Raw genomic sequence first — 144,179 nt, forward strand, 5'->3', positions numbered from 1 at the left:
TCGTAGGTGCAGTTCTCACTGTGGTCTTCTCCTTCATCTTTGATGTTCCTGGTAGAGGAGCAGGAAGACAAAGGCTGGGAGAATCTGGAGTTCGGGTTCCATGGCGTTCTAGTTCCTCGTGGGGTGTGTAGAGGTGAGCGTTCTCCCTTCCAAGTCCTGTTTCCGCCTTAATTTTGTTTGCGGTGAATCCGCCCCGGAAAAGGTGGCGGATTGGACTGTTGCAATAATGTGGGAAGTACATTGTGTTCCGCCTGTCTGTTGGCGGTTACCGCCCCGGTGTTTGTTTGTACCGCCGAGGCGGTCGGAGTGTTAAAGTGGCTGTCTTTGCTGGCGGTTTCCGCTGCGGTCGTGTTTCCATTTTGTTTACTGCCGGCCTGTTGGCGGTTTTACCGCCGCTTTAACAATGACCGCCAGGGTTGTAATGAGGGCCATAATATTTTGGTAAACAGTATTTTTGTCCCAGTATTTGAGTCAAAGATATTGCTTACTTCGATATTGTGTCAGAGATCCCTCCTGGACCTACGCCTAAGTTTGTTTTAACTGTTTTTTGGGGGAGGATGACAGATTCTTCTGGGGGAAGTATGGGTTAGCAGGATGTTGAGAGGACACAAGAGTTTCCAAGGGTAGTCGGTTTTGCATTTCCTGAGTTAATGTACTTGATGTTTTTTTGTTTTGTTCAACACAAAACACTACATTAGCCACCATACATATGGAGCTTGCACTCTACTTCTATGGCACCTAACCTCATTCTTAGCCAGCCCTGCACATAAGCTAGTTGACTACCAACACCCGTGCCTATTTTCCAGTGATGGGTCCTTTCACCCTGATGACATCGAATGCCAACTGACTTAACAACCGTCCTCTTTGGTAAATGACATGGTCTCGTGGTCCTCCTTTTACAGGAAACCCACTTGTTGGGTACCAGATGCTCCTTCCTGGCCCATCATTGGTATGACAGAATTTCATGCAGGATGCACACAGGGATCCAGAAGAACAGCAGTATTCCTTGACAAAACCTCCCACTTGGTTATAACATATGTGCACTTAGACTTATAACTCAGGTTATAGTTTAAGGCACCCTTGAAGGCTGCATACACCATTGTATTAGTATATATGTCCTGCCCACCATGATATGCCACATCATGGAAGGCTTTGGGGCAGAGGAGGGTTGCAGAGCTGGAGTGAAGCCTTAGGCCTTTGTGATGCTTGAAGAGCATGGAACTTCAGGACTCAGGGAAATACCAACAACTCAGTAGCACATAAATCCCTGTCCAGAATCAACTTAATACTACTTTCAGCCTCTGACCTCCCATATACTACAGGCTCGTAAATACTACCCTGAGGCTTTTCTGATTCAGGTCTAGTGACCCTTACCTTTGACTGGCAACAAACAGGCCTGTGCCTGATGTGGCAGCTCAATACTTGGCACCTACAGCAAGAAACGTTCTGTGAATTCCTTGCTCAGGCAATAGGAGACTACTATGATCTAAATAAAGGAACTGGGAGCTTCATCTGCACACTATGGATGGCTAGTAAAGCCATTCATCGAGGACTGGCACAGTCCCATCTGAAAGGGAAAGATCGAGCCAAATGTCAACAAATCACCAAATTGGAATCAACTATCCTTTCCCTAGAGCTCACCATATGTGCAAACATGACCAACTCTGAATGCCACCGACTGGCACTAGAGAGAACGTGCCTTCGACAATTAGCCCCTGATGAAGTCCACCAATGCTGCCTAGCATCAACGAGAACTGTCTATGAGTGGGGCAACAAATCAGGCAAGCTTCTTTCCTGGCTGATAACAAGAGTGGTAGCCTCAAAGATCGTTCACTCAATTAAAACGGAATGGTGGTAGAGAAGGCCACCGCCATTGCTGCCGTGTTTGCTGAATACTATTGTGAGCTATATTCCCACTGAGAATATCCCCCGAGGGTGATATTCTCCCTGCTGGTGACTGTCATTCCCCTGCAGAAACTTAAAAGGAACAATAGAGTTGATCTGTACCATCCATTCACATCATAAGAAATCACCCTGTCACGCTTGAACTGACCCCAGGCCCGGGTGGCTTTCCCATGGAATACTATTGACACTTCCAGACCTAACTGACTCCCCACCTCCTAAATGTATACCTGGAGTCAATCAACAAGGCACAGTTCCATCCTGAACTTGTCCTGGAAACCATACAAAAGCCAGATTGAACAACAGATCTTTGTGCATCTTATCACCCTATATCTTTTATTAATCACGAAATGAAAATCCTTGCCACAATATTACCTAGTTGCTTACTTACAGGCATCCCTCACCTGATTCGCCCAGATCAATGTGGATTCATGCCAAACCAAAGCACTAGACACTGCCTCTGTAGAGTACACTCAGCCTTGACCCAACTCTCACTGCTAGAAGATCAGACCGCTCTTCTCCTTCTAGATTTTGAGAAAACATTTGACTCCATTAACTTGGCTTTTCTCGAAGAAGTTATGGTAAACATGGACCTAGACCCTAAAGTTCGTCATTCATATGACTGCTTCATTCCAACCCCTGGGGTCCAAGTTCATGTTACACTCTCTCAGTCCTCTTTGCAATAGGACATGGTTCCCTTTAAGGATGCTCCCTATCATCGCTTCTCGTTGGCCTAGCTATAGAACCCTAGCAGCATGGATTCATTATGATGTGCAAATATGGAGAGTCAACTAGGGTGTAGCAATAAAAGATTGTATCGCCTTGTACGTGGGCAACGTCTTTCTTTACATCTCTTGACCATCCCTCACAATTCTGCGTTTGCTACAGATACTTCTATACACCAACACATCAGGACTGAAAATTAACTGGTCCAAGGCTGTCCTGGTCCTGCTGAGAGGAGATGATAACTTGTCAGGAAGGCAATCACAACACACAGTCCGTAGACTCAGTTTCTGCTGTCTGTGGATACATATAACACTTGAACCTCGGTTAACCTGGAAACTGAAAATAAAGCCTTTATTATACCAAATCACAAAAGATCTTAGCAGCTCAGTGAATCTGCCTCTTTATATCCTGGGCCAGATATATCTGTTTAAAATTATTGCACTGCCCCATCTGCTATACACACTACAAATGTATACCCTGTTCATTCCACATTCCTGGATTTGCATCCTCCTGCCTAAAATATACTCACTCCTATGTCTTACCCAACCTTGCGATATTGCCTTTGGCAAATGCACCCAATCAACCTGGGAGGGTGGGTTGTGCATGGCGAATGTCAGCCTATACTGGGTGGCCCACTTACTCTGGTGGTTTGGGTGGAGGTAGCCATCGTGGGTCTAACTTAGATTAGAGGTATGCTATGTGGGAATCCCATCTGCTCCCACCTCCCCACCCACTCAGGTGGTCCTCTTAACATGCTGCTCTGCGCTGAGACGGACAGATTGGGTCAGGAGGATCACTCTCAATACCCCGTTGTGGACGAGAAGATGGCTAAGACTCATATCCTTCCTGTCTGAATTTGGTATGTGGAATAAGCTAGGAATCGCCACAGCGGGAGATAGTTGACAGGGATCTCACATCAAAGCATTCCAAACCTCGCATGAAGAATGTGACATGCAGAGCTCAAAATGCTTTAGATATCTAGAACTACACCACAGCCTTGTACAACACAATGAATCCCTTGAGGTTGTCCAATAACACAGGCCCCTTGAATACCAAATCATAATTCACCCTATTGAAGGGAATAGCATCTCTGTGATCTACAAATCCCTTATACTTAATTACCCGGACCTGTTCATGCCATTAAGATCACAGTGGGAGGAATGTTCAGGCCCCCTAAATAACTCAGACAGAAGGGATGGCTGCACATCACCCAGCGTGTTAGCCATATCATTGAGGCTTAGACTTATTCAACTCAGTTTCCTACACACAACTTATCCAATACCACTGAGGCTATGGCATGCTGGCACACTTGCGACACCAACATGCTGGTGCTGTTTAGAACCAGAAGCTCATTTTCACCACCTAGTATGAGAGTGCCCCCAGATAGCCCGATACTGGAAGACAATCTTTACCAAATTATCAAGAGTGATTGGGAGGCTGATAGAACTTTCCCCCATGGTAGCACTCTTAGGAGTCACGGATAGAATCAGTGGCACAACTGGAGACAAAACAATGGTGGAGATTGGCACAGCGTGTGTCAAGTGAGACATTGCTAAATTCTGAAAGGCGGCATCTCCCACACTGTTGGTTACCTGGAAGCGAGTGATGGACTGGTGCACCAAACAGGAAGAGACTCTTTCCACCTCACTGGGTTGCTCCAGGAAACATGAAAAGATATAGGGGAAATGGATGTCATGCGGTGGGATGCTCTAAATTGTAATCATCCTGCACTAAACCATATTATGTCTCTTTATGATCCTTTGTCATTTTGTGTGGCGATGTAACATTGTGGCTTTTGACTCAAAATAAATAAAAAAAAATAGCTAACAATAAAGAACCCTAAATTACAAATAGAAAATGCCGATAAGAAAGAAAAACAGATTGTCCTAATCAGAGAAATTACCCCGAGCAATATCCCAGACTGTAAACATGCTCATGTGTTTTTGATAGACGGGCCATAAAAACTTTCTGGGCCCTCGGAACTGGCTACAGAACATATTGAACACTGAAGGCAAGCAAGCAATAACATCCTCTCCTGAGAGAATAGGTACAATATCTGGTGCTCAGTTCCCCAGTTCACCAGTTCAAAGGCAGGGACACTGTTCACTGGATTTGTACTAACTATGAAGCTAGTATTTTGGGGTTATTGGATAATTAAGGTGCAGGTACCTCTTAAACTCAGATGATACCAGCGCTTCATTTATAAAAAAATAAGTACCAGTACCCAAGATATTTCCACCACCCACTGTCCTCACCGGCGCAGCCATATTCTAGTACCAATGCCACCTGCTATCCTTCACACTCCTAAAAATATGACAATTTGTACTACTTCAGATTAACAAGACTGGAAAAACAGATTAAGAGTGCTAATATTATTTTATTAATGTCTACTGAGCTGCTAAAAATGTTGTTGATGTGCTGTGTTTAAAAACAACCTGCAGTACTGGCTGCAGTCAGACGGACAGTGCCACCATGTTGTGGAATGTAAAGATGTGCCGGTGTCTGAAATAAGGGTCTAATTTACAAGAAATTGGTGCATCGCTCAAGATGCGCCAGTTTGCTTGTGCCGCCCTGCGCCCCCCCTAATGACACCATGGTAGTGTTGTATTTACAATATAGCGCACCATGGCACTTGTTAGCATGGCTGCGTCAGAATTTCTGACACAGCTGTGGTGCTTTGCTTGACTAGCGTCAAACGTTTTTACACTAGTCCAGCAAAGCGTGGGAGACCCATAGAACAAAGCACAACGTTACTTTAATGCTTGCCCTGAACAGGCGTTAAAAAATGACACTAGAATGACGCAGTGAAATCTTGTAGATTTCATTGTAACATTCCTAAGGGCTTCTTTTCAGGGGAACACCTGCCTTGCATGCATTATACCTGGCGCATAACAATGTGGCGCAAGGGTTTACAAACTGGCTCAATGGTCCCATTGCGCCAGTTTGTTAATACGGCTAGGGGTGTGGTGCTGTTCTGTGCCTCCGTACCATTAAAAAAAGGACTCTAGGGCAGCACAAGGGACTTGTAAATGAGCCCTGAGAGCCCCATTTACAGAGAAGTGGTGCAGCGTTGCTGCAAATTTTGCAGCACTCCACTGCGTCATTTCTGTAATGCAGGGTGTAATGATGTAACATGGCTCCATGCCAGAACACTGGGCATGGAACCAGCTTGTTCTGAGGTTCTGTGATGCAGGGTTCTCTGCATGACAGTTGATATGCTGGCTGTTGGTTGAGGCTGTAATAAATACCTCCTACCACATATCTTCATCTGGTGTGGATTCACATTATTACACTGGCGACGAGGATGGGATAAAAAGGAACCCAGAGGAAGGGACAGCCTCAACAACAACAAAGAAGGAAGAGCTTGGATTATTTAAGAGAAAAACGGAGATAACTTACAGAGACGTGCTGGGAGAGGATCAAGCGTCTTGCCGCATGTTCTAGCGGAGAAAAGTGTGAAATTGCGGTTGTAGGGGCTTTGTGGAAAGCTGTTTGAGCATTTACTAAGGATCAAAGTGGTCTCTGGATGCTTCACGACGTCAGAAGGTCAGTGAGCAATTGAAAAAGGACTGTAAGCTGTGGGAATTGTTGGCAGCCATCTTGAGTGTGGTGAAAGGAGAAAAACAAGCCAGATTGACTGAAGAAAATAGACTGGATGTTTGGTTGCGGCCATTTTGAGTGAGGAAAACGATCCAAGATTGCTCAAAGAGAAAGCAAGCCCAACTGCCTGAAGAAAACGGACTAAATGTTCCGTGGCGGCCATCTTAGATGAGGAAGAAGGAATTATTTTATTTTTTTTCAAAAAATTTTTTTTTTTACAGCGCAATTGTTGGAGGACATCGAAGAAGAACATCGACGGTCTATTGGAAGTTGAAACTTAGACGGAGACTGGATAAGGATCACTATATTGGTTTGTGGTCACGGGAATATACATTTCTTTGGAAACTTTATTGCACTTGTGGAATACAAGTATTGGGCGTTGTAAAATGAAGAAAACTGAAAAGGTCGTCTCTGCGGTGACAAACACACCTGAAGACCCGTGTTTGATATAGCGGCATCGTGCTGGGACATACGGTGACTGGGAAACCTTTTGGACTTTAAGTACTTTTAGCAACTAGTAGGGTTTGGAATATATTGTGGGGAAGAAGTGTTTTACACCTCTTGTGAGTATGCAGAATGTTACGGTGCCGCCGTGTAAGGAAATGCCTCCTTGGCATGGTTGCCCCCTGACTTTTTGCCTTTGCTGATGCTATGTTTACAATTGAAAGTGTGCTGAGGCCTGCTAACCAGGCCCCAGCACCAGTGTTCTTTCCCTAAACCTGTACTTTTGTATCCACAATTGGCAGACCCTGGCATCCAGATAAGTCCCTTGTAACTGGTACTTCTAGTACCAAGGGCCCTGATGCCAAGGAAGGTCTCTAAGGGCTGCAGCATGTCTTATGCCACCCTGGAGACCTCTCACTCAGCACAGACACCCTGCTTGCCAGCTTGTGTGTGCTAGTGAGGACAAAACGAGTAAGTCGACATGGCACTCCCCTCAGGGTGCCATGCCAGCCTCTCACTGCCTATACAGTATAGGTAAGACACCCCTCTAGCAGGCCTTACAGCCCTAAGGCAGGGTGCACTATACCATAGGTGAGGGTACCAGTGCATGAGCATGGTACCCCTACAGTGTCTAAACAAAACCTTAGACATTGTAAGTGCAGGGTAGCCATAAGAGTATATGGTCTGGGAGTTTGTCAAACACGAACTCCACAGCACCATAATGGCTACACTGAAAACTGGGAAGTTTGGTATCAAACTTCTCAGCACAATAAATGCACACTGATGCCAGTGTACATTTTATTGTAAAATACACCCCAGAGGGCACCTTAGAGGTGCCCCCTGAAACTTAACCGACTATCTGTGTAGGCTGACTAGTTTTAGCAGCCTGCCACAAACCGAGACATGTTGCTGGCCCCATGGGGAGAGTGCCTTTGTCACTCTGAGGCCAGTAACAAAGCCTGCACTGGGTGGAGATGCTAACACCTCCCCCAGGCAGGAATTGTCACACCTGGCGGTGAGCCTCAAAGGCTCACCTCCTTTGTGCCAACCCAGCAGGACACTCCAGCTAGTGGAGTTGCCCGCCCCCTCCGGCCAGGCCCCACTTTTGGCGGCAAGGCCGGAGAAAATAATGAGAAAAACAAGGAGGAGTCACTGGCCAGTCAGGACAGCCCCTAAGGTGTCCTGAGCTGAGGTGACTCTGACTTTTAGAAATCCTCCATCTTGCAGATGGAGGATTCCCCCAATAGGGTTAGGATTGTGACCCCCTCCCCTTGGGAGGAGGCACAAAGAGGGTGTACCTACCCTCAGGGCTAGTAGCCATTGGCTACTAACCCCCCAGACCTAAACACGCCCTTAAATTTAGTATTTAAGGGCTACCCTGAACCCTTGAAAATTAGATTCCTGCAACTACAAGAAGAAGGACTGCCTAGCTGAAACCCCCTGCAGAGGAAGACCAGAAGACGACAACTGCCTTGGCTCCAGAAACTCACCGGCCTGTCTCCTGCCTTCCAAAGATCCTGCTCCAGCGACGCCTTCCAAAGGGACCAGCGACCTCGACATCCTCTGAGGACTGCCCCTGCTTCGAAAAGACAAGAAACTCCCGAGGACAGCGGACCTGCTCCAAGAAAAACTGCAACTTTGTTTCCAGCAGCTTTAAAGAACCCTGCAAGCTCCCCGCAAGAAGCGTGAGACTTGCAACACTGCACCCGGCGACCCCGACTCGGCTGGTGGCGATCCAACACCTCAGGAGGGACCCCAGGACTACTCTAAGACTGTGAGTACAAAAACCTGTCCCCCCTGAGCCCCCACAGCGCCGCCTGCAGAGGGAATCCCGAGGCTTCCCCTGACCGCGACTCTTTGAATCCTAAGTCCCGACACCTGGGAGAGACCCTGCACCCGCAGCCCCCAGGACCTGAAGGACCGGACTTTCACTGGAGGAGTGACCCCCAGGAGTCCCTCTCCCTTGATCAAGTGGAGGTTTCCCCGAGGAACCCCCCCCTTGCCTGCCTGCAGCGCTGAAGAGATCCCTAGATCTCCCATTGACTTCCATTACGAACCCGACGCTTGTTTCTACACTGCACCCGGCCGCCCCCGCGCTGCTGAGGGTGAAATTTCTGTGTGGGCTTGTGTCCCCCCCGGTGCCCTACAAAACCCCCCTGGTCTGCCCTCCGAAGACGCGGGTACTTACCTGCAAGCAGACCGGAATCGGGGCACCCCCTTCTCTCCATTGTAGCCTATGTGTTTTGGGCACCACTTTGAACTCTGCACCTGACCGGCCCTGAGCTGCTGGTGTGGTGACTTTGGGGTTGCTCTAAACCCCCAACGGTGGGCTACCTTGGACCAAGAACTGAACCCTGTAAGTGTCTTACTTACCTGGTAAAACTAACAAAAACTTACCTCCCCCAGGAACTGTGAAAATTGCACTGTGTCCACTTTTAAAACAGCTATTTGTCAATAACTTGTAAAGTATACATGCAATTTTTATGATTTGAAGTTCCTAAAGTACTTACCTGCAATACCTTTCGAATGAGATATTACATGTAGAATTTGAACCTGTGGTTCTTAAAATAAACTAAGAAAATATATTTTTCTATATAAAAACCTATTGGCTGGATTTGTCTCTGAGTGTGTGTATCTCATTTATTGTCTATGTGTATGTACAACAAATGCTTAACACTACTCCTTGGATAAGCCTACTGCTCGACCACACTACCACAAAATAGAGCATTAGTATTATCTATTTTTACCACTATTTTACCTCTAAGGGGAACCCTTGGACTCTGTGCATGCTATTCCTTACTTTGAAATAGCACATACAGAGCCAACTTCCTACATTGGTGGATCAGCGGTGGGGTACAAGACTTTGCATTTGCTGGACTACTCAGCCAATACCTGATCACACGACAAATTCCAAAATTGTCATTAGAAATTCATTTTTGCAATTTGAAATTTTTCCAAATTCTTAAAAGTCCTGCTAGGGCCTTGTGTGTTAAGTCCCTGTTTAGCATTGTCTTTTAGAGTTTAAAAGTTTGTTAAAAGTTTGAAATTAGATTCTAGAAACAGTTTTAGATTCTTTAAAAAGTCTTCCAACTCTTAGCAAAATAATGTCTGATACAGAGATGAATGTGGTGGAACTCGACACCACACCTTACCTCCATCTTAAGATGAGGGAGCTAAGGTCTCTCTGTAATATAAAGAAAATAACCATTGGCTCCAGACCTACCACAATTCAGCTCCAGGAGCTGTTGGCAGAGTTTGAAAAAGCCAACCCCTCTGATGATGACCTCACAGAGGAAGAAATTAGTGACTTGGAGGCCAATGTCCCTCCTCCAGTCCTAAATAGGGAGAACAGGACCCCTCAAGTCCTGTCTCCAACTGTGTTAGTCAGAAATAGTGAGTCCCTCACAGGAGGGTCCCACATTTCTGAAATCACTGAGGATGCTCTCAGTGAAGATGACCTCCTGTTAGCCAGGATGGCCAAAAGATTGGCTTTAGAGAGACAGCTCCTAGCCATAGAAAGGGAAAGACAAGAGATGGGCCTAGGACCCATCAATGGTGGCAGCAATATAAATAGGGTCAGAGATTCTCCTGACATGTTAAAAATCCCCAAAGGGATTGTGACAAAATTTGAAGATGGTGATGACATCACCAAGTGGTTCACAGCTTTTGAGAGGGCTTGTGTAACCAGAAAAGTGAACAGATCTCACTGGGGTGCTCTCCTTTGGGAAATGTTCACTGGAAAGTGTAGGGATAGACTCCTCACACTCTCTGGAAAAGATGCAGCATCTTATGACCTCATGAAGGGTACCCTGATTGAGGGCTTTGGATTCTCCACTGAGGAGTACAGGATTAGGTTCAGGGGGGCTCAAAAATCCTCGAGCCAGACCTGGGTTGACTTTGTTGACTACTCAGTGAAAACACTAGATGGTTGGATTCAAGGCAGTGGTGTAAGTAATTATGATGGGCTGTACAATTTATTTGTGAAAGAACACCTGTTAAGTAATTGTTTCAATGATAAACTGCATCAGCATCTGGTAGACCTAGGACCAATTTCTCCCCAAGAATTGGGAAAGAAGGCGGACCATTGGGTCAAGACAAGGGTGTCCAAGACTTCAACAGGGGGTGACCAAAAGAAAGGGGTCACAAAGACTCCCCAGGGGAAGGGTGATGAGACAACCAAAACTAAAAATAGTAAAGAGTCTTCTACAGGCCCCCAAAAACCTGCACAGGAGGGTGGGCCCAGAGCCTCTTCACAAAACAATGGGTACAAGGGTAAAAACTTTGATCCCAAAAAGGCCTGGTGTCATAGCTGTAAACAGCATGGACACCAAACTGGAGACAAGGCCTGTCCCAAGAAAGGTTCCACTCCAAACTCCCATCCAGGTAACACTGGTATGGCTAGTCTCCAAGTGGGATCAACAGTGTGCCCAGAGCAAATCAGGGTCCACACTGAAGCTACTCTAGTTTCTGAGGGTGGGGTGGATTTAGCCACACTAGCTGTCTGGCCGCCTAACATGCAAAAATACAGACAGCAACTCTTAATTAATGGGACTAGAATAGAGGGCCTGAGGGATACAGGTGCCAGTGTCACCATGGTGACAGAGAAACTGGTTTCCCCTGGCCAATACCTGACTGGAAAAACTTACACAGTCACCAACGCTGACAATCAGAGAAAAGTACATCCCATGGCAATGGTTACTTTAGAATGGGGAGGGGTCAATGGCCTGAAACAGGTGGTGGTCTCCTCAAATATCCCAGTGGACTGTCTGCTTGGAAATGACCTGGAGTCCTCAGCATGGGCTGAGGTAGAACTAAAAACCCATGCAGCAATGCTGGGTATCCCTGAACTGGTGTGTGTGAAAACAAGAGCACAATGCAAGGCACAGGGTGAAAAAGTAGAGCTGGAGTCTGGAAAAATGGCCCAGCCTACCAAGAGAACAGGAAAGTCAGTTGGGAAACCAACTGCAACACAGCAAAAGAAAGGGAACCTCTCTCCTCAGGAAGAAGTTCTGCCCTCTGAGGGAACTGAGCCTTTGGAGCTTGAACCTTATCAGGTTGAGCTCTTGGGCCCAGGGGGACCCTCAAGGGAGGAGCTGTGTAAGGGACAAGAAACCTGTCCCTCTCTTGAAGGCCTTAGGCAGCAAGCTGCTGAAGAGTCCAAAGGCAAGAAAAATGGAACCCATAGGGTCTATTGGGAAGATGGACTCCTGTACACTGAGGCCAGAGACCCCAAACCTGGTGCCACTAGGAGAGTGGTAGTGCCTCAGCTGTTCAGAGAGTTCATCCTAACATTGGCCCATGACATTCCCCTTGCTGGACATTTGGGACAAACCAAGACGTGGGAGAGGTTAGTCAACCACTTCTACTGGCCCAATATGTCCAACATGGTTAAGGAGTTTTGCCTCTCCTGCCCCACCTGTCAAGCCAGTGGTAAGACAGGTGGGCATCCAAAGGCCCCCCTCATTCCACTTCCAGTGGTGGGGGTTCCCTTTGAAAGAGTGGGTGTGGACATAGTTGGTCCACTAGAACCTCCCACAGCCTCAGGAAATATGTATATCCTGGTAGTAGTGGATCATGCTACCAGGTATCCTGAAGCTATTCCCCTTAGGTCGACTACTGCCCCTGCAGTAGCCAAGGCCCTCATTGGTATCTTTACCAGAGTGGGTTTCCCTAAGGAGGTGGTGTCTGACAGAGGTACCAACTTCATGTCAGCATACCTAAAGCACATGTGGAATGAGTGTGGAGTGACTTATAAATTCACTACACCATACCATCCACAAACTAATGGCTTGGTTGAGAGATTCAACAAGACCTTAAAAGGCATGATCATGGGGCTCCCAGAAAAACTCAAAAGGAGATGGGATGTCCTCTTGCCATGTCTGCTTTTCGCTTACAGAGAGGTGCCACAGAAGGGAGTAGGATTCTCACCCTTTGAACTTCTGTTTGGTCATCCTGTAAAGGGACCACTTGCCCTTGTTAAAGAAGGCTGGGAGAGACCTCTCCATGAGCCTAAACAGGACATAGTGGACTATGTACTTGGCCTTCGCTCTAGAATGGCAGAGTACATGGAAAAGGCAACCAAAAACCTTGAGGCCAGCCAACAGCTCCAGAAGTTTTGGTATGACCAAAAGGCTGCACTGGTTGAGTTCCAACCAGGGCAGAAAGTCTGGGTTCTGGAGCCTGTGGCTCCCAGGGCACTCCAGGACAAATGGAGTGGCCCTTACCCAGTACTAGAAAGGAAGAGTCAGGTCACCTACCTGGTGGACCTGGGCACAAGCAGGAGCCCCAAGAGGGTGATCCATGTGAACCGCCTTAAGCTCTTCCATGACAGGGCTGATGTGAATCTGTTGATGGTAACAGATGAGGATCAGGAGGCAGAGAGTGAACCTCTCCCTGATCTTCTGTCATCAGACCCAAAAGATGGCACAGTAGATGGAGTGATCTACTCAGACACCCTCTCTGGCCAACAGCAAGCTGATTGTAGGAGAGTCCTACAACAGTTTCCTGAACTCTTCTCCTTAACCCCTGGTCAGACACACCTGTGTACCCATGATGTGGACACAGGAGACAGCATGCCTGTCAAGAACAAAATCTTTAGACAATCTGACCATGTTAAAGAAAGCATCAAGGTGGAAGTCCACAAGATGCTGGAATTGGGAGTAATTGAGCGCTCTGACAGCCCCTGGGCTAGCCCAGTGGTCTTAGTCCCCAAACCTCACACCAAAGATGGAAAGAGAGAGATGAGGTTTTGTGTGGACTACAGAGGGCTCAATTCTGTCACCAAGACAGATGCCCATCCAATTCCAAGAGCTGATGAGCTCATTGATAAATTAGGTGCTGCCAAATTTCTAAGTACCTTTGACTTGACAGCAGGGTACTGGCAAATAAAAATGGCACCTGGAGCAAAAGAAAAGACAGCATTCTCCACACCTGATGGGCATTATCAGTTTACTGTTATGCCCTTTGGTTTAAAGAATGCCCCTGCCACCTTCCAAAGGTTGGTGAATCAAGTCCTTGCTGGCTTGGAGTCCTTTAGCACAGCTTATCTTGATGATATTGCTGTCTTTAGCTCCACCTGGCAGGATCACCTGGTCCACCTGAAGAAGGTTTTGAAGGCTCTGCAATCTGCAGGCCTCTCTATCAAGGCATCCAAATGCCAGATAGGGCAGGGAACTGTGGTTTACTTGGGCCACCTTGTAGGTGGAGGCCAAGTTCAGCCACTCCAACCCAAGATCCAGACTATTCTGGACTGGGTAGCTCCAAAAACCCAGACTCAAGTCAGGGCATTCCTTGGCTTGACTGGGTATTGCAGGAGGTTTGTGAAGGGATATGGATCCATTGTGACAGCCCTCACTGAACTCACCTCCAAGAAAATGCCCAAGAAAGTGAACTGGACTGTGGAATGCCAACAGGCCTTTGACACCCTGAAACAAGCAATGTGCTCAGCACCAGTTCTCAAAGCTCCAGATTATTCTAAGCAGTTCATTGTGCAGACTGATGCCTCTGAACATGGGATAGGGGCAGTTTTGTCCCAAACAAATGATGATGGCCTTGACCAGCCTGTTGCTTTCATTAGCAGGAGGTTACTCCCCAGGGAGCAGCGTTGGAGTGCCATTGAGAGGGAGGCCTTTGCTGTGGTTTGGTCCCTGAAGAAGCTGAGACCATACCTCTTTGGGACTCACTTCCTAGTTCAAACTGACCACAGACCTCTCAAATGGCTGATGCAAATGAAAGGTGAAAATCCTAAACTGTTGAGGTGGTCCATCTCCCTACAGGGAATGGACTTTATAGTGGAACACAGACCTGGGACTGCCCATGCCAATGCAGATGGCCTTTCCAGGTTCTTCCACTTAGAAAATGAAGACTCTCTTGGGAAAGGTTAGTCTCATCCTCTTTCGTTTGGGGGGGGGTTGTGTAAGGAAATGCCTCCTTGGCATGGTTGCCCCCTGACTTTTTGCCTTTGCTGATGCTATGTTTACAATTGAAAGTGTGCTGAGGCCTGCTAACCAGGCCCCAGCACCAGTGTTCTTTCCCTAAACCTGTACTTTTGTATCCACAATTGGCAGACCCTGGCATCCAGATAAGTCCCTTGTAACTGGTACTTCTAGTACCAAGGGCCCTGATGCCAAGGAAGGTCTCTAAGGGCTGCAGCATGTCTTATGCCACCCTGGAGACCTCTCACTCAGCACAGACACCCTGCTTGCCAGCTTGTGTGTGCTAGTGAGGACAAAACGAGTAAGTCGACATGGCACTCCCCTCAGGGTGCCATGCCAGCCTCTCACTGCCTATGCAGTATAGGTAAGACACCCCTCTAGCAGGCCTTACAGCCCTAAGGCAGGGTGCACTATACCATAGGTGAGGGTACCAGTGCATGAGCATGGTACCCCTACAGTGTCTAAACAAAACCTTAGACATTGTAAGTGCAGGGTAGCCATAAGAGTATATGGTCTGGGAGTTTGTCAAACACGAACTCCACAGCACCATAATGGCTACACTGAAAACTGGGAAGTTTGGTATCAAACTTCTCAGCACAATAAATGCACACTGATGCCAGTGTACATTTTATTGTAAAATACACCCCAGAGGGCACCTTAGAGGTGCCCCCTGAAACTTAACCGACTATCTGTGTAGGCTGACTAGTTTTAGCAGCCTGCCACAAACCGAGACATGTTGCTGGCCCCATGGGGAGAGTGCCTTTGTCACTCTGAGGCCAGTAACAAAGCCTGCACTGGGTGGAGATGCTAACACCTCCCCCAGGCAGGAATTGTCACACCTGGCGGTGAGCCTCAAAGGCTCACCTCCTTTGTGCCAACCCAGCAGGACACTCCAGCTAGTGGAGTTGCCCGCCCCCTCCGGCCAGGCCCCACTTTTGGCGGCAAGGCCGGAGAAAATAATGAGAAAAACAAGGAGGAGTCACTGGCCAGTCAGGACAGCCCCTAAGGTGTCCTGAGCTGAGGTGACTCTGACTTTTAGAAATCCTCCATCTTGCAGATGGAGGATTCCCCCAATAGGGTTAGGATTGTGACCCCCTCCCCTTGGGAGGAGGCACAAAGAGGGTGTACCCACCCTCAGGGCTAGTAGCCATTGGCTACTAACCCCCCAGACCTAAACACGCCCTTAAATTTAGTATTTAAGGGCTACCCTGAACCCTAGAAAATTAGATTCCTGCAACTACAAGAAGAAGGACTGCCTAGCTGAAAACCCCTGCAGAGGAAGACCAGAAGACGACAACTGCCGTGGCTCCAGAAACTCACCGGCCTGTCTCCTGCCTTCCAAAGATCCTGCTCCAGCGACGCCTTCCAAAGGGACCAGCGACCTCGACATCCTCTGAGGACTGCCCCTGCTTCGAAAAGACAAGAAACTCCCGAGGACAGCGGACCTGCTCCAAGAAAAGCTGCAACTTTGTTTCCAGCAGCTTTAAAGAACCCTGCAAGCTCCCCGCAAGAAGCGTGAGACTTGCAACACTGCACCCGGCGACCCCGACTCGGCTGGTGGCGATCCAACACCTCAGGAGGGACCCCAGGACTACTCTAAGACTGTGAGTACAAAAACCTGTCCCCCCTGAGCCCCCACAGCGCCGCCTGCAGAGGGAATCCCGAGGCTTCCCCTGACCGCGACTCTTTGAATCCTAAGTCCCGACACCTGGGAGAGACCCTGCACCCGCAGCCCCCAGGACCTGAAGGACCGGACTTTCACTGGAGGAGTGACCCCCAGGAGTCCCTCTCCCTTGATCAAGTGGAGGTTTCCCCGAGGAACCCCCCCCTTGCCTGCCTGCAGCGCTGAAGAGATCCCTAGATCTCCCATTGACTTCCATTACGAACCCGACGCTTGTTTCTACACTGCACCCGGCCGCCCCCGCGCTGCTGAGGGTGAAATTTCTGTGTGGGCTTGTGTCCCCCCCGGTGCCCTACAAAACCCCCCTGGTCTGCCCTCCGAAGACGCGGGTACTTACCTGCAAGCAGACCGGAATCGGGGCACCCCCTTCTCTCCATTCTAGCCTATGTGTTTTGGGCACCACTTTGAACTCTGCACCTGACCGGCCCTGAGCTGCTGGTGTTGTGACTTTGGGGTTGCTCTAAACCCCCAACGGTGGGCTACCTTGGACCAAGAACTGAACCCTGTAAGTGTCTTACTTACCTGGTAAAACTAACAAAAACTTACCTCCCCCAGGAACTGTGAAAATTGCACTGTGTCCACTTTTAAAACAGCTATTTGTCAATAACTTGTAAAGTATACATGCTATTTTTATGATTTGAAGTTCCTAAAGTACTTACCTGCAATACCTTTCGAATGAGATATTACATGTAGAATTTGAACCTGTGGTTCTTAAAATAAACTAAGAAAAGATATTTTTCTATATAAAAACCTATTGGCTGGATTTGTCTCTGAGTGTGTGTATCTCATTTATTGTCTATGTGTATGTACAACAAATGCTTAACACTACTCCTTGGATAAGCCTACTGCTCGACCACACTACCACAAAATAGAGCATTAGTATTATCTATTTTTACCACTATTTTACCTCTAAGGGGAACCCTTGGACTCTGTGCATGCTATTCCTTACTTTGAAATAGCACATACAGAGCCAACTTCCTACACGCCGTTTTTCTTGTCAGATCCAGGAGAATCGGTTATTAAGTGGAAGAAATGGAAAAAGATTTTTGAGAATTATGCCAGGGTGTGTGGTACGAATTTGAGTGGTGAAAGGAAGCAGGCACTTTTGTTACATTGTTTAGGGGGTGAAGGACAGGCGGTGTTGGAAAATCTACCTCCATTGTCGCAAGCTGATCAGAGGGGGTTGAATGAATATGAAATATGTGCAAGACAACTAGATTTACATTACTTGCCAAAGATTAGTACTATTATGGAAAGGTACCATTTTGGTTTGCGGGAGCAAGGGAAAGAGGAGAGTGTTGAAGAATATATTACGGCGTTACGGAAGTTGGCTTCAAGTTCTAAATTTGGGGCGTTGGTAGAAGAAAGGATTAGAGATCAGTTTGTGCTGAGGTGTTGCAGTGATAAAGTGAGGGAAGAACTCTGGCTAAAGGATGAGCCACCGTTGGATGAGGTTGTTAGTATTGCAAAAAGGGTAGAGCATATGTTAAAGTGTGTTGGAGAACTAAGTAAAGCACATAAAGAAGACAAGGTCAGTGTAAAAGCACAAGAAGTGGAGTGTCAAGTCATACAAAAAGATGAGAAGAAAAAAAAGTATGAGGGTGTCCGTGAGAAAGGTGTTGTAATTGAAAATAGCGCAGAAAAGACACAGGGGAATAGGAGGTTTGCAACACCTTTTCAAGGAAATTGCTACAGATGAGGAAGATTTGGACACATGGCTAATGCAAGTGAGTGTCCTGCTAATAGGATTACTTGTAATGTTTGCGGAAAAAGAGGACATTTTGGGAACAATTGTAGGATGAGGAATAGGAGAGATTCTAGATCAGAAATAAAGGAAGTCAGTTTTCAAGTTAGTGAGAGTGAGGTGGAACACCCCTCTGAATGGGTTTTGGTGGGGGATGTTAGAGTCAAAATGAAATTTGATTCGTGCTCTCACATCACGTTTCTCTCAAAGGATCTTTTTATGAAGAATTTTCAAGGAAGGAAGAAACTGTTCAAACCTAATATTAAACCTACGGGTTATGGTGGGTTGCCAATTAAGTTATTAGGTTATTTTGATGACTGCATTGAGTACAATGGTAGGTTCACTGATGCTAGGATTTATGTTGCTGAGAGGGGTGATAATTTGTTGAGCTGGAGTCATCAAGCACGTTTGGGTGTCATTCTCAATCCTAATGCACATCCATCTGTTGAGGTACAATCTATTGAGGGTGACGAAAACAAGTTTGTGAGAACTTTTGGTGAATTGTTCAGTGACACCTTGGGGTGTTTAAAGGGGTACAATCACCATATTAAGTTGAAACAGGGCGCAGTACCAGTTGTGGCAAAAGTTAGATGCATTCCCATTTGTGTCCAAGACGCTGTACAAAAAGAGATAGATACATTGTTGTCCACTGGTGTTATACAGCCTGTAGAGGCAACGGAGTGGTTAGCTCCCATTGTTGTGGCACGTAAACCAAATAATGAAATCCGTCTATGTGTGGATCTTCGTGCCTTAAATAAAGAAGTGGTGGTTGACAACTTCCCAATATTGAGGAATTAGTATCATCGTTGGATGGTGCTTGTTATTTTACCACTCTGGATATGGCATCAGCATACCATCAGGTTCCGTTGAGTAAAGACTGTCAAGAATTAACGGCTTTTATTACGCCAATGGGGGCCTTCAAGTTTTTGCGTATGCCGTTTGGACTGGTTTCTGCGGCCTCAGTATTCCAGAGGATTATGGAAGATCTTTTTAAAGGCATTTCAGGCGTAAAGTGCTACCAGGACGATGTATTAATATGTGGGAGAGACGTGAGAGAACATGATGAGAGGGTGCATGCTGTGCTTAAAAGGATGCTTGATGCTGGGTTATCTCTTAGGCGAAGCAAATGTAAATTTGGAGTCACTGAACTGGACTATTTGGGTCATCATATTTCACGGCAGGGGGTAAGTCCTAAAAAGGATTTGGTGGACACTATCGAAATGTTAAAAGAACCGTGTACAAAAGATGAGGTTTCTTCATTCTTAGGTATGGCAGAATTTTATAACAAATTTATACGAAATTTTGCAGATAAGACAGTAAATCTAAGGAAGTTGATGTGTAAGAATGCAGAGTTTGTTTGGACGGAAGAGTGTGGTACAGAATTTAAACAAGTAAAAAATGATCTCAGGAATGCACCAAACTTACAAGCTTTTGTACCTGGGAATCCCACTTTCATTGTTACTGATGCGAGTATAAAGGGGCTGGGTGCTCTTCTTTTTCAGATCAGGAAGGGCCAAGAGGTGCTAATAGCTTGTGCTTCAAGATGCTTGAAAGGGGCAGAGATAGGGTATTCTGTTATAGAGAAGGAAGCGTTGGCAATTTTCTGGGCCATAAACAAGTTCAGAAAATTTGTGTGGGGATCTTCTTTCGTAGTCAGGTCTGATCATAAACCCCTGAAAGAAATTTTTGAGAAGAAGGGTTTGGACTCAATTTCCTCGAGGATCAGAAGATGTGTCATTTCCTTACAGGAGTATAACTTCATGTTTGAATACATTCCGGGAAAGACAAATGTAACGGCAGACTGTCTGTCGAGATTGGTGGAGGTGGTAGGGAATGATAAATCTCAGGATGAAAATGATCAATGTGATGCTGAGTGTGGCATAAGAGTTTGTGATGTTAAGCTGGGGGCTGTAAAGGAAGATGAATGGAGGGATGAGTTGCAAAAGGATAGTGAATTGTGTTCTGTGATGTCTCTTTTGGAACAGCATAAGTCTTGAAGTCTGGTTAAACCTTGGTCGTTAGTTGCGAATGAGTTAGTCGTTGTTGATGGTATTCTAATGAGGGGCACAAGAATGATTCCCCCATTGAGTTTGAGAGAAGTCATCGTGAACATGGCTCATGAAGGGCATATGGGCATTTCTAAAACCAAAGAGCGCATCCGTCAGGATTTCTGGTGGCCTGGATTAGATTTGATGGTGGAACGTACTGTTAGGGAGTGTACACCTTGTCAAGCTAGTGATAAGGTGCTCAAACCAAGATGTTCACCTATGGTTTGTAGAAGTTTACCAAAAAGTCCATGGGATGAAATAGCTATCGATATTGTGGGGCCATTGCATGGAGAACATCAGACTCCTTACCTGTTGGTGTTGCTGGATTTGTATTCACGATGGGTGGAGGTGAGTTTGGTGAGAGAGATCACTTCTCAATCTGTGATCAGTTTTTTAGAATCTGTGTTCAAACGCAAGAGTTTTCCTAACTCTATTCTTTCTGACAATGGTCCGCAGTTCTGTTCTGCTCAGATGGAGGAGTATTTTGTCAAATGTGGAATTGTACATAAAAAAATTGCGTTATATCATCCAGAGGCGAATGGTGCTTTGGAGAGATTTAACAGGACTTTAAAAGAGAGTATACAATTAGCAAAGGTAAACTGTTTAGATTGGAGAAAAGAACTGCAGGGTCGTATAACAGCTTACAGGTACACTCCTCATGCATCAACGGGGAAGACTCCTTTTGAACTGCTCAGGGGAAGGTCTCCAAATACTTGTTTGTGTCCTGGCTAGATGGTTGCTGGGAAGGGTTTGAAAAACAATGGTATTGGGGAATGGAGAGACAAAGAAGTGTCTCTGCAAAGCAAAAGGAAGATTTATGTTGATAAAAGGAATAATGCGAAAGTTACAAATTTTGAGGTTGGAGATAAAGTAAAGGTCAAAGCTCCTGTTGGGTGTCAAAATTGGTCAAAATATACCTCTCCAAAAACTATCATTAAGCTGTTTAAAAATGCTGTCAAGACGGATGATGGTCGCATCTGGAATCATAGTCGTGTAGCACATTTTGGGGGGTGTGGTGTGGCCGACAGGAGAGATGATACTTCTTATCGTTTTCCCTCTGACATTGATTTAAGGTCTGATCATACTCGTAGGAGTGTCAGAACACGCAGGTTTCCTTTACATTTGCGTGATTTTGTGTAGTTCTTTCTACCCTCTTTTTCTTTCTGTTCAAATGTGTTTTTGTTCTCATGTTACTTCTGTTCTAATGTAAAGAGGAAGAAGTGTAATGATGTAACATGGCTCCATGCCAGAACACTGGGCATGGAACCAGCTTGTTCTGAGGTTCTGTGATGCAGGGTTCTCTGCATGACAGTTGATATGCTGGCTGTTGGTTGAGGCTGTAATAAATACCTCCTACCACATATCTTCATCTGGTGTGAATTCACATTATTACACAGGGTTACTACAATACAGTGCACCCATATTTTCTCTAGCACTGGCGATACAATTTGCTGTCTACTGCCAATGCAGACACCCTTGCATCATAGTGCAATGGTGCCTGCATTGCAAGGAATCAGGGCTGATTGTTTATATGCTGGAAGGGACACCTTCCTGCACATAAACAATCATTAATGGCATTTTGCTTCTTCTATGTGTGCTGCAGAATGCAGAAAAGCAAAAACCTAGAGAAATAAAAGTATTTCTCCTCGCTGTGTGACTCTAATGCCACACTTGAGGTGGCTTTAGTTTTGTGCACTGCCCCAGGTTTACGATTTCTCGTAAATCTGGGGAAGCGTCAAAATGGAATGGGTGTTGCAGTTAAACATCCACAGCAACACACACTGCATGCCACTTTCATGCAAAGTGATGCATGCAAAGGGGCCGTATTTACAAGGCGGCACTGAGCACGTTGCTTTGTAAATAAGGAGCAGGGCATTGCATCACTGCAACATCAGAAAAAAGTGGATGTTCCGTTGGCTCAATGCCCTTGTAAATGAGGCCCCAAGTGTAAGCGCAAATTAAGCACTGAATGATGCAAATGTGTAGGAAAGGACCGCGGGCCTCATTAACGAGGCCCATGGTGCAGGGCGGCGCAGCAAGTGCCTTTCTGCACCACCCTGAGCTACCAGGAAAGGGCAGAAATGTGCTGTATCTACAAAATACAGCACATGTCCATCCTTTCCGCTTGGCCTGGTGCACAAATTCCTGCCTAGAGCCAACTCAAGCATCCTTGCACCATGGTGCAATGATGCTTGCGTTGATGGGATGATTGTTTTGGTGCAGGAAGAGAAACCTTCCTGCACAAAAAAAATCACAGGCGGTGTTTTCCTCTTTCTATGTGTGCTGCAGAATGCAGACCGGTATTTCCCCCTGTTGCTTCACTCTTACGCCAACTTTGAGGTGACGTAGGAATCTGACACTTTCCCAAATTTGTAAATCTGGGAATGCATCAGATTCCTCCCAGTTCCATTGGTGTTGCATGGGAACACCCCAAGCAACACCCCTGGAATGCCCCTTTATGCAGTGTTATTCATTCAGAAAGGGGTCTATATTTGCCAGGCAATGAAAAGCCACTCAAGGTTGCTTTGCATGGCCTTATAAATATGAGCTTGCACACTGCACCACTGTAGCATCAAAAAAACTGACGCTCAGTTGGCACAGTGTGTCACTAGGGCCCACAAGTCACGCTAAAGGATCCTTGTGGCTGGACACCTGGGATGGTGCATCCTTCAATGAACACGGGGCTCGCACCAAAAGAGCTGTAGAGAACTTAGACTGTTTTATAAGAATCAAGAGGTTTACATGACAATTAACCCAGAACTTCTTGATCTAGAACCAAAACATGATCAGTATTGGATCAGCCCGAGCTCCATTAGCTATTGCTTAGAATTCTCAGGTCAGCATCTGAAGATGAAGTAACCCACTATAATCTTGGACAGGGGAAATAGCTCAGCTATGCTCCCCACAATATGTGTTTGGGGATAGAGATAGGGATGAACTAGGCTCCCCTTCACGAGAGCAACAGACAGCAACTCTTTCCTTTGACTCTAGTTGATGTTTTTTATGACTGTCTCAAAAAGATCATCTAAGTCAACTGGACTTATTGCTACATTAGCAGTTGGTCACTTCTCTGGAAAGATGCAGTCCTGCTAATTTCCACAGGCAGGCTGATATTTCTCTTCACAGAGGTTCATAACAACAGTGATTCTCAAGCTTCCCACTGACTTAAAGTCTAGAGGGGAAAAACCTGTCAGCAATGTTCTATCTCTACATCATATCTTTTTCTCTGGTGTGTACCTCCTCTTTGGATCTTGAGAAAAATATGGAGCCATATATTTGTCAAAGGACAGAGCACACATGGGCAGAGTTGCCACTCAGATTAACTGTGCAGTTTTAATTTTAGAAACTGGGGGCCATATTTATACTTTTTGACGCAAAACTGTGCCAACGCAGTTTTGCGCCCAAAAAATTAGCGCCGGCTAACGCCATTCTGAAGCACCATGCGGGCGCCGTATTTATTGAATGACGTTAGCCGGCGTTAGCCGGCGGCGCTGTCTGGTGTGCGTTAAAAAAAACTACGTACACCAGGCAGCGCCGGCGTAGGGGGAAAATGGAGTATGGGCGTCCACAAATGGTGCAAGTCAGGCTGAGGCAAAAAAATTGCCTCAACCCAATTTGCGCCATTTTTTTACGACTCCCAACCCCCATTGAAATGACTCCTGTCTTAGCAAAGACAGGAGTCATGCCCCCTTGCCCAATGGCCATGCCCAGGGGACTTCTGTCCCCTGGGCATGGTCATTGGGCATGGTGGCATGTAGGGGGGCACAAATCAGGCCCCCCTATGCCACAATTTTTTTTTACAAAAAATACTTACCTGAACTTACCTTAATGTCCCTGGGGTGGGTCCCTCCATCCTTGGGTGTCCTCCTGGGGTGGCAAGGGTGGCAGGGGGTGTCCCTGGGGGCAGGGGAGGGCACCTCTGGGCTCATTCTGAGCCCACAGGTCCCTTAACGCCTGCCCTGACCCAGGCGCTAAAATCCGGCGCTAATGCGGGTTTTTTAGACCCGCCCACTCCCGGGCGTCATTTTTGCCCGGGAGTATAAATACGACGCATATGCATCGGAGTCATTTTTTAAGACAGGAACGCCTACCTTGCATATCATTAACGCAAGGAAGGTGTTCACGCAAAAAAATGACGCTAACTCCATGAACTTTGGCGCTAGACCCGTCTAACGCCAAAGTATAAATATGGAGTTAGTTTTGCGTCGAATTTGCGTCGAAAAAAACGACGCAAATTCGCCGCAAATGGAGTATAAATATGCCCCTGAATTTTTAAGTCGGTTAAAAATGCCGCCTTCGGCTCGGGCCTTTAATGCTGAAGCAGGCTTTTAATGGCCGGTAGAGCCCGCTACTGTTGGTTCTAATGCCATAATAGGAATGTATGTAAATCAATAAGGCTGCAAATGTTGACTTTTTAAGGCTGCAAATGTATTTTATAATATTTTCCACATTGGTATGGTTTTAAGTAACTAACCAATAAACGTTTTACTTACTTACTGCATCAAAGTGGGTTGGCTTCTACATCTCCCTCCAAAATGAATACTCTAATCAGAATTGGAAGAAAATGGAAAAAATTGAATTAAAAATGTGTACACTCCTGGGCCTATTATGAACCCAGGAAGAAATTGTGGAAAGCTAGCCACCATCTTGTCAGTATTCATACATGGAGTGCTGCTGACGCTCCCATTAATAATTCATAGCGTATTCACAGCCTCACCCTGTCACGCTCTCCACATACTGATGCAAGCACTCTCCCTAAAAGTTACAGGCATGATGGGCTAAAAGACCCATTGATGAGAGTGTTTATACCAGTGGTACCAAACCTGTGGTCCGGGGCCCCCGAGGGGTCCGCAGAGCCTCCTCAGGGGGGGCCGTAACTGCTTAGAATACTGAATAATATTAACAGATTAATAAAGTGTAGATAAAAAAGTGGCTAAATGTACAACTTCAACAATTAAATCATACTGTAAATGTCAAGTAATTTGAAATTGTTGGCTAAATTAGTATCTTCAGATTGATTAGTGGGAGCAGTGCAGGTGTATTAAACCGAATATATTATGGACGGTCTGTGGCTTTAATTGAATTTAGAAAAGCTCCAACCTTTCTATTAAAATTGAATGTTTTTTAAATTTATATTTGTTTCCAAATTAAATGAAACGTTTTATAATTTATGAATGTGTTTGATGATGTTTGTTTCTTTGCGTATTGTTTTACGTTTAAAATCATTGATAGTGTTTAGGCTTCCAGTAATGACTTAGGTGGGGGGTCCCCGGATTACAATAATGATTCAGTGGGGGTCCCTGAGTTCCACAAATGATAAAGTAGGGGTCCACAGAAGTCAAAAGCTTGGGAACCTCGGATTTATACCTATACAACAGGAAGCAGGTAGCCAGTTCTTCAATAGATGCACAGGTAAAAAGGGCTGTTTCTTTAGTGTAGTTATGCCGCCATCATCACCACCACTATCATTGTCTCCTAGCTCTGATAAAGAGGGAAGTAGCCACTTTCTGGAACGAGGGAACACTTTGGGTATTTCCATCAACTTCAAAGCTCAGCTCTGGGGTCTAAGAACCTCAGTGGGCTTGCATGAAATTTGAGATCTCTGATGGAAAAAGAACATGGTTACTCATGAAACAAAGTCTCGGGGCGGGGGACGATAGCTCCTCTGAGCCATGCAGAGGGCCTTTGTTGCAATGGTGGCATTTATTTCTGGGATGCAGAGATCTTTTTGGGTGTCCTGTCAGTGTCAATTTAAAGAATGCTGCAATCTCAGTTTTAGGAACTCACTGCAGAAGGCTAGGCTTTGAAGCGTCTCAGACATGTTTGCTATGACTTCTAGAGCAAAACGTTTGAATGGGAGTGGTAGTTATTAAAGCTCTGTTTATAACAAGCCAACATCTACAATGCACAGTAGACTTTAAAGTAAAGGGCCACTCTCATTTTCAAAGTTCTGATTATTTGGACTGTGGACCACTTGGTAGGCAAGCAAGTGGCCTCTAGTGACCAACTAGCATCGCAGTACAATTTTAAGTCAAACTCAATACATCTATAGTTTAATTTTATTGTAACTCCAAAGTATTAATGGTGCATTGCAGTATGTTCATAGTGAAGCTTTTGTCCAACTTCAGAGCACACAAGTATTGTAGTATTTCTCTACATTGTAATTTGTCTGTAATTGATCGTACTTCAACATTCCATAATATAGCTACAGTGTAATTACAGTTTAACTCCAGTGAGGTTCACAATTCCATGGTGCATCTGCAAAGAGTGAATCTAAGGCAAGTTGCTTCATTAAAAAGAAAACTGAGGGCGCCATTTACAAAGCCAGAGGCACCTTCCTCCACAAAAACAATTACAAGAGGAACGGGGAGAGATAAATATAGTTCTCCCCGTTGCATCACTCTTACGCCACCCCTGAGGTGGCATAGGAATCTGATGCATTCCCAGACACTTACATCTGAGAATGCATCAGATTCCTTCGAGTTCCATTGGTCATGCGTTGGAACAACCCAATCAACACCCACGGAATGCCCCTTTCATGCAGTGTTATGTGTGAAAGGAGTCCATATTTACAAGGCCATGAAAAGCCACGTAAGGTGGCTTTGCGTGACCTTGTAAATATGGGCTGCTACACTGTGCCACTGGGGCGTTAAAAAAAAAGATGCTTTGGTGACACAATGTGCTGCTAGGTCCTCGTAAATGAGGCCCTGAGTGTCCAACAGCTGACCGCCAACCCTTTGCTGATCTAACTTTGCTGATCGAACTTTAGTACGGTAGCCCTGGCTTCACCACCAACAGGCAGAGCCCTTCTCCACCTAAATATGGAAATCAATCAGCTAGTATAAGAAAGATATATTGATTCTGCAGTATTATGACAAACTCTACTCATATAATACAGTACAGGCGGCTTCTGGCCTGGCCATGTTAGCCTTTAGAAGCAGAGGCCATTTGAGTTTCCCCAAAATCCCAATGCCATTTTCAAACATTGCCCAACTAGAAAAAAGGATTAAAAAAATGAAATAGGTCTGTCTTTAGTATAGTTTTGCCCTTTAGGGCTCTGTGCATGTATGTGCCACGCGACAATCTGGAAGCCTCTCTCTGAGTAAATTTTGAAGCACATGTATTATTTAGAGCTGTAACTCAGGTGATGTAATAGAGCTGTAGCTGTGGTCACAAAATTTATTTTTTTGTGTTTTGTATTGGAGGTGTAGTGCAGCAGTTTTAGTGGCATATTTACAAGCCCCTTGCACCACCCTAGTGTCTCTTTTTTGTATGCTAAGGAGGCTTTAAGGAGGCCACTACCCTGTGTAATGTTTACAAATTGCAAAACATTACACCTGGGCCAGGTATAATGTATGTAAGGGGGGCGTTCCCACACAGGGAAGCCCCCAAAAAATGGTGCAATGAAATTTACAAGATTTCACTGTGCCAGTTTTTTCTGTCGCTTTTAATGCCTTCTCAGGACAAGTGTTAAAGTAATGCTCCCATAGTAACCTACGAGCCTCCCTGTGCTTTGCTGGACGTACGCCATAATTTATGGCGCTAATCGAGCAAAGCTCCACCATAGCGTCATAAATCAGGATGCTATTGTGCTAATGTGCGCCATGGTGCGCTGTATAGTAAATACAGCACTTCCATGTTGATGTTAAGGGGGGCACAGGGCGACAAAGAAAAGTGGTGCATCAGAGCTGATGCGCCACTTTCTTGTAAATATGGCCCATAGTGTAGGTGTTGTGTATTTCTAATGTAGTAGTGTGTAGCTTTGTTGATGCTGTAGGTAGAGTGTTTAGTTGTCGTGTTGTAATTGTGCTGTGGTTATTGCATTGTGTTTGTACCATTATAAGGTTGTAGTTGTAGTGTTCTAGTGTTGTTTAAGTAGCATTACAGTTTATGGGCTCTTGTTGCATTGCTATAATGAAGGCATTATAGTGCTGCAGTGGTACTGTGTCTTAGTTGTACTTTTTAGTGCTCTGGTGGTAGTGTTGTCGTGGAAGTTCAATAATGCTAATGTTGTATTGATATAATGCTGTTTTTTGTAGTGTTCTAGTATTGTTGATTTGTTGTTCTGATATTGCAGTGTAGGCATTACAGTTTTGCTGTTGCTGTGCCGTAGATGTAGAGTTCTACTGTTGTAGTGTCAGTCTTTCTTGCGGCACTTATACTTGTCTAGTTGTTGTGTTGCAGTCTTTAATAATAAACTTTTTTGAAGTGCTGTGGGTGTTCTATGGCAGTGTTAGTCTGCAGTAGTCCTAGTAGAAGTGCTGAACTGTATTCTGGAATTATAACAGTGATTGCTGTTGACAGCCTTAAGTGCAGGGCAGCAGGGCCTGGAGTGAGACAGCTGTCTCCAGCAGATCACTACTCAGCAACCGAGTCCCATGGCAACAGGTTGGAAAAAGATAATGGCTTATGCGAGCCGAACACAACAATAGCTTTTGTCCGAATAAGTGATATTAAGGTCAAACCACAACATTTACATTCAAATCCCGAAACTTCTTGCCCTAGACCAGCATCATCTGTCTTTCTCACTAAAAGCCCTTCAAGGCCATACATTGCAATCCAACCTCAAATGCCAGCTGCACCGGAACCAGTCTGAAAAGGTACCCGCTGCAGCTCACGGTGAAAAACAGAGAAGGACAATTATTATAGTCTGCTCTGGCATAAACATAGTAGAAGTTGCAACCCCTTCACATTGGCTTTATTAGTCCTTGTGAATAAACAAAATCCATAGTGAAAAAAGGCGGGTCGGTTTGAGAAATGCAAAACCCTCGGACCATTGCATCACTTATTGGGCGGACAGATTTGTTGTAGTCGAAGATTATTATCCACTCCGTGAGTAGTTATTAATGTGTGTATTTATTTTTTTAGGAATTTAGGGCCATATTTATACTTTTTGACGCAAAACTGCGCCAAAAAAATTAGCGCCGGCTAACGCCATTCTGAAGCGCCATGCGGGTGCCGTATTTATTGAATGACGTTAGCCGGCGTTAGCCGCCGGCGCTGTCTGGTGTGTGTTAAAAAAAACGACGTACACCAGGCAGCGCCGGCGTAGGGGGAAAATGGCGTATGGGTGTCCACAAATGGTGCAAGTCAGGCTGAGGCAAAAAAATCGCCTCAACCCGATTTGCGCCATTTTTTTACGACGCCCAACCCCCATTGAAATGACTCCTGTCTTAGCAAAGACAGGAGTCATGCCCCCTTGCCCAATGGCCATGCCCAGGGGACTTCTGTCCCCTGGGCATGGTCATTGGGCATAGTGGCATGTAGGGGGGCACAAATCAGGCCCCCCTATGCCACAAAAAAAGAAAAAAAAAAATACTTACCTGAACTTACCTTAATGTCCCTGGGGTGGGTCCCTCCATCCTTGGGTGTCCTCCTGGGGTGGGCAAGGGTGGCAGGGGGTGGCCCTGGGGGCAGGGGAGGGCACCTCTGGGCTCATTCTGAGCCCACAGGTCCCTTAACGCCTGCCCTGACCCAGGCGCTAAAATCCGGCGCTAATGCGGGTTTTTAGACCCGCCCACTCCCGGGCGTCATTTTTGCCCGGGAGTATAAATACGACGCATATGCATCGGAGTCATTTTTTAAGACGGGAACGCCTACCTTGCATATCATTAACGCAGGGAAGGTGTTCACGCAAAAAAATGACGCTAACTCCATGAACTTTGGCGCTAGACGCGTCTAACGCCAAAGTATAAATATGGAGTTAGTTTTGCGTCGAATTTGCGTCGAAAAAAACAACGCAAATTCGGCGCAAACGGAGTATAAATATGCCCCTTAATGAGCGCTGTTGTTGTGCGTGAAATTCTGAAGGAAACCATCAAGGATGAAAATGTTGTACCTGAAATTTGTTTGTGGACCAAGAAGAAGATTTACACACATTTTGCGCCGGGTTGGACTAACGCTAACCAGCACAATTTGTTTCTCCTTAATTTACATTGCAAAACTTGAGGCCTCATTTGCAAGATCTGTGGCGCAGGACCGGGCAGCAAGTGACTTGGGCCCATATTTATACTTTTTGACGCAAAACTGCGCTAACTTTGCGTTAGCCGCCGGCGCTGCCTGGTGTGCGTGGAAAAAAACGGCATACACCAGGCAGCGCCGGCATAGGGGGATATGGGGCTCGGGCGTCAAGAAATGGGGCAAGTCAGGTTGAGGCAATTTTTTCGCCTCAACCCGATTTGCGCCATTTTATTTCACTCCCAACCCCCATAGAAATGACTCCTGTCTTAGCAAAGACAGGAGTCATGCCCCCTTGCCCAATGGCCATGCCCAGGGGACTTCTGTACCATGGGCATGGTCATTGGGCATAGTGGCATGTAGGGGGGCACAAATCAGGCCCTCCATGCCACAAAAAAAATAAAAATAAAACACTTACCTGAACTTACCTTGATGTCCCTGGGATGGGTCCCTCCAGCCTTGGGTGTCCTCCTGGGGTGGGCAAGGGTGATAGGGGGTGTCCCTGGGGGCATGGGAGGGCACCTCTGGGCTCCTTCAGAGCCCACAGGTCCCTTAACGCCTGCCTTTTGCAGGCGCTAAAAAATGGCACAAAAGCGGCCGTACGTAATTTTTTTAGACCCGCCCACTCCCGGGCGTGAATTTTGCCCGGGAGTATAAATCCGACGCACATGCCTCGGAGTCGATTTTTTAGACGTGAACGCCTACCTTGCATCTCATTAACGCAAAGTAGGTGTCCACGCTAAAAAATGACGCAAACTCCATGGACTTTGGTGCTAGACGCGTCTAACGCCAAAGTATAAATATGGAGTTAGTTTTGCGGCGAAATTGCGTAAAAAAAAAACGATGCAATTCCGGCGCAAACGGAGTATAAATATGCCCCTTGATGCGCCGAAATGTACCACTGGGAAGAGTCAGAAATGTGCCATATGTACAAGATATGGCGCATTTCTGTCCTCTCCCCCTGCGCTGGCACACAAATTGCTGCCATGCACCAACGCAGGTACCCTTGCACCATCGTGTAAGGATGGCTGTGTTGAGGGGATAATTGTTTTGGTGCAGGAAGGGACACCGTCCTGCACAAAAACAATCACAAGAGGTATTTTCCTCTTTCTATGTGTGCTGCAGAATGCAGAACACATAGAGGAAAAAAAGTGGAGAAATAATGAAATTTCTTCCCGTTGCGTCACTCTCACGCCACTGCTGAGGTGGCATAGGAATCTGACGCATTCCCTGACTTGTATACCTGTGAATGCGTCAGATTCTATTGGGTTACAAGGGTGTTGTGTGTACACCCCAAGCAACACCCATGGAACACCCCTTTCACACAGTGTTATGGGTGAAAGGGGTCCATATTTCCAAGGCCGTGAAAAGCCATGTAAGGTGGCTTTGCTTGGCCTTGTAAATATGGGCTGGCACACTGTGCTAGAAAGTACCCGAAAAGTCACGCAAAGAAGAGCAAAGCAGTGCTTTGCGTTAATTAGCACCAAGGAGGTGTTACATGGGTAGTACATGGGCATTCCCATGCAAGCTCTCATGCCTTTTGATGCAAAACCCTATCTACAAACAATAGTAGATAGGGTTTTGCACCAAAGGTTAATACCATTTGAAAGCAGGCATTAAAAGAAGAAAAGTTTTTATTTCTCCTTTCTTTTCTGACTTTGCATGTGGCTGCACTATGCAGCACGTATACAAAGTAGGAAAAGTTCTAAACTGTGTCTAAGCACAATGGGTCTAAGTTACAGGCCCTTTGTGCCACCACTGCATCCTTTTTTTTTGATACAGCATTGGTTCTCGCAGTGCACGGAACTGCTCCATATTTACAAACTCAGGCACTGGGTTCAATGCATCAGTTTGAAAAGTCCTGCAGGACATTATACCTGCGTAAGGTATAATGTATGTAGGGTAGGCATTCCCACGGACAAGCCACGCAGAACTGATGCAGTGAAATTTACAGTTCACTCTGTCATTCTGCAACTTCACTGAATCAAGATTTTACCCCCTGCTCAGAGCAGGTGTAAAATTGGCGCAGGGCTTTGTCCTATGGAAGACTAATTGCATTGCTGGAGTTGTATCAGTTTAACGCTGCTAATCCAGCAATGTGTGTGTTTAGCAGCAACAGAGGCATCACAATTTCTGAAGTATCTGTGAAAACGTGTGCCATGGAGTTCTGTTTAGTAAATACTGCGCTTGTAAGGGGATGTGTGGGAAGCGTATGAAATCTGACACATCGATGCCGATGCGTCCGATTTTTGTAAATGAGGCCCAACATTTTGTACTGGAAGTGTACCTTTCCAGTTCAGAACCTATGCTAGACTCATGAACACACCTTGTACTATGGTTCAAAGGTGTGTGTGGTGCACAGCAGCTAGAATCAGTGCCAGCACTAGGGAGAGGGGTGGAGAGAGGCATGTTTATGTAAATATGGTGCTCTCCTACTCTCTCCTTCTCATGAAGAGCAGCATTTGTGGCTGCTGCTCTGAAGTGAAGTAAGCGGTTGGATATTGCATTGCCTCTATGTCAATGTCACTGACTTGTTAGTACTTTACTGTTGCTCATTGATGGGGAGAGTGGTTATTCTTTAGGGGGCTCAATGTCACGTTATTAATGAATGCTGAATGAATATTAACCCTGCTGCTAATGATTTCTCTTTGATAATGAGTGGGGGAGGAGCATTTTTTCTGGGTCACCTTTTCTTACCCTTGTCATTGGATGAAATCAGTTTGGATTATATGATGTGTTGCATCTCACTCTGATATTTTATATGTTTTTAAACTTGTTGGTATTGCATACCAGAATTAATATGTGTTGTGAATATATATGCATTATACAGGATGGTCACCCCTGTGCAGTTATGGTCTAGACTCAAGTTCCATTTGAAAGGCATTTTTGATTTAGCTATAACTTTGGTCCCCATGGATGGACTTGTCCAAAAGTTGAGGAATCACTAGCTTTGTCAGGATAAGGTCCAGCATGGCAATGGTTGTGCAGATCCATCCATTGGAAAAAAAAGTTAAATATACAAGAACAAAGTGGTTTCCCATTTTAGCTCCTTTGGGGCATTTTGCTCATGCCTACAGCCCCAACATCTACATGGATTTACAGTAAACGTAGTATGAAAGTTGAATATTCATCAAAAAGCATGTTTTTGTTGGTTTGGTGTAAATTGTTAAGTAGTTTTGTTTCAAAAATTAACATTTTAAAAAGTTATAAAGTGGGCACTTATGGCCTAAAACATTTTTGTACATCTCTGCCAATTTAACATGTGAGTCAAGAGCCTCAAAACTTGTCAATCACATTTTATTATTTGCTTTTTCAATATGTGATTGCTGGACAATTTCCAGAGTCATAGATGGCCACTCTCACAGGTGAAATGAGCCCAGGGGAGTGCTCAGTTGTACCGAGAGGCATACAAAACTCCAGAACCACAGCAGAAAAAACTAATTGAAAGGGTGTGTAACTTGAGAGTCAAAAGCAAATCACAAGCTTACACATTAAGTGCCAGAATGGACCACTATTTTGTGAGTGAACTGCAAATCCCTTCTGAGTCATCAGTTTCAGACAGTGCATAGAAAACCACAAGCAAAGACATACACTATAATGGGTTGGATCCTGGGCCTGGCAGCTGCAGGCCAGCCCATGCACCATAATCCCTCTGCCCATGGCCACAGGGTGTGTGCAACATGGATTGACTGATGGAGGTAGGGCAATATGCCTGGCCTCATTCCAGGCCAGGTCCCCAAACCCAACTGCACGTGGCCAAAGACCTTTCTGAATGGGATTGGCTGATGGCAGAAGGTAGGGTTCAAGGATGGATCAAAGGACGAACCCTGCAGGCAACCCCTGCTGCACACATGGAGGGGGTGACAGATTGAATGGTTTGGATGCAGGGCCTAGCAGCAGGTCATGCCCTAAACTCTGCTTCCACCTCCTAATGGCCATAGAAATGAAGTACTTCATAAAGATACAATTAAACACATACAAAAGACACCATAACAGCCAGGGTGATTTTTCTGGTCTAAATTTAATCTGTGTGTGGAAGCTGGAAGTGTATTCCTGTCCAAAGCATGTGTAAACAAACTACTTTTAATTATTTAGTGGAGGAGACTAGAGTTATTTGTTTATTGTGCTTGCTTAAAGTTGTGAAATTTAGGGTGCAAGAAAATTGTAAATTAGGGTGAATCACTGTGAGGAGTGAGAATTGCACCAGAGAGTACTGCGCTGGGATAGGTAAACTGGTGCATTATGTCACGCTTGGATTGGTGTGTGTCCTTGTCCAGAAGTAGGCTCCACTGGAGGGTACGCCAGGTCAATATATGGTGATAAATACACGGCTTCATACATGTCTGTGGCTTCGTCAATGGCACAAGATTACTGAAACAGAGGAAGCACTAAGAGTTCCAAAATATGGCACATATGATTTAAAGATTATTGAGAATTTAAGTTTAATGGAGAAATTATGTGAGATGAAACCACATCCTAGACCCCCGGACTATGAAACATTGAGGCACAGATTTATACTTGCTTTGTGCTGAATTAGCTTAATTTTTTTAACACTAGTTCAATGCAAACCTAACTCCAAATTTATACTTTGGTGCTAGACCCGTCTACCGCAGAGTTTTGGAGATAAAGTCATTTTTTGCTAGTGGGAAACTACCTTGTGTCAATGAGATGCAAGGTAGGGGTTCCAGGGCAAAAAATGACTCTAAGGCGCCTTATTTATCCTCCTGTGCAAAAATGGTACACAGGAGGGAGGGGGGCCTAAATAATGGTGCTAAGCCTGCTTGCGTTAGGGGACCTGTGGGCCTATTTCTATGGTGGAATACCATGGAATAAGTCCGCAGGTGCCCTCCCCAGGGACACCTCCACCAACACTAGAGGGACAGCAGAGGATGAGGGAACCAATCCCAGGTAAGTAGAGGTAAGTTGAGGTGAGTATTTTTTTTTTTTTAAAGTGCCATTGGGGGCTCTGAAATGGACTCCACTCTATGGCACTGGGTGCAATGGCCATGCCCAGGGGACCCTTGTCCCCTGTGCTGGCCATTGGGGTGGTGGGCATGACTCCTGTCTTTTATAAGACAGGAGTCATGTGGTATGGTAGGTTTAGCATCAAGAAATGACGCTAGGCTGGTTAGAGTAATATTTTTTTACTCTAAATAGCCTAACGTCATTTTTTTGGTGCAAAATCCCCTTCTCCCACACCGACACCCCCACCCGACTATTGTTATTTACCATGACTTTAGCCCACCCTTTGCACTGGATTGCTCCATTCTGTAAATAAGACCTCCGGCCAGCATCTTGGAATGATGCTAGCCGATGGTTAACATTTTCACGCAAAACTGCATTAGCACAGTTTTGCGTGAAAAAGTATAAATATGGGCCTAAGTGCTTGGGAGCATGCTGCTCATACCAAAGGGAAAGAAAGGTATTGGATTTTCCCCCAGCTCCCATTCGCCCCCAGCTGACCCCTCCCCCCCTCCTCCCTCTTATGGCGGCCGCTGCGCGACAGGGGTAGCGACCCTTGACCCAAGGGTAGGTCGCTCCCCCTGCTGCTGCAGTTCCTCCAGGTTCCTGAGACCTACCTCGCAGTAAGTACCCCCCACCTCCCAGCCCCTCGCCCTGCCCCGCGCTACTCACCCTCTCTCCTGCTCCTGCTTCTCTCCTTCCTCTCTGTTCTTCCTCCTCGCTCCTCTTCTGTAATCTTCTTCTGTACTCTTCTTTTCCCCGTCTTCTCTCTTCATCTGTGTGCTTCTCAGCCTCTCCTGTCGCCTCTCTTCTTCTTCATCTTCTTCTGTGGTCTTCTGTCCTCTGTCTTCTGTTCTTCTGTTCTTCTGTTCTTCTGTCTTCTGTTCTTCTGCTTTCTTCGTCCTCCGTCTTCTGTTCTTCTGTTCTTCTGTTCTTCTGTTCTTCTGTTCTTCTGCTTTCTTCGTCCTCCGTCTTCTGTTCTTCCCACGCCTTCCCTCCTGCTCCTGTCTCATCTCCCTCCCTCACTCGCCTCCCCCTCTCTATCACCCCTATCTACCCCATTCGCTATCTGCCTCCCTCACTCCTCCTATCTACCTACCTCTCTATCTCACTATGTATCTCCCTCACTCACCACCTCCTCCTATCTACCTATTTCTCTATCTCTCCACCTATTTCTCTATCTCTCCCCCCCTTCCCGCCACCCCCTCTGTTACCTATCTTCCTATCCTCTCACTTACCTCTCACCCTCACCCACCTCTACAACCCCCCCTATCTTTCCAACCCTACTCCTATCTCTCTCCCTAATCTCCTAAACTTCCTAAAACTCACCCCCCTCTACCGTTAAACCCCCCTCCCCCAGCTCTTCTCACTCTACCTGTCCCCCCCTCCCTCCCGCTTTCCCACCGCGACCTCCTGCACGCCCCCGCGCCCCCAGCTCCCATTCGCCCCCAGCTGACCCCTCCCCCCCTCCCTCTTATGGCGGCCGCTGCCCGACAGTGGTAGCGACCCTTGACCCAAGGGTAGGTCGCTCCCCCTGCCGCTGCAGCTCCTCCAGGTTCCTGAGACCTACCTCGCAGTAAGTACCCCCCACCTCCCAGCCCCTCGCCCTGCCCCGCGCTACTCACCCTCTCTCCTGCTCCTGCTTCTCTCCTTCCTCTCTGTTCTTCCTCCTCGCTCCTCTTCTGTAATCTTCTTCTGTACTCTTCTTTTCCCCGTCTTCTCTCTTCATCTGTGTGCTTCTCAGCCTCTCCTGTCGCCTCTCTTCTTCTTCATCTTCTTCTGTTGTCTTCTGCCTTCTGTTCTTCGTCCTCTGTATCTTCGTCTGTGATCTTCTGTCTTCTGCTTCTTCGTCCTCTGTCTTCTGTTCTTCTGTTCTTCTGTTCTTCTGTACTTCTGTTCTTCTGTCTTCTGTTCTTCTGCTTTCTTCGTCCTCCGTCTTCTGTTCTTCTGTTCTTCTGTTCTTCTGCTTTCTTCGTCCTCCGTCTTCTGTTCTTCCCGTGCCTGCCCTCCTGCTCCTGTCTCATCTCCCTCCCTCACTCGCCTCCCCCTCTCTATCACCCCTATCTACCCCGTTCGCTATCTGCCTCCCTCACTCCTCCTATCTACCTATCTCTCTATCTCACTATCTATCTCCCTCACTCACCACCTCCTCCTATCTACCTATTTCTCTATCTCTCCACCTATTTCTCTATCTCTCCCCCCTTCCCGCCACCCCCTCTGTTACCTATCTTCCTATCCTCTCACTCTACCTCTCACCCTCACCCACCTCTACAACCCCCCCTCCCCTATCTTCCCAACCCTACTCCTATCTCTCTCCCTAATCTCCTAAACTTCCTAACACTCACCCCCCTCCACCCTTAAACCCCCCTCCCCCAGCTCTTCTCACTCTACCTGTCCCCCCTCCCTCCCGCTTTCCCGCCGCGACCTCCTGCACGCCCCCGCCCCCCAGCTCCCATTCGCCCCCAGCTGACCCCTCCCCCCCTCCCTCTTATGGCGGCCGCTGCGCGACTGCGCACAGCGGGTGCGCCGCTGGCGCGCCGGAGGCGCGCCAGAGGCAATCCTGTCTGCGCCTAGCCCGTGCCCAGCGCCACGACCCCTGGTCCCCAGCTCTCCCAAACCCCGCTGCTCCGCTACGACCCCACCACCCTCCACGCCCTCAACCCAGGGCGCTCCAACACCTGCTTCCAAGCTCACCCCAAACGCACCCATGGACCCTTCGCCTGCAACTTCTGCAAACGCATCTTCTACAACGCAACTACCACGACCACCAGCCCACGCGCCATCAACCACCTCAAGTGCATCCTGGTCAACGCTCGATCTGTCCACAAGCACGCCGTTGAACTCTGGGACCTCCTGGACTCCACAGCACCGGACGTCGCCTTCATCACGGAGACCTGGATGAACGCCTCTTCGGCCCCAGACATCACCACTGCCATCCCCGAAGGCTACAAGATTTCCAGAAAAGACCGCACCAACCAAGTAGGAGGAGGTATTGCCATCGTCTTCAAAGACTCCATCAGCGTCACCACCTCCACCGAAGACACCCCCATCGCCGCTGAACACCTGCATTTCCAGATTCGCACCGACCCCAGGACCACCCTCAGAGGATCCCTCGTATACCGTCCCCCCGGACCGCCCGCCCCTTTCAGCGACTCCATCGCCGACTTCGTCTCCCCGCACGCCCTCGCCTCACCGGACTACATCCTCCTAGGCGACCTCAACTTCCATCTGGAACAAAACAACGACCCCAACACCACCGCCCTGCTCGACAACCTCGCCAACCTCGGCCTCAAGCAACTGGTGAACACCGGCACCCACATCGCCAGACACACGCTTGACCCTATCTTCTCCGCCAGCAGACACGTCTTCTTCAGCCACACCTCCGCTCTACACTGGACCGACCACAGCTGTGTACATTTCACATTCCGACGCGAGACCCGCCACCTCCGCACTCAACCCATCCCTCGTCGACAGTGGAACAAAATCCCTGAAGAGCAACTCTTCTCCGCACTCGCCGTCAACCAACCTACCCTCACCACCGACCCCAACGTCGCAGCCCTCAGCCTCTCGAACTGGATCTCCAACTGCGCAGACAACCTTGCTCCCCTCAGACGCACGCATCAACAGGCCACCACCAAAAAACCTCTCTGGTTCTCTGACACCCTCAAAGAATCGAAGAAAACATGTCGCGCCCTCGAGAAGGCCTGGCGCAAGGACCACACCGCCGACAACATGACCGCCCTCAAAAACGCAACCCGCGAACACCACCACCTGATCCGCGCAGCCAAAAGGAACTTTTTCACCAACAGACTGGACAAAAGCAGCCACAACAGCAGAGAACTTTTCAACATCATCAAAGAGTTCTCCAACCCCAACGCCAACGCCGTCACGCCCTCACAAGACTTGTGCAACTCCCTCGCCACCTTCTTCCATCGCAAGATCAGCAACCTCCACAACAGCTTCAGACACCAGACCCAACCAAGCATCACCGAACCCACACCCCGGCCATCACCCTCAACGACTGGACCCACATCAACACTGAAGAAACCAAAACCACCATGAACTCTATCCACTCCGGCGCCCCATCTGACCCCTGCCCTCACTTCATCTTCAATAAAGCCGATGACATCATCGCCCTGCACCTCCAGGCCGTCATCAACTCTTCTTTTTCTTCTGCTACCTTCCCCGAAAGCTGGAAACACGCCGAAGTCAACGCCCTACTAAAGAAACCTACGGCTGACCCTAGCGACCTGAAAAACCTCCGCCCCATCTCGCACTTCCCCTTCCCTGCCAAGGTAATAGAGAAGACCGTCAACAAACAGCTTACCACCTTCCTGGAAGACAACAACCTGCTTGACCCTTCACAAACCGGATTCCGAACCAACCACAGCACTGAAACCGCCCTCATCTCAGTCACAGACGACATCAGAACCCTGATGGACAACAGTGAAACAGTCACCCTCATCCTCCTCGACCTCTCTGATGCCTTCGACACCGTCTGTCACCGCACCCTAATAACCCGCCTCCGCTCCACTGGGATCCAAGGCCAGGCCCTGGACTGGATTGCCTCCTTCCTCTCAAACCGATCTCAAAGAGTTTACCTCCCACCGTTTCGCTCAGACCCCACCAAGATCATCTGCGACGTACCTCAAGGCTCATCGCTCAGCCCGACACTCTTCAATGTCTACATGAGCCCCCTCGCCGACATCGTACGCAAGCACGACATCATCATCACCTCCTACGCCAACGACACCCAACTTATACTCTCCCTCACCAAGGACCCCGCCAGCGCCAAGACCAACCTACAAGAGGGCATGAAGGACGTCGCAGATTGGATGAGGCTCAGCCGCCTAAAGCTGAACTCGGACAAAACGGAAGTCCTCATCCTCGGCAACACCCCGTCCGTTTGGGACGACTCCTGGTGGCCCACGGCCCTCGGCACCGCACCGACCCCCTCAGACCACGCCCGCAACCTCGGCTTCATATTGGACCCTCTTCTCACCATGACCAAGCAAGTCAACGCCGTGTCCTCCGCCTGCTTCCTCACCCTCCGCATGCTCCGCAAGATCTTCCGCTGGATCCCCGCCGACACTAGAAAAACCGTGACCCACGCCCTCGTCACGAGCCGCCTGGACTACGGCAACACCCTCTATGCTGGGACCACCGCTAAACTCCAAAAACGCCTGCAACGTATTCAAAACACCTCGGCCCGCCTCATCCTCGACGTAGCCCGCAACAGCCACATCTCCGCACACCTGAGACACCTGCATTGGCTCCCAGTCAGCAAAAGGATCACCTTCCGACTTCTCACCCACGCACACAAAGCCCTCCACAACAAGGGACCGTAATACCTCAACCGTCGCCTCAGCTTCTACGCCCCCACCCGTCTCCTCCGTTCCTCTGGCCTCGCGCTCGCTGCCGTCCCTCGCATCCGCCGCTCCACGGCGGGTGGGAGGTCCTTCTCCTTCCTGGCAGCCAAGACCTGGAACACCCTCCCCACCAGCCTCAGGACCACCCAGGACCACTCCGCATTCCGGAGACTCCTCAAAACCTGGCTTTTCGAGCAGCAGTAACCCCCCCTCCCCCCTAGCGCCTTGAGACCCGCACGGGTGAGTAGCGCGCTTTATAAATGTTAATGATTTGATTTGATTTGGATTAAAGCAAAGAGAGTGGCGCATAATTACGCTGATGTTAAATGGGATGAAGAACAGCAGAGATGGAGGAAATGTGTAGTTGAGGGAGCTATAATGAACCCTGCAATGACAACAGAAAAGCCTAAAAAGAATTGAAAGCAGGGAAATGAAGATGAGGAGACTACAAGAAAAACTGATACTGTTTATGATTCACAGGATGACATTTTAAATGATCTGTTGTCGTCATGTCCACCACCTTATGTGCTCCTTCATCAGATCCAGAAAATGTTACACTATCTAGTGGTACAGTGGTCACAGCCCCTGTGGAACTGAATATAGTTCAGATAGGGGGTATACTTCCAACACTCTCGATTGCAGCTGCACCTGTTGAAGCAGCCACTACTGTAATGGCTCCAGGTGTTACAGCTTCTATTGTGACTGTTCATCATCACCTCCTACGCAGACGACACTCAGCTGATACTTTCCCTCACCAAGGACCCCACCAGCGCCAAGACCAACCTGCAAGATGGAATGAAAGACGTCGCAGAATGGATGAAACTCAGCCGTCTGAAACTGAACTCAGACAAAATGGAAGTCCTCATCCTCGGAAACACCCCGACCGCCTGGGACGACTCCTGCTGGCCCACGGCCCCTGGCACCGCACCAACCCCCTCAGACCACGCACGCAACCTCGGATTCATCCTTGACCCACTTCTCACCATGACCAAACAAGTCAACGCCGTATCTTCCACCTGCTTTCTCACCCTCCGCATGCTCCGAAAGATCTTCCGTTGGATCCCCGCTGACACCAGAAAGACCATGACCCACGCCCTCGTCACGAGCCGCCTGGACTACGGCAACACCTTATACGCAGGAACCACTGCTAAACTCCAGAAACGTCTGCAGCGAATTCAAAACGCCTCCGCCCGCCTCGTCCTCGACATACCCCGCAACAGCCACATCTCCGCCCACCTGAGACACCTGCACTGGCTTCCCGTCAACAAAAGGATCACCTTCCGACTCCTCACCCACGCACACAAAGCCCTCCACAACAAGGGACCCGAATACCTCAACCGTCGCCTCAGTTTCTACACACCCACCCGTCAACTTCGCTCCGCCAACCTCGCTCTCGCCGCCGTCCCTCGCATCCGCCGCACCACTGCAGGTGGGAAATCCTTCTCCTACCTGGCGGCCAAGACATGGAATTCCCTCCCCACCAACCTCAGGACCACCCAGGACCACCTCGCATTCCGGAGGCAACTCAAGACCTGGCTCTTCGAGCAGCAGTAACACCATCCCCCTAGCGCCTTGAGACCCTCACGGGTGAGTAGCGCGCTTTATAAATGTTTATGATTTGATATGATTTGTTCCTGCATCAGTTGAATCAGCTTAGACTTTAGCAATTCCTGTTGCATCTGCACCAATAAACATTGCTCTAAATCTCACTGTTTCAGGAGCTCTGTGAGGGGGCCGCAACAAGGTTTATCCCAGTGTCACAAAACTCACAGGTTGTTGCCTGGACCCTACCACAGAATTTTCAGACCTTAAGAAAAGTGAGAAGAAGTGATTTTACAACTCCAATTGCACAGGGAGAAACAGAGCCATTGGATAGTGAGATTCTGCCCCTATGGTTTGAGGAAACTCCTGAGAATAGGGGAAAAGGGGATATAGCGTAACCATCGAAGAGTCCTGAAAGGGTGAGGCCCCTAGATATACCAAAATTGAAAGTGGAATTGGAAGTAATCATTAGGGGATGTTTCTACATTTCACATTTGAATCAATACCGGAAAAAATAGCTGATATACCTGAGCAAAGAAATTACAAGACATGCAGCTATTACACAAAGTAAACTGGCAGAATTGGCAAAGAAATATGAGGTAGTATTCCTTTATAGAAAGGTTTCAGAGCACAGTTAGATGACAAAGCAATTGTTACTATGCGATGTTCATGAACGAAGTTGCACATTGCAGAACAGGTTAAATGCATACAGAAATGAAGTGATTTTGAAACATTAGAGAGCAAATTGGCAAAGAAGCAGGAAAAGAAAAACAAGCAGATGGATACTACAGAAGTAAATGGAAAACAGCCTCCAGTACCTCCCAATAAGGATGAGGTTTTAACATTCCCTATGAGGGAGATAACGGTGGAGAATGTATGTCGCAACAAAGCATGCTGGAACCACGCATGCCTGAATAACGCGGTCGGAACAATGACCGCTTTGTTACCACTAATGCCTTTACCATGAATGCCTTAACAATGATTTTTCGTTGTAAAGGCATTCCTGGTAAAGACATTAGTGAACAACATGCATGGTTCCAGCATGCGACCCCTCTGGCCCCTCACCCCTAAAGATTACAGCGACCCCCCCACTCCCACCCCTAAAACCTAAAACCACCACCCCTAAAATTACCCCGACCCCCCACCCGCCCCTAAAACCTAAAACCACCCAGCCCCCCACCCCCACCCCTAAAATTACTGAGACCCCCCACCCCTGCCCCTAAAACCTAAACCCACCCCAACCACCCACCCCTAAAATTACCATGACCCCATCCCCTAAAACCTAAAACCACCCCCACCCCCGCACCTAAAACCTAAACTACCCCAACCCACCACCCCAAAAAAGTAAAAATACCCCGGATCCCCAACCCTCGCCCCTAAAACTAAAAATACCCCGACCCCCCCACCCCGCCCCTAAAACTAAACATGCCTGACCCCACTCACCCACCCCTAAACCTAAACCACCCGACCTTCCACCCCCAAAAACTAAACATACCCTGACCCCCAGCCCCTAAACCTAAACCACTGCGACCCTTTACCCCTAAAACTAAAAATATGCCCTGACCCCCACCCCCTCCGATAAAACTAAAAATACCTTGCCCCCCTAAACCACCCTGACCCCCCACCCCCTAAAACTAAAAATACCCCAACCCCCACCTCTAAAACATCCCCAGCCCCACTTACCTGATCCCATTGTCCTCCTCAGCCGACTCCCTTCTTCTGTGCCTTAACCATGCATGTGCATGGTTCAGCACATGCATGGTTAAGGCACCGAACAAGGAAGTCGTGGTTAACAAAAGCATTGTTCCGCTTTCGTTGTCCACGACTTCGTCGTTCGGGAGTCGTGGTTAAGGCTGCTTCCCAACGGTGGAGGGTATGTTCATGTGTCAATGGAATCAAGTCAATGAATAACTTTCCTAAATTGAGAGAGAAACTCACCTAATGGTACATACAGGTTGACAGGTTTCTAAAAATGTTGAAGGCTCTGTGGACAGATTTGAATACCTTTTTGACATTGGGATACCAAGCGATCTATGGGCTGAGTGTAAGATAGCTGTGTAATGGCCACGTACAGGACACTCAAGAGATCCACATACCTGTGCACCTTTGCCTATAGTGACAAGCAGCACATTGAGGAGATTAACGTTTTGAAGGGAAAGGTACCAGTAAGGGACTTTGGGCCTGATTTAGATCTTGGCGGTCTTTCAGCCAATCCATCGCAGATCTAAAAAGATTGTCAAGGCAATGGTGTTCTGCCTGCCATATTTAGATGTATTGCGCTTGAGCCACAGACCTCCACCATGGACTGTACTCCATCAGGCCAGCTGCTTCCTGCAGCTGACACAGCGGACTTCAATACTAACAGTTAGGATACCTTCGCTGTCTTCACAGCAGGATTCTGCCGAGCCTATTTAGATAACACTGTCATGCAGGCAGTGTATCAGCGGTGGACTTAAGATGACGATGTCCTTCATGGAATCTGTTCAGTATAGTACTATGGCTGTGTCTATTGGTGGAATGCTAACAGCGTAAACTTGTTATATATTAGACACTTTGGAACACCTGCAAAACACACTGTAATACATACTCTATTTCAGACCATGATCCTTTGTCATCACACTGCAGCAGACCATTTTCTAGCAGAAATTGCCACACGGGAGCCACATTTTTCTATGTTTCTCTCCCTCTGTGTTTTTTTGTTAATATTACTTTTTTTGGTTATTCTTCTTCTTTTTGAGAACTAAGGGCCAGATGTACCAAAGGATTTTACCCATTCTGTGTCTATGGGAAAAAGCTTTCGTACATATGGCCCTAAAAAATCACAATAGCAGGAAGGAGAAATCCATGTTTCACTGAGGAAGAATTGTCTGTCAAGGTGAATCATTAGAGTAGAGCACAGTTCTTTGGAGCACAAGTAAAAAATACAACCATATCTCAGAGAATGCAAATGTGGTCCAGAATTTTGGGAAGAGTGAATGCTGTAGCTACCAATCTGCACACACAGGAGGAAATTAGGAAGAGGTGCAATAGCCTGCATAGGAGAGTGCGCTCACTGGCCTCCAGGAGTCACCTGGAGGCCCAGCGGACTGGTGGTGGTTCTCCCAGTCCCACCTTACAACTCTTTCCCTGGGAGGAGAAGGTCTTGAAGATCCTACATCCTGAAGTCTTGACTGGAATCCCTGGTGGAGTGGAGTGTGGTAACTTGCACTTAGCAATGTCTCAACAATCAACAATTGAGTTCTGCCCTTAAGTTAGTCATTTACAATGGTTGAACACCCTCTTCAATACAGCTGTACCTAAACTTGAATTCCCAAAATATCTTATTTCATCCCGATTACTAGCATCATGGTTATATCTCTCTTTTTAACAATGAGCAATATGTTGAATCAGATTGTGTGTTGTTCCCCATGAATCATCTCTTGCATTTGCTTAGCCCCTTGCTTTCTATCAATGTATGATTTTCTCTAAAAAATAGGTCCAAAACTCTATCCAATTGCACATGAAGGTATACTGCTTGTAAGTGGTATTTCACCTATTCACATCTTACCCATATGTGTGTACAAGGTGCAAATGCTTGTTCATCTCTACCATAGTTATTGAAATAGATATGTGTAACTCAATTTTCAAAAACTATTGTCTATGGTGTCAACAGATGACTACAACTACAATGATGCCCTATTTTTGTATCTGCAAAACAGTAGTGCAATGTAATGTTGCTCTAACTTCCTTTACTTCCATGTGTGCAGACATCTCAAAATCTTGTGTATTTGACAGTCACCATGTCATGCTATGAATGAAAATGTGAGTTGTTCAACAAGCATGTTGACACCTTCTCATAGCTACATTGAATTTATGTAAATACTGTTTGCTTGCTTTTGTGTTTGTTTGCACATAATTCATAGTCTGTTGAATCCAAGATTTGCTACCATGTTAGGTGGCATGCTGAATAGAAGCAGTATCCACACACAATTTAGTTTACACTGTCCATATGATGGCCAATATCAGTTTGTCTGTTAAGTTGAACTACAGTGTGTCTGATGTATTTTAGCCTGCTAGGCCTTGGAATGGTCTAGTACCCCAATCTACTCAGCACTTTGTTGGGTTGAATGTCTTGTATATGTAATGCACACTTCAGTGTAGTTTGCATCCATGTATATCGGCCTGCATTTGAAAAACAATGAAAATCACACCAAGGCCTTGTTAGACTTGGCATCATTGGCATGGTCTCCCCTAACTTTTTGCCTCTACTTCCAAGGCTGTTTCTGTGTGCTGAACTCTGTGTTTACTGTTTTGTTTGCTCTGGACACTTTACCACTGCTGACTAGTGCTAAAGTGTAAGTGTTCCCTGTATAAATTATATGTGTACATTGGCTTATCCATGATAGGCATATTTCATTTACTAGTAAGTACCTAGTAAAGTGCACTAGAGGTGTCCAGGACCTGTAAATCAAATGCTACTAGTGGGCCTGCAGCACTGGTTGTGCCACCCACATTAGTAGCCCTGTAAACATGGCTCAGGCCTGCCACTGTGGTGTCTGTGTGTGCAGTTTTAAACTGTCAATTCGACTTGGCAAGGGTACCCACTTGCCAGGACTAAACCTTCCCTTTTTATACATGTAAGGTACCTCTAAGGTAACGCCCTAGGTAGCCCCATGGGCACGGTGCAGTGTATGTTAAATGTGGGACATGTACTTATGTGTTTTACATGTTCTGACAGTGAAAGACTGCCAAATTCGTTTTTCACTGTTGCAAGGCCTGTCTCTTTCATAGGTTAACATGGGGGCTGGTTTAAATATTAATAAAGCTCAGATTCCCTTTGGGAGCAGATGGGCATGTGGTGTTTGGGGTCTCTGAACTCACAATTTAAAAATACATCTTTTAGTGAAGTTGGTTTTTAGATTGTGTGTTTAAAAATGCCACTTTTAGAAAGTAGGTATTTTCTTGCTTAAACTGTTCTGTGACTCTGCTTGTTTAGGGACTCTCTGTCTGGGTCAGTTTGACAGTTGGGCTTTTTGCATCTCTCTTCTGGACTGTGACACAAAGGGAGCTGGGTGCATATCCTGATGGGCCATCTGGGCTGAGGGGAGGAGAGGAGTGGTCACTTACAACTGAAAGGTCTGTGCCTGCCATCACACAATGCGGTCACCAACCCCCGATGTCTGTCTGGGGCCTGGCCTGGGCAAGGCAGGATCTTGAAAACAACAGAGACTTCTCTTTGAAGTAGGCCTACTTCAAAGGCAGAGAGGGGTATAAGAAGAGTGTCCAAAACCCCTGAAAATTAGATTGCTTTTGGAACCAAGAGGATCCTCTGCCTAAGAGAAGAGATGGAGAAGCTGGCGAAGGAGTGCTGCCCCTTTGCCTGTGACTGTGCTTTGCTGGGTTGGCCTGCAGTAGTTGCTTCTGCATGAGAGAGGACAAAGACTGACTTTTGTGTGACTTCCCACTGGTGAACAATCTCCAAGGGCGTGAACTGAGCTTGCCTCCTGTTGTTGAAGTCTCAGAGACATCAAAGACTTCTCTCTGCAATTACTTGCACTTTCTGTTTAGAGTCCTGCCTGCCAAGTGGTGCCCTAACCTATCTCTGGGCCCTTGAAAGGTGAAGCTGGTGGAATAGGACAGAAATCAATGCAAAGACCGCCGTGCGGGGAAACTTTTGACGCACCACCCACCTTGCGGCTGAAAAATGACACAACACCCACAGCGGCTGCTGTTAATGACCCAAGACCCCACGCAGCACAGTTTCTTGACACCGTGGGGCATATTTATACTCTGTTTGCGCCGAATTTGCGTCGTTTTTTTTCGACGCAAATTCGACGCAAAACTAACTCCATATTTATACTTTGGCGTTAGATGCGTCTAGCGCCAAAGTTCATGGAGTTAGCGTCATTTTTTGGCGTGAACACCTTCCTTGCGTTAATGAGATGCAAGGTAGGCGTTCCCGTCTTAAAAAATGACTCCCAGGCATGTGCGTGGTATTTATACTCCCGGGCAAAAATGACGCCCGGGAGTGGGCGGGGCAAAAAAACCCGCATTTGTGCCTCTTTTTAACGCCTGGGTCAGGGCAGGCGTTAAGGGACCTGTGGGCTCAGAATGAGCCCAGAGGTGCCCTCCCCTGCCCCCAGGGACACCCCGTGCCACCCTTGCCCACCCCAGGAGGACACCCAAGGATGGAGGGACCCATCCCAGGGAAGAAAAGGTAAGTTGTGGTAAGTATTTTTTTTTTAAAAAAATTGTTGCATAGGGGGCCCTGATTTGTGCCCCCCTACATGCCACTATGCCCAATGACCATGCCCAGGGGACAGAAGTCCCCTGGGCATGGCCATTGGGCAAGGGGGCATGACTCCTGTCTTTGCTAAGACAGGAGTCATGTTAATGGCGCCTGGGCGCCAAAAAAAATGGCGCAAATCGGGTTAAGACGATTTTTTTGCCTCAGCCTGACTTGCCCCATTTTTGGACGCCCAAACGCCATTTTTCCCTACGCCGGCGCTGCCTGGTGTACGTGTTTTTTTTTCACGCACACCAGGCAGCGCCGGTCGGCTAACGCCAGCTAACGCCATTCAATAAATACGGCGCCCGCATGGCGCTTCAGAATGGCGTTAGCCGGCGCTAATTTTTTTGGCGCAAAACTGCGTTAGCGCAGTTTTGCGTCAAAAAGTATAAATATGGCCCCGTGTGACCGGATTTCGACGCAACATCGCTGGGCATGGAAAATTAGCACAAAGCCTGCCCAAACCTGAGGTGTCTGTCCAGATCGACACATCACTCTCTTGCGGGAAAGAAAAAACGGCGCATGCTGACCTGACCGGAGGAGGAACAACGCACGCTCTCGCTTGTGAGTGAGAAATCGACACATCGCTGGCCTCTTCTGACGCACACTCACCCTTTCGGCTTTATTTTGATGCTACCCAGGTACTTTTGTACACTTTTTAAATTCATAACTTGACCTGTGTATGTTGGATTTTTGTCATTTTGGTCTTGTTTTGTTTAGATAAATATTACCTATTGTTCTGAACCTGTGTTGTGTCATTTTGTAGTGTTTTTACTGAGTTACAGTGTGTGTTGGTACAAATACCTTACACATTGATTTCAGAAGTGAAGCCTGCCTGCTCGTGCCAAGCTACCAAGGAGTGGGGGGGAGGGGGTTAACTGAGGGTGATTCTACTTTACCCTGACTAGAGTGAGGGTCCTTGCTTCGGCAACGGATAATCCGACTGCCAACCAAAGACCCCATTTCTAACATTGGTGATCAGCGGTAGGGATTAGACTTGTATTTGTACTTGCCATACAGTGATTAAGTGTACACTACTGGTTTCAGTGCAGACCATTACATGACCACATATGACTTGTCGTTGTGATTTTTGCTTTTATCTCTTTTGGGGATTTTTCCCTACTTCCATTTGGTGGTAATCCTTTATTGACTTTTGAACTCCATTTGGGAACTTGTTTTTCTGCCTTTGAAACTTTGCACTTTCAATTCTTCATCATGTCTCAATCTGGAGATGCATCAACTGGAGCTGTTTTTGACTTAGGGAAACTGGAGAGCTATACAGTTGCCCAGTTGGGGCAGTTCTGCAAAAACCTTGCTTGTCCCATTAAGGTCTCTACCTGGAAGGAGGAGCTGCAGAAGGCACTGAGGGCCTAGGTAACAGCCAAGGAAGCAGAGGGGCACACAGAGGAGGAGGAAGATGAGGAGGAGGAAGAGCAATCCATCCACAATGGTGTAGTGGGTGGGCCTGTTCTGTCCAGGGAGAGGGTCACCAGGGCAGGTAGCAGTGGGTCATCCAAAGGTCTGACTCCTGAAGAGTTGCAGGGCAGAGAGGGCTCACCAGCTGGAGTTGGAGAAAATGAGGATGGCCATAGAAGAGAAAAAGTTATTGTTGACTCATGAGCTCAGCTTGAGGGAGCTGGACCAGAGGAGACAGTCCAGTAGGGATGGTGGCAGCAATAGCACAGCACAACCTGAGAGTAGAGTGCACATTCCTAAGGGCCTTGTGAAGGATTGAAAAAGGGAGGATGACATACTGTTGTCATTTAAGGGGTATGAGCCTGCTCTCCATATGAATCTGGTCCCTGAAGCTTATTGCGAGGCAGGTCTATGAAAGCACTTCGAGGTAGAGGGAAGGACACTATGACATCCTTAGGGGATTCCTAGGGGGTCTCACATACTCTATCATGAAGGGCGCCCTGATCACTAGGTATGGTCTCACCCCTGGTTAGTATAAGGACAAGTTTAGGTCCTATAAGAAGAATGAATCCCAAACATGGTTAGAATGTGTTTATTCTTTTTGCAGGTCACTGGATGGTTGGGTGAAGGGCAGTAAGGTAACAACGTATGAGGGGCTTTACAATTTTATTGCTTGGCCGCAGTTATACACTTTATGTTTTCCAGAGCTGCGCCAGCACCTAATTGACAGCAAGCTGACTGACCCCAAGAAGCTTGCACAGAAAGCGGACCACTGGGAGAGCACCAGGGTCCAAAAGAGGTATGGGGGAGACCATGCCAAGGGTGGGCAGGGTCCCCATCAGAAGTTGTTGGTAAGGGTAAACAGGGGGAGTTCTCTAAAGAGCCCTAACCAAGTTCCCAGGGTAAAGAATCCCAGCCCCCCATTTAAAATAAACCATGGGTCTCTACAGGGAAACCTGCAGAGAAGGTGTCCCACAAGTGCGTTGCATGTGATCAGGAGGGTCACATGAGGGGGGGCCCCAAATGTCCCAAGTGGACACCGACACCCTCTGGTGCTCAGTCGCAGGGTTTGGCCAGTGTAGCGCTTGGGGAGGAGTTAGTCCCAGATGACCCTCATCTCACTAGGGGACAGTGAGATGGTCCAGTGGACCCTCGTGCCTGATAACACTAAGAAGCACAGGCGGTGGGTGACCATCAATGGAGAGAGGGTGGAGGCTCTGAGAGTCACAGGAGCCAGTGTCACTACAGTGAGGAGTCACCTGGTGTCTGAAGAGCAGATAGATCCCCGTTTGCTTCACCAAGTAGTTGCAGTGGCCAACTTAGAGCGCCTGTGGAGAGTGGTGCAGGTTCCCTTTGAAAGGGAGGGGTCTCAGGTTCTGTGAAGGTAGCTGTGAGTCCAATCATGCCTGTACATTGTTTGCTTGGCAGTGACCTAGAGGATTCCCCTTGGCAGGAGGTGGAACGCAGGTCACACTTGGAGATGTTGGGTCTCCCTGAGTGGGTGGGAGTGTCTACCCTGTCTATGGCAGCCCGTCATGGTGATCAGGAGACCCTGGAGCCTGAAAGAGTGGCCCAGGTGTCTGCCAGAAGGAGGAAGGGTAAGGGGTGCTGGAAACTGGCCCCAGAGGTTCCCAAGGTCCAGGATGAGGCTGAATCTGAGGGGGAGGCCCTGGAGCTTACATGGGAACAGGTGGCTAAAGTGGGCGAGGTCCCTGAGCTGTCACAGTGGCAGCAGGAAAGGGGGCCCACCAGGGAAGCATTCTGTGAGGCACAGAAAACATGCCCTACTCTGGAGGGTTTGCGGCAGCAGGCTGCAGACCAGGTGTCTGGCAAGGAGCCTTGATCACATTTGATTTACTGGAGAATGGCCTCCTATATAGTGAGCCTAAGGTTCCTGAGCCTGGGTCAGCCCATGTGCTAATGGTACCCCAGTGCTTCGGAGCCTTCCTACTTGGTCTGGCTCATGGTGTGCCTTTAGCTGGTCATTTTGGGCAGGACAAGACCTTTGAACAGCTTGTCACCCACTTCTATTGGCCCCAAATGTGCAGGCACTGTGATGCTCATTGTAGATCTTGCCCAACCTGTCAGGCAAGTGGCAAGAGTGGGGGGAAATGCAAAGCTCCCCTCCAACCTTTCCCTGTGGTTAGTACCCTCTTTGAAAGGGTTGCTATTGACAAAGTGGGGCCTCTGGAGCCGAAGACAGCCATGGGCAACACGTTTATCCTGGTCTTGGTGGACCATGCCACCCGGTACCTGGAAGCCATTCCTTTGAGATCGATCACAGCCCCCTGTGGTGTGACTTGCCTTGATAGGGGTTTTTGCCTGCATGGGGTTCCCTAAGGAGGTGGTGTCCGATAGGGGTACCAACTTATATGAAGTCTCTGTGGCAGGTGTGTGGGGTAATTTCACCACACTTTACTACCCCCAAAGCAATGGTCTGGTTGAGAGATTCAATCGCACCTTGAAGGTCACGATAATGGGCCTGTGTAGGAGGCTGGACTGGCTTGTAGTGAGTACCAAGGGGTACTTGCACCTTGCACCAGGCCCAGTTATACCTTATTAGTGTATAGGGTATCTAGCAGCTTAGGCTGATAGATAATGGTAGCTTAGCAGAGCAGCTTAGGCTGAACTAGGAGACGTGTGAAGCTACTACAGTACCACTTAGTGTCATATGCACAATATCATAAGAAAACACAATACACAGTTATACTAAAAATAAAGGTACTTTATTTTTATGACAATATGCCAAAGTATCTTAGAGTGTACCCTCAGTGAGAGGATAGGAAATATACACAAGATATATGTACACAATACCAAAAATATGCAGTATAGTCTTAGAAAACAGTGCAAACAATGTATAGTTACCATAGGATGCAATGGGGAAACATAGGGATAGGGGCAACACAAACCATATACTCCAAAAGTGGAATGCGAACCACGAATGGACCCCAAACCTATGTGACCTTGTAGAGGGTCGCTGGGACTATTAGAAAATAGTGAGAGTTAGAAAAATAACCCTCCCCAAGACCCTGAAAAGTGAGTGCAAAGTGCACTAAAGTTCCCCTAAGGACAAAGAAGTTGTGTTAGAGGAATAATGCAGGAAAGACACAAACCAACAATGCAACAACGCTGGATTTCCAATCTGGGGTACCTGTGAAACAAGGGGACCAAGTCCAAAAGTCACAAGCAAGTCGGAGATGGGCAGATGCCCAGGAAATGCCAGCTGCGGGTGCAAAGAAGCTCCTACTGGACAGAAGAAGCTGCGGTTTCTGCAGGAACGCAAAGGGCTAGAGACTTCCTCTTTTGGAGGACGGATCCCTCTCGCCTTGTAGAGTCGTGCAAAAGTGTTTTCCCGCCAAAAGAATGCCAACAATCCTTGCTAGCTGCAAATCGTGCGGTTAGCGTTTTTGGATGCTGCTGTGGCCCAGGAGGGACCAGGAGGTCGCAAATTGGACCAGGAGGTAGAGGGGACATCGAGCAAGACAAAGAGTCCTCTTAGCAGCAGGTAGCACCCGGAGAAGTGCCAGAAACTGGCACTACGAGGATGCGTGAAATGGTGCTCACCCGAAGTCGCACAAAGGAGTCCCACGTCGCCGGAGACCAACTTAGAAAGTCGTGCAATGCAGGTTAGAGTGCCGTGGACCCAGGCTTGGTTGTGCACAAAGGATTTCTGCCGGAAGTGCACAGGGGCCGGAGTAGCTGCAAAAGTCGCGGTTCCCAGCAATGCAGTCTAGCGAGGTGAGGCAAGGACTTACCTCCACCAAACTTGGACTGAAGAGTCACTGGACTGTGGGGGTCACTTGGACAGAGTTGCTGGATTCGAGGGACCTCGCTCGTTGTGCTGAGAGGAGACCCAAGGGACCGGTAATGCAGCTTTTTGGTGCCTGCGGTTGCAGGGGGAAGATTCCGTCGACCCACGGGAGATTTCTTCGGAGCTTCTAGTGCAGAGAGGAGGCAGACTACCCCCACAGCATGCACCACCAGGAAAACAGTCGAGAAGGCGGCAGGATCAGCGTTACAGAGTTGCAGTAGTCGTCTTTGCTACTATGTTGCAGGTTTGCAGGCTTCCAGCGCGGTCAGCAGTCGATTCCTTGGCAGAAGGTGAAGAGAGAGATGCAGAGGAACTCAGATGAGCTCTTGCATTCGTTATCTAAAGTTTCCCCAGAGACAGAGACCCTAAATAGCCAGAAATGAGGGTTTGGCTACCTAGGAGAGAGGATAGGCTAGCAACACGTGAAGGAGCCTATCAGAAGGAGTCTCTGACGTCACCTGGTGGCACTGGCCACTCAGAGCAGTCCAGTGTGCCAGCAGCACCTCTGTTTCCAAGATGGCAGAGGTCTGGAGCACACTGGAGGAGCTCTGGACACCTCCCAGGGGAGGTGCAGGTCAGGGGAGTGGTCACTCCCCTTTCCTTTGTCCAGTTTCGCGCCAGAGCAGGGCTAAGGGGTCCCCTGAACCGGTGTAGACTGGCTTATGCAGAATTGGGCACATCTGTGCCCAAGAAAGCATTTCCAGAGGCTGGGGGAGGCTACTCCTCCCCTGCCTTCACACCATTTTCCAAAGGGAGAGGGTGTAACACCCTCTCTCAGAGGAAGTCCTTTGTTCTGCCATCCTGGGCCAGGCCTGGCTGGACCCCAGGAGGGCAGATTCCTGTCTGAGGGGTTGGCAGCAACAGCAGCTGCAGTGAAACCCCAGGAAGGGCAGTTTGGCAGTACCAGGGTCTGTGCTACAGACCACTGGGATCATGGGATTGTGCCAACTATGCCAGGATGACATAGAGGGGGCAATTCCATGATCATAGACATGTTACATGGCCATATTCGGAGTTACCATTGTGAAGCTACATATAGGTAGTGACCTATATGTAGTGCACGCGTGTAATGGTGTCCCCGCACTCACAAAGTCCGGGGAATTGGCCCTGAACAATGTGGGGGCACCTTGGCTAGTGCCAGGGTGCCCTCACACTAAGTAACTTTGCACCTAACCTTTACCAGGTAAAGGTTAGACATATAGGTGACTTATAAGTTACTTAAGTGCAGTGTAAAATGGCTGTGAAATAACGTGGACGTTATTTCACTCAGGCTGCAGTGGCAGGCCTGTGTAAGAATTGTCAGAGCTCCCTATGGGTGGCAAAAGAAATGCTGCAGCCCATAGGGATCTCCTGGAACCCCAATACCCTGGGTACCTCAGTACCATATACTAGGGAATTATAAGGGTGTTCCAGTAAGCCAATGTAAATTGGTAAAATTGGTCACTAGCCTGTTAGTGACAATTTGAAAGAAATGAGAGAGCATAACCACTGAGGTTCTGATTAGCAGAGCCTCAGTGAGACAGTTAGTCACTACACAGGTAACACATTCAGGCACACTTATGAGCACTGGGGCCCTGGTGAACAGGGTCCCAGTGACACATACAACTAAAACAACATATATACAGTGAAAAATGGGGGTAACATGCCAGGCAAGATGGTACTTTCCTACCACCTGTCAGAGCCCTTGAGGCAGAAGTGGGATGTCCTCTAGCCATGTCTTCTGTTCGCTTACATGGAGGTGCCTCAAACAGGGCTTGACTTTAGTCCTTTTGAGCTGTTAGATGGCCACCCTGTGAGGGGTCCTTTGAGTCTGGTAGAGGAGGCTTTGGAGAAAACCCCTAGTAAACCCCCTAGGATGTATTCAGTTACTTGCTGGCTCTGAGAAACCAGACTGCCTGCTTCAGGAGTCTCGCACAGGAAAACCTGGAAGCAAGCCAGGAAGACATGAAACGCTGGTATGACCAGAATGCCACTCTGGTCGAGTTTCAACCTGGTCACAAAGTGTGGGTGATGACCAGTGGTGCCTAGGGCACTCCAGGACAAGTGGACTGGGCCATTTGAGGTGGTGGAGCGCAAGAGTGAAGTCACCTACCTGGTGGACTTGTGGACTCCCAGGAACCCTTTAAGGGTCCTGAATGTGAACCGGCTCAAGCCACACTTTGAGCAGACTGAATTGTCCATGCTCCTAGCAACAGATGATGAGGTGGAGGAAGAGAGAGAGCCTCTTCCTGACCTCCTGTCTGTTGGAGAAAAAGATGGGTCTTTGGACGGAGTGATCCTCTCCCCCTCCCTACCCCAAAGCAGCAGAGGGACTGTTGCCAGGTGTACACACGATGTGGACACTGGGGACAGTCCTCCTGTTAAACACAAAGTTTACACAGTGACTGACATGGTGAAGGCTAACATTAAAGATGAAGTTTCCAAAATGTTAGTGTTGGGGGTTATCGAGTTTTCCAGCAGCCCTTGGGCCAGCCCAGTGGTTTTGGTCCCAAAGCCTGTTGCCCTTGATGACATTGCTGTCTTTAGTTCCACATGGGAGGAACACTTGCAACACCTCTGTAAAGTGTTGGAGGCCCTGCAGAAGTCAGGTCACACTATTAAGGCAAGCAAGTGCCAAATAGGGGAGGGTTCTGTGGTGTACTTGAGACACCAGGTGGGGAGTGGCCAGGTGGCACCCCTACAGCCAACAATGGAAACCATTCTGACTTGCGAGCCCCCCAATAACCAGAACGAAGTGAGAGCCTTTTTTGGTCTCACTAGATACTAGAGGAGGTTTGTCAAGGGGCATGGCACAACTGTTGCTCCCTTGACTGAGTTAACTTCCAAAACGCAGCACAGAAATGTGATCAGCTTTTGATGCCCTGCACCTGACTAATCCAAGGAATTTGTTGTGCAAACAGACGCCGCAGAGCACGGTTTTGGAACAGTACTATCACAGCTCAATTATGAGGGCCTAGATCAACCTTTAGCCTTCATTAGAAGGAGGTTACTTCCCAGGGAACGTAGGTGGAGTGCAATTGAGCGTGAAGTTTTTGTGGTGGTCTGGGCACTGACGGGTCTAAGACCCTACTTGTTTAGGACTCACTCCGGGTTCAGACAGACCACAGGCCCCTCATATGGTTAATGCAGATGAGGGGCGAGAATCCCAAATTGTTGGGGTGGTCCATCTCCCTACAGGGAATGGATTTTATGGTGGAGCACCACCTTGGGACCGACCACGTCAATGCTGATGGTCTGTCCAGATTCTTCCCCCTTAGTGATGAGAACTCTCATCAGGTTTGGTAGTTGCTCCCCACTTTCAGCTGGGGGGACATGTGTTAGACTTGGCATCATTGGCATGGTCTCCCCTAACTTTTTGCCTCTACTTCCAATGTTGTTTCTGGTGCTAGACTCTGTTTCTACTGTTTTGTTTGCTCTGGACACTTTACCACTGCTGACCAGTGCTAAAATGTAAGCGTTCCCTGTATAAATTATATGTGTACATTGGCTTATCCAGGGTTGCCATATTTAATTTACTAGTAAGTCCCCAGTAAAGTGCACTAGAGGTGCCCAGGACCTTTAAATCGAATGCTACTAGTGGGCCTGCAGCACTGGTTGAGCCACCCACAAAAGAGTCCTGTAAACATGGCTCAGACCTGCCACTGTGGTATCTGTGTGAGCAGTTTTAAACTGCAAATTCGACTTGGCACATGTACCCACTTGCCAGGCCCAAACCTTCCCTTTTTATACATGTAAGGCACCCCTAAGGTAAGCCCTGGGTAGCTCCGTGTGCAGGGTGAAGCGTATGTTAAAGGTGGGACATGTACTTATGTGTTTACATGATGTGACAGTGAACGACTGTCAAATTCAGTTTTCACTGTTGCAAGGCCTATTTCTCTCATAGGTTAACATGTGGGCTGCCTTTAAATATGATTAAAGTGTAGATTCCCTTTGGGAACAGATAGACATGTGGAGTTTGGAGTCTCTGTGCTCTTAATTTAAAAGTATATATTTTTGTGAAGTTGTTTTTTAGATTGTGTGTTTGAAAATGGCACTTTTAGAAAGTAGGCATTTTATTGCTTAAACCATTCTGTTACTCTGCTTGCTTGTGGATTCCCTGTCTGGGTCAGTTTGACAGATGGGCTATTTGCACTTCTCCTCTGGACAGTAACATAAAGGGAGCAGGGGTGTGGCCTACATATCCTTATGAGCTGGCTGAGAGGAGGGGAGGAGTGGTCACTTACTCCGGAAAGGGCTGTACCTGCCCTCACACAATGCAGTCTCCAACCCTCTGGTGTGTTTATGGAGCCTGACCTGGGCAAGGCAGGATCTTGAAATCAACAGAGACTTTTGTTTGAAGTAGGCCGACTTCAAAGGCAGAAAAAGGTATAAGAAAAGCACACAAACCCCCTGACAATCAGATTACTTCTAGAACCAAGAGGAACCTCTGCCTAGGAGAAGACATAGAAAAGCTGGAGGAGTACTGCCCCTTCACATGCGACTGTAGTATGCTGGATTGGCCTGCAGTAGCTGCTTCTGCCTGAGAGAGGTCAAAGACTGACTTTTGTGTGACTTCCCACTGGTGAAGAATCTCCAAGAGCTTGAACTGAGCTTGCCTCCTATTGTTGAAGTCTCAGGGACATCAAAGACTTCTCTCTGAGCAGCACTTGGGTTTTATGCTGAGAGTCCTGCCTGCCAAGTGGTGCCTAATCTGTCTCTGGGCCCTTGAAAGGTGCAGCTGTTGCGGTTGAAAAATGATACGCCGCCGGCCTTGCCGCTAACATCGACGCTGCACCTGCATCGGGCTGGAAGTTCAATGCAACGTGGCTGGGGAAACGATGCGCAGCACCCTCAGCGGCTGCTGTTAATGACGCAAACCCCCACACAGCACGGTTTCTTGACACCGTGCAACTGGATTTCGATGCAACATCGTTGGGTATGGAAAATCAACGCAAAGCCTGCCTGGACCCAAGGTTGACGCATTGCTCTCTTGCGGGATAGAAGAAACAACGCACGCCGACCCGACTGGAGGAGGAATAAAGCACGCTGTCACTTGCGCGTGAGAAATCGACGCATCGCTGGCCTTTTCCGACACACGCTCACCCATGCAGCTTTATTTTGATGGTATCCAGGTACTTTTGTACGCTAACAATGTTCTCACTTTTTTAAAGGATTTTAGACTCTTGTTTTTTAAATTCTTGGCTTGACTTGTGTATGTTGGATTTTTGTTATTTTGATTGTTTTGTTTATATAAATATTAACTATTTGTCTAAACCTGTGTTGTGTCATCCTGTGAGTTCTACTGAGTTATTGTGTGTTGGCACAAATACTTTAGAAATTGCTTCTGACGTTAAGCCTGCCTGCTCGTGCCAAGCTACCAAGGGGGTCAGTGGGCGTTAACTGAGGGTGATTCTCCTTTTCCCTGACTAGAGTGAGGGTCCTTGCTTGGACAGGGTGTAACCTGACTGCAACCAAAGACACCATTTCTAACAGGCCTAATTACTCTATCAGTCTGATTTTACTTTTTTAGGTTGCTCCATTTGTAGCTAAAGACACATATGAGGCACAAACCAGATTTTAATATCATATTATCTGCATTTTTTTCAGGTCAGACACCCCGGGTCAGAGGACTACTGTCTGCCACCTCCACTCCAGACAAGGATCAAGCCTTCAGTGAAGATTCCACTCCACTGCACGTCTAATTGATCTCCAGAAGCCTGGTCCATCTAGTCTGTCTGGGCAGACAGTTCCAGTGAGTTGCACTCAGCCCACAGCTACACCTCCTACCCAAGCTGTAAGCACATTTCAGTCAATGGATACCTCCACTTCCTGTGTATAGAGGAACTTCGCACAAATCTTATACCCCCCACCCCATCCTGGCTACGTTGAGACAACACCAACATCACCTGCAGTTGAGCCAGGACTCAGTGAGATGATGCACACTGCTTTCAGGGCACACAGTGGTAGGTGTATGGTTTATGGGAGGGAATCTGTGGGCCAGCAAAGTGAGGGCCCTGGGGTCATTGTAAGGCAGACCACAATTGAATAAGGGGGTCATTCCGACCCTGGCGGTTATGGACCGCCAGGGCCGGGGACGGAGGAAGCACCGCCAACAGGCTGGCGGTGCTTCTGGGGCAATTCTGACCGCGGCGGTAAAGCCGCGGTCAGAAAAGGGAAACCGGCGGTTTCCCACCGGTTTTCCCCTGCCCCAGGGAATCCTCCACGGCGGCGCTGCAAGCAGCGCCGCCATGGGGATTCCGACCCCCTTCCCGCCAGCCTGTTCCTGGCGGTTTACACCCCAGGAAGAGGCTGGCGGGAACGGGTGTCGTGGGGCCCCTGGGGGCCCCTGCAGTGCCCATGCCACTGGCATGAGCACTGAAGGGGCCCCCTAACAGGGCCCCATTAAGATTTTCAGTGTCTGCAAAGCAGACACTGAAAATCGCGACGGGTGCCACTGCACCCGTCGCACACCAGCAACTCCGCCGGCTCCATTCGGAGCCGGCTTCATCGTTGCTGGGGCTTTCCCGCTGGGCGGGCGGGCGGCCTTTTGGCGGTCGCCCGCCTGCCCAGCGGGAAAGTCTGAATGAAGGTACGGTCTTTTGGCGGTCTCCGCCCGGCGGGCGGCACCCGCCGCCCGCCGGGGTCGGAATGACCCCCTAATTCTTGGGAGCAGCACAGGAGTCCCAAGAGGTGAAGGGCCAAGTTACTACTGAGCTCCGGGAGATCAAGGAGGTGCAGAGGGAGCTCATGTTGGAAATCTACAACCATAATGATGAAATGAACTTCCTGACTGGGGTGTTTTTCTATCCCCACATGTGCAGGGCTTTTCCCATACCATCTGCCCCTGTCTGTGGTCCTTCTACATCTGAACCAAGTACACCAATGCCAGCCACAGGCAGGGAGGCCCTGCTGCATGAGGAGCCTGCTCCTCCCACCTCAATCCATGCAACTGTACCCCCGTCCTTCCCGGAGGGGACGGTCATCTGGACCACCAGGAGAGGATGGCAAAGCCTCCCCCACCACCTCGAAGAGACCCATATCATAATTTCCTCCAGTGCATGTCTAGCATTCACTCTGTGGACTATTTCAGGGACACATTTACCTTATTTGAGGACAGTTGTATTTTGTACACTGGACTCCAAACGTTATTGCCTCTACTACTATACTTTCATCTACCATGATCCATTATTATTTTGTTCATTGTTTTATTGTTTGAAACACTTTTCAGTTCATTTGTGTCATGTAAATAAATGATAAGGACACAAAGCACAAGACTGTTGTTGCATTTATTGTGGCATTTCATTTTTCACATCCGACTTCCACCAACATTTTGTCAAATCTATTGAACAATTAGTTGCAAAGGAAAATTAGATATCAAAAGAGGAAATATGTTACCCATTTAATTCAAACAAAACAAATCAAAATCCCAATGTATTGGTGCCATACATATGTAGGTAACAAGTATTAGATTAAATCAGAGCTGAGTTCACAAACCATGCATAATCCCAATAGTCTGTACCATTTAGAGGTGGACACTCAACAACCTTGACAGCATGGAAGAAAGGTAATATTACATGGGATCAAATTAAATAGAAAACTATCATTGATTAATGACCTCAGCTGGAGCCAGACATCCTGCCCTCACAATAGGAATCCTACATCAGTGCCTCCAATAGTCTACATCATGGCAGTAACACAATTTGAGGCCACATGACCTTTACAGGACTCTATGGCAGTATCTGGTGCAATGTCACAACCACCATTCAGCGGTGTGCTAAAAAAAGTTTTATCAACTATGAGGAGACACATCAACAACTATCTATACTGAACACAAATTGAAGATTTAGCCAATGTGAAAGAAGAACAATATTCTATGACTTGACATACACTTTGAGCAAGTTAAGTAGCACATAATGCCTTGATGGCAACGTCCCACAGAAAACAGGTCTGATACAATCTCAAAAACATTCCATTCTATCACAGTGCAAGTTGTCTCTGTACAAGATCTGTCCACCCGAAATGGGTGTCTGTCCCAGTACCAACACATGTTTACTTTGTACTTTCCAACAGCAACATATCACTGCAAATGTCACACCTTTGAAGTGTCCAAATTAAGATGACATGGCAAAGGATTCTGACATAGAATAACAAGGGAAAATAAATGATTTCACAAATACAATTTGACTCAAATGATAAGTAAGGAGGACACATATACTTAACACAAGTAAAGTTAATCTATGTCAATAACCACAGTAGTCAATGTAGGGAACCTCTGATCCACAAATAACTTTTTCTTGGACTTTCCTAAATTGGCCATTCCTACCAAATTATCATCACAGACTGATATGCTCACAATGTCACAAGTTATTCTGACATTGGAGATTACGATAAGTAAAGGTGAATTTACACTCAAGTGAAGAAGTGGTCAATAACATCTTGACGTGGATCAATTTCTTCTTTTTCACCACTGTCGTCTTCATTGGGCATTTCAACATCCTCACCTGGTGACTCTCCATGGTCTCCATCCTCTGCGATAATTGGGATGTTCCATCGCAGTGCAATGTTGTGCAACATCCAGCAGGCAACCGTGATTCGACACACCTTATCAGGTGAGTGGAGGAAGGCGCCAACAGGCTTGTCCAGGCACTTTAACCTGGCCTTGAGGAGTCGAAAAGCCCACTCTTCTGGCCTCCAAGTTATTCCCTGGGCCTCATTGAAGCAGAGTTCCCCTGGTGATGTTGGTTTCCTCCGTAGTGCTAACAACCAAGGTCTGTTTGGATAAACTGAGTTCCATACATCGAAGCAATATATCAATAGATTAATATCATAGCAAGCCATTGCACCTCCTAAACTAGTATTCAAGCAAATGCCCCCCAAGCCATTTTGTACTTACCAACAAGCCTGGCCCTCTCAGGTCCAAGTTGTGACATTTGCAGGGGTATGGTGCTGTTCCATAGTGCAAAGGAATCATGTGTTGACCCAGGAAAGTGGGCATCGACACTTGGGATGTATAAAGCTGGTAAGCATACAACTTGCACATTGATGGAATGGAAGATCTTCTGATTGTGGTAGATCTGATCCCTTGTGAGCGGTGGAACCAAGGCAACATGCATGACATCTATTCCTCCAACCACACATGGTTGGCCACCCAAAGTATAAAATTATCCCTTCACAGTGGCCAAATCCTGTTGTCGTGGAAACTGGATGTAGCTGTTGATGTGTCATCACTGAATGTTGGTTGGGGCATGCCTTCAGATATGGCCACAGTGTATTGAAAATAGCCAGTAGCCACAAAATGAAGTACTGCTCTGAGTTTCACTGTTGGTGTTATTACTGTTGTAATTATATTGTGAAAAGAACAAATGATAGACTGAATGATAAACAATGCAAACATTCACCCCCAGTCACAGATCTGGGTTTAATCCATTGTTTTTTTGCTCACCATGCCACCTCAGTTTGGACTCAGCCATGTACAAATCAGTCTTGACCCTGCTCCCCATGGGAACAGTCTAGCCCGAAATGCCAGGCCAGGTCTTCCCTGGACTGGAAACAAGATTCCTGGGACCAGTTTTTGTGTATCACCGCTCATCAGCCTAGGCTAGCTTCACTCCAGTGGCACAGAGAGCACAGGACCAACATCTGGGAATATCCTATACACTTAGGGTGACAAAGCAAAAAGAACAGATGATTGACAGAAGGCTGAACAATGCAAACATTCACCCCAGCCATAGATCTGCGTTTTATCATTCTTTTGTGCTCAGCACACCACTCCAATTTGAACCCAGCTGTACACAAATCGGTCTTGACCCTGCTCTCCATGGGATCAGTCCTTCCGAGGTGCCAGGCTAGGTTATCCCTGGACCTGAAACAACCATCCTGGGACTACTTTGGGAGTATCATCCCTCATCAGTCAGGGTAGATTTAATCCAGTTGCACAGTGAGCATGGGATCCAACTCTGGGCATACCGTTTCCACTTCAGGTGACAAAAGCAAAAAGAACCGATGATAGATGGAACGCAGGACAATGCAAACATTCACCTCCAGTCACAGATCTGGTTTAATCCATTATTTTATTCCTCACCACACCACCCCAATTTGGAGCCAGCCATTTGCAAATCAGTTATGACCCTGCTCCCCATGAGAACAGGCCAGCCCGAGCCGTCAGGCCAGTTTCTCCCTGGAACGGAAACAAGTATCCTGGGACCACTTTCGGGTATCACCCATCATTAGCCAGGCTAACTTTAATCCAGTAGGCCTCCATGGGAACAGTCCAGCTCAACCTGCCAGGTCAGGTCTATCCTTGACCGAAAACAAGCATCCTGAGATTGGTTTTGGGGTGTCATACCTCATGAGTCAGGTTAGCTTGAATCCACTGGCACAGTGAGCACAGGATCTACGTCTGGGCATAACCTTCCAACTTAGGATGACCAAAGCAAAAAGAACAGATGATGGACAGAATGCTGACCAATGCAAACATTCACCCCAGTCACAGATCTGGGTTTAAACCATCGTGATTTTCCTCACCACACCCTAACCCAGTTTGGACCAAGCCATATGCAAATAAGTATGGACCGATGTATGTGCATTAGAAAATAACTACCAACTTATCACTACGGAGGAGTGCCCTTTGTATTTTTTGAGTCATATATATGAGCTCTTGACAGTTGAACATATTTGTTTGTAACATGCTGTACTTGGAAAAACAGCATGGCATAAATCATATATGAAGATTTATTTGATGAAATATGTTATTTGCGTTGTTGAAGCACAAATATACATAGGGTTGTGATGCAGGCCACTACAGCTCCCGTGGCGCAGGGGGGCCCCAACCCTTCAAAGGGATCCCCTTCAGCCCAAGGCCAATGAATATTTGAGAGATATGGGAAACTCGGGTGCCCCTCATTATACTCTGCAGGTGTGACTCAACATTTTGCGTAATACCACTGGCTATACAAACTATATAATATTCACAAAGCTCTCTTTGTGAAGTTGTCATTTTCATGAAGCACGAAAAACATCTAATACACAAAGGCAAAAGACCAACACAACCCTATACGAAACTGTCATTCTGTTGGACACAGTGTCTCAAACAGGAAGTGTTTGACAACAGTGAATGCTGCCTCACAAACAAGGATAGTCTTCCCACCAAAATGATTACTTTGCAGCAAGCCAACTTAACACTGTATTTGTTGCATGGTAAGGAGGCGAACAGTGTCACCACCTTAAGCCTTGGATATTCTGGTCCAGGGTAGCATGACTACCTCGTTTAGCAGGAGGTCATGTAACAGGGACGAGAACATCTAGGTACTAGGGAGTCTGTGGCCATTGGTTCTTGACACCAGCCCAACTACCCTCAACTGCAAGGGTGAAGATATGGACTGGCCTTAATCAAAGGAGTACAAGCTCAAAAGCACCATGGGCTTGATCCGGCTATCTGGTTAGCTAACCTGACGCTAAAACTAGTGCTGTGCGAAGTTGCATAGTTGTATTACACAGATTATATGTAGTTCCTACAAGAACTGCGACTTTGTGTAAATATGTTCAACTTACAAAAATCTGCAGCTCTCAACGTTTTTGGTTGCAAAGTTTAGTTTTTTACCATGTGCTTGTAACCAAAAAGGATAAGATTGACCGTCAAAATTCAAAAACTGATGTAAAAAATGTTTCAAGTAGGATCAAAGTATTGAAAATCTAACCTGTACATATGTCAGAATCGATCAGACAATTATCATTCCCACAAAAAATGCATCATTGTGTAAGCACAGTTAATGAAATAACTCTGTGAAGTACAGGTAAACTGTGCAAGGAGTTCTGATTGATATTATGCTCATGTAATTAAAACATCGCACAGCCATAGCTAACACTCTTCACACAGCGTGCTTAAAGGTGGTTCGGAGAGGAGCTTGCTCACCAGGCCGAGTCACCTCATACATAGCTGCTATTTTCTTCAGGGCCCCCTCCCTTCACCTCGGTTGAGAGGATAGAGCTTCATGGCTCCGTGTTTGTACATCCTCAAACCTTGGACTGGCTAAAGGATTCCATGAAGGAAGAGCCCGCAAAGCAGAGGAGCAGACCAGTTAAGCACCACTACGGTTCTTCAGGCTCATATCCACCCGGTAGCAAATAGGCAGCACTCTTCAACCAGAAACAGTAGCAGGGCCAATGCATGATCAGGTCAAATGATATTCAGTGAGCTAGAGAATAGAAGTGTTTCCAATATCAGGCAGTAAGGAAGTTGACCACTGCCAATAACTGTCAGAGTATCTCACAGGCTCCAAAAACAGTCAGCAGGATTTGGGCACAGTATCCCTCACAGAGAAAAAAGTTACTTAATTTATTTCAGTTTGTTTTGTAAAGAGCTGCATTTAATCCCATAGGGTTATCCAAATCCTGGTAAAGCATAATACACAGCTAGTCTGACTCACAAGAATAAAAATAAGAAAGTGAACAGGAACTGTCAGTAATAGTTTGTCCTTAGATCTCTTGACAAGTGCTGGCTGGTACAGGTATGAGTGAGAACTGAGTGGAAACTGAGAGCTGCAGGAGGAGAATAGAGTTTTGGGCCAGATTTATCAGGTTTTGTGTTGCCTTGCGCCAAACAAGGGGACACAAGGGTAATGCAACACCTAAGTGAGATTTATCAAAGGTCACAAGGCCACTTTGCATGGCCCTGCATTGTATTGCTTGATAAATCTGGAGTCGCTGCTTATGTTACTCTGCCCCAGGAAGGTTTTCCATATGTGGGTGTACCCATGCATACACATGGATTTTGGCACATTCCTAGATTTACCATTAGTGGTACGTCAGGTCTGGGAATGAGTCAAAAGGCTACGCCTCCCCAGATGAGGTGTAACAGTGAGGAAAATCTTTATTTCTCCTTGTTTATATTTCTTTCCACTATTCTCCAGCACTCACTGAATGAAGAAAATGTTTCTGAGGATTGTATAACTGCAGGAAGGTACACCTTCCTGCACAACAACAATCCTTCCTACAATGCATGCACCCTTGCACCATGACATAAGGGTGTCTGTGTTAGCAGTAGGCAGCCAAAATTGCACCAGCGCTAGGAAAGGACAGGAATGTGCCGTATAATGTTAAATATGGTACATTCCTGCCCCTTCCCTTTCATTTAGCACAGCAGGGTGATTTGCTGATTTGTGCTGTGTGAAAAAAAATGGAAATATGAGCCTTTGTGTATAAGACACATCGATTTGACTACAATCCAGTCTTTCACAGGGAGCCAATGTAGGGAAGTCAGTGCTGTAGATATGTGGACACAAAGCTTAAGATGGAATAAAGTACAAATCTTGTATCCAGTAAGGCTTTTAAATCGAGTAAGTGGTAGACCAACACACACTGGATTGCAAAAATCAATCACACTGACACAAATGCATTGACAATTTACACCTTGTGGAGGGACTGGAGATTTAAACAGGTGTAAGATAAATTTCAATATGAGGTTAAAAATAACAGGTCTTACTACTGCATTAACATGGTCCGTCATAGATAAATCAGAATCTGTTTTACTCTCACATTTGTTACACAAGCTCACAAGGCTTTTTAGGGACCAAAGGAGGATTGTCAAAAGGGTTAAACCCTAAATGGTGGTGACCTGGCAGGACATATTATCTCTGTGTTGTCACATGATATCGTGATGTCACGGCATATGATCTCTGGCCATTTAGCTTCAAATAGTTTGAACTCATCCATTGCTCAACTTTTTTTTTACAACTCTTTCTATAGGTTTTCAGATCATACACAAAGAGTTCAACAACAATTATAGAAACTGCTGCAGCAATCTCAAGAAAGCACCCCCCGCCCGCCAGCAGTGAAAATCAACATAAGATAACCATGCGTGATCCAGCCCCTTGCTGTTTCGGTATTCAAATAGGCTATCTAGGCCCCCATATCTTAATATGTTTCTCAAGGCAGCCTCAAGATTTATACACAAACCTCTCAACTGTAGCAGTATAGTTCACCATGTGAGTCTATACAAGTAGTAGCAAAGCCCAACCGGAGTGTTGCCAATAGCTGTTAATAATGGGCAGTCCCAAAGCATATGGAAAAAGGTACACACAGGGGGCTAGCAGTGCCAGCACCATGGTGGCAAGCCAGTCCTCATCCTTTGCAGATTGTGGAGGATTATTTTAACCATGAATTGCAGCCTTCTGCAAAGCTATGGAGACGTTGCTGCATATTGCTGCCAGGGGGTTGTCGTCACAGGGAGATGCAGTGGGGTGCTGGGAGGCCTCCGCGGAATCGCAAAACACCTCCAAACACCTTACAGCTCGACACTGGTGCCTCCTGCTTCCACCCCATTGATGGTCACATGTGCTGGGAGGCTCCACAGGGGTTGTGGGTGTGGGGGACTTATTTGTCAGGTGGTGAGCCGCCACTGCTGCGGCCAGGCCAGAAGAGATTCAGAAGAGGCTCTGTGTATAGGACCAGTGGTGCACTGGAGCCACGGAGCTCCCACAGGAGGTGATTCCAAGGCCATTGTACATTGTTTAGTATTTGCAAGCCAACACAAGCTAAACTCAAGTAAGCATACACGAGCCCCTCATTCCTCGCTGAGACTCGCATTTTTTTTGACTGAGGGATAAAGACATCCATCAAGCCAGGCCAGCCCTAGCATATGGACATTGAAGAGCACAAAATATAGGCGAAGGTTAAAAGGGAGAGATGGCAAGTGTCAGGCACGAGGTCCCAAGAGCACATGGAGCATGCGGAGTGTGCTAAGTACAACTGAGTAAGTTGAGGCTCGGTCTGTGTGTGTGCTACGAGGGCATTAGGCCACAGCTCTCCATCGATACAAGGAAGCAGTCGGCATTAGGCCAGTGTGGCTTGTGCACTTGTGGAGGACTGTTTTAGCACTGCAGCTGTGATTGATTACACTGCTGACAACGTAAATAAAGGCAGCATTTCACGGACCGATTTGGTGACAATAAGACAAAAAGACTAAGGGGCATATTTAACAAAAGTGGTGCTGCACTCAGTGCAGTGCCAATTTTCTCATGTCTCTTAGTGGCCCCCTAAAGCTACCATATGTGCGCCATATTAAACATACAGTGCACCATGGTGGTAGTTAGGGAACTAGCATCAAAATGTTTTATGCTAGTTTGGCGCTTTGCCGGATTAGCGTAAAAAATGTTGATGCTAATCCTGCAAAGCACCTAGAGGCCTATTGAAAACAATGGGAGCCTCATTTTAACACCTCTCAGTGCAGGCGTTTGATCTTTGCGCCATTTTTTCGGCCCCTAACAGGGGAACGCCCCCTTGCATAAATATGCCTGGCGCAGGCACAATGTGGTGCAAGGGGTTACAAAGTGGCACAATGCATGCATTGCACCACTTTGTAAATATGGCGCAGCGTTTTTGTTCATCTAACGCCATATAGCATCAAAAAAATTGATGCTAATGTGTTGTTAGATGGTGTTAGGGACTCTTAAATATGCCCCTAAGAATTAAGTAAGCGTCTCATCGGCATCTTAAGGTTCATAAAGACCCAGAGGCTCACACGTTCCTCCTGCTTATCAGACAAGAAGCGTAATGTCTAACAGCTTCAGTAGGGCAGCACAGAAGACAAAGAAGGAGTAGAAAGCCAGGCAAACTTGTAAAGTTTTTGCAGCCAGCAAGACTGAGACTCGTTCACCACTACTCACCTCTTCTTATTGGATTACTACCTCACATTTAATAAAAGTTGCCATCCAACTTAATTAAAGGGGTTTCAATGCAGTCAGGGAAAGTAAGAATGACACAGACTTAGGGGAGGATTAAGAGAGTAAAGGGGGACCCAAGGAGGAGGAATCAGCCATGTGTCAGTGTCAAACAACAGGGTGGAAAACTCCCTCAAAACCTGCAGTTCCTAAGAAATCAAAAACAGCAGTCTCCGCCAAGAAAAAGGGGTATCAAATTATTGACCTTTTAGCAACTAAGCCAGTAGACAACTCCTCAGCGGCTCTGAGTGGTCTTTCTTCTGCCTCATTGCCTGACACAAAAATTATTTCTATAGATACTGACAAGCCAACTAAGATAAATGAATGTTTCCGAGTCGACTCGTCAGCCTGTAGAATATTGAAGCCATACTGTAACTACTCTAGCCTAACAATTCAAGTGGACGTTCACAATTGCAACCATCTCAACTTTAAATCTTAGTAATTGGGACAATTTGAGCCAGAACTCACCTCCAAAAACACAGCAGGGGGAAGGTGACATTGTTGAGCCGTAGAATCTACAGCTAATTGACCTTTCAGACTCAGTCTTATGCAAGCAGGACGCTGGTACAGGGCTGACCATATAACCTCCAACACTGCCTACTTCTCCCTCAAATGGGAGGGGAAATTACAAGACTCAGTTTGAGCCTGTTTTACATTTGCAGTAGTAGTTCCCTCGCTAAGACAAAACTCTCCTTTGAATTGAGGAGCCCAAGCAGTTTAAACAAGCAAGTTGATCTAACGGATACAGCATCGGTCCATCAAGAGAAATTTGATACCCTTCGGCCACTCTACCATCACTCAAAGTTAAAATCAAGGAGGGAATTCCTGATACATCAGCAATGGGAGAGTCAGTGGCCTTGTGGCGGGCTCACCTGTAAACCATGGACGCAATGTTCACAGCTATTCACCATCAAGCTGACAAGCAGGAAATTCAGGTTGATCTTCTTAATATTTTGGCAGTGCACATAGTGGGCATCGATAAGAAGCTACAAACACTCAATGACCTGATAAGAAGGGCTCAAAATCATTGTTATAGCCAGCAAGTATTGGGTCAATGTGCACCCCCAGGGGATAATGCCCAAATGGTGACAGCAATTCATAATGATATCTTGACAGAAGTACGGGCACAATCATCCAGATACCATGTTAGATACTGTTGTATCAAGGATGAGGCATATGAAAAATCAGTCGGCAAGTAATATGTTGCCTCTGAAATTGCCCAAGTACAAGAAAATACTGACTTACAGCCTATTCACTCCCCCCTCCAGGCAATGGAACAGTGTCCAAATGAAATCGGAACAGACCCCCTCTCCCGAGATGTAGGTATCACCGAGGGCGAGAACTCTGAAGAAGTTGCCTCCGAAATTGCAGAGAATGGGTCATTACTTACCAAGAGGGTAAATAAAAGGCAAAGGAAAGCACGAAAGAAAGGTAAGGTAGTGCAGCAAAGAAGCATATGGAAATTATTTCCAAACCTAGTGGCACGCCAGTTTCTTATTCGGAGGTGGCAAACAAGACAAAAAGTAACAAAAATGCTGCACAACAGGAGAACTTTCACAAGACCTTACAGGGGTCATCAGTAGAGGCAAGCCCCCAGAGAAAGTCAAAAAGCAAGAATGGTTAAAACTGTGGACAGCTAACAAAGGGGCCAGTTTCAGCCTTTAGGAAATTGGACAGCCCCATGGCTTCAATCCTAGAATCGGGAAAACAAGAAGGGAACAACAGTGATAAAATGCAGAGAATGGCTAACGATTATCCCATGACATTGGCCTGAAAATAGGAATCATCAAAAACATCAGTACCAGACATTGAAGAAATGAAGTCCAAAAGCGAGTGAGAGTTGGGGAGGTTGCCAAGTTCAAAGGGAAGCAGCAGTAATTTGTCCCTTAGAGTAGGTAGTCAATTATTTCCAGCTTGAAGGCCAAAGTATCCAGTGGGCCAATGCACTGCCTGTGTTAGATCGAAATTGGGGAAATAATCAAGAGTCCCAATGCATGCATTGCGCCACTTTATAAATTTAGCGCTGGATTTTTGCCTCGTTGGGCCACATTAGCATAAAATAAATGATACTAATGCAGCACAAGGAGGCATTAGGGGCTCTTAAATCTTGGTGTGCAAGATGCATGGACCTTGATCCTGGGAAAAGCAGACTTCAACTGCATAGGAAACATTGCTACTCGGTCAATGTCTTTTCTAACAGATAAGAATACATTTGTTTTAAGACGGCATGCTTGGTCTGTACTATGCTCACATAAAACTTTATAAGCCATGGGATATTTATCAATGCACTTTTCTCAAGTTTTGAAACAACAATTCATGCTATTTCGTTTCGCTATGAAGGAGACTAAAGACTTTGCCCCTTCCTGGAAATTTCTGCCGCAGTCTCAATCCTATCATGTGAGAGACACTAGAACATGTTTTTTGTGTGTGTCCGGTGCCAGAAGTACAAAGGAAAATATACCTGAAACACATTTTTAAGATATTGAACATTTGTTGGTTTGTTGGGACTAAAAGTTTATAATGCCAACTTTTTAAGAAATTCCAAAATCTTCGAGTAAGGTTAGGTTTAAGCCAAGAGCCATTTGAAGTATCTTTATATATACATGCAGAATTAATAGATATTTTAAAAAGTATGCTGTGGCAAATTTAAGAAAATCACGTGTTTGAAAGGTCTACTGTTACTTGTAGTGGAGTTCACAAGAGTACCGGCTTGAAAAAAAAAATCACAGTTAAACTCAGTATCAATATGGATTGTTTTAATGATGTTTACTGTATTATGTTGTACTGTCATTTTAATTAGGCTAAAAGAAATGTTTTGGGCTCACAACTTAGCCTTCAGAGGGGAAAGAAGTCAGCAGAATTGTCCTATAGGCAACTTAAGGCACCCCGTGGGACAAGTAAGTGTTGGTCCCTTATTAGTTGAAACTGTCTGCTTTTTACAGATCTAGTGCAGATTTATTGTTTATATTTTATGTAAATTTTCTTATCTTAATTTAACAGGTGGGGATAGCGTTTATAATTCTGTGCAGAAGGGTTAAATGATGAAGGGTGTCTTGTGTGTTTATCTTGCTACGACTTATGTGATCTGTTTTTAAAGTTGGTGTTGGTTTTAATTAACTATGCTAATAAACATGACTTGACTAATACCCAAGATGCAGATATTTCAGTCGAATAAGGCACAACTTCATTGAAATTGCCATTGCTCTAGGGGATATTTGGGTCTCCAGCTAATCATGCTCGTACAAAAGGCCCACATAACCGTCCCGCTTCTCCCCCAATGTCATCATGGAATCTGGGGTGTTATTCACAAGGGATCGGTAAAGGTTGGAAATACCCTTCCACTCCAATCATGAATCCATAAGGTGAAACCCTAGGGGATTAAGTTGGGGGAGGGGCTTCATGGAGTCGAGGGATGCCTTCAGAGTGAGGTGCAGCTGTTGAAAGCGATAGAGCGGAGTCATGCGCATGGTGTTAGTGTCTAAAAGGTCCTGAAAGATGCACATGGAGGTTCTCACCCTGATTGCCCCCATATTTTAAATACCAATGGACTCCCATTTTCTGAATCCCTCTAGGGTGGATGTTTGCTGAAGCCAGGTTCTGGCCCAGAGCAGCATTGCTGCCATTGAAATGCCATGCCAATGGATCCATAACAGTGCTTGCACCAACTAAGTAGGGTCAGTAGGTTGCTGGTTGGACTGTTGTGATGTGCTGGAACCATAAATGAGAGTGAGCATGCCTTGGTGGTTGAGGGAGCTGATCTCCACCGCTATAGAGGGATCATCCTTGCCTGCAAAGTACCAGTCAGTAACTGGGAGGAGGTGACTGGCCCAGTAGTTTATCTGCAGGTCTGAAAACCCCATTCTGCTATCATAGGAATTAAGTACACATTTACGGAAGGAGATCTGTGGGAGGGTCCCTGCCCATATGAATCTCACTACCTCTGATTGCATGATGCAGAGGAAGGCAGGTGGGATGGGTTATGGATTTTTTGCAGGGTGCAACAATTGAGGTAATACAACCATCTTAAATAAAAACCCCTCTGCCCGCTACATCGATTGGCAGCATCACCAAGTGAGACCTGTCTTTTGTGGTCTGGACAATCGGGGGTGTGACATTGAGGTCCCATGCCCACTGGTGGGTGAAAGTGATATGCATCCCAACATATTCAAAGTGTTAGGATGTCCAATGAAGTGGGATTGTAGGATTGTAGGATTCATATTCTATTGGTGCCCAGAAGGGGGATATAGGTATATTTGGGCCAGTTCACTATGAGGCCAGATGCCTCACCATACGCCTTTAGCATAGTAAAGAGTTAATGTACTGATGTTTCAGGCTCACTTACATAAATCAGGAGGTGTTCTGCATAAAGCGAAACTCTATCCTCATGTCCATCGGAACAACAGAAACTACAAAGTCGCACATCCTACCTAATCCATTCTGCCAATGGTTCTATGATGAATGCGAACAGGAGCAGCAATAGGGGACATCCCTTTCTCATACCGTGCTCAACTGAAATGACCGGGGAAGTCTCCCTGTTTTCACAGACCCTCGCCCAGGGTCTGGAACAGAGCATCTAGACCCAACAACAGAAGACAGGACTAAAACATATGCATTCCAATAGGCGGAACATGAGCTGCTAGGGGTCTGAGTCAAAAGCCTTCCCAAAATCTTTTGAAATGAGGGCCCTACTATCCACGCCATCATGAAACAAAGCAATCACGTTGTTCAGATGTTGAATACAGTGGTGAATGCAACATCCTGGCATGAATCCATTCTGGTCTGGAAGTATTAGAGAAGTATTGGCCTTCACCAGCCGGTTTGCCAGTACCTTGGGCAGGATCCTGGACTCCACATTAAGGATGAAGTTAGGCCTGTACCAACCACACTTGTCTGAAGGCTTCTGCGACTTCTGGATTACAGGGATCATGGCCCCTTTCAGATTATAAGGGAGCTTGCACGCTCTCAGCACCTCCTCGTACTTTGCAAGCAAAGGAAGGGTCAATAAAGAAGTGCACCTCTTGTATAATTCAAGTGGAAAGCCATTTGTTCTTGGCATTTTCTCTGTAGGGAGCGTCCAGATAGCCCCCAGAATCTACGTTTCTGTAACGGGTTCATCAAAGCCAAGAGTCTGGGGTCAATCAGATCCTCGACTAATGGATTAACGTGCTCGGCTTCAGACACTGGGTGACCAACGTAGAGATGTGTACAGTACTGAGCAAATTCCTGAACTACGAGATGGGGGGCCAAAAGCACACATTCTATATCCATGGTTAAACTAAGCACTAGACAATGGGCACATCTCTTTCTACCAGCCAATGTAAAAGTTTGTCTGCCTTGTCCCCCATCTCATATGGTCTGCCCTGAGGGGTGAGGTGTGGCAGGGACACCTTATCCAGTAATTTCTGCCTAAGTGTTAGCCTCTTCATTTGTAACCCATGTTGCACCTGGTCAGTAGAACATATCGCAAGGGCCTTCCCTGCCGAGTGCAACTTATGCTCTAGAATAGCGATCTCCCTGACTGAATCCATATAGGGCAAAAGGAGATATTCAATATGGGTAGTGTGCAGATAAAGCAGGTGCCAGGCATCTCTTAGAGCCAAGGAGGAGGCCCATGCTGCCAGGTCAAATTATCTGCATGCCGGGGGGTTACTGGAGACCAGATTGGGATCCATCATCAAGTTAAAATCACCCCACAGTAGTGTAGGGTCTTAGGGGGTCTGGAGGAGCAGTGGTAAAGTGCCTGCAATGTAGTAGACACAAGTGTGGGTGGGCGTAGATGGTGGCAAACTTCCAGTGGATTCCTCCCATTTCACCCTCAATTATGGCAAAGCGATCCAGGGCATCACAGTGGAATTTTGAAACCAGCAATAAATACAGAGGACCCCACTGGGTCTGAGTCACTCTCCTTCAATTACTCTGAGTCCTAGGACCTGGCCAGAACTGCACCATGTAGTGGAGGTATCACACAGCCCATTGATTTATGAGGGGGTGCCAAGGGGAGACCCAGGTCTTGGCCAGCTTGTCCCACCATGCAACCAGGTGAAGGGAGATCAAGCAGCCAGCATTCAGACACCCTGGGGGTGCAGGGAACCCGCCATGAATCCACACTTGGGCCCCACTAGTTGAGGACATCAGCAGGGCCTCCCTCACTCCTGGTGGCAGCTGGAGTACAAGAAGCTAATCTGGGACTCTAGCGCATCCCCGATTCTCCTACGGGTCTAGGCCAGAGCCGGCCTAATCCAACATGCTGGCCCTGAGAGAAGCACTGACCAGGCACTCCACAGGTGCTTCAACAGCCTGCTGATTACTTTCAGGTGGGAGGCCGGTTTGTTGGATGTCTTCCGGCGCACTGGCCACCTCCACAGCCACTCTCAGCATCAGATGGCCCATGGCTCGAAGCTGGGGCCCGCTGCTGCAAAGCATGATTACTGGGACTGGAGCAGGCCACACAAGTGGGCCAGGGAGCCACAGAAAACCCCACCACGGTAAGCAACAGCCAAGGCATTCCCCCGCCAATGCAGGATTGACAGCTGGGGCAAAGGGGCCACCTGCAATCCTAGTGAGCACCAATGATCACTTCAGATTGGGCACTGTGGATGGAAGCTCAGAGAAGAGGGTCCAGTATCCTGGACCATCAGGACATGCCACCCCATTCCTCAACATAAAGCAAACCACTGTCAATGTTTAAAACAATTTGGGTATCTTCCCAATAGAGGAACAAATCTGAACCACAATAATGGATGAGACAGTCTAGCAGGATCATGTTTAAATTGATTATTAGGGAGACTGAAGTGAACCCTCAAGAAATCGTCAACTTAGGTTACAACTAGTGTAAGTAAAATAAGACGCCAACATGTTAAATATTCTATTGGCTACAAAACTGGAAAAGCAGGAACGAGCCATGGCCATTCCAGCAATGCCTATTTTAGAAAGCCTGCATAGACGAATTTGGTGATCAACTGTATGGGATGCTGCTGAGAGGTCTTAAAGCATCAACATAGCAGATAGATGATAATGAACATAGAAACTGAGGTTATCCAATGCTGACACCACAGCTACATTGGCCCTAAGTCCAGGTCGGAAACCAATTCGTGAAATATGAAGAACAGAGTATTTCCTCCCAAAATTCTGAAGCTAAAGAAAACAGCACATCCAGGTAGTTTAACAAGATAAGAAAGTTGCAATATAGGAGGATAGTTGGACAAAGTCACATGATCTAGAATTTACCTTGTTATGATAGGAGTAATTAAAGCATGTGCAACAGTCAGAGATCATTCCTGGAGACAGGGAAGTCTTCATGAAGGCTCTAGGGAGAAACTATCAGTCAATTCAAGGTTCTTATGGCGTTTTTCTGGAGTTTGGCCTACTTGAGACCCCTTAGCTTTACTGGTACATACAATGGCCTGAATACAAAGAGGACCAGGAGATAAAATGAGAAATGCCAAGTGAAGTACCACTTAACGATTGTTTCTGTCCCACAGGTCTTGAAAAAACGAAGCAATACTTGAAAAACATCTGCAAAGGTGTTGCATTTATTGAGCATAAGGTTGCATAAGGTTCTTTCGATGGATTCTTTATCTTTTTGTTGACACCAAAAATACCTTCAGTAATGTTGGGAGTATTAACAGTTTTATGAGTTAAAAAAACAGCATTTGCTTCTTTAATAGAGGGTTTATAAGGACGATTCAATTTGACCCATTCTACCATTCTTCCTTTAAGGCAGGGATGTAATCAAGAAGTCTGCGGCACTCCGCTGAGCTTAGAGACTATTTAATATTTAAGAGCTGCTTACTCGTTCGAAAACCACCCTAAAGGAGGGCGGGAATGCTTTCGTGCTATCTTTCTCTTGGGAGACCTTATACTCACATAACAAATATTCAGGGCCTCGGGGTCAGGATCAGCCAACCGTGAAGCCACCGGCAAATTCTGGGAGAGAACTTTTATTTCAACTGACACCTTTATCCAGTACTGATGCTCAGAGGAGTTTGTTGATAAGGAGTGTTCTTATGTAACACAGAAGAGATTCAGGAAAAGGGATCTCAAAATGGCCGATCTGGGGAAGAGGGAAATATATTATGTCTGGTAGAACGGAGTAGTTGCACAAAAAATGTCCAGAGGAAAACGCACACGATGAGTAGGGAGAAGGGTGTTGTGGGCAAGACCAAATGAAGAAAATATTTCACAAAATATATGTGTTTATATCACATGGAGTGCACTTGTGAGAGAATTGATGAAAGTGAGTCAAGGGCCAGCAAACCCCAGAAAGGTGAAGTCTAATACACAAAAATAGATTTTTGGATTAGCAACTGGTAATCCGTGCAACAAATGCACCAGTAGTTTGGCAAAGCATTTACCGTACACATTTTTGTTCATGAATATTACAGCAGCGCTGCAGCACAAAATGTTTGCATGCATTTATTGAAAAAAGAGATAAACTCCAGGCCCAAAATTATCTGGACATACCTTTCGTGGGAGGTCAGCAGCTATCTTACCTGGGTCGAACCATGGGGCGGGTTTAAGAGCCCATATCACCTCCCTGCACCACATTAGCGTAATTTTTTATGCTAATGTGGCCCAAGGAGGCCAAAATCACATTGTCGGATTTACAAAGTGACGCAATGCATTCATTGCGTCACTTTGTAACCCTTTGTGCTAAATTAAGCCTGCACCAGGCATAATGTGTGCAAAGGGGGCCTTCCCCCATTAGGGAGGGCCGATAAAATGGCTCAAAGAAAACAAAGAGATTTCTTTGTGTCAGTTTTTTCAGCACCTTTAACGCCTACTCAGAGCAGGCGATAAGAGGAGGCTCCCATTGGTTTCAATGGGCCTCTGGGTGCTTTGCAGGATCAGCGTCAGAATTTTTTATGCTAATCCTGCAAAGCTCCGAACTAGCATCAACAATTCTGATGATAGTTCCCTAACTATCGCCATGGTGCACCATATCCTAGATACAGCCCACACATGGTGGCGTTAGGGGGGGCACTAAGGGGCACAAGAAACGTGGCGCTGCGCTGGGTCCAGCACCACTTTTCTTAAATTAGGTCCAATGTACCTAAACAAAATACAAAAACAATCAAGAGCTGCCTTGTCTTTAATATAATAGATGAGACAAAATACTGGAATGAAAAACATCCTTAATTCCAAAACATGTCTCATTCTTCCTCCAGCCTACACTTGTCTCTTGTTCCCTGCTATGCTTGTTTTTAGTTCTACCTGTTTTTCCCCAATTTCATTGACTTTGTCTTGCTTTTTCCTTCATTCTACCTTCCTGTCTTTCTTTTTCGTGCCCTGAATCAAAGTTTGATGATGAAAAATAAACTGTGTGCCCAAAAAGAGCTCCAGTGACATCTCTTGCAATCACCTGGACAAATTAAGCCCTAACATGTGCTGGAGATAATCTTCTCACAGTGAGCACAGGCCTCCCCCACGAAGAACATTGGCCCTCATTTCAACTTTGCCGCCCGCCAAGTTGAAACCGCCGCACGGCCGCCAATGCGGCCGCACTCCCGCAGTGGCCATTTGGAGATCCCCGCTGTGCCGGCGGAGATCTCGGCCGCAACACGAGAGCTGGCTCCAAATGGAGCCGGCGGTGTTGCGGCAGTGCGACGGGTGCAGTTGCACCCATCGTGCTTTTCACTGTCTGCTATGCAAAGCTCCATGGGGCCGTGGCAGGGGGACCCTGCGCTGCCCATGCCAGAGGCATAGGCAGTGCAGGGGCCCCCAGGGGCCCCACGACTCCTCTTTCCGCCAGCCTTTTCATGGCGGTTCCTACTGCCATGAAAAGGCTGGCTGGAGGGGGACTCGTAATCCCCTGGGCAGCGCCGGGACCAAAGTGGCGGGAAACCGCCGGGACCAAAGTGGCAAGAAACCGCCGGGACCAAAGTGGCGGGAAACCGCTGGTCCCGGCGGTGCGACCGCGGCGCTTCCACCGCGGTCATAATCCCATGTAAAGCACCACCAGCCTGTTGGCAGTGCTTCCATCGAAAAAGTTGTAATGAGGGCCATTGTCTTCTATATCTCTTGCCTGTAGGAGTTTGTGAGAAATGGCATGTTACCTAAAACACACTCCTTGTCACCTTCGGGGCGTATACTGGCGAATCATGGGCACCACAATTTTCATTATATAATAGTTTAGCCACTAAATGAATTTTGGCGCACATCAGTGGCAAAATGGTGCATTTTTGTCACAGCAATGAGCTTACCAGACCTTTGTGTCCCTGTGTAGGTTTCACTTTCCACTAGTAATTGCTCTGCCCATCAGCTTCAGTTCTTGCAACGGCAATGAACTTCCCCTTAAAATACAGACTGTTTCGACTTGACACAAAGTCAGACAGTATTTGTAAAAAAGTAAGTCAAGCTAGGCTAAACCTCTTCATTTGCATCCTTCATAACAGAAAAAGAAATAGGCCAGCAGAATAAATGTGTTTTTGTCAATCAATTGTTGTAGCCTATTGCTGGACATAGGGTAATTGGTTTTCTATAATAAAAATACCATCATCATCTGAATCCCTATCTGACTGCGTGTGGAATAATAGCCTTAAATCAAAACAGGCGTATGTTACGAACAAAAGGAAAATGTGTGTGCGGAAACTACTGAATAAGGTGGAGACTGGGGACAAAAAAAGAAATGCAAAATAAGTTATCTGGTTGATTAGAGCGAAGAAAAGAAGACATGCAAAGGCAGAAGAAAAAAACAAACGGGATAGGCAGAAATCTGTGTTTTTGGCAGGGAAAAAAAGAAAGGATAGGATTAAACGCGGCTCGTTGTGGAATGCAATTTATCTGTAATTACAGGAACACTTTCACGGGCTTTAGAATAAACCACCCCGCTGGTAATGAGCCCAGGTTCAGGAGGAAGATAATGCATGTCAAAACGTATTTGGTGGAACTCCTGACCCCTAACTCTTGCTGGATACACAAGCCCAAAAACCTAATTTTTCTTAATGTCAGTGGAAGTGACAGGAACAATACTAGATTTATGACGCTGGCCCTTGGTGTCAGGCTGCAAAATACATTACACATAGACAGGGATTGTGTCTGGGCCCAATTAGAATCCCAGCAGAGCATCCCCGCTTCGGGAACGAACAGGATGCCAATGGAGGGCGCGAGCGCACCATCTATTACTGTATTTCCAGGGGCAGCAGTAAATTGTTGGGCCCTCTGCCATGCATACTCGTCCTCTGCCACAGGTAACGCTCAGTCAGTCTCCTCCTCTCTTCATCTCTCTCTCCAATTTAATGCAAGGTTGTTGGACCTAGCCCTTTCTGAAGGGATATCCCCAGACGTTCTGCCTTTTTCCTCCACTTTTTGCTGAACTGGCTTTTGTTGACTTTAGGATTCTTTTCACTTTACCACTGCTGATCAGTGCTAAAGTGCAGGTGCTCTGTACTCCAAAACATGGTAACATTGGTTTATCCACAATTGGAATTTTTATTTTACTTGTAAGTCCCTAGTAAAGTGCACTAAATGTGCCCAGGGCCTGTAAATTAAATGCTACTAGTGGGCCTGCAGCACTGATTGCTCCACCTGCTTAAGTAGTCTTTTAAACATGTCTCATGCCTGCCACTGCAGAGCCATTCTGTGGCGGTTTAAACTGCCATTTCAACCTAGCAAGTGCTCTCACTTGTCAGGCCCAAACCCAGGGACTGTTTCTCTTTTAGGGCTGAGGGGCTGCGTCCCTCTGAAATTCCTCACATTCACATAAAAAATATTAAATAGATCAATTTGTTTGGAGATACAATTGTATCTCTAAACAAATCAATGTATTTAAGTCTGGGCAGTATCCACTATAGACCAGTGACGCTTTTAGTGTCATGATTTTGGGCGTTGGAGTCTTCATCCCTGCGTGATTGCAGCTATCTGCCATTAAAAGGCATTGATCCCACCCTTTTCCCATTCATCTCGTAGTAGGAGTCGATGCAAACACATGTGACTTAGGGGGTCATTACAACCCTGGCGGACGGTGTTAAAGCGGCGGTAATACGGCAAACAGGCCGGCGGAAAAAAAAGGGAATCATGACCGTGGCGGAAACCGCCAACATAGACAGCCACTTTAACACTCCGACCGCCACGGCGGTACAGACAAGCAGCGCGGCGGTCACCGCCAACAGACAGGCAGAAGACAAAGTACCGCCCACAGTATTACAACAGGCTAATCCGCCACCTTTTGCGGAACTCCAAATACTCCCTGCGCTTGTCTTCCTGCTCCTCTACGAACATCAGCAACGGCGGCGCCGAAGACGATGGTGAGTACTGCACCTACGACATAGGGGAGGGGGGAGGCAAAAGTCACGGACACACACATGCAACACCCCCAACCCGACCCTCACCCACTACAACACACACACCAATGCATTTCCGAACATCACAGTAACAACCCCCTCCCCCCCGGAAGAATGCTAAGACAAAAGGAAATGAGTTCAACCATTGTAATGTATCAAAAAACAGTAAGCTCATATATACATCAATATATACACATTCCAAATATATACATCACGATTATTAGTAGTACAGGTTTGCACATTTCAATGTCCGTGGACCAGTGGGCCCAAAATGCATGGGCGAGGCCCACACACAATACCTGTCCTGGAACAGAGAAAACACTGCAGGGGCATCAGATAGAAATACAACAGGCACCTCAGGGGGAAGGGAAGGGGGGGCACCTCAGCCGGATGACTGCACCACGCCAGATCCACGACGGGGCTCCATGCCCATTGATGTATCCTGGGGAGTGCAAAGCCACAGTCTCACAAGTCTCTACTGTGGGTGTGTTGCCCACTGCTGTATCGGGGGAGTGCAAAGCCACAGTCTCTCAAGTCTCTACAGTGGGTGGTTTGCTCACTGTACCATCCTGGGGAGTGCAAAGCCACAGTCTCTCAAGTCTTTTCAGTGGGTGGTTTGCCCACTGCTGTATCCTGGGGAGTGCAAAGCCACAGTCTCTCGAATCTCTACAGTGGGTGGGTTGCCCACTGTACCATCCTGGGGAGTGAAAAGCCACAGTCTCTCAAGTCTCTACAGTGGGTGGTTTGCTCACTGTACCATCCTGGGGAGTGCAAAGCCACAGTGTCTCAAGTCTTTTCATGGGGTGGTTTGCCCACTGCTGTATCCTGGGGAGTGCAAAGCCACAGTCTCACAAGTCTCTACAGTGGGTGGTTTGCCCACTGCTGTATCCTGGGGAGTGCAAAGCCACAGTCTCTCAAGTCGCTACAGTGGGTGGTTTGCCCACTGTACCATCCTGGGGAGTGCAAAGCCACAGTCTCTCAAGTGTATAAAAGTCTCCACTGGTTCTGGAGGGGGACTGTTGCCCAGAGTGCTTCATCCTGTGCAGGATAGATGGAGTGGATGCATGTCTCCACTGGTTCTGGAGGGGGACTGGTGCCCAGATTGCATCACTCACCCCATGACATTCCTGTTGCGTCACTGCCCCTGCCGCTCATGGGCTAGCGGTGCTTGAGTTGGCGGTGCTTTCCCTGTTCAGCGGTGCTGTCCATGGCGGTCTTTGCCCTGTTCAGCGGTGCTTGCCCTGTTCAGCGGTGCTTGCCATGGCGGTCTTTGGCCTTTTTCAGCGGTGCTTGACTTTGCTGTCTCTGACCTGTTCAGCGGTGCTTGCCCTGTTCAGCGGTGCTTGCCATGGCGGTCTTTGCCCTGTTCAGCGGTGCTTGACTTTGCTGTCTCTGACCTGTTCAGCGGTGCTTGCCCTGTTCAGCGGTGCTGTCCATGGCGGTCTTTGCCCTGTTCAGCGGTGCTTGACTTTGCTGTCTCTGACCTGTGCTGTGGTGTGTGCCATGGCGGTCCCTCATTGCCCACCGGGGCTGTGGCTGCCGGGGCCCTCCTGGGCACTGACTCTGGCAGTGGTCTCCTGACCAGTGACGATAGTGCTGCCCTCCTGGGCACTGACTCTGGCGGTGGTCTCCTGACCAGTGACGATAGTGCTGCCCTCCTGGGCACTGACTCTGGTGGTGGTCTCCTGACCAGTGACGATAGTGCTGCCCTCCTGGGCACTGACTCCGGCGGTGGTCTCCTGACCAGTGACGATGGGGCTGGCGGTGGCGTCTTGGGAAGTGGGGAGGATGGCGGCCTTCTCCTCCGTGCTGCTCTTCCCAGACTTTGGAGACTTCTTCTGCCCCTTCACCACCTTGGGAGGAGTCACAGCTGACTCGACACTCCCCCCGGGACCCTTGTGGGCGGCTTTGCCGGCAAGTGTCTTCCCCCTCTCCCGTCGGGCACTGTCCAACTTCTGGTGCTTCACAGGGGGTGGACTGGCAGTGCTTTGGCTCCGTGTCACACTGGCTGACCTGGTGCCCGGTGCACTCCACATACCTCGAACAGGCACCACTGGTACCAGAATCTTTTTGGCTGAGGTGCTACTACGGGACCTATGAATTGTGGGGGGGGGTGATGGGACAGAGGTCAAGGTTGCTCAGAAAAAGTTTCTGACGAACACTGGGATGGGTAGCTGGAGGGGGTCTGAGAGTGGAGGAAGAGGAGGAGGTTGTAGGAGGTGTAACTTTTGGTGATTTGGGTGCAGGTGCATGTTCTGGAGGCTGTCGTGAGGTGGATGGATGTTGGGTGTGTGTGTACCCGCGTTTGTGTACTTTGGGAGGGGGCGTCACATACACACTGGGAGAGGACACGGGGGACGTGTAAATGGTAGTGGGGGTGGTGAGTGCAGGTGAGCGGGTTGTGGTGCTGGGTGTTCTGGTGCGAGTCCTAGTGGCTGTAGTAGTAGTGCATGCAGGTGAGAGTGAAGACGACACTGGGAGGGAGGAGGGAGACGACGACGAGGGGGACACAGTGGATGTTGCTGTGTCTATATGTGGGTGATGCTTGTGTGAGTGCCTGTGGGATGTGTGGTGCCTATGTTTGCCTGAGCTGCCCTTGTGTGTTGAGGTGTGTGCAGGCTGGTCTGATGGTGTGCTTGGGATAGGTTGAGGTACAGGGGATTGGGTCTGGGTGGAGGAAGTTGGAGGGAGGAGGCTAGACACAGGGACAATGGCTGCCATCAGTGCTGAGGCCAGAGATTGCAGGGTTTGATGATGGGCAGCCTGACCAGAATGAATGCCCTCCAGGAATGCATTGGTGTGTTGCAACTCCCTTTCTACACCCTGGATGGCATTCACAATGGTAGACTGCCCAACAGTGAGTGACCTGAGGAGGTCAATGGCCTCCTCACTGAGGGCAGCAGGGGTGACAGGGGCAGGGGCTGAGGTGCCTGGGGCAAAGGTGATGACCACCCTCCTGGATGAGCGGGCACGGGGTGAAGGCTGAGGGGCTGCTGGGAGGGCGGTGCTGGTAGGGGGGGTGACGGCTGTACCTGTAGAAGTGGGGGCACAGATGGTGCCGCCACCACAAGGGAGCTCCCATCAAAGGACGAGTCCGTGTCGCTGTTTGCTGATCCGCTGACCGCCGTGAAGCTCCCCTCGCCCTCCGTCCCACTGGTGTATTCGGAGTCCGTGGTGTGGCCCTCCATGGCCATGTGGGACGCAGCCCCCTCGTGCTCCGGTGCCCCTGTACCTCCGCCTGACGATGCTGATGCACAAAAGAACAGGGAGAGCACAAAAAGGGGTGGGGAAACAGAAGAAAGACAGGTTGAGTGCATGGCTTACCGCTACCGTTGGCGGACAATACAGACACAGCTGCCCCCTGCACTACGCCGTGCTCTTGGCCTCTACAGATGCAGTTCCTGGGTTATGGCCTACTTGCCTATGAGTGTCATCTGCCCACATAGATGACACAGGGGCATGTATACCTGTTTTTGGCACTCTACAGAGGTGGGGTGGAGTGGCACATTGCCTGCATTACGGATGGGCCTAGCCTACGGAACTCGCCCTGGCCTAGGGAAACCCACAGCCCTCCTCCCCCACCCAGACCCCTCCACTGCGCGCAAAGTCATGAGAATGTGAGTGTACTCATCCCCTTGTGTCTGCTGTGATGCCCTCATGCGCCCATCCAACTCAGGGTAGGCCACCGCCAAGATCCGGAACATCAGGGGGGTCATGGTGCGACGGGAACCCCTCCCACTTTGGGAGGCCATCCCCAGCTGAGCCTCCACCGTCTTCTTGGCCCAGCGGCGAATGTCCTCCCATCTTTTACGGCAGTGGGTGCTCCGTCTCTGGTGGACCCCCAGGGTCTGGACTTCCTTGCCGATGGCGCGCCAAATATCTTTCTTCTGGTGGGCTTTGACCTACATGAAATGTACAGGGGAAGAAGAGAAGTCATTAACAACTGCACCGTCGAAGTGAGTGGCCCACATCCCTACCCGTGCCATGTGGCACATGCATTCACAGTCCTTCATGCACGCATAACTCTGCCCCCTTCCTACTTACATCCAGCCCTCTCCACCCAGGCATAGCCCATACAACTTGCACCCTATGTATTCACCTGTTGGTCTGGAGGACCGTAGAGTAGCGTGTACTGGGGGAGGACCCCGTCCACGAGCTTCTCCGACTCCTGAGCAGTGAAGGCAGAGGCCCTTTTCCCCAGACGCACGTGCCATTGTCTCTTCCAGACCGAGGTCACAGCAGCACTTGCAGTGTAGGTCCTCTCCTGTTGAAGATCAGGTATCGAGTGATTGAACAGATAGAAAATGGCAGTAACGTCCGCGGCGGTCACGTCCGCGGCGGTGCCTATCATCACCGCCGGCTCACTTCGTCATTGGCTCCTGGGACCCATAGAGTCCAATGTTAACCAATGCAGCATTGCGCCGCAGTCTTCGACCGCCTACCGCGACAGTGTACAACACCAGCGCAGTTACCTCACATCCCATTGTCCCACTTTAGAGGTCAGGCATCTGCCATTTCAGGGGCTCCACATGGCTTCATTTACAACTGCGTCACACATTAGGCCTGGACTCAACACACATACAGGAAGATTTTTTTATTTTGTGTCGTGTTCTCTGTAGCTGTGGGTACATACCTCAGAATTGGTTGACTCTGTGGTCGCTGTTGTCCTTCCTAGGCACCGTCAGCTGGGACATGTGAGGAGATGGCGGAATCCTCGGGTGTACAGACCGCTGGTGGACCTGTTGACAATGGAGGAGCGACATTTAATCATCACCTGCAGGTTTGACCGTGCCACAATCCAGGAACTGTGTACCCAGTTGGAGCCAGATCTGATGTCATCAATCCGCCATCCAACAGGTATCCCCCCTCAAGTGCAGGTGCTGTCAGTACTCCATTTCCTCGCAAGTGGGTCATTTCAGACAACAGTGGCTATGGCATCAGGAATGTCCCAGCCTATGTTTTCTAACGTATTGTCCAGAGTGTTGTCTGCCCTGCTGAAACACGTGAGGAGCTACATCGTTTTCCCTCAGGTGGAGGATTTGGCTACAGTGAAAGGTGACTTCTATGCCCTGGGACACATCCCCAACATCATAGGTGCCATTGATGGGACCCATGTGGCTTTGGTCCCCCCCCACAGGAGTGAACAGGTGTACAGGAACCGGAAGAGTTATCATTCGATGAATGTACAGATGGTATGTTTGGCAGACCAGTACATCTCGCAGGTAAATGCTATGTTCCCTGGCTCAGTGCATGACGCCTACATCCTGCGGAATAGCAGCATCCCTTATGTGATGGGTCAACTCCAGAGGCACCGTGTGTGGCTATTAGGGGACTCTGGTTACAACAGCCTGTCATGGCTATTGACCCCAGTGAGGAATCCCAGGACCAGGGCAGAGGAACGCTACAATGAGGCCTATGGGCGGACTAGGAGGGTGATCGAACGCACCTTCGGCCTCCTGAAGGCCAGGTTCCGGTGCCTCCATATGACAGGTGGTTCCCTATTCTACTCACCAAGGAAAGTGTGCCAGATCATCATCGCCTGCTGTATACTGCACAATCTTGCTTTGCGACACTAGGTGCCTTTTCTGCAGGAGGATGTTCCAGATGACGGTGTTGTGGCAGCTGTGGAGCCTGTGGACAGTGATGAGGAGGAAGCAGAGGAAGAAGACATTGATAAGAGGGACTCTGTCATACAGCAATATTTCCAGTGACACACAGGTGAGAACAATTTTTTTACTATTATATTTACTTTCACACTTCTACCTCTATCCTGTCTGTCAATTTGAAGCAGTATTTGCTAACTGAGTGGTACATTTCCATTACGGTTTCACAGGTGTGGTTAGCAACGTGTGTCATCTGCTTGCATCCTTCATGGACTTGTGATGTGTTACATAGGTATGTTGACATTACATTTTCAAATGGATTTTGTCATTTTCATAGATAATACACATTTTCAAAATCACAGACTGACTTCAGATTGTTTTGTGGTTCAAGGGTGTTTATTTAAGTGCTAATTATTGGAGGGGGTGGCAAAATGGTGATGGGTGATGGTGGAGGAATGTCCATGGCAGAGTCCAGTCTATTAGTCTCACAGGTGCACTGCCCATATGGGCATAGGAAGTGAAGCTGGGGCAGTTCCAATCTGGACAGGGTAACAAAGTGGGACAATGGGATGGCAATCAGGGTGGTCTCATTTCTTGGCGGGGGTCTTGCCATCGTGCTCTGTCCTGTTCCTGGATCTCAGGGACCGCTTGCGGGGTGGTTGTCCGTCTGCAGGGGGTGGCCTGCTGGTGTGGTGGTCCTGTGGTGGGGCGTCCTAACCACTAGCACCGGCGGAGGTGGTGGGCAGTTCATCATCCAGGCTAGTGTCAGGGGCCCATTGGATTGCCACGGTGTCCCTCATGGTCTTCTGTATGTCCTTCAGCACCCCTACAATGGTGCCCAGGGCGGAGCTGATGGTTCTGAGCTCCTCCCTGAACCCCAAATACTGTTCGTCCTGCATGCGCTGGGTCTCCTGAAACTTGGCCAGGACCGTAGCCATCGTCTCCTGGGAGTGGTGGTATGCTCCCATGATGGAGGAGAGGGCCTCATGGAGAGTGGGTTCCCTGGGCCTGTCCGCCCCCTGTCGCACAGCAGCCCTCCCAGTTCCCCTGTGTTCCTGTGCCTCCGTCCCCTGGACCGTGTGCCCACTGCCACTGCCCCCAGGTCCCTGTTGTTGTTGGGGTGGTGGGTTATCCTGGGTTCCCTGTAGTGGTGGACACACAGCTGATTGACGTGTCCTGGGTACGGAGGTATGGGCCCGCTGGGTGGGTGCTGTGCTGGTGTCACCAGAGGGTGAAAGGTCAGTGTTGGGCTGTGCCTGTGCGAGGGGAACCGACTGTCCCGAGGCCCACGATGGTCCGGGCTGGTCATCTGGATCCAGTTGGCCAGAGTTGCTGTCATCACTGTGGGCCTCTTCTGTGGGTGGGTTGGAGATGTCTGGACCCTCCTGTCTGGTGGCGTTAGGTAGTGGTCCTGCAGGGGTGTAAAAGCATGATTATTACATCTGTGTGTGTCATGGTGTGCAATGGGTGGGTGTGCGTGTACCCCTGTGCCAGCATTCCTGTGTGGGGGCTTGTGTGATGATGGTTGGGGGGTTGTTATGGGTATGTGCAGTGGGCATGCTTTAGTGATGGGTGTCCATGCTTTGTTGTGTCATGCAGGGATTGGTGTTGGGATGTGTGGTTTGTGTTATTAGTAAATTAGTGAGGAGTTGGAGTGATAGGGGAGGGGGTGAGGGTGGGGGTGTGTGATAGCATGCAGGTAGGGTGGGGGATATGATAGTTAAGATTAGACTTACCAGTGTCCATTCCTCCACCGACTCCTCCGAGGCCCTCTGGATGCATAATGGTCAAGACCTGCTCCTCCCATGTTGTTAGTTATGGGGGAGGAGGTGGGGGTTTGCCGCCAGTCCGCTGAATCGCGATGTTGTGCCTGGAGACCACTGAACGCACCTTCCCCCGTAGGTCGTTCCACCTCTTCCTGATGTCCTCCCGATTTCTTGGGTGCTGTCCCACTGCGTTGACCCTATCGACGATTCTCCGCCATAGCTCCATCTTCCTAGCTATAGAGGTGTGCTGCACCTGTGATCCAAATAGCTGTGGCTCTGCCCTTACAATTTCCTCCACCATGACCCTGAGCTCCTCCTCCGAAAACCTGGGGTGTCTTTGGCGTGTCATGGGGTGGTGTAGGTGATGTGTATGGGGTGTATGTGGTGATGAGTGTGGTGATGTGCAGTGGTGTGTGGTATTTTGTGCGTGGATGTTGTGTGGGTGATGGTGTTGAGTGCCTCTGTGTGGTGGGGTTGCCTATTGCTGTGCTATCTCTCTGTCGCCTTCGTCTCTAATTTTTTGTCGTAGGGGTTTGTGGGTGATGTGGGTGTGTGTTTTATATTGTGTTTGGTGTGTGGGAGTGGTGTTTGTATGTGAATCAGGTGTGTGTATTTGGAATTGTCCAATGTGGGGGTGTTTTGTAGATGTGTGTGTATTTTGAGCGCAGCGGTGTGTACCGCCTACGGAATACCGCGGTTGAAAGACCGCCGCGTGGATTCGTGGGTCGTGATAGCATGGGCGTGTTTCTGTTGGCGTGACGGTGGAGGTTTTGTTTTCGCCAGTTTATCACTGACCTTTGGTGTGGCGGACTTGTGTGGGTGTCTGAGTTTCGGCGGATTCCAAGATGTGTGTCATAACAGCTGTGGCGGAATTCCGCGGCCACGGCGGTGTATTGGCGGTCTTCTGCACGGCGGTAAGCGGCTTTTACCGCCAATGTTGTAATGACCCCCTTTGTGCCTTGTCTTCGTTAACGGTAAGTGTTATAATGATAATCTTGTGTTATTTTTATTGTACTGAGACTCATTGTCACGCTAATCTCCCCCATGTGACACCCAAGGTCCTGGCTGCAGATCGCTGGCTCCTTTGGAAGTGGAGCTGCTGTATTTGTTCCTTGTGAAACTGTTCCAAAAGACAAGCAGGGTTCTTGCTCCCTTGCCAACTGTATCCAAATATCTGAGTTAAGCGGAAGGCGAGAAATACATGCTTACAGTAAAGGCAGTGATCTGCTGTATGGTGTTAAACTGGCCAATCTTCATGCCCTTAACATTTATGCCACACAAGGATTGATATGCGAACAATTCATGTTAAAATGTATATAATGTGTGTCAGCCATTTAGTTCCTCTTATTTCACATGTTTTACTTAATGTTGCATTCCCCATGAGAGTTAGACGTTCCCTCATGCTGTGTTTCTGTGCATTGTACTACTCTTGCATAGTGCATATTTTTACTCGTGCCAGGTGTTTATGAGGGGCTTTGATTGAGAGTGCTGGTGCTGAGTCTGAAGGCAAAGCAAAGTGTGTGACAGTGGGTTGGTCTTTCTCCAGAGCAAAATGATCAATGGCCATGTATTCCAGTTGCACATGAAATTCAGTGCAAATGTGTGTGAAGGGGTGCTTAGAGGTCAAAATATTTAGAAGGCAAAAGCAAAATGAAATAAAGTGCTTAAATATGAATGAGTGCAGTGTATGTTTGGGGTGGTAAAATGAGGGAGTGCATTCAGGAAAGTGGGAAAGAGGGTGCTGAAGAGGAAAGATAGGAGGTTGAAAATGTGCAGGTGGATGAGATGTGAAGAGAAAAAGGGCATACATATCTAAAGTAAAGCACACATAACTGAATGCACCATTTGTCAATCCTTTTTCAATTTTGTCTTGGGAGGAGAATTTACCTTTTACCCCGCATTTGTCTATTAAGCTTGCTCCCTTCATTCACTACATAAAAGTCATACTCCCACTTCAAAGCCTCAACTGGGTATAAGTACTAAATCCCATACCCCACCAAATCAGAACTCTACTGGAACCAAACATTCTGCCAGGAAGAAGGACTGCTGTGCTGCCAGGAGGGACTGCTGTGATGCAACTACACTGCTGTGTTGTTCCATAGGAAAAACTGAGGCTTTGCTACTTGCTTTGCAGCATTGGACTGCTTCCTGCTGCATTTTGCCTGGAGTGAGAAGGACTAAACCTGTTCTCTGCAACCTTGAACCAAGATTCTCCATGGGCTTGTTGGCTTGCCTCCTGTTCCCCGAAGTCTCAGGGCTGCTGTGTCTGTCCTTTCTGTGAGATCGTGTGCACAGCTGTTTTGGTTTCACCAGAAGCACCTGTGTTCACAGTGCACCAATCGTGTAGTCATGTCTGCCCATTTCCAGGTGATCATCCTGTGCGGCTGTTCCATTTTACCTGATGCACCTGCCTTTGCGACGTGCAGGTTAGGCTTGCCTAATGCATGAGATTGCGGTGTCGGGCTGAACCCCTTTGAAGCTGTGTCGCCCTCAGGCCATCAGTGCAGCTCAATACCTCTCATCAATGACACCAAAAGGAGGAGAACCAACACTGCATGGGTCCTGGCAAGGAGAGACCACCACACCCGCTGTTCTCTTCTACATTGAAGGTACTGTGCATTGCTTACGCTCTCCAGGCTGTGGGAGCTGCTCTACATAACCTACAGATCTTTGGGGTTACTGGTCTTAAGGGCCCTGCCATAAGCTTGTCTGTGACAAGTGGAAGCACTTTTAACTGTTGCTTCCCTACGGGGAGCACTACTGAGTTCCTAGTGCAAACATATCTCTCAGAGTAGAAGCACAAGGTCTCTCCTAACAGTGCAATTTCAAAACTGCATCACTTTAAACGTATAGAAGTGATTCTTATCATTATGATCTTGACTTCTTTAGGATAAAGCAAGCTATCTTCAAAATTGCATATCTCAGGGGATCTCTTTATTGGCTTTTTGTCATTTTGGTCTTGTTTTATTCAGATAAATGTTTTCTATTTTTCTAAACTGGTGTGGAGTCTTCTTGTGGTGTTTTTCACTGTATGGCTGTAATTAAGAGTTGCACAAATACTTTACACATTGCCTCTTAAATTAGGCCTGGCTGCTCTGTGCCAAGCTACCAGAGGTGACGACAGGTTAATTTTGGGCTTGTATCTGACTTACCCTTATTAGGAGTGCTGAGGCAGATTGGGGAGCTAGTTCATAGAGACATACCGCTAGTGAGGGGAGGGACGATCTACTGGCCCTAGAGGGAGTGACAGGATGAGGTATCCTCCACGAAGGAGACCCTAATCAGAAAGTTTAGTTTGACCCCAGAGAAATTCAGGGATAGTCTGGAAATTCCCCAATAGCCTGTGGTGGATTGAGTGGATTCTTTTGCAAGCCACTGGTTGGTTCTGTTAAGGGCAGTGAGGTAAAGGATTATCAGGGGCTGTATAATTTGTTGGCAACTAAACACCTGCTCTGTCTTTTTTTTCCAGTTCTGCGCCAATACCTTGATGATAGTAAGCTCTCTGCCCCACAGAGATAGCAAAGGAGGCACTGCTGGGTCAACACCAGGGTCCACAAGAAGGTACCTCGGAGTGACCCTGTTCAGGTTACCCCTAGCAGAGTGAGGGGGAGGTTAATGGAGACGCAGGCAAGTCCCAGGGTAAGGGGGAAAGAAAATGTTCCCATGTACATTCTGAGAAGAAGGAGGGAGGTTCTGCTGGGCGTTGGCTCTCGGCACCCTATTTCCAACCCGCTGCTTTGATTGTTCTCAACTAGGACACAAGCAGGAGGACTCTGTCCATTCAAAGAAACCACCCACTGGTGGGAACCATACAGGAGTGGCCAGTATGGCCTTAGGGGAAAGTAGACCCCAGGGTAGGTCAATGAACATGCCATGATCACCCTCACCTGAGAAATAGACTCAGAGGACTAGCTGGTGGTCACAGAGGGTGGTAGTCGTCACTTCCACCTGGTGAGAGTGAGTGAGGTCCCAGTCACTGCTCTGAGGGACACTGGGGCTAGTCACACCATGATGGTGAAAAGGCTCCAGGGCAGTACACCGGCTAGGTGTGTAGGGTGACCCCCACGCATGGGTAGGACATTTCATGTACTATGGCTCTTGGATCCTTGGAGTGGAGTTGGAAGGTGACCCAGAGGAGGTTCATAATTAGTCCCCACATGCCCATAGACTACCTTCTGGGGAATTAGATATCCACGGTGTCAGGGAAAGTGGGTGGGACAGCTACCATAAGCACCCTAACAGTTCTGTTTTCTGGGGTTCCACTCCCAAGTGGCTGGTACAGGACCCCACATGGAGGTGCAGGGTGAGGGAGAGCCCACCCTGTCTCCTTGAGGGCGAGCCCACCCTGTCTCCTGCTCAGCCTCATGGTACAGACCCTGGGTTGGGCGACCAAGTTTAGGATATCACACCTGAACTGGTGGCTAGAGTTGAAAAACAGTATAAGATTCCTGGGGCTACTGCCCCCTACATGGAGAAATCACAGTGGTCAGAGACTACTGGATGGCCTGGGCCAGGTTCTAAACACGGACAGCTGTCAGTGGCCTCTGTTGGTTGCTGTCCTTGTGGACAGAGGTTTTCTTGGGGTGGGGACAGTAGTCTAATCCATGGGATGGAATGGGACACATCACATTTTCGGCCATGGTGGTACTGTCTGCCTACTGGGCTGCACCTGTGAGCGAATTTATGTTAGGTACTACACAACTGGGGTCCACAGGTGAGGAGAAGGTTTCGCAATGGGTCAACCCAGTGGCATCCAAGAGCATAGACAGATGGATCCAACTGGATTCAGAGAGACATAGAACTGGCAAGTGCCACTGTAATATTGGGAAATTATTTATATTCTGTCGCCCTAAGCAACTAAGTCCATCAAGGTTTTGATTAGTCTACCCTGGGTTTAGGCTGAAGGGAGGTCATGTTGGAAAATGGCCCTCTATGAAGGGTCAACCCAAACGTTTTGCCTTTTATTCTCCACTTTTTGCTGAATCTTTCTGTTGGCCTTAGGACTCTGAGCACTTTACCACTGCTCACCAGTGCTAACGTGCATGTGCTTCTCAACAAAACATGGTGACATTGGTGTATACAAAATGGGCATATTTAATTTACTCCTGCATTCCTTGTAAAGTGGTATACCATATACCCAGGTCCTATAAATTAAATGCTGCGAGAGGACCTGCAACACTGATTGTGCCACCCACTGAAGTAGTTAAACATGTCTCAGGTCTGCCACTGAAAAGCCTGTGTGTGCAGTTTGACTGCCACTTCGACTTAGTATGTAAAACCCCTTGCCAAGTCTGAAACACCCCTTCTACTATATATTGTTCCCCCTCAGGTAGGTCTTAGGTAGGCCATAAGACAAGGTGCTGTGTAAGTAAAAGTTAGGACATCTACTTTTAAGTTTTACATGTCCTGGTAGTGACAAACAGCCAAATTCATTTTTCACTACTGTGAAGCGTACTCCTCTCATAAACTAGCATTGGGAATTCCTTACTCCAATTTTAACCTGTGATTCCTGATTAGTAGTTGATCATGTTTCATTTCTTAGGAATGGTAGTGATAAATCCTCTTTAATGATACATTTGGATTTATCATTACTATTTTCGAAATACCACTTTTAGAAAATGGATATTTTGCTGCTCTTACTGCTCTCAGTGCCTTGCAGTCTGCCTTCAATACACGTCTGAGGTGGGTGACAGCTACACTTTGTGTATTCCTTCTAGACAGCCAGAAACACAGAGAGCATGTGTGTAGCAGAGAACTCATCTGCATTCATCTACACTCTGATAGCTCATCCTGGGCAGGAAGAGGGAAGGGGAGCTGACATTTACACCGGAATAGGTAGTTTCCTGAGTCCCACAAAATGGCTAGTTACCCCTACTGATCTAAGGGCCATCAAAGACTTCCTTCAACCCTGCAGCAGCACCAGGACTCAGCAATCTGTGATTCTTGCCCGGCAAAGTGGTGCCAATCTAGTCTTGGGCCTTTGAAAGGTGATTTCTGCTCTACTGATCCATCAGAATTGATGCATCAACGCTGCTGGGGCAATCGGAACTGGCACATTTCAACCCGATGGTGAAGCATCGCCCATCTTCAATGCTTAATGATAACACATTGGCATCTTCAACACTGCTTGAGGTCAAAGCTTCCCCAAGTGCGCTCGACAATGACACAGTGCATGCATCGCAAAAGGATTTGTCGATGGAACCTTCACTGACTCTGTGGATCAGAACTGACGCATCACCTCAATCCAGTGGGTCAGCATAGACACATCAGCTCCTCTGCTCCACGCATCAAGCCTTTAACGCTTTCTCCATCTAAGGTACTTTTTCAGCTTGACTTGTATGAGCCCTGTAGCTGGCCTGCCCTCCATTGCGGTCGGCCTGAACTTTGGATTTACCCAGGTCTAGTGCAACCTCAAGTAACCTCTGAGCGCTATTGACTTCTAAGCACTGCTTTTTGATTTATTATTTTAACATTCATAACTCTGGTTCTGCTTATTGGATTTTTTTTATTTTAGTCTTGTTTAACTCATTACAAAATAATCTATGTTCCTAATCCTGTGTGGAATATTTTTGAGGAGTTTTCATTGTGTTACTATGTGTGTGTATTGCATGAATAGTCTATAGATTGCCTCTTTAGATAAGCCTCACTGCTGTGTGCCAAGTTACCAGAGGATGAGCACAGGATATCTCTGAGGGGAATATTTCAAACTCCTTCTGCGGCTGGTGCATCACATTTTGTGATGCTCCGACAGTGTAGAGTACAGACCCATAACTACGAGGCCACATAAAGCCACTTTGCATGGCTTTTCATGGCCTTGTAGATATGATGTAAGTCTACACAGCGCAAGTCACCGCATTGCCTTACACATCATCAGGATCGTGCTCCATGGGCATTGCAGTGGGTGTTCTGTAAATCTGGAAATGCATCAAAACTGTCCACCTCCCCAGGGCAGGGGCAAAGAGGAGAAATATCTTTATTTCTCTTTGTTGTTTCCTCTTTCTCTGTGTGCTGCATTTTGCAGCATACATTGAAAGAGGAAAATGCCTCTGTGGATTGTTTTATGCAAGAAGGTGGCCGTTTCTGCACAAAAAACAGTCATGCACACAATGCAGACACCCTTGAACTATGGTGCAAGGGTGCCTGCATTGGCACTAGGCAGCAAATTGAGTGTCAGCACAGTGGAAAAGGACAGAAATGCACTGTATCTTGTCAATACGGTGCATTTCTGCCCTTTCGAATTGGCGTGGGGCAGCACTGCAGAAAGACTTGTGGCATTGCCCTATGTCAATTCCTTGAAAATATGCCCCTAAGTCTGTATCAAGCTTACCCTCACTAGAGTGGTGGCTCTTGCTTGTACAGGGTGCACACTCTGACAACCAGAACCCTGATTCCAACAGCATTGCATTTAACAATTTGCAGAAGTGCCACTACTGCTCACTGGTTGAGTAAGTACTACTATTTTCTAAGATGATCAACATAGCAGTGAGGGGGTACTCCTTTGATCAGGATTTCTATACCATGTTGGTATCTACCTTAGTTGTAAAGGCCTGCAGTTGAAATCCTGCCATGTCCGTGCACATAGTGGAATTCCCACCAGCATATATGCTACTGGCAAAAATAAATTAATTGCCAGTACAATCCATACATGTTGGGAGCTTTTATCTAGCATGTCAGGAATACTATCGTAGGTGTTCTGTCTAGGGTTAACATGGTTTCATGGTTTTCCTTTAGGATACTGGTGCCTCCAAAAATTATGGTAAACTGCCAACTCACTATTAGGTAACTGATCCCGCATCATTTGTACTACTGTCAATGATACCTCTCATTGCAGTTAAAATAGTACAGCCAGTGGTGGCGTCCCCATCTGGAAAGCCACCCTCTGCTGCCATTACAGTATGTTGCTGAAATGCTGAGGGGAAGAGACAGACTTCCTCGATTTTTAGGCAAATGTTCTATAATTGCTTCACTTTTATTTAGGGCCTTACTGTATGATAATGTCTATTGGTCTGCAGAGGTCTAATATTGTTGTTAGACTCTCTGTGGATGAACATATCTGATGACATCTGGATATCTGTTGATATCTGATCATCTTCGAAGTACTACTGGAAAATTGGCAATGTTTCTGATAAGACAGTGTTAGCGCATCTGACCTTAATAAGTAAACATACAAGGGGACGCGAATAGGTTGATGAACCTTTTGACTCGCTATTAAGAGGATCCCACCATAATTCCAGTACATGCAGATCAATAATCAATACCAATACACATTATCTATAATCAACAATAATCAATAACATTAATAATCAATAGAGTCAGTAATTGTCACGCACCATAACCTTTCAGTCATGAATAACCACACCTTTTAGTAAAAGTTAGAATATTTATTTCCCTATATTAACAATTCTAACACCACGTAAATTAACCTCATAATAAAATGATATGCATACAGAAACAATACTGTCAGTCCAAAGCAACAGAAAAACGTAATCTAATCAAAGCTTGAATTATTACACATTCTAAGGTTACGGTGCAAATTAATAACAAGAACAATGGCCCATGAGATCACATACAAGTAGATTCAGCAGAGAAATGTATCAAGCATTGTTTCTTATTAGCAGATTTTCATTAGTGAGGATCCTTAACTAACACCAGATTAGCATCAGCATGTTGCGTTTCATGCAAAACAATTTAGTAACACCAATTTGGAAAAACATCTAACTATGGCTCTCCCAAAACAATGCAATTGGTACCTAGAAAGAAAAGGCAAATATGCATAACAAACACATGGGTACAATGAATACCTCTCCGCAATTGGATCGGCAAGACAAGACAGACTTCATCATCAAGACATCAGTCAATCGGCAAGACATCAGGATGCAGGATCAAAGTTCAGAAAACGGAAAGTCTTTAAGCAATAAAGTTAAGCACGTCTCTTGTTAAGATGGACAAGAAAATATTGACCTTTCGGCCAGCGAGAAAATGGGCAATGGGCTAATGGCATATGCAAATGCTGGTCTCCTCTCAGTGCCGTCCCGTTAAAATAAATTCTCTAAAACCACTTCCCAAATCCCTATTGGTCAAGGGATCGCATGTTAACACTTTGTCCAATAAAACTAAAACTCCAAATCTATGAATTTTACCATTACTCCATTCACATGTCGCTGATTGTTTTTTCCTGCAATGTCCACATCATCCGGCTCGTCAGGTAACAATATTGTTGCAGCTTCTACTCCATTCAGTGTCTCCATTGTTCTCCTCCTGAGAAAGTCAGTCTTACCCACATTACACACATAATGTTACATTCAGCAAGAACAGCAGCTTTAGCAGTCGGTTCTCATGAGAAAAGATTCTCAGCTGTGAGCACATTTACACAATACAATGGAAAATCATAGTTTAACTCTCTAGGACAGCCATGTATTAAACGTTAAGAAAGACAGCTTGCATGAGGCCTGGCAAGTAGGCCAAAACCTTTGCTAAATTAAGGCCTACAGCTAATAAAGTTAATACATAATGCATAACCTTTAATATGACATATTACTACATTAGTCAAACATATGCTCCACGTTTCACAGCATTAGACTATTAATAAGTACACTTCGTGAACATTGGCGGCCACTCATCGTAATCACATTGACAAATGCGTGCGCTATTTTTCTACGTTATTATATTTTCTACACAAATCCATTACTCAGAATACATGAACACTCATTAATAATTTTTATTAAAACACCTATGCTAGCAACAGCGCCCACAGCAGAGTCAGACTCTTGCCAAAATTTGTTAGAAAATGGTTGCCTTTTAAAAGCAAATTTGACTTACGGATAAAAAATATACATTTCATGGACATTACAAAAGGAAAATACAACATATCTCCATTAAGTTTTCTTAATATAATGGTACGTTTCAAAACATATTCTTCATTGGTGATAATAACACAGGTTTAAGGGAGACAGATTTTTTCCTTAATAATTAACATGAACAAAGGTACACCACCATTAAGTCCTCTGAATTAGATGTCTCAACAATTATGCTCTCATTCGCTTCCCATACATCGCTCAGCTTTCCATTAATTTTAGAGAATTTACCACACCTCTTCTTGTGTTCAGAACTTCAACATGAATTCCTCACGTGTACATGTTGTGAATCTTCCCTATATTTTTGTATATTATACATTCCTCCATATTTTCAGAACTATGGAAAAAAACGTATTTCCTATGCTACAAAGACTTTGGGCCTGATTGCATATTGACAGAGGGGTTATCCTGTCATAACGGCGATGTCTATCCAGTCCGGCAAAATCTAAATCCCAATGGATATAATGGGATTTAGATTTTGGTGGATGGGAAATCTGTTACTGTTGTACTGGAGTAATCCCTCTGCCAACATCTAAATCAGGCTCTTTGTTTGCCATATATCATGCATTTCTCATTACTATTGATAAAAGCATTTCCACATTTTGTGACTATTCCTGTGACATGCTGTTATGATCCTCATCATCACCCTAATTACCCCTTCCCTATAGTCTTATCAGTGGGATGGAAGAGTGTTGGAAGTATTACTGGCGTATTGGTTTGAACCTTCTTCATCCCCCCCTACCATTTTGGATAGGCAGCAGCAGTGTGACTGACTGCTTCTGTCTTTTCCAATGATATGTTCCAAACAAAATGGTCGGTCCCCTACTATGATATCTCTTATGTTTTGTCCCATACTATATTTACAATCCATTCTTGGACATCCAATCGACAGCAAAAGAGAGGGGTAGATATTTGATTAAAATTAGCTCTCCACATGGATACCAGAATAAACTGTTCTTTTAAATATCTCGTGGACCTTGGCAACCACAACATCATCAGGACACTTCAAAACTTTGAGGTATCAAACAAAAACAGCGCTACTCATAACTTAGAATATAACTACAAACCGGCCAAGAAAGATGGGGGAAGGCTCTTAGAACTCCTGAATCTCAATGTGACCTTGGACTCTGTGGATAACACAATTCATCCTATTCTCTTTCTGAGGTAGCAGGAGTCACATTCTCATCTTTACCCAGACAATTTATTTATTCTTCATGTGTTCTGAAGGTTCAAGTCAAGACCGAATTTAGCACAACTTCTGTTAAACACCACGATGAATCAATTACAAGCAAAATCAAAGTTGGGCCTTCAAAACCTGCTTTTTCAGCAATAACTCATTGATGGCCACAAGTATCTGAAACATTTCTCCCAATTTGAAATACTTTCACCAATGTTACATGAATCCTAATATATCGACAAAGACCCTTCATTTCTTTGTTAGTCAGTCACCCTTGAGTTCGTTTTATATGCCCACGCCATCTTCAAATTGAAATTCAGTCTCAACACAGTTTTAAGCTGTGATAAAAGCAACCCACCAGAACCTTCTCGTGTATAAAAACCCACTGCAATAATATCCCTGAGAGGAAGAATCAGTAATTTTGGGAATGGCTATCCCTTCTTAGTTTGACTGGCCAACTAATGCTACATTGAAGTCGGTATCAGAAAAATCATCTACCTTCAAGTGGTCCAAAGCTCAAGACATGCTAGAAGCCAGAACGAAGCCCTGGAACATTGTTACTGCAGCGCTCCAGTCAATTTAGTCCATTAATGCAGTGTCTTTGATGCCATTTCACCCAAATATGCTTCTAGAGGACAGATTTAAATTCATTTCTGAAAGAAATTGGGTTATTAATTAAACAGGGTGGAAGTCCCATTAAAAAAATAAACATAATCCTAGTCAGAGTGAACCACAAACAATCATCACAAAAGCGGTGAAATTAACTTGGAGGCAATGTATAAACTATTTATGCAACACACAAACAGTAATAAAATGGAAACCAAACACAAGAAAAATCCCACACAACTTAGAAAAATTGAGTACGAGATTAATAAATAAAATGGCACCAAAATAAATAAAATCCAATTACTAGAACTGGAGTTATTGAGTTTTAAAGTTTGTAGGGAAAATTGTGCCAAAAAGCACAAAGTACCAACTACGGTTATATGGTAAAGCCAGACTAGGACAAAGTTACATGTTCAGGCTGACATTGATTGAGCGCGTGCAGGGTACAGGACTGAGTGTGGCCCATTGGAAGGTGTAATTTGGTTTTTCTTGGGTTGAGATGCGAGGTCCTGCAACATGCTGTGTCATGCTGTGTTGGTTCTAATGAAGATGACAATCATGAGCTGCAAAGTGCTATGATGTGAGTCTTGTATCACGTTGTGTCACGCTGTGTCAGTGCCAGTGAGGCTGCTGATCATAAACTGCGAGGTGCTGTGATTCAAGGTCCTTCATAGAGTTGCGTCATGCTGAGAAGCAATCAGTTCAACAAGGAGGAGTACACTCTGAAGCTAGCCAAGGGTCCAGGACTCCGAGTGGGGGGACACCTCTTAGGAATTAGGATTCATTCCAGCCGAACCCTGCAGCCGGGCACAGGCAGGTCCAGGGGGGTCTAGTCTCCTGGATAGATGAAGGACAGGTCTTTGAAGCTTGTTGTGTCCCTGTACTTCACAGAGGAGGACACCCAGCTAGCCCTTTAAGTCACTTTGGTGGTCCTCAGTTCAAGGGATCAGATCTAGTCTTCCTCCCTCAAGCAGCAGGACAGCTGTCAGCAGGACAGTCCTTCTAGCAGTAGGGCAGCAGGGCAGTAGGGTTTCTAAGTCTTCCATAGATCAGGAGTGATCTGATGAATAACTTTGGAGGTCCAATATTTATACCTGGTGCCAGCCGTTGTGCTGGGGTCTGGAAAGGTTAACACTCCCCCTGTCAAGTCTCCATTTTTTCTTAGGGTGACAAAAGGAAGGCACGCTTGGTGTTAGATTCCTTTGAGTGTGTTTGGGAGAGCCCTTGGAAGTGTGAGTGGGACTGGACACAACACCTCTCAATCATCATGACAGGATGGCTCATCCTGTCCAAATCAAAGCCCTCTTTGTGGCAGTGTCTGGAAGGAATACACAAACCCCAACAGCCGAGCCATTTACAGTCATGTGACCCATGACACTGGCAGAAGGCAGAGATGGTTTGGTCAAGACAAAGCCAAACTTCTAAAAATGGCATTTTAAAAATTGTGACTTAAAATTTGACATTACTATTAAATAGGATTTTAAATTGCAATCCATTTGATTCTCTACCTCCTCCAATGCAAAGTTAGCACTTATTATGTGTAATAAGGTAACCTAGTGTTAGTCAATAGGAGAAACAGGCTTTACCACAGTCAGACACAACTTTAGAAGATTTTAACTTACAGTACATGTAAAACTTAAGTGCACATTTCTCACTTAATAAATACAATGGACCCTACCCTAGGAGCAGTTAGGACCTACCTTAGGGTGACTTATAAGTATTAAAAGGGAATGGCAAAGGCACAATACAAGTCTGACACATGTTTGACAGTGCTGCTTTGGTTGGTTGTATAATGAGTGCTGCAGACCCATCTAGTAGCATGTATTTTGCTGGCCCTGGGTGCATGCAGTGCCATTTATTAGGGACTGACAACTAAATTAAAGGTGTCAATCAGGTGGAGGCCAATTTTACTATGTTGTAAAGAGGGAGCACAAGAACGTTATCACTGGTTAGCAGTAGTAAATTGCACAGAGTCTCAAAGCTTAAAAAACAAATTCAGCAAAATAAGTGGGGTGAAAGCAAAACATTGGAGGGGGAGGTGTTACCACCCAAAGGTCAACAATTTCCAATATAATACAACAGTATATCTTTCGAAGCTCTTTGTGATAATCCATCTGAAACCTATAATATTTCTCAATCTCAAGCACACATTATCATTCATACTGTTTTGCTCAAGCTCTCTGGCTGCCTTTGTAATGGGTGGGGAACAGGGTCATGTTACCCTCTGCTTTCAACCCTTGTCTGAGTATTCATACCCGTAATTACATTGTGCTTCCTGTCTTCAAGAGTTAGCTCTCTACTGGTTTTGTGCGCATTTCTTGTACTTCTGCACGTTTCCTAGGTAGTCTTATATTGTAACACTGCAAATGCTCAATTTCCTCCTAATGGCAGTTAAGTTATCATCAGCACAGTCTTCAAACAACAGCATAGGGTAATGATCTTATGTTTTTCCATGAACCTGTGGAAGTGTATTGACGTGAATGATGCATATTGTACCTGTAGGTTTTTATTGGAATGCAGCTTGGAATGTAAGTGTTGTTTTTTTTTTAATGTACACTTACCACTTCTACGTGATATTGAGTTGCCTACTAGTGCCTGTCAGCAACGTTTGGCATTGCGTTGCCATCAATCCTCTATTTATGGTTGCTGTGTGCATGAACCCACCATATGACCTTATTGCACCTTCTTTCCCTTCCACTTATTCTCTACTGATGGACCACAATGGCCGATCATCAGAGTGCACAAGTAAGTGTTCTAATGTATTAGTTAATATCCTACCAGAACCTGGAAAATATGAGCACCTAATGTGATTGCATACACAAGGGGAATGTGGTGACGTTTCTTGTGCATGCACTAGTATGGGGTTGTGGTAATGCTTGATATGAAGTGGTTGAAGTGGATTGTGTGTATTCATTTTAAGTGATATTCCTATTCTGTTGTTTGACTGGAGGTGTGACTATGTTAAAACTGCTCTACATTTGAACCCTTCTGTAACTACTCATTTGCAAACTATAACTAATCCAGACAGTTCAAAAATATGAGGCAACCACCTCAGACCAACATTATTCATATTTCACTGGCTGCAAGGATGTAATTCTTCTCAGGCAGACTGCATCACCCAATCGGCTAATCAAGGCTCAGGACCCGTCTGCCTTCAATCCAAATTTAAAATCTTTCACAAAAGGAGGAATCTCAGATCCTGAATGGCCTACTCTTAATCATCTCCTCATTCAAACACCTCTCTTTGTGGCAGCTCTCCACAGACAACTAGACTGTGGTACACCTTTGTTGCACAAATAAGGATAACCACCAATCATGTATAATTCTGAAAAACAGTAGAGATGTGCTGTTTCCCTAAAATATGATGTATATGGTGCAAAATATGATGTATATGGTGCAGAATATGAAGACCCCAACCAGCCTCTCATTCAATTTTCCATTCACATATCATGTTTACATGCTTTTACAAGATGATGTAATTTATTGGAGCACACCACTGAAAGTTCATGTCTAACAAAAAACATTATAACATAGGCTGCCCCTTAAAGCAACTTTCAAACTGCGATGCATAACAGACTAATAAGCTACCTAGTCAAACTCTAGAAATACTTTTATAGCATTTTAGGGATATCAAAGCTACACTATACAATACAATATGTATTGCAGTATGTCTTTTTTATGATATGGTATTGTTCCTTTGGTGTGATTTGAAAAAACATAGGCAGTGTGTTGTGGATGTGATATTATTTATTTTATATGGTTTGACTTGGGTGTAGTGTGCTCTTATATGCAGGATCTATTCTGACACTTTTGTGTAGTAGATTTGATTTCATAATTTTGTTGATCATTATTAATTAAGTTGTCTAGTGCGATATGAAAAGGTGCGCTGTGAGCGGATGTAAGTTTTTTTTGTTTGGTGTTGTTGGGTGGCACGGGAGGTGTTGCTTGATTCATTATTAGATTGGTCTTTATCATGAGGTGCTCCTTGGTGGTCATTATGTGGTGTGTCATGTCTGTTGTATTTTGATGTAGAGAGTGTTGGTGGTTGTATTTTTAATATGTTGTGGTGGATTGTGTAGAGTGCATTGAGCGATTTGATGTAATAGTGGTTTGTTTTTTTGCAGATAGAACTCTGTATAGTGGCTACAGGGAGCTGTGTTGTTTAGACTTAAGAATCTCCTACACCTCTGTGAGAGGGTAGAGCTTTCCCCCATTGAAATTGATAGTGTAGTAAATTAACCGATGAATTTCTAATGTGTACATGTTTGGGAAGCATTGATGCGGCTGGTAGAAATTTTGATAAAATATGCAGACATAGACAGGTAAACTGCCTTATGGGAAATAGAGAGACTAAATGATGAGCTGACACAAGAGGAACCTCAAGATCAAGTGAAATGATTTTGGATGTTATGAACATGAGGCTTAAAAAACAAGAAGAAATCATCACATTGAGGAAAACTATTAATTTTAAGAGAGACAAGATAGATTATGATAGAGGGAAAATATTAATGTTTGCACATAGCTTTGATGATCTACATCTGCGCCGACTTTCTGATAGGAACCAACAGAATCAGGAGGAGTGTCAAAGTACAGCATCGTCTGTGGTAACTTCAGAGGTTACAATGGACCCAGAAGATACCAGCGTGTGCAGTAAAGAGTTGCATGCAGAGGTGCCTAGAAGGAAGGGATCCAGTCAAATGGAAAACAAAGAAAAAGGCATGGGTGCAGACAATCAAGAAACCCCCCACAAACACAAGACCAGAAATGCACACCGCGCAAATGTGCAGACAAATATAGTCTATAATTAATCTGTTGGAAGTACAAATAAGTGATAATGAGAAGAAGGTGCTGGCTTTGGGCCTATCATTCTGCCCAGAAATTAATTTTGATTATTCTAGGACACAAGTGGATTTGTACAAATCTGTAAGGAAATTAAAGCTGCAGAAATGTTATGCCACTCAAGTGCAAGTTGAGAGACCAGAGAGTCAGGTCAGCTCCACGGTCAATAGGAACTTACCAGTTGCGGACATGAAGTTGTTGGTAGAACTCCAAGCCCTAGAAAATGAAAAATTGGGGTATACAGGAGGAAGTAACGGAAAACACAATGATAAGATCAATCGGCTTGGTTGTGGATCAGGAAGTGGCCATACCACTTAAAGCAGTTTCTACTTTTACTCATAATCTTGGGAAAGATGGTCTTGATTTATTTGCAGAATTTGTCTCTCAAGAGTTCAAAAGCTTGCATTGTGCCAAGAAAAGACCAATGGTTACTTGGCTTGTAGACAAAGATGAGTTCAATAGTTGGATTAAGAAATTGTAATTTAATGGTCAGGTGGTGGTGAGAAATTCTGATCAGGGTGGTAATATTGTGTTGTGGTCCCTAGAAAAGTATATGGAGAAGACCCTGGGCCAGTTAGGTGACATCAGGTGTTAATAGAAGGCAGATGTTTCTCAGGCCAGAACTAGTAAAATCATCTTTTCATTTGTAATTGATGGAATGGTGAAATGAGGGCCTTCTGACTAAAGAGGAATACTTGTACCTTCGGAATGATAATCCTAGGCTACCCATATTATATTTGATTCCCAAGGTGCACAAAAGTATGGAAAAAACCCCTGGTCATCCTATAATTTTTGTCATTGGCAGTTTTTTTAAAGCATACCTTGAAATACATAGATTTGTTTCTTGCCGGAATATGTGAAGAATCTAACTTCCTAGATTTGTGACACTGGGGATTTTTTAAAGAGAGTGTTTGATATCCCATGGGAAGACAGTTATATGTTGATTTCCAGGGAGGTAGCATCATTACATACTAGTATAAATCATAGTGATGGATTGAGTGCAATGCAATATTTGTTTAGCGCAAGACCACTAGCACTTTTGAAACACATAGACATGTTGATAAAAATTACTCAATGGTGCCTCAAAAACAACTATTTTTTGTTCAATGAGCTGATCTTCAGGCAGAAGAGGAGAACGAAGATGGGCACCTGTTTCGCCCCCAGCAATAATAATTTGCATATGGGCTGATGGGAGGAGCAGGTGTTCAGAACCAACTTCTCAAAAGAATAGTTCAACAACATAATCATTTCGTCCAGATTCATCAATTACCTTTTTGTTATTTAGAAGGGGTCCATTAAAAGTGCTACGTCTTTAACTGATAGAATAAATGTGAATAACTTGAACCAATGCTAGTAGTAAAAATAGTATGGTCTTTATTGATTTAGAGGTCTATGTGCAGAATCATAGACTCCACACCAAAATATACAGAAAACCAACAGCAGGAAATACAGTTTTACATGCAGACAGCTTTCACCCAGTGAATTTGAAGAATAGTATTCCCTATGGCGAAGCACTACGCACAAGAAGGAATTGTCATGAGGAAGGTGAATTTAAAATTGCATTGGATTAGATTGCACAGAGATTCCAAAAAGGAGAATATAGTGAAAGTGTCATCAAAAATCATGCATAAAAGGACAGAAGCTAAGTAGGGAACAAGTGTTCTTTCAGAAAAGTGTCAGTGAAAGAAAGGAGGCCACTCCGTGGAGATTTATTACTCAGTACTGTGTAGAACAAGAATCTATCAGGAAAACCAAGTTTACAAAAAATATTTACACCATAATAGGGCCTCAAAGCTTAAGGATCAGACCTACTCTGTAGCCAGACACTTTGTAGAAATACGTGGTGGCAAAGTGTCTGGACTGCAGTATTATGTAATCAATTCGGTGGCAAACAGTATGCAGGGAGGTGATAGGGAGAAGGAACTCCAGAGAAGGGAATCATTATATTTATTGAAATTGAATGCGAAGGCCCCTAACGGGTTAAACTTGGATGAAGAGCTCCATTCACATTTATGATTTAAGAAGAATGCCCCATTTGTGAAAAGATCAGGATGCTTTGTTCATAGCTCCACAACCATGTGGTTATACAGGGAGTAGTCTGTGAGACATGTGGCAAGAATAATACACGTGGATGCTGTTGACTAGCTAAAAGGTATAACTGAGTGATCAGAAAGAGAATTGCTAAAGTTTGCCCACTTGGGTGTGATTAGGTGTAGTATCTATTCTGTTTAGCACTTTTGTGTACAGCATCATCATTGAATTTAATTTCATTTTTATGTATAATTAAATTTTTACTTTAAGTGGCAACTGTTCCATTAAAAGAATGCAATGTATGAACAATGTGAAAATGAAATTACATTAAAAAGCTTTTTTGCACTGAGCACTTTTGGGTAAACTCTGCAGTTTTGTTTATTTTAAAACAAGTTAGGAAATGAGAAGGTACTTCGATGCTGTTAATTACTGCCCACTTGGGTTTGATTGTGTCGAAGTATCTATTTTGCACACATAAGATCGAGCAGAATTTTTGACTGAGGCGTGAGAATAAAACTGCATCTGAATTGATTTGAATCTCTGTTTGATTTAAATTGCTATTGCTTCATAACAAATGGAATTTATGAGTAAGGTAAACATGAAAGCAAAATTAATTTGAAAGAGTGTTATGAACAGGAACAGGAACACTGGAGCTGACGGCAGTGGATTGACACCACGCCAGTATGCTGAAAGGATGCTGAAAGGATGCTGAAAGGATGCTGCGGGGTGGAGTCGCAGAGCTCGCCAACCACCAGACCGCACTGGAGCGCAGCCATCCAGGTCCACTGGGGGCGACTTGGCATTCTGAGCTCCTTGGTCTTGGCCCTTGGCACTTGGCCCTGGCCCTGTCTGTGAGCGGCAGCGGCAGCGGCAGGGACGGTTGCTGCAGCTGTGTGGTCGAGCTGCTGTGGTGCCTCGGTGGGGCTGGTTGGGTTGGGGGGATGAACCTCCTGCCTGACCCTCTTGCCTGCCTCCCGGCCTTCTGGCCCCTTGGCTCTTTGGCTCCTGGCTTGCTTCCTGGTTCCTCCTGGGTTCCAGCTCCCATTTGGCCCCCTGGGTGGTCGCTTCTGCTGTTTGGCCCTGGTTCCGGGTGGCCCTCGGCAGCCCCTGGTGGTTTTGTCCACTCTGCGACGGAGGGCCCCTGGAGGGGTTGTTTGAGAATTACCCTGGACCTGCGCTAGGACTACTGACAACAGTTCCTACACTCGGCCTCTTGGCCTGGCATTAGATGATCCTCTCAAGACCACTCAGGACCGGAGTAACACTGGGAGTGGATGCCCCACTGTGGGCCTAAGGCAAGTGTCCAGCACTATTGTAAGCAGGGCCAAGGGAGGGTGGCGGTGATTGGACAGACAGAAGCTTAGGCTGGAGACAACCAGTCTTTGATGGAGGCGACTGGCGTTAGGCTAGTGCGGCTTGTCAAGGCGGTGCTGCCTTGCATCGTCCTGCCCCCTCTCCTAAATTCAACTGGCCTCCATTGTTCCTCTTGTTATTTCAAGCTTTGAAGCAGAGCTCAGACACTTCATTACAAAAGCTGCAAAGCCTCTTCTTCGGAATTTACTCACGCTGATTTACATAACTTCCTGACCTAATTTCCCCAGATTTGAAGGAAGGGTTTTTGGAACTTGTTACGTTATGAGGTCCGGCAAAGTAATGAAGGCGCATCTCAATCCTCAAAAGCAAAAGAACTGTTCCACAGTGACGACGTGTGCAATGTCACCTCGCACTTACCACTGGCCCCGAAAAGCAGATTTATCCTCTTCCTCCCATTTCAATTACAGCGGCCCTGTCACCATTGGCTAATGATCTGCTTAATTCGGCCGCTTTGAAGTCTCAGCTCTCTGTTGTTCATTTGTCGCATCCATGCTGCTTGAAACTCTGTGAGTCCTCTCTTCTGGCTTACTTTAATAAAAAACCTAAGCTGGAGTCCAAGGTGAATGGTGGGGAGATCGAGCCTGCGTCAGGTTGGGGTGAACCCACGGAGTCTGCAGTTACAGATGTTCTACCCATCACATATGGATGTTTGACAACAGAGGCGCTAATTCATTGTCCTGCTTTATCCGCCCTCTCACAGTCAGTATCTCATGATGAAGTGATGCCATTCTCCATCTCACGATGGCCAGCCGGCCGCATTTTTTCAAAGCACAAGGTCTCCCCAATCAGTATTTGAAACATCCATTCATTAGATGTCGGAGAGTGGGTGACTTCTCTAGCTGCCTCTCCCGCTTCTCCCTATCGGCAGGACGGGCCCGTTGCGAGTTGTCAAGATTACTCACAGGATTGCAGCATTGCCCCGTTAACCAGTCTCCCAGCAGCACAATGGACTTGCAGCCCAACTGGCAGTATTCGTCCAATGTTACCAACAAGGTTTTCCAGTGGGGCTAGTGATTCTAGCTCCCAAATTGAGTTTAACAAGGGCTAGCTCAACAATCAATTGCTTCTTGACCTTTCTTGCCTTCAGTCCAAAATTACGGGAGGTGTCGACAGGGAATCCAACCCTGCACCTACCTCTATGACCACTGTAAGTGGCTCTGTCTTGCCACTGCTTTTGCAAAGTATGCAATCCACTGTGTTGGCTGTGAACTACCACTCTGATAAGTTGGACGTCCAAGTTGATTTGCTGAATTCACTGGCCACTTATGTAGCTGGTATTGACCACAAAACAGAAAATCTAAACCAGCTAATTACTAGAGCCCAAACAAGATCCAACTTTGTGCAAGCAACGTGCTGCTGCTCTCCAATTATTGAAAGCCTCTCATCCCTGCCTACTTTTTGGAGTTCGGTTCTATGTGAAATAAAGAGGCTATCCTCACCTCCTGCACCTCTGGTGCCTCTGCCAAATCCAATCTTCCATTCCAATTTGGCTCAGAAACCTACTAAACTAAAAACATTGGATGACTATTTTTTTCCAATCAAGAGTGCAACCATCACCAACCCCTCTCTGGAGTCTCGGAGCATGTCATCTTGGCCAACTGTGTTCCCAAGAATTCTCCTCTACCTAGAACTGAGTCCACGGAGCCTGCCTTCTCCCATCTCCCTTGCATCCCTGTACAACCTGTTTTAATGTGCCCATCGCCTTCAGGAGCTGATTCCGTGGCTCAGCATCCACTTAGCAAGAGGGATAAAAGAAGACTTCATAAACAACGGAAAAAAGGCGGAGCCTACCCTCTCAATGATCCCCAATCAATGCTCAATCGTTGGTCTGTCTTGAGGAGCAGCAGCTCCTGCAGCTGCAGGAGGTTCTCAGGGCGACTTCATTCATCAATCCCTTGTTGACCTCACTGGGTGGCTCCCTCCATCCCACTGAGTATGTCAAGGACCCTTCGGCCGGTATCACTCTGCAAGAAACTGAGGGCCATATTTATACTTTTTGACGCAAAACTGCGCCAACGCAGTTTTGCGCCAAAAAAATGAGCGCCGGCTAACGCCATTCTGAAGCACCATGCGGGCGCCGTATTTATTGAATGACGTTAGCCGGCGTTAGCCGCCGGCGCTGTCTGGTGTGCGTTAAAAAAAACGACGTACACCAGGCAGCGCCGGCGTAGGGGGAAAATGGAGTATGGGCGTCCACAAATGGTGCAAGTCAGGCTGAGGCAAAAAAATCGCCTCAACCCGATTTGCGCCATTTTTTTACGACTCCCAACCCCCATTGAAATGACTCCTGTCTTAGCAAAGACAGGAGTCATGCCCCCTTGCCCAATGGCCATGCCCAGGGGACTTCTGTCCCCTGGGCATGGTCATTGGGCATAGTGGCATGTAGGGGGGCACAAATCAGGCCCCCCTATGCCACAATTTTTTTAAAAAAAAAATACTTACCTGAACTTACCTTAATGTCCCTGGGGTGGGTCCCTCCATCCTTGGGTGTCCTCCTGGGGTGGGCAAGGGTGGCAGGGGGTGTCCCTGGGGGCAGGGGAGGGCACCTCTGGGCTCATTCTGAGCCCAAAGGTCCCTTAACGCCTGCCCTGACCCAGGCGCTAAAATCCGGCGCTAATGCGGGTTTTTTAGACCTGCCCACTCCCGGGCGTCATTTTTGCCCGGGAGTATAAATACGACGCATATGCATCGGAGTCTTTTTTTAAGACGGGAACGCCTACCTTGCATATCATTAACGCAAGGAAGGTGTTCACGCAAAAAAATGACGCTAACTCCATGAACTTTGGCGCTAGACACGACTAACGCCAAAGTATAAATATGGAGTTAGTTTTGCGTCGAATTTGCGTAAAAAAAAAAGACGCAAATTCGGCGCAAACGGAGTATAAATATGCCCCTGAATTCCTATCCAAGGACCGTATGATCCTAGCTGGGAAAGGCAAAACAGACAGTGTGTCTGACCCAACTGCTCCACACCGGGCAGGTGGATTGCTCGTCTGCTGCCACACTGTTCAATCTTAAAGCTGCTCATGGAAATACTGATGGCGAAGTTCTGGGTCCCGGTCCTTCTAATTCTCACAAGTTGCCTTGGGACAACAACAGCATGCACCCTTTAATCCTGCCATTAAGTCATCTAATTTCTCATACCGATACCCCTGCGCTGGGTGACTCTGTGGGCACACTCAATGCAGCCGAACAGTTACAGCAAATGTTCCCCCTGTGTCCCTCAATGACCTCATTGGAGTGCACAACCACCAAACTTGTGTTCAAGCCAGAATATCACTCCAGTGACCCCTACGATATTGAATAGGAGGAACACCTTATGACTTTTCAACGTCATCTCGGATCTGAATAACATTGGTTCTAAGGACATTGGGTCTATTGCATTCCTTGACTCAAGGGGGTCTCAAATAAGGGAATCCACTCTGGTTTCACTATTTCCTGCCTCAATAGCTCAGTCCATTCTTGCAAAGAGAGACCTATTCCACTCTTGGGGCATTACAATTATTCCTTATAAGGAGTCTGGCTATCCCACGCTGCTATCTGAATTCCAAAGCTTAATGGCTTCCTCAGTATCAAAGCCCTTTTCAATTCTGAAAAGTTCTCTAGTCATCCCTTCCAATTTCAATGGCACCTCCTGTACTGGTTCCGGTTCCCAGGGGATTGGTTGCCCTCTGCCCTTTTGTGTGGGCGCCCCCAATGACCCCCACAGGTGGGAAGTCCTGCGTCAACGTTTGGATGTCTGTCCTAATGTTCATGGAACATCAATGGGGTTGTGCACAAGTTTGATTCAGCTGATCTTATATATTTTTTAAACAGTTATGATGCAATCACCCTTCAAGAAACCTGGGCTGAGAACAGTTGTCTGCTGCCCGGGTATTTAGAAATATGGAAACCCGCCCATAGAATGAGCAAGAATGGCCGTGCCGAGGGAGGGTTGGCCACCTTTGTAACTGTCAAACTAAAAGGGTGCATTCTGCCATAGGTTTGGGATGACAATTGGATCCAGGTGATTGTGACCAAGAACGGGTCTCCGCAGCAAATCCTTATACTGATTAATGTTTATATTGCTCCCGGAACAAAGGAAGAAAGGGGTAGGCTGTCTTGATTGATGCAGATTGTGGGTGATTTAGCTGAGAAATATCCATGTGCTGATTATCTCATAACTGCCAACTTTACTACAAACTTATTTCAGGACACAATAGAAGCTCTTGACAGTCCATATCTTTGAATTCGTCGGTTGATTCCTGAACAATTGAGGCCCCAGGGTTGACTGCATTGCCCACTGGGAGAGTACACAGTAATGCACCTAAACAGCATAGGTTTTAAAGTTTATGCGATGTCACTCCCCCCCACTGGATAAGATCAGATGGTCGATCCCACTCCTATTTAGACTAAACGATTTGCAATATTGAACTGTTTCCCTTCATTGAAATGTTTTTATTTCCTCTCGGAGCAAGAGTGATCACTGTCCACAAATTGTATCCATAAAATCTAGTTTCCTTTCACATGATGCTATGTGGGCTGTGGGTGGCGGTGTCTGCTTCAAGTCACTAAAGTGCATAAAATGGAATCCTTCTATTGGCAGCATAGTATTGGCTGAATGTATCAACTTTTTTGACTCTGTGGGATCTGGTTGTGTGTTCCAATCAAGTTATGGGACAAATTGTCTTGCTTTGTATGGTCAATTGCACCTCATCCCAGTCCTTTGCCATCTCTAGAGAAACCAGGAGTTTAATGAAAGTGCATAACAGACTAGCAAGGGCAATTAGGAAGAGCTCCTGGGCCCCTCATTTGAAAGACACGGAGGCATCTTCCACTTGTAAAAGCAAGGAGGAATAACAAAAAGAAATACAAAAATCTACATAACAGGAGGATGAGGTCCGGGAAAGAAAGGGCTCTTCAGCCTCAACTTAAGAAAAACAAGAAATCAAATAAACTCTCGTCCTCACCTACAGCGCCAAAAGGGGAAGGGAAGTCAAAGACAACACACCTATCCTTGATCTCCCCCATAGCCCATTTTTTTGTTAGGAAACAAAGATCAGGAAACGTTTTCAACAAAGCCGATTTCCTGAAAGACTCTTTGGATGTAATTGTCTCCCTACCCAATGGTGCTGCGACACTACCCCACCCAATTTCCCCCATAAAAAGCTAATGTAGTCTGCTACATGAGCAGGATGATAAAAGCAGACTCAAGGAAAAAGAGAGGACGGAGAAGACTACCTCGGAAGAAAAAACGAACCAAATGTAAGATAACATCAAAGAAAATGACTGGGGCTCATTAAACGACCTGGAGTTATTGACCCTCCGGTCATCCTCACCTTCCCCTGATACCTCCAATTTACCTCCACTGGAAAACCAAACCGATTTCCCCGATCTAGGTACCAAACCCCCGTTGGAGGTAAACGTTATTATTAAAGGAGCAGCTGATTTCTTTCAAAGTGAATCTTCCCTAAATTTACAAGGCCATAGCAAAACAAATCCAATGAATCTTCACTCAGAATCTGAATATAACCTAGAGCAACACCAATGTCAAGATCGGGATCTGAGCTCTACCATGCTCAATTGTAATAAGTCTTTCAATTACGATATGGGGGCGTTCCCGCAATTACATACAATTGGAACCTCAGAAATTAAAACAAATACTTCTCTTTTTAGAACCAGATCCCCAAATGCATCTCTTATATTAAAAAGGATAATAAGGGAAGATGAGGAGGACGACAATGAAAATACCCCTCCACCACCAAACACCCAGGACTGACTGGATCAAAACGCGGTATGGGACATTTTCTTCAAAACCACACAGCTAACGCTGGATGCTTTAGCTTACCAGGCTTCAAAAATGGATGTCCAGGTGGACATACTGAATACTATGGCCAAATTCATAGCAGGCATTGATCAGAAACAGGCAAATTTAAATAATCTGATTAAGAGAGCTCAAAACTTTGCTGAAATGACAATAAATGACACCTGTGAGCCAATAATCAACAAGTTGGCTTCCCTTCCAGAAGCCCTAAACTTGTTGATTATGAACCTCAAAGACAATTTAAACATGAGACCTGATGAACAAACCACAACCAAAGTGCCACCCCTGGATCAGAGGGAGATAAGGGATTCCAGAAACTTGGGAGACGGAGCATATGGGTGCCTGAGGAAACAAACTGACAAAGTGGCGCAAGCCCAGGAGGAACTTAAATGTGATCAGGTTGGAGACCATAAGGTAAATACAGGCCCCTCTATTCTCCCCAAATCAGTAGGGACTCTGTCTCAGCCAGTGAAGTCTCTTACAAAAAGACAAAAGAAACAACGAAGAAAAGCAAGAAACAAAAAAGCAGTCATTCCACCGGGCCCAATGATAAACAATTTGCTTCCCACCCTAAGCCTGGACACAGAAGATGATATGTCCAGGTCAAATGACTCCTCGACAACTATAAAGGGAATATTAGCAACAGATAAACCTTTTTCAACATTTAATACCAGAGCGGGCCAAACCACATGTATGACCCAAAATTTAAAAGGAAAAAATGAAAACGCACCAGCTTCTTCTGTGCGGGATATGATAATTAACGACCAGCAAACTACACTAATATTATCTGAATTAGGCCAATCAGAAATGGCTTCTCAGGTTACAAACCTATACCAGTAGGAGAACAAAGACAAAAAAAGCCCGACCCCTAAAATAAGCAGGAGGTCATTTGAAGAAGAGGGCACAATAATCAGGATCACCAGCTCAAGACATGCTTATCCCCAAGGGGCTCAAATTGGAACCCAACCAGCCAAATAGCAGAAAAAAAAAGAGAAATGTCAAAACCACCTCGGGAGGATGATTACTCAAACAGATTAATAACAAAGCAAATGACCATAAAGTCAAAACGGTCTGACAGAGTAGTAGAAGATCTAAGGCTCACCCAACTTGGTGAACAGGAGGACGAACTAGGCAGCCCCGACCCCGGTATGTCAAATGACTGTTTACAACTAATACTGGAACCTCAATACCAGTCTAGGGGGCGATTTGACATTTGGAACAGGGGAAACAAATTGAAGCCACTACAAGTTACTCCAACACTAAAAGATATAAAATCCACTGATATGGTCTCTATAGAGTTCATCTCAATGGAAAAGACAAATAAAGGAGCCCCTAACGAAGCAACTTTGGTAACCCGGAGGACACCATTTCTGGTAAAAAGAGTGGCTGATGAAAAATGTGCCTTTCTAAAATGGGGAATTAAGCTCAGCACCCCCAAGCAAATTGGTTATTCCGATCCGTTAGAGGAACACAAAAACCCATCAAATCAACAAATATTAAAAGAGTTGGGTAAACCCTTTTCAGTTCTTAGGTCAGCAATTAGAAAAACCGAGGGTTACCCTCTAGGGGGCACTCCTTTTAATATGTATCCTTTAGTACACTCTGAACTAGGCCAGATATCAGATCTAACTTATTTAGAAAAACGTCACTGACTAGTAAGTAGCAGGGTGCATAACATGCTAACAAACCAATATAATACCCCCTTTCAGGTCTGCTCATGGAATATAAACGGGGTAAGACCGAACACAAACCAAAAAAATCTATCAACCCTACTGAAGAATTTCCATATCATCCTCCTTCAGGAGACTTGGGCTACAAACCCTTTTGAAATCGATGGATATTTTGAGTTTTTCTCCCCAGCAATAAAGGAGAAAAAGTACGGCCATTCAAAGGGGGGGCCTTGCTACGTTCATTTCAGCAGGTCTAAAATTATTGTGTACTCGAATATATGTCGAAAACAAAGATTTCCTGGTAGTGAAGCTAAACAGGTGGCATAGGGATCATTCAAACCCCCTCCTCCTAATCAATGTTTACATCCACCCAGATGCCCAATCCAAAAAATACGTGTCATTGAAATTGATAGATATAATCGTAACTGCCCATCAAGATCTAGGCCCCCTGGAGCTTCTGATAACTGGGGATTTCAATCAAAAATTATTAAATCCCTTTGAAAGGGATACACAAACCATTTTGCAAGATCACCTATGGGCTCTACCACAACAATCTTTGGGGATAAATCGAGAGAGGAAAAGCTGGTACGCCAGCACTCACTTTAGTAAAAGACTTTGAGGCTCTTAGGCTTAGAATTCTAAATGGGAGATACCCTCAGGACACTTCGCCAGCACCTACCTGCTACGCTAACCAAACCCCCACAATAATTGACTATACTGTGGTCTCACTATTTCTGCTTACATTAATTACAAAGTTTTTTATCATAAAATCAGATATGAGTGATCATGGGCAGCAATGCCTGGAAATAGGATATGATCCTCCTGCTCATGACTCTGCACAAACCATGCCAGGTGACATCACTACAATAAACTATAAAAAAACTCCGATGGTCCGAAAAACTAAAGGAATCTATAGGGGTCCGATCAAGGGCAATTTTTGCACAATGCAACATGGACATAACCATGGACCCAATGGAAACTTGGTCGTTCTTCCTAAACAATTTTGTGGTTAGGCTTCTTGTAGATCAACCACAAAAGAGATATTGAAACAAGGCGCAGGATGCAAATACAAACATAAATATATATTATTCAGCGCATATTATTAAATTAAGGAAAGAAAGAAATAAAGTATTAAAATTATACAATAAGGACCCGACAAATGGTTGTATAAAAATCTAAATAATGCATATCGGAAATAACTTTGGGAACATAAACACCAGAAACATCAAGACCTCTGGGCAAAAGCCCTATTTCTAAGTGAAAAACAAAATACTAAGGGTTTTTGGAAAATGGTCAATGATTTGAATAAGGCCCGAGCACTTTGTTTAGCTCAAATATCCCGGAACCCATCTGGGTTGACTATTTATATCAACATTTTGATGAATCCGAGCTAGTTGATAAAATCTTAGAAGTGGCTACAGAGAAATTAAGTCCAGGGAAAATGATATCAATATCCATTTTTGTCCAAAAGGAAAATAAAGAAATAACTTTTGCAGCAACAGAAATTAGCAATTTAATAAAAAAAAGTAGAAATGGGGGTGCTCCCGGCCCCAATGGGATCCCGAATGATCTGTTTAAACTAGATTCGACTTACTGGGGTGAAAATCTTGCCCCTACTTTTAATCATTGTATACTGTCAAGAAGTATTGCCAAATCCTGGAAAGGAGCAATAATTCACCCAATATTTAAAGGAGGTAACAAAACAAAACCTGAGAACTACTGACTAATAACTTTAATAGATGCAGAAGCCAAATACTACGCAGGTCTCTTACTGGAACACCTCCGTAGCTGGGCAACGGAAAATAGTATTATCCCTCCTAATCAGACAGGTTTTGTAAAGGGCCTAGGCACTGCTGCAAACATATTAACCTTATCAATGATTATTGACAAATGCAAACACAAAAAACAGCCCCTGTATCTGTGTTTTGTGGACTTTAAATCAGCTTTTGATCTGGTCCGGCGACCTCTCTTATGGGAGAAACTAGCTTCCTGGGGAATACCGGAGACTTTATGAAAAGCCATACAGCAGCTACATACAGACACGTGGGAAAGAGTCAAGGTAGGGGATTGCTCCTTCCTCTCAAGGAAAATTATGACAAAGTAGGGATTGAAACAGGGCTGGGTGTTGGCCCCATACCTTTTCAATCTCTTCTTATCTGATTTGTCTGTGGAATTAAACAGGGTAAACGGGCACTCTCCAAAGCTCGGCGAGATGATTATTTCAAATCTGCTATACACCGATGATGTAGTTCTCCTGAGCCAAACTAAAGTAGGACTACAGCGACTCATTGTTAAGATATTTGAATACACAGAGCAGAGTGGAATGGAAGTTAACCAGGATAAAACTAAAGTAATGAGAATCAGTAAAAAATCCTTAAAAATCAAATGGAACTCACTAAGGGGCCGTCTGAAACAAGTAAATCAGTGCAGATACCTTGGTGTACTTTTTGACAAACGCGGCTCCTTTCTTTCCCAGAAACAGGAGTTATATAGAAAAGGCCACGTGCTAATATTCGCTTTCCAAACTCTAAAAAAATTCCTAACCGGCCCTAGCTATCGCCCCCTGCTTAAAGTCATTGCAACCAAACTAATTCCAACTCTAGGATATGGAAGCGAAGCTCTGTGTGGGCAAGACGCTACTATCCTAAATAAAATCATTGGAAAAGTCTTTAGGTCCCTATTTCAGCTACCGGGACAAACCTCATTAGCACAAATTAGGCTGGAGTTTGGCTATGTAAACCAAAGCACAGACAGAAAAGCCAGCTACATCAAAGCCTGGAAACAGTTACAGCTGGCACAGGAAAATCTGCTCTGTCGTGCCCTTTGGAAAGAGATCAGCTCAAACACCGCAGCCACTGGGCACCGGTACTTAGACCAGGCACTAATTGACCTAGGGGCAGTGGAGTTATGGGACTCAAATATCTCTTACATTTCTTTAATTTTTTTTTAAATCAGATTGCAAAAAAAGATCACTAATCATGGACAAGGATTTACTAGCTACTAGATCACACTCGTGGATGATCATTAATGATTACAAACTCTTGAAGCTTCAGCCGTACCTGGAGGCAGGGTGGACCAAGACAGATAAAGATCTTTTTATTAAATATAGATTTGGGATTATTCTGGGCAATGCCCACCTAGTCCCATGGGAATGCTCTCCAAAAATCCCACAGTGTATGCTATGTGGTAATGGACATGAAGATATAATTCATTTAGTTTGTATTTGTAACGTTTTAAGAAACGAACGCAAACTTTTCTTGAAGTCCTTATTTAATCAGAGGGGTATACGGTCTTGCCGGCAAGCAGTGATTGCCTGCCTCAAACCTCAGGACATTGTTTTAAATGCTAAATTTTCGAAGTTTCTACACTTGGTATCACGAAAACTTCTAATGTTAGAGGACAATTAATATAAAAAATCTTTGCAAAGGAGTGTGGAAACCCTTTTTAGATAACAATACGTTTTGGTATGCTTTTTATCATCTATATTGTAGAATGTAAAACTGATATTTTGTATTGTATATTTATTATTTTTTTATAGAATAATGTGATGTATCGATGTATTGATTTTTATTAATTACGTATCAAGAATAAACTTGAACTTGAACTTCACCTTCAGGTCATCAGTCGATCAGCAATGCATCAGGCTCTCAAGAGCATGAGCCCAATGAAAGAATCTTGAATTGCGTATTCTGGCATCAGCATTTCACCCCTCACATCGTCATCTCATCATCTAAAATTTTGGCCTCTGTCATGACTTTTTATTAAGGTTTTCCAGTCCATCCCCCTAATTCCTAATTGGTCAGTCAATCACCAGTTATTACCCTAACCAATAACTTTAATTTTTCAAATTAATGAATTCTAATACTACGCCATTCTCAGTTCGTTGATTGGTTCACTGTACGATGTCCTCATCATCCGGCTCATCAGGTATCAAAAATGTTGCATCTTCTTCTCCAGTCAGTGCTTCTATTGTTCAAGTCCTGGAAAAGTACATCGAGTCTGCCTTACACCAAAATTGTCACATGTCTAGTTCCATCATCTCCTGTCCATTGATACATTGCAGAAAATTCTAACTAAGCAGATTTTATTAACATAAACGGTTAATATACAGTTCAACACACCAGCTTCTCTGCAGTGCTCTAGAAATTCAGCTTCTGCATGAGGCCTGGTAACTAGGCCAGCTTCAGTATGGATAGATCTGACTAAGATTCATCAATTCATGTTACTGATTACTTATATTGTTTCTCATAAATGTTGATACCTAGGAAGGTAAACGACTAAGTTACAGCCCTGATGAAGTCAAGTGACGAAACACGTGTTGGCTGTGAGACCGTTATAGGAAATATGGACATTTCATTATGGAGTAACTTATAAAGAGGATGGATGTCTAATCTACTCTCTAGTACAATGAACTAGGAGAATCACATGGACTTAATTTTTGGTTATTGTTATACAAAGAACGGACTTATAATTTGAACATTGTGAATGTAGTCTTTTTAGGTATTTTTGATGAGAGGATTATGGTTGTGAATATATGGAATTATAAAGATTGAAACAATTTTGGATTGAATAACTCCTGTTTGGGAAAGTCTTTTTCTTTCTTTTTCGTTTTCTTACTTAGTTATTTTGTGTTACAGTACGGCTAAATGGTTCTTGGATAAATTACATAATATCATATATGAGAACTTTGGGGCTTGGTATACTCTTTTACTACCTGTCTTCAATTTGGTTTATTGTTTAATAATTGCACAGTATTGAGAATAGGAACTGCTAAAATAATCTTTTGGTAAATGGTATTAGATCAACAAGTGCCTCAATAATGTTGTATGTTTAATTGATTGTCTAGTCCAATCAATATAGGGGTTTTAGGGTGTTTTTCCCCTTGTAGTGCACCGTTGGAGATCCAAACATTGAACATTGTAATTGAATACTTGGTGCACCATCAATCCCTTAAACACACCCCTGATCTGATATTATTTTGAGTTTAGTATAAGGGAGGGCTGCACAAGTAGGGTTAAATAATTATGGATAGGACTAGGTTGGCAGAGGAACTCTTTGATAATCTGGAGAAGGGCAGCACGATAGTATTACGTAATACCAACTGTCCTCGGAATGAGGGCTTCAAGATGAAATTTATCAGGTTAGAGAGGTTAAAAAAAGAATGAACTGTCAAAGTGGTGGGATGGTGCCACACTGAAACAATATATCAAATTGAATCGAATTCTAAGAGGATTGAGATCTCAGATCTTTCCCACTTACAACGATTTGGATACTGATTTACTTAATCTGTGGGATAAGGAATTGATGTCTAGTTCTCTTAGATTGATGGAAATCTTGATTATTAACTCAGAAAGGAAGGTTGCCTCACTCCAGAAGGAGATTGCTACTTTGATTCTGAAAGATATACTCTATGGTACTCAGCAGGGTGGGTAAATGTACACTCTCACACTAGATAGATTCAGACCTCTTTTTATTATTTCTGTTCAAGGATGAACCGAAGTAGTCCGCTTCTCTTTGTCTTGCCTCGGAGATTTAAATCTGGGCACACGGGTGTGACGCTTACAGCGTCTGCGTGCCCGCTCGTAAAGCATTTCTGGAAGACTTGTCTCCGAAGCGGGCATTCTTGGTGAACTTCAGTTAAGCCCTTAAAGGTAACTTAATACTTTATATGTGATAAGATGCTTAGCTCTCACGAGGCAGTTGGGAGATTAAGTATACTTTGGAGCTAATTTGTTTATATTGTCTCGAGTCATATATGTAATCATTTATACCAGATTTACCTCACAGTGGCTTGCTGCATTTGGAGCGGCGTTTTCTTCGGAATATACTTGGGTGATTCCGGGGTAACTGGAAGTGATTGGAAGGACAAACCCATTACATTTTTAAGAAACACTCCTTACTGAGGTATTTTTAAATAGGTTTAATGTGGCAGGTAGTTATTGTGGCTTTTGTTCTGATTCCTATTTAGAGCGTGACAGTAAACAAGTTATTTGATACAATCACTAACAATAACACAGTGGGTTTTTTCAGTTTGTTATTGGTAACTATTGGTTTTTGCACTATTGGTGACTTTGGATTCTGTCTTGATGGGTGTCACAATGGTGTTCATTTACCCTAACATGTTATCATTCTGAGTTTTGCTATACTTTGAGGGCAATTTGTCATGGAGTGGGGCTCTGTCATCTATTCTTCTTGTTTCAGTATGGATAGATCTGATTAAGATTCTTCAATTCATGTTACTGATTACTTCTATTGTTTCTCATAAATTTTGATACCTAGGAAAGTAAACGACTAAGTTACAGCCCTGATGAAGTCAAGTGACGAAACACGTGTTGGCTGTGAGACCGTTACAGGAAATATGGACATTTCATTATGGAGTAACTTATAAGGAGGATGGATGTCTAATCTACTCTCTAGTACAATGAACTAGGAGAATCACATGGACTTAATTTTTGGTTATTGTTATACAAAGAACGGACTTATAATTTGAACATTGTGAATGTAGTTTTTTTAGGTATTTTTGATGAAAGGATTATGGTTGTGAATATATGAAATTATAAATATTGAAACTATTTGGATTGAATAACTCCTGTTTGGAAAAGTCTTTTTCTTTCTTTTTCATTTTCTTACTTTGTTATTTTGTGTTACAGTACGGCTAAATGGTTCTTGGATAAATGACATAATATCATATATGAGAACTTTGGGGCTTGGAATACTCTTTTAATGCCTGTCTTCAATTTGGTTTAATGTTTAATAATTGCACAGTATTGAGAATAGGAACTGCTAAAATAATCTTTTGGTAAACGGTATTAGACCAACGAGTGCCTCAATAATGTTGTATGCTCAATCAAAGGCATAAAATCCTATTGTTCAAACAGGGTTCTTCGCTGGTTCAGGCACATCAATGAATTTGTTAGCACTTTCTATTCTGATCGGCAGGGTGATTCTGTCTGGCTCGATGCTGCATTGTTGTTTAGTTGACTTCAGGGCAGCATTTATAATCAAAAACAAATGGCAACTCATTAGTTGAAATCAATGCACATTCGAATTATGTAAGAAGAAACTTATGGGTGCTCATACACTGAAACACATCGTTGCCCTGATGTGTAAAACCGAGTTTCTAAGTAAACCCGTTCTAATACTACAAAAACAAACCAGTGGTGCACACCAAGCAAAACAATATCTCTACTTAAGAGATAGTCAAATATCTTGAAGAGACCAATTAACATATCATAATAAATTCCCCTAGAATGCTTGTTTGGTCCTCTCTCTTCCTTAAATGAACTAAACATTCATAAATCTGACCAGAACATACTGTAAACAAATATACAACTAACCAAAAGAAGAATATGTCCATGCGAATATAAGTTTTGATACAAAAAGGAAAAATCTTCTTAAATACATAAACATATACATATATATACAAAACATGAAGAAAATAAATGGATAGCCATCAGCCGACACGTGTTTCGTCCTGACTGGACTTCTTCAAGGCTGAGAAAATCACAACAGACAACAATCAATACACGACAAACATATATATACAATTTTACACAAAAGTTAAAACCTATTTACATTTTATCCTATTGTTTTCCAAAATCACCAAACAAAGGTATTCTTTTGGTCAGTTAGGTGTCCAAAATATTCTATACAAATCATATTTATAATATTGATTTGAATCTAAACCAGAAACTACACAGGAAGAGAAGAGAACCACCACCACATAGTTTTAGTGGCAAAGTGTTATTTAATGTCCAAAGATATAGCATAGAATACTACCCACGTCTCAAAAAATTGGTATATCAAAGCCATATCCAAAGTTCAACATGCCACATGCACACCCAAGTGTAAAAAGACTTCTCTTTTGTTGGCATTCTAACAGTTCATATCTAGAGTTCATATTTAGTTAATATTAGACCGCTCAATGCCTCAAGTGACCCCTCCTTATACCATGGTGTAGAATAATGATGTACCTTTGCTCACTTCTATGTCCGTTATATTTATATCACATCTACCATACTCTATAACAAGAGGGGGGAAAGAAAGACCATTTCATTAACCTCCTTTTGCTTTGTCCAAAATACTCCTAAAAAATGTGGAAGTTACTCATTATAATGCCATTACTGACCTGTTTCAAAACCACAGTCAATCACATCTTTTCCTTCTTCATAATCAATTTAAATACTGGACATTGCTAGTTTCGTCTATTGGTGAGTCAACTGGAATAAAGACAAATAAAATATCTCTAGTAACCTTTCTACAAAACCAAATAGCCTTTAGTTTCTATCTACGTCCATTCACCTAACAGAATTTATATCAGTGTCTCCATGGTTTCCAACAATGAAACAAACACATTAATATGGCTCAATTTTTCCATTACTTACACTAAATACCATTACCAACTAACGTGCTATTAACTTACCTATTCACCCCTCTTTCTATTCTTTTTGTTTACTCTCCAAGCCCGTCTGCTGATAAATCTCGGCAAAGAAACGTCGAGGGAAGTATGTGCCTCCTGTAAGTCTTCTGTGGGCCCGAAAATCAATATGAGCCCTTCGCCGGCATTAATGCATGCCGCGTTTTTTCTTCAAAACGCGATCATATATAGCAATGACGGAGGGAATCGTGTGCCCTCCGTTAGTCCTCTGGCTATTATGTCCTGCCTGTAACCCCCGCGCCGGCATTTAAAATGCCGCGTTCAATTTCAAAGCAGGCTGATGAACAGCAAAGACGGACTTCCGCCTGTCCGACAGGACTATGGCGGCCATCTTGAAAAGGGTTCATTACTGAAAATAGAATTACTAAACAGCAAGGAAGGACTTGCCGTCTATTTATGTGTATATATGGCGGCCATTTTGATGTGGCAATTCCAGTCTATGGACATATTAAGTCCAAGGCATACAAGTACGGCGGCCATTATTATATGGCAATTATAGTACATTGTGTTATTCAACAAGTACCCCAGCCACAATGACAGGAGAGATTTCGATACAAAGATCATATGTATCTCCAAACAATCGCCGTTTTTACTAAGCCGGCAATCCACTTAAAGTATATGGAAGAATGCCAATTAGATCTATTTGCCAACAAAAGAGATCAATTTTCCCTTAGCTTTCGGACATCAAGTTCCATGATTACAACAAAATAAATGCCCCAAATGTATATAGAAGTGTCAAAATTAATGCACATGCAGAGTGAGGAAGTAAAGAGTCCCCCCAGTATATAGGAAAACTAGGGTGAAAGAAGGAAAAATCCCCCCAAAAATATGGTATACAATGTATATCACCAGAGTAAGTTGCTCATACATATGTATGTTATTCTTCATCAGTAGTATACCCAGTGAATACATTCAGAGGAAATGATACAATTCATCATCCAAGTTCATGCCCATTTCGATCGTTCTCAATTTAATGATCCATTTTGCCTCATTTTTTCGCAAATCCAATGTTCTATTGCCACCCCTAACATTTGTTGGGATGTGATTTATACCCATGTATTTTACTAATGGGACCTCAGTTCCTGGATGTTTATCATTGACATGCCGTACTAATGGTGATGCTGTATCATAATTTCTTAAGGCTCTGATATGTTCTTGGATTCGTTCCTTTAAGGGCCTGATTGTACTGCCCACATATATCTGGCCACATATACATTCCAATATATATACCACAAATTTTGTATTGCAGTTGATAAAGGTGGATATTTTGTATTTGTCACTACCATTGTAACTGAATTCAGAAGTTTTATGCAGTGCCATGTTGCACATATTGCAATTCCCACACCTATAGAAACCCACAATTTTTTTGGGAAGCCATGTTGCTTTGCTTTCCATTATCGGTGGTAAGAAACTTTTGCAGACTTCATTTCTAATAGTTTTGCCTCTTCTGTGGACCATTTTTGGTTTCTTAGGAAGTAGAGCAGCAAGTGTCTCATCTGTCTGTAGTACGTTCCAATGTTTACATAGAATACGGTGTATATTGTGACTATTCTGACTATACGCCGTACAAAAACGTATTGCTTTGTATGCTGAGTTATCTCGCATTTTCATATTTTGACCCAAGAGGGTGGATCTACATGTTTGATCAATCTTTTTTCTTGATGTTTTAATGATATGCTTTGAATAGCCTCTCTGTGTAAACCTATCCTCCAATTTATTTAATTCCATGTTACATACATTTGGATCACTACAATTTCTTTTTAATCTTGTCATTTCCCCAAAGGGAATGGCTGAAATTTGACTTTTGGGGTGCGCACTTTCTGCATGTAGTACAGAATTGCAGGCTGTTGGTTTGCGATAAATTTTTGTATGGATCTTGTTGTCTGTGATGGATATCTCTAGATCCAAAAAACAAACTTTATTCTTACTAAAATCATACGTCATTTGAATGTTAAAGATATTGCAGTTGATATATTCATAGAATTCCATTAATAGTTGTTCAGATCCAGTCCAAATCATTAAGACATCATCAATAAATCTTCCCCAGAAGAAAATGTTATCAGTAAATACAGAAGGGCACTTTTTCCAAATATGTATTGCCTCAAAGAAACCCATATACATATTTGCATACGATGGAGAGAATCGTGAGCCCATAGCTACTCCTTGTGCTTGCTTAAACCATTGTCCCTCATGTAAAAATACATTATTTTCCAATGTAAATTCAATCATATACAGTATCATTTCAGTGTGTTCCATGTGAGATGCCGATCTCCCAGACAAAAAGTGTCGCACTGCTTGTAAACCTTTGTCTTTGGGGATACATGTATATAGAGAAGATACATCTAGAGTGACCAACATCATATCTGGAGTCCAATTCACGTCCTCCAGTTTACGTAGAACATCCTTCGTATCCTGTAGATATGAAGGAATGTTTTTGACAATCGGCTGCAAGTAGCTATCAATGAACTCAGAAAGTCTTTCCGTAGGCGATCCGATTCCTGATATTATAGGTCTGCCTGGCGGTGAAGTCGCACTTTTATGCAATTTAGGTAAAATATATATACATGGTGATGTAGGATAAGGATTAAAAATATATTTTAATTCTAGATCGGAAATCAAACCCTGATCACACCATAAAGATAACAATTTCTCCAATTCATCGACAATCTTTTTAATGGGATTACCTTGCAATTTCAAATATGCACTACTATCAGCCAATTGTCTATCAATTTCTCGAACATAGTTCGCTCTATCTAAAATCACAATATTTCCCCCCTTGTCTGCCTCTTTGATCACTATGTCTTGGTTGCTCCCCAGTTCCTTCAAGGCCAATCTCTGTTTGTTAGTTATATTAAATGATTTATGAAAGTTGCCACATTTGATCTGTTTTTGAAGTTTAAACAGATCTTCTTTTACTAATCTCCCAAACACTTCTATGGCGTTATTACCAGGTAACTTGGGGGTAAACATAGATTTTGGTTTGAGGCCACTATTTAGAGATGTATCCTGAACAATTTTAAGGTCATTTAGTAAGTCTAGCCTATCCATGTTATTGTAATCCATATTTTCCAAAGTCAGTAAAAGTTCAATGTCTGCAATATCTTTGATAGTATAATTACTCATTGTAGTACTCGTTGTAGTGTCAGGTGTTGTTTCTATATGTATTTCTGTCTTATCTGCAAAATATTTTTTAAGTTTCAATTGTCGAAGAAATTTAAAAAAATCGATATGTACTTGTGTCATATCACAAAGATTAGACACACAGTAGCCCAATCCTTTACCTAACACTTTTAGTTGATCTTCAGTAAGAATATGTTTAGATAGATTTACAATCGAGATGCTGCTACAATCCTGTACGACATCTACCATGTTTTTACTGGATGTGGATATCAATTGTTCTTGATTTTGTTCCTTGCTGCTCTGGTCTGCATCCCCGTCACTGGCTGATTTTTGGCTTCCTCTTCTCCTTTTGCCTCTACGTGTTTTGGCCTTACATTTTGAAAAGGTTGGTTGTAAGCATACCTCTTGTTTCCTAATCTGTACCTTCTTGCTTCCTGTAAAAAACTGGTGGTGGGCATTTGGTCATCATTGAGATTTAGGTTAGTATTGTCACTAGAAACACTAGTGCTGTCTGATTCATCTGACGTAATTGAAAAGTCAGATTCGTTGGTTATAGTTCCCAAAGTGCCCTTCACACTTGCAGTTTGTCCTTTATGGATGAAGTTATCAAATCTCCTGGCAAACGTGTATACCCTACCACTTTCATAGTCTCTATCATCTCTTCGTAATTTTGACATTTTTTTATTCTTGATATATATTTGATGTTTGTCAAGCATTTCTTTCAAAATCTTATCATTTTTTATTTTAACATCTGGCAAGTTTAGGGCCTTAATTTCATTCTCTAATTCCTGTATGTCTCTTAGTAGTTTTTCCCTTTTTTCCTCCGCATGTTGTATTAAGATTGTCATCATGCCCTTCGAAGTCTCGAAGAGCAGTTGTTCCCACTCCAGCATGTGTTTGACTGACAGATCGTCGAAAGTAGGGAAAATAATTACCCTAAGGCCTCGGGGGACCTTTTTTTCAGTAATGTATTTTTTTAGAACCGTGGCATCCCACCATCGGGATAATTCCTGTTTCCTCAGTTTTTCTAAACGTAGGTATTTAGATTTCATACCTTCTGGATGGTTACCTATACCTTGGGAAGTGTTACTAGTATTTGGAGTATGTAAGAACATTTCATGAAAAATTTTATCTCTCTCATCTTCAAACATCGCCATTTTATGGAGTGCCTATTCAGCAACCCTTACAACATTGATCTAGTACTTTTTGAAGTGCAAGGATTCAATATGAACATATATAATCAAAAACAAATGGCAACTAATTAGTTGAAATCAATGCACATTCGAATTATGTAAGAAGAAACTTATGGGTGCTCATACACTGAAACACATCGTTGCCCTGATGTGTAAAACCGAGTTTCTAAGTAAACCCGTTCTAATACTACAAAAACAAACCAGTGGTGCACACCAAGCAAAACAATATCTCTACTTAAGAGATAGTCAAATATCTTGAAGAGACCAATTAACATATCATAATAAATTCCCCTAGAATGCTTGTTTGGTCCTCTCTCTTCCTTAAATGAACTAAACATTCATAAATCTGACCAGAACATACTGTAAACAAATATACAACTAACCAAAAGAAGAATATGTCCATGCGAATATAAGTTTTGATACAAAAAGGAAAAATCTTCTTAAATACATAAACATATACATATATATTCAAAACATGAAGAAAATAAATGGATAGCCATTAGCCGACACGTGTTTCGTCCTGACTGGACTTCTTCAAGGCTGAGAAAATCACAACAGACAACAATCAATACACGACAAACATATATATACAATTTTACACAAAAGTTAAAACCTATTTACATTTTATCCTATTGTTTTCCAAAATCACCAAACAAAGGTATTCTTTTGGTCAGTTAGGTGTCCAAAATATTCTATACAAATCATATTTATAATATTGATTTGAATCTAAACCAGAAACTACACAGGAAGAGAAGAGAACCACCACCACATAGTTTTAGTGGCAAAGTGTTATTTAATGTCCAAAGATATAGCATAGAATACTACCCACGTCTCAAAAAATTGGTATATCAAAGCCATATCCAAAGTTCAACATGCCACATGCACACCCAAGTGTAAAAAGACTTCTCTTTTGTTGGCATTCTAACAGTTCATATCTAGAGTTCATATTTAGTTAATATTAGACCGCTCAATGCCTCAAGTGACCCCTCCTTATATCATGGTGTAGAATAATTATGTACCTTTGCTCACTTCTATGTCCGTTATATTCATATCACATCTACCATACTCTATAACAAGAGGGGGGAAAGAAAGACCATTTCATTAACCTCCTTTTGCTTTGTCCAAAATACTCCTAAAAAATGTGGAAGTTACTCATTATAATGCCATTACTGACCTGTTTCAAAACCACAGTCAATCACATCTTTTCCTTCTTCATAATCAATTTAAATACTGGACATTGCTAGTTTCGTCTATTGGTGAGTCAACTGGAATAAAGACAAATAAAATATCTCTAGTAACCTTTCTACAAAACCAAATAGCCTTTAGTTTCTATCTACGTCCATTCACCTAACAGAATTTATATCAGTGTCTCCATGGTTTCCAACAATGAAACAAACACATTAATATGGCTCAATTTTTCCATTACTTACACTAAATACCATTACCAACTAACGTGCTATTAACTTACCTATTCACCCCTCTTTCTATTCTTTTTGTTTACTCTCCAAGCCCGTCTGCTGATAAATCTCGGCAAAGAAACGTCGAGGGAAGTATGTGCCTCCTGTAAGTCTTCTGTGGGCCCGAAAATCAATATGAGCCCTTCGCCGGCATTAATGCATGCCGCGTTTTTTCTTCAAAACGCGATCATATATAGCAATGACGGAGGGAATCGTGTGCCCTCCGTTAGTCCTCTGGCTATTATGTCCTGCCTGTAACCCCCGCGCCGGCATTTAAAATGCCGCGTTCAATTTCAAAGCAGGCTGATGAACAGCAAAGACGGACTTCCGCCTGTCCGACAGGACTATGGCGGCCATCTTGAAAAGGGTTCATTACTGAAAATAGAATTACTAAACAGCAAGGAAGGACTTGCCGTCTATTTATGTGTATATATGGCGGCCATTTTGATGTGGCAATTCCAGTCTATGGACATATTAAGTCCAAGGCATACAAGTACGGCGGCCATTATTATATGGCAATTATAGTACATTGTGTTATTCAACAAGTACCCCAGCCACAATGACAGGAGAGATTTCGATACAAAGATCATATGTATCTCCAAACAATCGCCGTTTTTACTAAGCCGGCAATCCACTTAAAGTATATGGAAGAATGCCAATTAGATCTATTTGCCAACAAAAGAGATCAATTTTCCCTTAGCTTTCGGACATCAAGTTCCATGATTACAACAAAATAAATGCCCCAAATGTATATAGAAGTGTCAAAATTAATGCACATGCAGAGTGAGGAAGTAAAGAGTCCCCCCAGTATATAGGAAAACTAGGGTGAAAGAAGGAAAAATCCCCCCAAAAATATGGTATACAATGTATATCACCAGAGTAAGTTGCTCATACATATGTATGTTATTCTTCATCAGTAGTATACCCAGTGAATACATTCAGAGGAAATGATACAATTCATCATCCAAGTTCATGCCCATTTCGATCGTTCTCAATTTAATGATCCATTTTGCCTCATTTTTTCGCAAATTCAATGTTCTATTGCCACCCCTAACATTTGTTGGGATGTGATTTATACCCATGTATTTTACTAATGGGACCTCAGTTCCTGGATGTTTATCATTGACATGCCGTACTAATGGTGATGCTGTATCGTAATTTCTTAAGGCTCTGATATGTTCTTGGATTCGTTCCTTTAAGGGCCTGATTGTACTGCCCACATATATCTGGCCACATATACATTCCAATATATATACCACAAATTTTGTATTGCAGTTGATAAAGGTGGATATTTTGTATTTGTCACTACCATTGTAACTGAATTCAGAAGTTTTATGCAGTGCCATGTTGCACATATTGCAATTCCCACACCTATAGAAACCCACAATTTTTTTGGGAAGCCATGTTGCTTTGCTTTCCATTATCGGTGGTAAGAAACTTTTGCAGACTTCATTTCTAATAGTTTTGCCTCTTCTGTGGACCATTTTTGGTTTCTTAGGAAGTAGAGCAGCAAGTGTCTCATCTGTCTGTAGTACGTTCCAATGTTTACATAGAATACGGTGTATATTGTGACTATTCTGACTATACGCCGTACAAAAACGTATTGCTTTGTATGCTGAGTTATCTTGCATTTTCATATTTTGACCCAAGAGGGTGGATCTACATGTTTGATCAATCTTTTTTCTTGATGTTTTAATGATATGCTTTGAATAGCCTCTCTGTGTAAACCTATCCTCCAATTTATTTAATTCCATGTTACATACATTTGGATCACTACAATTTCTTTTTAATCTTGTCATTTCCCCAAAGGGAATGGCTGAAATTTGACTTTTGGGGTGCGCACTTTCTGCATGTAGTACAGAATTGCAGGCTGTTGGTTTGCGATAGATTTTTGTATGGATCTTGTTGTCTGTGATGGATATCTCTAGATCCAAAAAACAAACTTTATTCTTACTAAAATCATACGTCATTTGAATGTTAAAGATATTGCAGTTGATATATTCATAGAATTCCATTAATAGTTGTTCAGATCCAGTCCAAATCATTAAGACATCATCAATAAATCTTCCCCAGAAGAAAATGTTATCAGTAAATACAGAAGGGCACTTTTTCCAAATATGTATTGCCTCAAAGAAACCCATATACATATTTGCATACGATGGAGAGAATCGTGAGCCCATAGCTACTCCTTGTGCTTGCTTAAACCATTGTCCCTCATGTAAAAATACATTATTTTCCAATGTAAATTCAATCATATTCAGTATCATTTCAGTGTGTTCCATGTGAGATGCCGATCTCCCAGACAAAAAGTGTCGCACTGCTTGTAAACCTTTGTCTTTGGGGATACATGTATATAGAGAAGATACATCTAGAGTGACCAACATCATATCTGGAGTCCAATTCACGTCCTCCAGTTTACGTAGAACATCCTTCGTATCCTGTAGATATGAAGGAATGTTTTTGACAATCGGCTGCAAGTAGCTATCAATGAACTCAGAAAGTCTTTCCGTAGGCGATCCGATTCCTGATATTATAGGTCTGCCTGGCGGTGAAGTCGCACTTTTATGCAATTTAGGTAAAATATATATACATGGTGATGTAGGATAAGGATTAAAAATATATTTTAATTCTAGATCGGAAATCAAACCCTGATCACACCATAAAGATAACAATTTCTCCAATTCATCGACAATCTTTTTAATGGGATTACCTTGCAATTTCAAATATGCACTACTATCAGCCAATTGTCTATCAATTTCTCGAACATAGTTCGCTCTATCTAAAATCACAATATTTCCCCCCTTGTCTGCCTCTTTGATCACTATGTCTTGGTTGCTCCCCAGTTCCTTCAAGGCCAATCTCTGTTTGTTAGTTATATTAAATGATTTATGAAAGTTGCCACATTTGATCTGTTTTTGAAGTTTAAACAGATCTTCTTTTACTAATCTCCCAAACACTTCTATGGCGTTATTACCAGGTAACTTGGGGGTAAACATAGATTTTGGTTTGAGGCCACTATTTAGAGATGTATCCTGAACAATTTTAAGGTCATTTAGTAAGTCTAGCCTATCCATGTTATTGTAATCCATATTTTCCAAAGTCAGTAAAAGTTCAATGTCTGCAATATCTTTGATAGTATAATTACTCATTGTAGTACTCGTTGTAGTGTCAGGTGTTGCTTCTATATGTATTTCTGTCTTATCTGCAAAATATATTTTAAGTTTCAATTGTCGAAGAAATTTAAAAAAATCGATATGTACTTGTGTCATATCACAAAGATTAGACACACAGTAGCCCAATCCTTTACCTAACACTTTTAGTTGATCTTCAGTAAGAATATGTTTAGATAGATTTACAATCGAGATGCTGCTACAATCCTGTACGACATCTACCATGTTTTTACTGGATGTGGATATCAATTGTTCTTGATTTTGTTCCTTGCTGCTCTGGTCTGCATCCCCGTCACTGGCTGATTTTTGGCTTCCTCTTCTCCTTTTGCCTCTACGTGTTTTGGCCTTACATTTTGAAAAGGTTGGTTGTAAGCATACCTCTTGTTTCCTAATCTGTACCTTCTTGCTTCCTGTAAAAAACTGGTGGTGGGCATTTGGTCATCATTGAGATTTAGGTTAGTATTGTCACTAGAAACACTAGTGCTGTCTGATTCATCTGACGTAATTGAAAAGTCAGATTCGTTGGTTATAGTTCCCAAAGTGCCCTTCACACTTGCAGTTTGTCCTTTATGGATGAAGTTATCAAATCTCCTGGCAAACGTGTATACCCTACCACTTTCATAGTCTCTATCATCTCTTCGTAATTTTGACATTTTTTTATTCTTGATTTATATTTGATGTTTGTCAAGCATTTCTTTCAAAATCTTATCATTTTTTATTTTAACATCTGGCAAGTTTAGGGCCTTAATTTCATTCTCTAATTCCTGTATGTCTCTTAGTAGTTTTTCCCTTTTTTCCTCCGCATGTTGTATTAAGATTGTCATCATGCCCTTCGAAGTCTCGAAGAGCAGTTGTTCCCACTCCAGCATGTGTTTGACTGACAGATCGTCGAAAGTAGGGAAAATAATTACCCTAAGGCCTCGGGGGACCTTTTTTTCAGTAATGTATTTTTTTAGAACCGTGGCATCCCACCATCGGGATAATTCCTGTTTCCTCAGTTTTTCTAAACGTAGGTATTTACATTTCATACCTTCTGGATGGTTACCTATACCTTGGGAAGTGTTACTAGTATTTGGAGTATGTAAGAACATTTCATGAAAAATTTTATCTCTCTCATCTTCAAAAATGTAACATGGAATTAAATAAATTGGAGGATAGGTTTACACAGAGAGGCTATTCAAAGCATATCATTAAAACATCAAGAAAAAAGATTGATCAAACATGTAGATCCACCCTCTTGGGTCAAAATATGAAAATGCGAGATAACTCAGCATACAAAGCAATACATTTTTGTACGGCGTATAGTCAGAATAGTCACAATATACACCGTATTCTATGTAAACATTGGAACGTACTACAGACAGATGAGACACTTGCTGCTCTACTTCCTAAGAAACCAAAAATGGTCCACAGAAGAGGCAAAACTATTAGAAATGAAGTCTGCAAAAGTTTCTTACCACCGATAATGGAAAGCAAAGCAACATGGCTTCCCAAAAAAATTGTGGGTTTCTATAGGTGTGGGAATTGCAATATGTGCAACATGGCACTGCATAAAACTTCTGAATTCAGTTACAATGGTAGTGACAAATACAAAATATCCACCTTTATCAACTGCAATACAAAATTTGTGGTATATATATTGGAATGTATATGTGGCCAGATATATGTGGGCAGTACAATCAGGCCCTTAAAGGAACGAATCCAAGAACATATCAGAGCCTTAAGAAATTACGATACAGCATCACCATTAGTACGGCATGTCAATGATAAACATCCAGGAACTGAGGTCCCATTAGTAAAATACATGGGTATAAATCACATCCCAACAAATGTTAGGGGCGGCAATAGAACATTGGATTTGCGAAAAAATGAGGCAAAATGGATCATTAAATTGAGAACGATCGAAATGGGCATGAACTTGGATGATGAATTGTATCATTTCCTCTGAATGTATTCACTGGGTATACTACTGATGAAGAATAACATACATATGTATGAGCAACTTACTCTGGTGATATACATTGTATACCATATTTTTTGGGGGATTTTTCCTTCTTTCACCCTAGTTTTCCTATATACTGGGGGGACTCTTTACTTCCTCACTCTGCATGTGCATTAATTTTGACACTTCTATATACATTTGGGGCATTTATTTTGTTGTAATCATGGAACTTGATGTCCGAAAGCTAAGGGAAAATTGATCTCTTTTGTTGGCAAATAGATCTAATTGGCATTCTTCCATATACTTTAAGTGGATTGCCGGCTTAGTAAAAACGGCGATTGTTTGGAGATACATATGATCTTTGTATCGAAATCTCTCCTGTCATTGTGGCTGGGGTACTTGTTGAATAACACAATGTACTATAATTGCCATATAATAATGGCCGCCGTACTTGTATGCCTTGGACTTAATATGTCCATAGACTGGAATTGCCACATCAAAATGGCCGCCATATATACACATAAATAGACGGCAAGTCCTTCCTTGCTGTTTAGTAATTCTATTTTCAGTAATGAACCCTTTTCAAGATGGCCGCCATAGTCCTGTCGGACAGGCGGAAGTCCGTCTTTGCTGTTCATCAGCCTGCTTTGAAATTGAACGCGGCATTTTAAATGCCGGCGCGGGGGTTACAGGCAGGACATAATAGCCAGAGGACTAACGGAGGGCACACGATTCCCTCCGTCATTGCTATATATGATCGCGTTTTGAAGAAAAAACGCGGCATGCATTAATGCCGGCGAAGGGCTCATATTGATTTTCGGGCCCACAGAAGACTTACAGGAGGCACATACTTCCCTCGACGTTTCTTTGCCGAGATTTATCAGCAGACGGGCTTGGAGAGTAAACAAAAAGAATAGAAAGAGGGGTGAATAGGTAAGTTAATAGCACGTTAGTTGGTAATGGTATTTAGTGTAAGTACTGGAAAAATTGAGCCATATTAATGTGTTTGTTTCATTGTTGGAAACCATGGAGACACTGATATAAATTCTGTTAGGTGAATGGACGTAGATAGAAACTAAAGGCTATTTGGTTTTGTAGAAAGGTTACTAGAGATATTTTATTTGTCTTTATTCCAGTTGACTCACCAATAGACGAAACTAGCAATGTCCAGTATTTAAATTGATTATGAAGAAGGAAAAGATGTGATTGACTGTGGTTTTGAAACAGGTCAGTAATGGCATTATAATGAGTAACTTCCACATTTTTTAGGAGTATTTTGGACAAAGCAAAAGGAGGTTAATGAAATGGTCTTTCTTTCCCCCCTCTTGTTATAGAGTATGGTAGATGTGATATGAATATAACGGACATAGAAGTGAGCAAAGGTACATAATTATTCTACACCATGGTATAAGGAGGGGTCTCTTGAGGCATTGAGCGGTCTAATATTAACTAAATATGAACTCTAGATATGAACTGTTAGAATGCCAACAAAAGAGAAGTCTTTTTACACTTGGGTGTGCATGTGGCATGTTGAACTTTGGATATGGCTTTGATATACCAATTTTTTGAGACGTGGGTAGTATTCTATGCTATATCTTTGGACATTAAATAACACTTTGCCACTAAAACTATGTGGTGGTGGTTCTCTTCTCTTCCTGTGTAGTTTCTGGTTTAGATTCAAATCAATATTATAAATATGATTTGTATAGAATATTTTGGACACCTAACTGACCAAAAGAATACCTTTGTTTGGTGATTTTGGAAAACAATAGGATAAAATGTAAATAGGTTTTAACTTTTGTGTAAAATTGTATATATATGTTTGTCGTGTATTGATTGTTGTCTGTTGTGATTTTCTCAGCCTTGAAGAAGTCCAGTCAGGACGAAACACGTGTCGGCTGATGGCTATCCATTTATTTTCTTCATGTTTTGTATATATATGTATATGTTTATGTATTTAAGAAGATTTTTCCTTTTTGTATCAAAACTTATATTCGCATGGACATATTCTTCTTTTGGTTAGTTGTATATTTGTTTACAGTATGTTCTGGTCAGATTTATGAATGTTTAGTTCATTTAAGGAAGAGAGAGGACCAAACAAGCATTCTAGGGGAATTTATTATGATATGTTAATTGGTCTCTTCAAGATATTTGACTATCTCTTAAGTAGAGATATTGTTTTGCTTGGTGTGCACCACTGGTTTGTTTTCAGGGCAGCATTTGACTGGATCCCCCAGAGTGCCCTGTGGGCCAAACTACAAAACTGGGGTACTCCAGTTCTCATGGGTGCCATCATAGAACTACATACAGATACTTGGGTCCGCATTAAGCTTGGTGACGGGCGTTCTCTTTCTGTGTGCTTGCACCCCTTCTTTTTAATCTGTTCATTGCAGATATGTCAACGTCCCTTGATGCTGTTAATTCCCACCACCCTAAGATTGGTGGCCTCAGCCATCTGCTTTACGCTGATGATCTTGCATTGTTCAGTTACACTAAGATTGGCCTTCAACGGCTCCTCAACCAACTTGCATCTTATACTCCTGCGAATCATTGGAAGGTAATTTGGTTAAAACCAAAGTGGTCTCCTTCGGAAGGAAAAAACATTTGGGATCCAGTTGTTATTACAAAAGCTGTAAACTCGATTCAGACCAGTCTTATAAATATTTAGGGGTGCACTTCGATTCTAGGGGCAGCCTTGTTAAGCAGAAGAAGGAGATTGAATTTAAAGCTGTGGCACTGCAGGTGGCCTTTCCTAAGCTAACCAAAGTTTTAAAGGGGCCGAACCTTCTTCCCCTTCTTGAAGTTATGAGAGCAAAGATTATCCCTTCACTGGCCTATGGTCAAGAAATTTTGTTGGACAAAGGCTTCTGCCTATTAAATAGGCTGGTAAATAAGATCTACAAGAGAGTCTTCCATGTACCGCCCCTTGCTTGACCTGCGCAGGTACAGTTTGAATTTGGGCTTCTGGATCAGTTAGCCCTTTTTTGAATCTCTGTCATAAGCTGCGTCGGGCTACAGATAGTTGCCTGGAGGCAGTTTTGTGGCAAGAAATCAGTGAGTCAAAAACGAAGGGATCTTACTCCCATTTTTTGGTTGAATGTAGATGGCGACTGGAAGCTGGCGATCTTTGGGACAGCAACCCCACCCCACATTCCCTGTTTAAACTAGGTGTGAAAAAGATCATACAATTATACTCGTATCACTCGGATCGCTCCCTACTTGCTAAACGTAAGCATGCCTGGTCAGTAATCAAATCCTTTAAGTTAGGTATGCCTTCTAGCTATCTCTTCTGTTCTCATTGGTTCCAGTTGAAAAAGACCTTCATTGCCTTAATAATGGGCGATGGGGTTTTTCTGAAACATCTACTCCAATGGCAGTTAACTCCCGGGGAGTGCGTGAAGTGCAGAGGCTGTAGCAACGCGGATTGAACTATTGAACATGTGGTCTGTCTGTGCCCAGCTTTACTTAAGAAACATAGATTTCTGCTTCAGAGCAAATGGAACAAACTGGGAATTCACTCCTGCCTGACAGGCTATCATCCAGCCCAGCAAATTCAATGCTGAATGTGTTATTGAATACATTTATCATAATTGCCCAAACTAAATTTAGTGGCACTGCAAGCAATGGATAAGCATAATTGAAATGATCTCCCGCTCTTGCCTACTGCCTGTTATTGGTCAGGTTGGTGGAGCCCTAACGTTGAATGCATGACTCCAACCACGATTGGTATTTAACGTAACGGTTGTTCAATGCACTAAAGCACTTTAGGGTCCGTGTATCGCGACCCCCCCTTGTTTTTATGTATCATGTGGGGTTCTGGGCTTTGGCAGTTTGGCTCGTTTTTAAATTCATCAGTGGTTTTATACTACTAGGAAGGAATGTCTCTCTTTTATTACGGCATAGATGTTTAAATCATGGTGTGTTTTTACCATGAACTCAGCTTTTGATTGTATTTGTATTCTTGATTGTCTTCATTTTTTCTGTTTTAATTGTATTGGATTTTAGTATCTGTATAATAAATTATTTATTCAACAATAAGGTAGTTTGCTGCTGTTAAACATTGCCCACTTGTGCTTGATTGTGTTTAGAATGTATTTTTGCACGAATAGAAGGTTGATTATAACTTTTGAATGCAGCATGATAATACTACAGCATCTGAATTGATTTATATTTCTGTTTTTTCAAGAAATGAATCAAATTAATGAATACTTTGAAAATATAATTAATTTGAAAAAGTTTTTTGATAACAAATCTACAAGCCACATATCGAAGTATTTTTTTCATGTCTATCACTTTGTAATGGACACTTCAACATATATAAGTGTGCCAGTGTTGTTGCTTTTTGTAATGTGAACAAGGCCCTGTGAGGTCGGAACGAGTCATTGCTGACAATGCATGGTGTGCACAGAATAAAAAGTGATTGCAGTTTGTGTATCAGCATCCAGCTTGTGATCTACATGGCATGGCCGCAGAATTTGTGTTTGGAAAGTTCTTCATCTCAGCAGTGGACCACTACAACTATTCAGCAAAAATGTCTACCACTGTGGTTCAGAACTCTAAGTTGAACGGATTAGGGAAACACTATATACATGATCCAAAACATAAACAGCACACATTAACACTCCAAACACTCTTCAAAGTGCTCTGCCAAACAAACAGGGCACCATAAAGGCATCTATAAACTCCAAAATGTAGGCAGCCCCAACTCAAGAGAAGCGGGAACTGTTGATCCTGCTACTAGAATGAGATTTCCACTTAGAACTGAAGAATAATCTCTGGACAGAGATGTCTGCCTGAACAAAGATGGCAATCTAAATGTGTGGATATCATCTCACTTACATTATCCATTGGAAATGGGCGGCTTTGGTTTCAGTGGAGGCTAACAATATAGTTAAGGCCAGGATTGATCCCTGGGACAGGTACATTGAAGTTGCACTGAACACCATCAGGTCTAGAGCATATTGGTAGACCAGAAGCGCTGTTCTTCTGTCTAAAAAAATCACTAGACAGATTAAGGTGCTCATCCTTAAAGAAGATAAGTTGAATTACGCTAAATGCAAATGTTCTTGTGATGTACTACATTTACGATAATAATAAACAACATGACTATTTGAGCAAAATATTTCCTTCATGAATTCAGCTTTCTACAGCTAAATTTAGGATACTTGGCGTAATGCAAGGGCATCCACTCCATCCAGGATGTTTAAGGGAATTTTGGAATGAAGTTTGTGGGTGTTTGAGAACATAAGATTTACCCATACTTGCACCTGCTATCCTTATTAATATTCTCAGGCCTTGGTTAAGCCCAATGTTTGTACTGTTGGGCATCATTTATTACCAATAGGCAATAAAATGGGTTTGCAGAGGAGATATTTTCAGGCTATAGTTAGCTTCATAAACTTCTGAAATAAGTAGATAACTTGATACAGCCAGTATGCCACAAAGACTGGATAATTGTAGCTTGATATGACCTCCGCTTAGTTAGTGAGCTTTTTGAGCATTATTGTCACAGAATGCTTAGAACAGTGAATTATTGAACTTATTAATGTAAATATTTGTTTATTAAAAGAACATGATCTGTTGTTATTGTTTTTCAGATCTGCGTCAAAGCTGGCTTGCATTTTGAGTCCTGACTAAAACATTCAACAAAAGCCACCTATAGTGAGAAAACTGAATCTATGAATTAAATAATTTAAATTATGATGATTCAGTGTAGCTTTCAAATGTAATTACAATTAAAGTGAAAGTAAAATGAGAAAATGGGCTCATTTTAATTTCACTGAATCAGTGCTCAGGGAAATATCTCAGCCTCTGAGCACTGCATTTCTTGGGGACAGGATAATTGGAAAGGGAAACAGCACCACTTTATGATGGGACCTCTACCTACTATACACATGGCAAGCATTACTTTTTTTAAAATAAAGGGGTGGGGGTTGCCCACCGTGGGCATGGCCATGCCTCTATCCCACTTAAATTGTCATCAGTCTTTCTGCCCCCAGGGTATAAGACCAAGGTCAATAGTGTAATGCAGGATGGTTGGAATTTCGTGGATTTCTGTGGATTCCAGAAGCTTCCATTGCAGAAATGTACGGAAAATATGTGACTTCAGGCAAAGTTTGAGGTTTGCATGGCATTGTGGGTAAAAAGAAACCTCATGGAATGAACACAAGACACACCACCCTGGAATCCCATAATTGTCTAGCTTTCAAAAATTAGCAGGGTTTCTGGGTTTACCTAGGTGCCAGCTGAGCTTGGGCCCAAAGTCCACAGCTACCCTCTTTGCAAAAACTGGTCAGGTTTGAGCCGAAAAATGTGATGCATCCATGTTGAGTTCTGGACCACTTCCTGTTGTGGGTACTATGCCTATCCACACAAGTTAGGTACCATTTTTTTAGAAGGCAAAGGGGAATGCTGGGTAGCATAAAGTGTATGACTCACCACAGATTCCAGAAAGTTCTATCACAGACATTTGAGGACAATTTGTTTTTTAGTCAAAGTTTGAGATTTTCAAGGGATTTTGAGTAAAACAGTCTGGTGAGAGCCATGCAAGTCACCCCTTCCAGGATTCCCCAAGGTGTCTATTTAAAAAATGTACAGGTTTGCTAGATTTACTTTGGTGCTAGATGTGCCAGGGCCCAAAATCCTCAACTACCCATTTTGCAAAAAAAAGGGTCAGTTTTGACTGGAAAAATGTAATGTATCCATGTTGTGTTTTGGGCCATTTCCTGTCGCAGGCACTACGCCTGTTTGCACAAGTTAGGTACCATTTTATCAGAAGACATGAGACAGCATAGAATAGTAGAATATTTGTTATTACCAATTGGGTGTTACTGCATTTGTGCCTTCCAAATGTGAGAAAGTGTGTAAGAAAGAAGATATTTAAAAAAAAAATACCCTGTAAATCATATGCTAGCAAGAGTACCCACAAATTCAGAGATATACAAATAACTACTGCTCCTAAACTCCATATTTTGCGTTCATTTCAGAGATACATAGGTTTCCTTGATACCCAGTTTTCACTCTACGTATTTTACCATATGAATTGGTCTATACTTGCAACATAATGAAAAACCATTGCACAGGGCAGCTCTGTTGTTGGCTCTGGGTACCTTGGGTTCTTGGAAAATCTCCAAACCCTATACAACCTCATAACCAGAAGGGCCTTGCAGAAGTAGTGGATTATTGCTTTTGTAAATCAGCCATTGTGACTAAAAATTACCAATGAAAACATTGTTGCAAATGGTTGTTTTTTTCTACTCACTTTCAGCATTTGCCTCTTTCATCTGTTAGTTTCTTTGAGTATACCTTGAGGAATCTACACATATGACCTATTGCAGGATTTGGAATTGAGGCCCTTATTGCAACCCTGGCGGTCGGTGATAAAGCGGCGGTAATACCGCCAACAGGCCGGTGGTAAAAAAAATTGAATTATGACCACGGCAGAAACCGCTGACCACCACAGCTGTAGCAACAAGCACCACGGCGGTAACCGCCAACAACAGACATCCGGAAGACAATGTACCGCCCACACTTTTACAACTGGCCTATTCGTCACCTTTTCTGGGGCGGTACCAACGACATCAAAACCACGGCAATGCACAGAAGGGAAACGACTCACCCCTGGATATTTAAGGAAGAACCATGCCACCATGGAGTCCGAGTTGCAGGTGTTCCCCATGCTCGTCTATCTCCTTCTTCACCATGAATACCAAAGCCGGTGAAGACTACCACGGTGAGTACTGCCCCCTAGCACACATGGGAGGGGGGAGGAAAAAGAGAGTGACACACACACACACACACATGCAACATAGAACACCCCCTCCCCCACCCCCACTCCCAACACTGTACACACAAACAGATGCACAAACATTACATATCCACCCCGTACCCTTCAGGAATAATGCAAGGACAAAAGTAATTGATTAAAGTGGGTGTAATAAGATAAAATACTAGAAATACGGCCTTCAAAATCAAAACAGTATATACATATATAAAAATGGAGGGACACTGCCCAGTCCACAATGTCCGTGGGCCACAGGGCCACATCACATAGGCCAAGGCCCCAATTGCAACAACACGGAGAGAAAACTGCAGGGGCATCAGGTCAAAAATACACAGGCACCTCAGGGGGACGGGAAACGGGGGGCACCTCAGCCGGAAGATCGAACAACACCACTGGTCCGGGAGGGGGCTACATGCCCATCACACTGTCCTGAGGAGTGCAAAGCCACAGTCTCTCAAGCGGGTTGTCTGCCCACTGCTTGCTCCCGGGGAATGCAAAGCCACAGTCTCTCAATTGGGTGGTCTGTCCACTGCTTGGTCCCGGCGAGTGCAAAGTCGCAGTCTCTTAGTGGGTGGCCTGCCCACTGCTTGGTCCCGGGGAGTGCAAAGCCACAGTCTCTCAGGTGGGTGGTCTGCCCACTGCTTGGTCCTCAGGAGTGCAAAGCCACAGTCTCTCTAGTGTGTGGTTTGCCCACTGCTTAGTCCTGGGAAGTGCAAAGCCACAGTCTCTCAAGTGGGTGGTCTGCCCACTGCTTGGTCCTGGGGAGTGCAAGGCCACAGTCTCTCAAGTGGATGGCTTCTCCACTGGTTCTGGAGGGGACATTGTGCAGAGTGTGCTTCATCCTGGCAAGGAGAGGGTGAGTGGATGCCTTCTTCCACTGGTTCTGGAGGGTGCCTTGTGCTCAGTGTGTTTCATCCTGGCAAAGAGGGGTGAGTGGATGCCTTCTTCCACTGGTTCTGGAGGGGGCTTTGTGC

This window comes from Pleurodeles waltl, chromosome 11 (assembly GCF_031143425.1).
Source record: "Pleurodeles waltl isolate 20211129_DDA chromosome 11, aPleWal1.hap1.20221129, whole genome shotgun sequence".
Lineage (NCBI taxonomy): Eukaryota > Metazoa > Chordata > Amphibia > Caudata > Salamandridae > Pleurodeles > Pleurodeles waltl.